Genomic DNA, 144,179 nt, shown 5'->3' with positions numbered 1-144,179 from the left:
GCAAAATATCGGTAATTTACCGTGTTTCTGCATTCGCAGAGTAAGCCGCTTTTAGAATTAAAAAAATTCAGTTGAGTATCTTAAACAACGTGAACCTTCAACCTGTATGGACTGCAAAACTTCAAATCTGTATTTATTTTGATATGCATGTCTACTTACAGAGATAGAATTGTTAACAAATAAACGACACAAACTTTGGTAATACACTTTTACGATTATACTAACTATTTTTAAAATGATATGATATTATGAAATAATTATGAATTATGATGACATTATAAAATGTAAATAAAAAATGGTCAAAAAAATGGGGCCTTAAATTAGATTTTTTTGGCGGATTTTTTTTGCTAGTGTAAATTTGTCTAGATAATTTACAGCTAGGTATAGCTTCCCCTATTGAAAAAATCACGAGCCGCCACTGGTGGGCACAACCACCGGAAAAAAAAACAAAAACAACACAGAGGGTAGGAAACCTGCGTACGGTAGGAACAGTATCGATATTATAAACCTCAAGTCACAGCTTTAGTGTGTTGGATAAAACTGTGTTTATTATCGTCCTGACTTATATCAAATTGTTATACGTTTACCGTACTACCAACACAAAACGATGCAACTCTCCACATTATAATAATCTGTAGGTGTAGTTGTATATATTTTTGTAATTAAACCGATCAACAGTAGCTTACTGATAACCGAGTAATCAAATCAACAAGTGGAACTTATCATCTGTTTTATTGAATTAATTCCTAACGTGTACCTAGTGCTGTCGATGTTGTGGAAAGATTGAATGCTCTTTGAAATGTTTAATGACCCGATAGAACTTGTAATTGGGTCATGTTTATGTAAATTTCTAATCGACGAAAAATGTTAGGAATGGGTAAGATTTTGAAAGGTATAGTTAGGTAACGGTTGTTTGTTTAAAATGATCGTGTAGCGAATATTTGAAAGAAAGGAACTGTTGATGACCTGACTAATGAAACCTACGATTTTAATTTATCTTATTAAACCAAAATGCTATCTAATGCTATAGTTTCAATAAAATAGTACAGTCAAACTCACATTAATTGTTAACAAAGCTATCTAGCCCGTTAGGCTCTTATTTCTTTATTTGTTCGTTTTCTCCAAATATTCTCTGCCGTCTGTATTCGTCCGAAGATTTTTCTGAGTACCTTTCTTTCCCAGATCTCTACGTTATTCTATTCCTGCTGGTTCATAATCCACGTTTAGCTGGCATATTATATCACTGTGGGTCTGATTACTGTCTCGTACGCTCGCAGTTTGGCTGTTCTTGACACATGTTTTGCTTTCAGCATTAAATTTGGGAAACTTTGTCTAAATGTTTTTTCGTTCTCACTAGTATTGCCACATCATCCATGTACGCGATACACTGTTCCTTGCTATTGAAAATAGGTCTGTTTTTGCTTATATTTAATCTTCTTATGCCGCGTATGCATTGGTAAATTTTTCGTGCGTACCAGCTGTTCGTCGCAAATATTTGCGTGCTCGAAGTAAATTGTGCTAGTGTGGACGTGTTCGTCGCATAAATCGGACGCAAGAATTTTCGACACACACAACGCACACACTCCATCGGTTATTTTTTTCGAGTGAAGATCAAATGATTTGAGCACCGCGTCCTCACTGGTAAAAATTTGCGAAGCAAATTCTTGCGACGCAAATTCTTGCGACGCAAATTCTTGCGACGCAAATTCTTGCGACGCAAATTCTTGCGACGCAAATTCTTGCGACGAACCATTAGTTCAATACGCACAAGAAATTTACCAATGCGGATGCGCCATTACGACTTGTGCTGCTTAGTTAAATACATTCGTTGATAGCTTGTTTTAAACCTCTACCCGCTGTGAACTGCCCTGAAAAGCTTTCTTCCATTGTTATCCTATTTCTCGTGTTCCTGAGCAATATTTTCACTAACCTTATAAGCTTTTTTAGTATTTCTAATGTTCTCATTGCCTCATATTATATATCATACTGCTGATAAATAAATGAAAACAGTAGATATTTTAGTTGTTTTTGAAAGCCTGTTAATCAGTACTAGGACTGGGTCTGCGCAGCCGCGGTTTGGTCGAAATCCTTCTTATTCCACAGGTATTTCTTTTTCTTCTTCAAGTGCCGTGCTCGATTATCGAACGTTGGCCATCAAATTGGGATGCAGAGGATCTGTTATACCATTCTCTCAGGTTTTTAAGCCATGACGTTCTTCTTCGACCTGGCCTTGTTTTTCCGCCTACCTTGCCTTGTATTATTAAATGGAATATATTATATCTCTCTGGGTGTCGCATAACATGACCAAAATATTCAAGTTTTCGATTTTTAACTGTTCTGACGACTTCCGTGACTTTTCCCGTCCGGTGCAAAACAACTTCGTTACGAACTCTATCCACCCAACTTATTCGTAGGATTCTTCGGTATACCCAGATTTCAAAGGCTTCCATTTCTTAAGGAAAAGTATCTGTTAAAGTCCAACCTTCGACACCGTACAAAAGAGTAGAGAACACATAACATCTCACTAATCTAATTTTAAGATTCAAAGTAATGTTGTTTCCTCATAAAAGTTTCTTTATCTTAAAGAATGCAGCTCTGACCTTCTCTATACGTATTCTAATTTCTTTGCTCATGTCCCAGTTTTCATTTAGATTACAGCCAAGGTAGGTGATACTGTTAGTTCTCTCTAATTGTTCACCATAAGCTGTTACTACTTCCGATTGTATTGGCGTCTTACTGACAACCATCACCTTGGTATTTGCGGTGTTTAGCTTGAGTCCATATTCATCACACGTTGTGGTAATCCTATTAATCAGATGTTGAAGTTCTTCATAATTGCTCGCAATTAACACCGTGTCATCCACGTATCTCAAATTATTAATATTGACGCCATTCATTTTGATACCACATTGAGCATTATCCACTGCTTTATTGAAAAGAAACTCAGAATAGATGTTAAATATTAGTGGGGACAAAATGCAGCCCTGCCTTACTCCTCTTCGTATTTGAAGTTCTTCAGACGTGTTCCGACCAATCCCGATGTTTGCACGTTGATGCCAGTAAAGATTTTTGATAATGCGTAGGTCTTTATCATCAATACTCACCTTCTAAAGAATAGCAATCATTTCAGTATGTTTTACCCGATCAAAGGCCTTCTCAAAGTCAATGAAACACATATAAACCGGATGTCCGACATCTCTGCATCTGTACCATAACCTGAATACTTTTTTGAAGTTTTTTTTTGAGTTGAGACACTTTTCTTCCTAAATACAGGTATATGTTGGAATATTCTTTGGCGCCAATTCTATGTATCTATCTATCTTCGAGCCTTAATGTATCCATTTTTGGAAATAGGCCTCCCCTTCTCTTTTCCATTGGTTTCTATCCAGCGCTATCATCTGAGGCCTTCCTGTTTCTCTTTTATGTTCTCATGTTCGCCAGTAGATTATTTGCTTGTTCCATCTTTCATATCCCTGTCAGATGATGTGATCTGCAAATTTCCATTTGAGTTTTGCCACCTGTTCCTTAACGTCTTTCACTTTGGTTACTTTTGTGATCCAGACGTTCCTTTTGCCATCTTTAAGTTTTATACGCAGCGTCTGTCTTTCCATCGATCTTTTCGCTTTTGCCACTTTATCGATATTCTCCTTTGTAAGTGTCCAAACTTGGGAGCCATATGTGAAAACAGGAGGTATATACTGGTTAAAAATTCGCCTTCTAAGGTATTGCGGGTATATTTTGTTTTTCAAAATTTAGCTTAATTTACTGAATGCTAATGAATGCTTAATTTAATTAATTCTACTTAATTTACAGAATCGCTAATTCTATTACATAGAAATCTTTCAAAAAAATTGTAGGCTATACTTAAAAATGCAATTGGACGGTAAATTTTTGGTAAATCGTTAGCTTTCCCTAGTTGATGAGGAACATTTCCCATCTTGAATAAAAAACTTTGCAAGCCATTGTTTAGTAAATCTGCCACTCCATTTTAGAAACTCAGCATGAATACCATCAAAGCCAGTGACTTTCCCGTTTACATTTCATTAAGATCTTCCGTGATTTCTTCACAGGTGTAAGGGTCCGAATACTCTGTTTCAAGTGGACAAGTGGAAAAGTGCGGTAATCCACTTGTCCACTACAATACGTTGTCCGATTATCCTCTATATTCTATATAAATCATACAAAAAAGATATGGCTCATAAATAAAAAAAATACATATGGCTCGTCACAAGAAAAGTGACACAATTCAAAAAATCGACTTCAAAAAAGAAATCCAGGAAAAGTGTCACATGGATATTTACTTCCAACTTCGTACGATGGCGTAGTGTCATTATCATTTGGTGGTAAAATAAATAGTTTTGTTCCGTAACAATGACATATCTGAGTTACGCTCTGACGTTTGACGTAAACGTATCGTTACTTATCATGAAAACAATTGTATTTCGAGAAGTGTCTTTAGGTATTTTTCGTTGTTTAACGTTTTAATGTTTAAGAAAGTGACCAATATTTTAAAACAAAAGTGACATCATTCAAAATCTTGATCTTTTTTCTTTGTTAAATCAGATATCCTAGTTTTTTTTTGTTTTGCTTTTTACACAATTAGAAACTTATCCATATCTTCGTTTTTAATTTATAGCCTTTAGCAATTACCGTTTAAAATTTACAATCAAATTAAGACCTAAAAAATTCATTTTGTCTCCTCTGAAATAAGTTTTCTTTGAGTTTAGACACTTTTCTTCCGGAGGAGCGATATATTATCTTTCGCGACCTCGCTGTGATTTTAAAATTCCTCTATTCTGTTTTTCAATCTGTTACTCTTCCCAATTACTTAAACTTCAGTAGGTACTATTTCCAATTTTCAAATCGACTATCTAATTAAAAAGTCATAAAGCTCATGTTCATTTCGCTTACATCTCATCATAAACTAAACTGCATATTGTAATTGTGCAAAATTATCATTCACGCTTTTTTGAGAAGAATACTTTTAATAACCTTGAGGACAGCAATCAAAACGGAAAAGTTATTTAAAAATCATCATAAAAGACCACAAGCAGTAATCTGAGTCAAGCTAATAGGCATAAAATTAGAAGTAGTAAAAATTTTAATAGACATTTGAAGAAAATAAAAGGAAATTTTCCATTACGTCGTTTTATTATTGAGGAATTCTTCATTATTTTTGTTAATAAAAAATCTGAGCCTAATTTGATATATGTGTTACATGGTAAAAGAGATTCTACGAACAGTATAAATGCTGTTAGTATATTCATAAGGTTAAACCACTTTTAAAGCCAAATTTTTGCTCCAACATTTCATGCAAGGTTTTCTATTCTGAGGGGGGGGGTTTGGCAATTAAAACACCACGCTTGCCAAGCGGGTTGGTGAGTCGCAGTATAGGAGCCAATAAGAACTGTTGCAGTTTTGCCTCTTACTCTCCAATATTGCGCCGGTCCGGGATCAGTTCCCATACATCCCAAATTGGTACTGGATACGCTGCTTACCATTTCCAGGAATATTTATCGACCTTCTGGTCTAGATCAATAATGTTCTGCGTTAAGAGGGTTACCTCGTGTAGGATGGGGCTCTTAACCACGCATTATGGTCCTGACTAGAGAGAGGCTAAGGCTCCACTTGGAAGAGCTATATTCGTTTCATCTAGCCCTGCGAGCTTGTGAGCACCAATGTTCAGTCAACCCGATACAAAGAAGGTACTTACTACCTCTCCAATCTAACAAGTGTTAGATTGTAAATGTAAATGAAAAAATAGCTGAACTGAAATGGAAATTCGTTGGACACAATATAAGGCAAAAGGACGGCAGATGGAATAACCAAATATTACACTGGAGAAAGATCTCAAATGAGATGAACCGACGACATCAAAAAACACGCTGGTTCCAAATGGACGAGTATAGCTCAGAACAGAGAATCCTGGAGAGAAAAAAGTTGGGCCTACGTTCAAGAATGGGCGAAATAGGCTATAGATAGAAAGATTTCTATTCTAAAGGTTGAGACGTGACAACTGTCGTTACTGAGGCTAGCTAACACAACCAGTAACAGATTCTACAAGAGAAGTAGTACGACGCCTTCCTGTGGACAGCCTCTCGCTACTTGGGTTGATACTAACCTTGTGCATGCCTATATTGAATGTAGTGTTGCCCAAAATCGGTCTTGGTCTTGCAGTCTTGGTCTTGTTCTTGCGTTTTAGCAAGACCAAGACCAAGACCAAGACCGCCTTATTTTAGCAAGACCAAGACTAACCGTGCAAGACTTTAGCAAGAACAAGACTAAGCCTGCGAGACTCTTGCGTCTTGCAGTTAGGATTGAGTGTCGTTTTATGGAATATACTAGTTCGGGAATATAGGTCTGGATCTTGCGTATGAAAAAAAAGTTGATTAATAGCAAGCTGAAAATTTGTTAATAGCTTAAGGCTGTCTAGTCGGACAAACTTTGATGTATGGGAACACTGGAACAGGGGAAGTTTTAATTGTGGAACAGGTTAAAAATTTGGAACGTCAGACCACGAAAACGTCACATGTATTTTGTCCGACAAAACTTCCAATTGATTTGTTACCCTTTCATTAAACGCTCATGCAAAAATCAGACTGCTATTTATCACCTGTCATAATTCTTGTCATTTGACATGTTCTACGTGTTCCACTCATTAAAATGCCCATTTGGTGATAAATAGCAGTCTGATTTTTGCATGAGAGTTTAATGAAAGGGTAACAAATTAATTGGAAGTTCTATCGGACAAAATACATGTGACGTTTTCGTGGTCTGACGTTCCAAATTTTTAATCTGTTCCGCAATTAAAACTTGTTGAATAAACTGACTAATTCTAAGCAACTTGTGTTCTATTTTATTCATCTACAAATAAATCAAGTCAATATTTTTCGAGCTATTTGCGACTGAATATGTTCATTTTTCAACAAAAAAACACACGTTTTTCGACGGTTTTTATGCAAAAAAAAAATTATGCATTTAATGGTAGGGGAACCCAAGCGGGGATTTTTGCAGTTACTGGAGCGCGTCAGATTATCACATGGGGAGAAACCTTGTACCCTGTAAATGTACCTCTACCATAGATTGGCTTTTAATACAGGGGAATTCGTTAAGGGAGGCCCGAAAAAAATATATATCCTTAGAAAAACTCGAAATCGTCAGATTAGGTAAGTTTAGTATGTACATGCAAAACAGTGTATATTTAAAAAATCTGACGATTTGAGCGGGGCGTAAGGAATTGGGTGAGTCACAAAGTTTCACAAAAAAGCGAATATTTCGCGAAATGAATGTCAGATCGAAAAATTAAAAAGTACGTTCACTCAAATTCACTCAGTATCACCTCTTTGTTTTCCAAAACCTATTACACGATCTGTACGAGATGATGCGATGAATCTTGCTTTATACGTACATTGTCCCTGACTTATTCTACTTTTAACCAATACACGATCTCTTATGTGTTTATCATTAAACCTTTTGAGTTTTTCAAATGACAGTTTAATAGCAGATAACATCCAAGAACTAAATTAAATGTTACAACAATTAAATGAACTTTTCGCAGCAGTAGGCTTAAAAATAAACTACACTTAGACAAAAATATTGAGCCAGGACCAGAAAAATATATATAGACCATAGAAAAATTTTTGAAAATTATTTATACCTGGGTAATGTCATCAAAATGAGAAAATCAAATATAGATGCTGAAATTAAAAGAAGAACACAACTGGCATAGGCCGCTTTCGGTAAACTAGCTTTATATTATCTTAAAAACGCCTCCATTTCTAGAAACTTAAAAAAAAGATATACAACACATGCATACTACCAGCTTGTACCTACGGGTTGAAGACCGGAATTGCAAGACAAGGAAAAATGGAACGAAATATGCTTGGAATGTCACTGAGAGGCAAGATTACAAACATCAAGATAAGACGTAGAACGAAGATCAGGGATAGCGTGGAAGAAAAGCGAATAAGAATGTGTTTATCGAGTAGTTTTTTCTCCGTGTCTCCGAGACTTACATTATTTTTCTGTCCACTTTTGCCAGGCTTAGATAAAAGAAGTTACTCGTATGAGGCTTCATGGTCTTGGTATGAACTCTGAACCCCAGACTAGAACTCCAGAAGCTAGATTGTAGTTTAATGCATACATTTTTGTATAGAACATCAGTTTTTCTGTAAAAGCTCTGGAATGTTCCGTTTCAATCTCCTGGTGATTTGTATAATCCAAGTTGAGTTTATTGCCCATCTAACATGTCAATTGTCAATAATTTACACCTAAAAAGCACAACTTGTCTTGTAAAAGTTATATAGATTTTTTATTTTGTGTTTCTTGATAAGGTGTTCGAGTTTAGCCTTTTCATAATCGCTAATGCACTTCTACTGTCTTTATTTATTCTGTTATTGTGTTATTGATATATGTTCTTTTTTATATTTACTCCTATCTCTTCTATGGTGCTACAGCCCAGGTAAGGCCCTGGCCTCCCAGGATCCGCCTCCAAGTATCTTTGTCCCTGGTTGCTCTCCCCCAGTTATCCACCTCCAATATCTCTTTAGCATCATTTCTCACTTCGTCTATCTACCTCTCCCTTGGTCTTCATACTCTTCCTATATTTACTCCTAGATAGAAGAAATTCTCTTTGCTGTAAAATTTGTATATTTTTTTTCTTCTCTTACTTCTTTAATATTTCTCATCGCCTTCTTTTTTATCTTTAACCAATGTTTACTTTAATTTCATGCCACAAATATTAACCAATCGATAATTATAAACATAACTATACGAAAAGACAGTATAACTGTTTTAGCTTAATCCTCCACACTCTGATTGAAAATAAAAGTATAACTCAATCTACCATGGCTTGCCTACTAGCCTTACATTTAGCCACAACAATCTCCTTAACCTCATTTCCTCAATTAGGTCTACGTTACCGACGAGAAACCTAATTATATATTTGTCCAAATAAATACTTCGGATGACTTGGCAACATTTTCTTACCTCATCACCGATTCCCTTAAATTATTTGGATCCGAAATTTTCTGGAACGTCATAGGCGTACCTAAAGAATTTTAGAGAGATTAATTGTCCGTTTTGATACTGCTTTCTGCTACGCTAAATTTCTAAAATAAACACTCTTCTTTTTCTTCGTCGTCCACATCTGAACATAAGCCTTTTCAGGTCTTCCTTTCCATTGTTTTTTGTTGTACGCTACTTGTAGCCAATTTTTCCCGGCAGTTCGTTTCAGATCATCTGTCCATCTCATAGGAGGTCTGCCTCTGGGTCTTTTGTGTTCGTATGGTCTCCAGGTTAGAATTGTTCTATGCCATTTGTTAAGATCGCTCCTAGCTACATGTTCAGGGTATTTCCATTTCAATTTTAGCGATTTTTGAACCACATCGGTGACTTTGGTTTTCTGTCTTATCCATGTGTTTGTTTTCCTGTCCTTAAGTGATATGCCAAGCATTGCTCTTTCCATCGCGTGTTGAGTGACTCTGAGTATGTTCATATTCTTTTTTGTGATTGTCCATGTTTGTGCCCCATATATTAATATCGGAATAATGCATGCATCAAAAACTTTAGATCTAAGATGTAGTTGAATTTGCTGATTTCTGAGTATATAGTTCAGTTTGCCGAATGCTGCCCATGCTAACTTTCTTCTTCTTTTTATTTCTTCCGTTTGAATTTCCCTATTTAGTATTATTTTTGGTCCTAAGTATATATATTCTTCAACTTTTTCTATAACTTTGTTGTTTATTATTGTAACCGTTTCTTCGGAGTGCATGACTTTTGTTTTGTTTAAATTCATTTTCAGTCCTATTTTAGATGATTCTGTGTGTAGTTCTGAAAGCATGGTTTGCAGTTCTTGTAGGTCAGTAGCTATCAGGATTATGTCATCCGCAATCGTAGATTACTGAGGTAGCGGCCATCGATGTTTATTCCCTTATATTTCCAATTGAGATTTTTAAAAACGTCCTCCAAAACTAAGGTGAACAGTTTGGGTGATAGAGTGTCTCCCTGTTTGACTCCCTTGTTTAATAGTACAGGGTTCGTGTATTCATTTTCATTTAGGTAGTATGTAGCTGTAGCTTGGTTCATAGTTTCTTTTAAGTTAATATATCTGCTGTCTATTCTACAATTTTGCATTGCGTTTATTACGGCCGTGTGTTCTATAGTATCGAAAGCTTTTTCGTAGTCTACAAATGCTATAAAAACTGGAAACTTGTATTCGTTACATTTTTCTATCAATATTTTTGTGGTTAACAGGTGATCGGAAGCTGAATAGCCTTTTCGAAAACCTGTCTGTTCATATGGTTGGTATTCATCTAATTTTCTTGTTAGTCGGGTAGTTATGACTTTGGTGAGTATTTTAAATAGGTGTGACAATAGACTGATGGGCCTGTAGTTTTCCAACTTTCTTGTGTAATAAGATTACTTTAGAGTTGTTCCAGCTCTTAGGGACTTTGCCTGGTGTAAACAACTGTCTATAAGCTTAGTTACAATTGCAATGAGTTCCTTACCTCCTTCTAATATATCTGTGGTAATCCTATCTTCTCCTGCAGCTTTATTTCTCTTCATGTTTCCCAATGCTGTAGTTACCTCTAAAATTGTTACTTTTGGCATTATTTCCGATCCAACATCTCATTTCATCGTCTTGTTGATGTGTTCTGTAGAGTTCCGTGTAAAATTCTTCTATTCGTTTCAGTATGTTTTCTCTAGTTGTGATTTCATTTTCGTCTTTTCCCATTAATGATATTATCTGACGTCGTCCTAGTGTCGGTCTGAGGCATTTCATACTCTTATTTTTTTCAATAGTTGTTGTTATTAATTCTTCTTCTTCTTTTCTTTTTTGTTTTCTGATTCCTTTTCTAATCTGCCTATTAAGTTCTCTATATTCTGCGTGTTTAATAAACACATGTTTATTTAAATTGTAAATTCAATATTAATAATGTCGAGATCATATATTAGGTAATATTTTTCTTTACAAAACACTAAGTTTTCAATCTAATAGCACATAAAATAACATTAAAAATGTTACTCTACATCCCACAAGACTGAAAACAATGGGAACCTTCTCTGGTTACACCTCCGAGGCTTCTAAAATTTGGAAGCCATAACGGATGCTGAGAATCAGCCATGATGCTCAGACCAAACAGTGGCATATATCTCATACTTTTTAATAAATTAATATACTCACTTATATTAAGCCCTTAATAATGCTTCTATTAAAAATTAAGTGACAATTTAGATATTTTTTGTTGGCGTGAGTTGGTTTTCTGAATAGAATTTAGTTAGCTGTATCCTCCTTTATGATTAACAAACACGTCAGTACGTTCAGAAATGTCACTGATATGTTTAAATCGATTCCTTTGTTTACATAATAAATTACCAGCTATGCCTCTGTCACATCTGTGTTAATAATCACCAAGTCATGCGGCCATATTAGAAAGCTTAAAAGCAAGTCTATAGGTATAATGTATATATATATATAATGTGCTTTCCTTTTAGATATTTCTTATAAGTCTTCGTTGGTTTATATGAATTTTTAATAACGTAAAATATCTCTAAATATATGCAAACAATATATAGAGAATTTTTTGTTCCAAAATGCAAAATAATATAAAAATGCGAGCACCTGTAAAGGAACTACTTAAAGTTAAACAATAATTTATAGTAGAATATAATAGAATCGTGTAATCAATATAATACGTATAAAGTAACTTCTCAGAAAGCACCCTCAGACTGCACTTCTGTAAAACAAACTTAACACGGATACATTATTGTTAGAGTTTGGTCGTTAGGAAAAGTTGTTAAGGGGAAGCAGCAAATAGAGGTAAATCTAAGAACGTTAGGAGTACAGAAACTAGTTAACAAATGTCAAGAAGGGAAAAGAATATAAACTGGTCCCGAAAGAAGTCAAGACCTATAGACTGACTATAAAATACTTAAAGAAGAGAGCAATAAGAATATACCAACAATGATGAGTTAATAGAAGGTATATGCAATTAACTAATTAACAATGAACTTAAACAATTAATAAATAAATCACAGAAAGTTACAAGTATTAACCACAATGATCAATGACACTTTGTGATATAGTATGCAGTCTAAAAAAAATTCACCACATTTACGAATCTCAATTCACCCTGTATATTTTATTTACAAAGCAGATAGCTACTGAACGGCTTAATTCAACATATTATAGCTACAATCGCAAATTAAATTTTACACCCAAAGTTGATATTTATACAAAGTATATCTAATTGGTATCCATATTAATGGGTAGTGGATGTAGCGAGGCCTTAATTGAACAACTGGTAGCAAGCAAAGCACCCTGGCGAGATAAATATATATTCATTTCGAAAATACCATGAATCATATTGATTTTTAGATTGGTAGTAATTCGAAATGGCCGTCTTATTATGCGAAGATTATTTTGTTTTGTATGTTTACCGGTTACCTGAGCTAGTAATACCAGCCTTACTTATTCTTAATTTAAAAGCCAGTAATTACAGTTCTGAGTTGTGACTACTTCTAGTTTTTTAATTATTTCTGTTCTGAAAATACCTATATTAGTCCATGTGGTGAGACCGCTCCCGTCTGAAAAAAATTTCTGATTCGGTTTCTTTGTGGATTCCTATTCAAAAATGTCCCCTTTAAAGAAATCTGAAGGGTGCCGGGCGGAATTTTTGGGCAGAAATTGTTTAAACAATTTTTTTAAACAAATACAAAAGATTAAGTTTTTTGCCCTGGAACATATATTATTAGGTTTTTTGGGTCATTCTAAACAAGAAAGGTATCTTGTAATTTTTCTTAAAAATTGACAGTTTTCGAGTTATAGGCGATTTAAAATCTGAAAAATGCGAAAATACGCATTTTCGAGGCTTAAAAACTCATATTTAAATCAGTACTTTTGAGGTTGCCAGATACTTAAATTGAAGATTAAACATTCCGCTTCAAGATCCTGAAGAGTGATCGCGTCTAACCTTAATTTATACCGTTGTATTTTAATTGTTAAATATGCGTGTTTATCCGATTTTTTTGCCGGTGCGGCGCGCTCTATTTCAAAATCTATTTTCTTCCGAAAGATATTTTTTCTATATTCTTTGGGATATTCTAAATAAAATAAGTTTCTTGACATTTTTCTCAAAAGTTAACAGTTTTAAAGTTATAAGCGATTTAAAATCCGAAAATGCGTTTTTTTGGCATTTTTCGGATATTAAATCGCTTATAACTTTAAAACTATTAACTTTTGAGAAAAATGTCAAGAAACTTATTTTATTTAGAATATCCCAAAGAATCTAGAAAAAATATTTTTCGGAGGAAAATAGGAGATTTTTTAAATAGAGCGCGCCGCACCGGCAAAAAAATCGGATAAACACGCATATTTAACAATTAAAAAAACGCTTTGAATTAAGGTTAGACACAATCACTCTTCAGAATCTTGAAGCTGAATGTTTAAACTTCAATTTAAGTATCTGGCAACCTCAAAAATACTAATTTAAATATGAGTTTTTAGGCCTCAAAAATGCGTATTATCGCATTTTTCAGATTTTAAATCGCCTATAACTCGAAAACTATCAATTTTTGAGAAAATTTACAAGATACCTTTCTTGTTTAGAATGACCCACAAAACTTAAAAATATATGTTCCGGAGCAAAAAAACGTAATCTTTTGTATTTGTTTAAAAAATTTGTTTAAACAATTTCTGCCCAAAAATTAAATTCCGCCCGGCACCCTTCAAATTTGTTTAAAGGGGACATTTTTGAATAGGAATCCACAAAGAAACCGAATCAGAAATTTTTCCAGACGGGAGCGGTCTCACCACATGGACTATATAGGGTGAGGCAGATAACTGGCCTATTAGAAATATCTCAAGAACTAAAGGCAACAGAATCATGAAAATTAGAATATAGGGGTTTTGAAGGATGATCTATTAAATGAAAATATTTTTATCTCTTTGCAACTTCCGGTATAAGGTTATACCGGAAGTTGCAAAGAGATAAAAATATTTTCATTTAATAGATCATCCTTCAAAACCATATTTTTATCTCTTTGCAACTTCCGGTTATACCGGATTGCAAAGAGATAAAAATATTTTCATTTAATAGATCATCCTTCAAAACCCCTTTATTCCAATTTTCATGATTCTGTTGCCTTTAGTTCTCGAGATATTTCTAATAGGCCCTTTATTTGCCTCACCCTGTATAGGTATCTGCTGAGTTTATCACTTGCATTAAATTAAATTTAAATACACTAAACTTCTTATAACGGTTTAATTTTATATCTCACTGATAGAAAAGGTTATCAAGAATATCAGTGAAAAAATAAAATAACAATGGTTTCAGACCATTACATTACCACCATACAGCATTATGGTACGCGAAGGCACCCCACTGTATTCGACAGGGCACAAACCCAACTAAAACAAAATGGCCAACTAAGCAGAGAGTTACCTTCAATCCTACAAATACTCAAATGATTACCTTCAGACATCCTAATAGCACCAACCATGAAAGGGCTAGGGCTAGGATAGCCCTTCAGGAAGAACGACTCGAATTCCGTTTATCGGTAGTCTATCTATAGACCAGGGTAATAAGCTAGAAATAGACCATGTTCGGGACACTCAAAGATCCAGGTAGCTGACTACTTTTTTAGTTATTGTACACCTATAGGAAGAAAACCTAGCTGTTTCCTGCCTAGAGTTCGCGTCCGTTTTTTAATTATTGACAATTTAGTGCAACAATCGCGATTTTTTTGATTTTTTGCACCCCTTTCAAAAGCTAAATAGTTGACATAAAATTACAAAATTTAATTTTTTAGAACATTAAAAAACCTTCAAAATGCCGATATTTGAAAGTTAAAAAGTTAATTTGTTGCTACGCAAACTGCAAAATAAGTGAAAATCGTTATTTGTTAATAACTTTTACTAAAACTACCTTAGAACTTTAGTTTTTCATCCAAAGTTGGGTATTGGGGTACTTAACAAACCCTCAAAATTTGAGACCGATCCATTAATTAGTTTAAGAGTTATTCTAATTGTTTATCCCAGATACCTTTATTTTGCAATAACATAAGACAGAAAATAATGAAGATAGGGCAATTCTGAGTATGCCAAATGAAAGTAGAAAACTGATACTATCAAAATGTACTAAAAAACGATAAAAAGATTATCTAATATAGTCAAAAATTCTAATTCCAAATTTGTGAAATTTTGTAGTTTTAAAAACATTTAGAATAACTTTAAAAATATTGTCTGTAGAAAAAGTCATTTTACATATTAGAAAACCTGGTATTTTACACGAATTTTTAAAAATGTAGTTTAACTGGTGACTAGTCGTGGTAAGTGAAGGGGGAGCTGGGAGCCGACAAATGCACGAGTTCAAAAACTAAAAAAAGCAAAATTGGAAAGAAATCCTTTGTAAAAGGTATAAAATTTTTTATTAAAAATCCCTTAAAAGGGCTACATCACAACAAAACGTTTTCGATTTTTATAAAAAATCATCATCAGTGTTCGATAAACTGGATGCTAGCTGAGCCACAAAGAAAAATATTTGGGTAAAATCCCTTTACATAAAATATAGATGCCTTAAAAGTGCATACTTCAGTAAAAAGGCCTGTGATGGTCACATGGCAAACAGGATAATGCCCTAAGGTAAGGTATACATGTTTCCCAACACGTGGGATCTAAATTGAGTTGATCACATGTCAATGACTTAATGGCAACATTTTATACCTTTTACAAAGGTACAAAAATTTTATACCTTTTACAAAGGTACAAAAATTTTATACCTTTTACAAAGGATTTCTTTCCAATTTTGTGATTGATGGTATACAGCCAACTACAGGAAAACCTTTTCTTTTCCTTGTGGATTTTTTAAAAAAAGCAACTTAAAACTACTATCATTTTCTATATCTCGGGATCTACTGAATATATTTTGATCGTTCTTTTTTTAATTTGTATGTAATTTTTCTGTACATTAAATATGTAATTTGTTTAGACATTTATTAGTTAATAAACAGTCTAATTTGTTTAAACAATTTAAAAAAAAATAATTTTTTCCCAAAAATCCATGATTTTAATCATACTATCCCTATTATTCATAGAAAAAGTTAAGGTATATTTTAGTAAATAAATTATCTTCAATAAATAATTATCTAATAAAAATTTATTTATTAAAGTGTACTTTAACTTTTTCTGTGATCATTAATGATACTATGATTAAAAAAATAGATTTTTGTAAAAAAAAAATTTTTTTCAAGAATTGTTTAAACAAATTAGACTGTTTATTAATTAAGAAATTTATAAAAAAATTGCATATTTGTAATGTACGTAAAAATTACATACCAATTAAAAAAAAAGATCAAAATCCATTGAGTTGATCCGGAGATACAGCAAATTATATTCGTTTGAAATTGCTTTTTCGGTATTTTAACTCGCTGGATTTGTATGTTCCCCCTAGTAATCGTTTGCATTACGTTTTTTAAAAATCGTAGAGGGTGCTGTGAAGGTATAATGTTTGTGCAAATTTTTTAAGAAAAAATACAAATCCCCTTCTTTAAAATGGCATTAATGAGATTCCTTAATTATTATAAACAAATTAGCTGTGAATTAAAAAAAAACATATGGCTATGTCCCAAATGAGCCCAGGGTAAATTTTTTTATTTGAAAATTCGTGTTAAAATGCTATCTTTTCGAATATATAAAAATATTGTTTCTACGGATAACATTTTTTAAGTTATTCTATATGTTTATAAACTACAAAATTTTAAAAATTTCGCATTAGGATTTTTGACTACATGTTAATCATTTTTTATCTTTTTTTTAATACATTTTGATACTATCACTCTTCTACTTTCATTTGGCATACTCGGAATTGCTCTATCTTCATTATTTTCTGTCTTATCTTATTGTAAAATAAAGGTCTCTGGGATAAACAACTAGAATAACACTTAAACTAATTAATGGATCAGTCTCAAATTTTGAGGGTTTGTTAAGTATCCCAATATCCAACTTTAGGTGAAACACTAAAGTTCTAAGGTAGTTTTAGTAAAAATTATTAACAAATAACGATTTTCACTTATTTTGCAGTTTGCGTAGCAACAAATTAACTTTTTAACTTTCAAAAATCGGCATTTTGAAGGTTTTTCAATGTTCTAAAAAACTAAATTTTGTAATTTTATGTCAACTATTTAGTTTTTGAATGGAGTGCAAAAATCGAAAAAATCGCGATTTTGCACTAAATTGTTAATAATTAAAAAACGGACGCGAACTCTAGGCAGGAAACAGGTAGGTTTTCTTCCTATAGGTCTACAATAACTAAAAAAGTAGTCAGCTACCTGGATCTTTGAGTGTCCCGAGAAAATCCTTATTACCCTGGACTACTAGGAGTCCACTTTAGCAGGACTCTCAACTGGAACACTGATATCAAAAACACCTTAGACAAGGTGAGGAAGAGAGCTGGTCTCCTGGGAAGCTCTATCTGGAAGGTTTGGAGGCACATCGAGCAGAACCCTCCTAGCCACTTATAAAACTATTATGGACTACAGGACGTATCTTTACGCATACCAGATACAACATCATCGCTTCTTAAGAGCTTAGAATCCTCAGAAAGTTCCTCAGAAAGCATTGGCGGTACTCGTCGGCATTGGTATATCCACTCACTAAAATTCCCCCTGTAGAGGAGAGAATTCGTTCTCTCGGTAGCGCAAGTACCCTTGCAATAGGTTCGGCAACATACTCACCAGGAAACCCAAGAAAAAAGTTCCATTCCCTCCAGCCAATCTTCTCAATTGACCAGAAACGAACTTCCTGATGAGTATACGACATACTTGAACAAGTCCCCCTAATATATCGCAGATAATAACAAGCTTATCCAGGCTTTGGCCAAACTTTTCACCCAATGCATTTACCAAGGAAAAACTCCTTCTCAATGGAACAATGCAGTCATTGTTTTATTACACAAAAAGGGTGACATAACAGATCTGAAAAACTACCGTCCTATCAGTTTGCTATCACACATATATAAACTTTTCACAAAAATTATCAAAAAAAGACTGGAGGCTAAGTTAGACTTCTATCAACCTAGAGAACAAGCTGGATTTAGATCTGGATATAGCACTAACGACCACTTACTGGTAATAAAAAATCTAATAGAGAAGTCTGCGGAATACAACAAACCATTGGCACTGATATTCGTGGACTACGAGAAAGCATTTGATACCATAAGCCAGCAGAAAATGTTAAAAGCATTGACAGAATGCCGAATAGACCATCGCTACATTAACATGATCAAATATATCTACCAAACGGCAACGGCTAGCGTAAGACTGTCTGAACAACAAACAAATACATTCTGTATACAGCGAGGAGTACGGCAGGGAGACACCATCTCACCAAAGCTGTTCACAACCCTTTTAGAACACACATTTAAGAAGGCAGATCTAAACGAATATGGTATCAATATAAATGGAGAGAAGCTCAGTCATTTGAGATTCGCAGATGACATTGTCCTTATAGCCGATCGTATGGATGATGCAATAATAATGTTGAACAAATTATATTACGCTTCCTTAGAGGTCGGACTAAAGATTAATATCAACAAGACGCAAATAATGACTAATCTGGTGCTAAATCGTAATATTGTTGTTGATGGAATGGATATTGAGCAGACTGCATCTTAAGGGTTGAAGGTGGTATCGCATTGAATCGCAGCGTCTAAACAGTGTTTCAACTTGTCATCACAACTAGTTGCTGTGACTTATCGTTGTGTTTAAACGACGCTTTATAAGTACTTAGGACATGAAATTCGGTTGGGACGAGATAACCAGACGTGCGAACTCACACGTCGCATAGGATTAGCCTGGGCAGCGTTTGGTAAACTTAACTATGTATTTAAATCGGACTTGCCCATATGCCTCAAAAGGAAAATCTTTGACCAATGTGTGTTGCCTGTACTCACTTATGGAGCCGAAACATTAACACTAACAAAAAAGGTAGTGAACAAGATTCGCGTAACTCAGAGGGCTATGGAGCGCCAGATGTTGGGTGTCTCCCTGAGAGACCGAATCCCAAACGAAGAAATACGCCGTAGAACAAAAACAACAGACGCTGTCGAAAAAATCGCGTCGCTTAAGTGGAATTGGGCAGGACACGTCGCCAGATTGCCAGACAACCGATGGACAAAACGTATTGTCGAGTGGAGGCCGCGAGAAGAAGCACTACGGAGCAGAGGACGCCCACTAACCAGATGGGCCGATGATTTGAAACATGTTGTCGGTAACTGGATGCAAGCCGCACAAAATAGAGATGAATGGAAAGAGCTGAGGGAGACCTATGTCCAGCAGTGGACGCGTACGGGTTGATGATGATGAATAACAAGCTGCATCCCAAGCGCTGATCCAAGAGCCGTTTCCAAATAAAGCTGGTAATATCTTGGTCCCTTCGCTAGGTAGGCTATAAGGTTGCTCACATTCTTTCACTACACTTCTTAGCTTCTGCGCTAATAATTGTAAACTCTCTGCTCCACTAGCAGGAGGCATTACTCTTAGATGCTACCCCTAGGCTTCCGAAACAAAGATTCCGTACCCTGAACTGGCATAGGCCTAAACGTAGCCTCCAAGAAGATATAGTCTTTAAATATCTACACAAAATTTGTCACAACGTACAATCCACTGTAGTCAAGCGCTAGTTAATGTGGTCGTTAAAATCGGCTACTCAGCCTGGAGTTAAATTTCCCTCATTCCACCCTTTAATATTTTGGTTAGTCTTCTTCTTCAAGTGCCATCTCCTCGACGGAGATCGGCAATCATCATAGTTATTCGGACTTTGGAGACGGCTGCTCTGAAAAGTTCATTTGATGTACATCCGTACCATTCTCTCAGGTTGCGCAGCCACGATATTCTGCGTTTCCCTTTGCTTCTTTTTCCTTGAATCTTTCCCTGCATAATGAGTTGGAGTAACTTGTATCTCTCTCCACGTGTAATACGTCCGAGATATTCAATTTTCCTGGTTTTGATTGTATCTATTTAAAACTTCAATTTCTTTATTCATAAAAAAACAAAAAAAAAGAACTGGAATATTGATGCGGCTGTAGTTTCGTGTTGCAACGAAATTGAAAATGGTTATTCATTTTTGATTTATGTTTACTCCCATTGGAGTACGAGGGGAACCATTCTCGTTGGAACTTTACCGCGCTGAGCAGATGGGACGTGAATTATAAATTGTAAAATTCCCTCATCTTCCTTAGTCTCAGCACCCGTTATGGCTTGCAAATTGTAGAAGCCTCGGAGGTGTTACCAGAGAAGGTTCCCATTGTTTTCAGTCTGGTAGGATGTAGAATGACATTTTTTGATGTTGTTTTATGTGCTATTAGATTGAAAACTTAGTTTTTTGATAGCAGTTGCCCCTAGGGCATCCCTGCCATTTCGTTCGTTGCAATCCGTGACTGCACGCCGGGGTTTGTCCTAGTTGGGTCAGAGAGAGCAGCATATGTGCCTCCTGATGAGAGACTAATAATTTTCGAAACCGGTAGAGGTGCTTGCTGCACTCTCTGATTAAACTGGAATAATGATGCGGCTGTAGTTTCGTGTTGCAACGAAATTGAAAATGGTTATTCATTTTTGCTTTTTTTTCTTTATTCATCTTTCTCAGAACCTCTTTGTTTGTTACATGTTCTGTCCATGATATTTTCAGAATTCTTCTATACACCCACAACTCAAATGATTCCAGTTTTTTTATTGATGCAGCATTCAAGGTCCAAGCTTCCATTTTGTAAAAGAAAGTCAAGAAAACGTAGCACCTAGCCAACCTTACTCTTAGCTCTAACTTCAGATCTCTTGTGCAGAGCACTTTCCTCATTTTGTTTTTTGGTTAGTAAAAACAAAATAAAAACATAATTTTCGCATGTACCAATAATAGATTTTGCATTTTCAATAAACGTTTTATAGTAAGAATACGTGATATTTACAATGTGTCAGGTAAAGGCTATCAACTATTTCAATAAAGACATAAACACTCCATTTCATAGTCATTTAACGTCTTATTTAAGCCACTTTTTATGCAGATTCGACGCATTTGCAGAAATACATCAAAATAAAAACTTTCTACTATGTTAATTCGATTAAACATATTAGATTACATACATAAAACCAGGATTTAATGAATAATTGAATTTTAATGCTGATAATCATCAGCGAAATGGTTGGTGAAACAATATTACTTGTTAAATTGATTTATCTGTAGTTAAAGTTACACACATTCGGGGACATTATAAATGAACATTAATAAAATAACAGACAATACTTAAAAGATAAAAAGAAAAGTTTGTTAAATCTTTTTTATAATCAAAATCAACAATGAAACGAAATTTCCTGTAGTCAGCTGTATACCATCACAAAGATTTATTAAAAAATCCTTTGTAAAAGGTATATTTATTAAAAGACGTCCTGTGTTGTTGTCCTGTGATGTAGTCCAAAAAGGATACATCAGAGGACGGCTACATCTACATAAGGTCGCAGTCATATCTGGATGTTTAAGAGAACGGACAGCAAAGTTAAATTAATTGTAGAAAACGTGTGTCACATCTGTAATGACCTATGGAATATTATTAGGGAAACAAGAATATACTATAGTATAGCGTACGAGATATAGTAAGATGTGGTAGGCAAAAACAAAGAGACTTGTACAATCATGTAAAAACTTTGAAGGGCACCAGGCTACCAAGAATTGAGCTAGAAGAAAAACCAGCTGGCAAGCGAACCACGGGAGACCACCAAATAGAGATCGTCAGATCTACAACGAGTACAAGATGATTGTTTGAATTTATTTCGTTGTTTTTAATTGCCCGTATTTTTCTCTTATTTATTTATTTCAGTTCTTATATTTCAGAAGTTCATATTTTTACTACTTATATCTTATACTTGTATAAGATTACCTATATGTGGCACAGCAATGGATTGTATGTGGCAATCAAACAAATTGTGGATATCTTATTGCTTATTGTATTCGACAAACGATTTACTTTAAAAGTACTCTTCTTATAAATAATTTTTTGATCTTTCCTACTATGTTCGACGTTATTTAAAAACGCAAATAAGTCGTTTGAATAAAAATATCTGCAAGTCGATATAACTCAATTGAAGACTCTGGCCTTGACTAACTGATGGCAGCAAAATGCATCCTTAGTGAATTACAGAGGCGTGTAAGGAAAAGTAGTTTTCGGATGGAGAGGATATAGAATCATTCATTAACAAAACAAGAAATGTGATTACAAGGAAGGGGAAAAGCATAAAGTCAGTTATTTAATAATTTGAGAAACACTAATACAACAAAATAGGTAAAAACAAATTTAAAGAATGGGATAAATACTCACGAAATACCGAAACTGTTTATAAAAATATAATTATCGCCCTTTGCAAGTTTTAATCGTTTAACTGAAGATAATAATAATAGTAATACAGCAGGGTAGTCTGCTATCTCTTGGGCCTACGTTATACAAGGAAAGTAACAGAACCAGTGTTAGGCGTTACCCGCCTATTATAACTCCTGGGTGTACCCAAGGTATCTATTCATTTGATTCGACGCTATAATTTTGAGCTGTACCGCCTTTATAGTGAGCCTAGTGTTGGTAGGTCTATCAAAATAAAGAGGCTGCGGTGGCTAGGCCACTTAGAGAGAATTAATAAGATGACCGGATGGAGAGAGAAGAGGCAGGCCCAGATCATGATAAGACCAGGTTAAAGACGACTTATGATTATTAACGAAATTGTAAAACCAAGGCAAATGATAAGAAGGAACGGAGCTGATTCTGGAACAGGCCACGACCCACCATGGGTTGTAGAACCAATGATGATCATGACTCATTTCATTCAGGTTGAATCGACATAGGACCTGTAAATACTTAAAAATACATACTTAGACATTCTACCACCTGCGCCTGCGCTAACTAAAATCTAGAAAAGAACTATTTTAAGACTCAGCGTTTGAATGTTTAGAAATTAGAGAGTATACCTACTTGTAGAAAAAAAAACTAAAATAACTCGAATTAAAGTGTTTTTATTCTACAGTGTGTCCACGGATGGGGTGCCCAAGAGCAAAAACTTTTTTATTTTGAATTTTAGCGAAAAATGTCATTCTTGATAAAAAGTTCTGCTGGTTCTAAAACCCCATAAAACTAAATAAAATTTAAGTTTTTCAAATCCTGCTTAATTTTGTAGCTAATTTTATGTAAATCCCTATACACGTTTGCACTAAGTTCGAAATTGTAACAATAATAACTTGGGAGAACAACCCTTTCGCTTCATTGGATTATGAAGCCAGACTTTGTCGTTCTCCTTGAAACATCCAATTATTTAATAATTAAATAATCATTAATCTAATAATTTTAATAATGAAATTTATCACAAGATAATTTTCAATTCTTTATTGAACGCTTAAAATTGTCGAAAAAAAAAATGACAATTCGCAAATATTTATCGGAATTGACAAATACTAAGCTACATTGTGGCTTGGCGACACTAGATTGTTGTTAAGATTTCGAACTTAGTGCAAAAATTTATAGGGATTCTAAAACCCCATAAAACAAAATAAAATTTAAGTTTTTCAAATCCTGCTTAATTTTGTAGCTAATTTTATGTAAATCCCTATACATGTTTGCACTAAGTTCGAAATTGTAACAATAATAACTTGGGAGAACAACCCTTTCGCTTCATTGGATTATGAAGCCAGACTTTGTCGTTCTCCTTGAAACATCCAATTATTTAATAATTAAATAATCATTAATCTAATAATTTTAATAATGAAATTTATCACAAGATAATTTTCAATTCTTTATTGAACGCTTAAAACTGTCGAAAAAAAAATGACAATTCGCTAATTATTTATCGGAATTGACAAATACTAAGCTACATTGTGGCTTGGCGACACTAGATTATTGTTAAGATTTCGAACTTAGTGCAAAAATTTATAGGGATTTACATAAAATTTACTACAAAATTAAGCAGGATTTGAAAAACTTGAATTTTAGTTCGTTTTATGGGGTTTTAAAACAAGCAAAACTTTTTATCTAAAATGACATTTTTCGCTAAAATTGAAAATAAAAAAGTTTTTCCTCTTGGGCACCCCATCCGTGGACACACTGTATATTGTGTTGCAAATATCAATATAATGCATTATCATTTTTATTTAAATAAGTTATAAATTAAAAATATGTGCGACGATTTAAGGCCTATGAGGTACAAACAAATGATTTGGAAGCTTGGAAGGAATATGGAACAGCTCTTAACCTACAAAAGAATTATCAGCCAGAATGTGCCAGAAATAACACCATTTTAACAATACTAGACAAGAAGTCTAGTGCAATTAAGTGTTTACGTGTGTATATGTAAATTATTAATATAAATAAGGACAATCTTACGAAGCATATAGTTTTGAATAGGTATATATTTCCAAAGTATTAATTTAATATGGAAAAGAACTGATTATAAATATTTCTGACTAGGTGCAGTGTTGTGGCAAGAAACCAGATCCGACACAGATGTTCAAAACTATATGGTCGCGAAAAAGGAAGCGAAAGTAGCAGTAGCAAAAGCCAAAGCAGAAGCGTATTCAAACCTATACGATCAACTTGATACCAGGGAAGGCGAAACGAAGATATATAAAATAGCCAAACAGAGAGCAAAGAAAGCAAAAGATTTTGACCAGATTAGATGTATCCGAGATGAAAATAATAAAATACTAGTTCACGAAAAGGATGTCAAAAAGAGATGGAGAAAGTACTTTGACAGCTTATTAAATGAAGAATTTAGACAGCCTGTAGAGTCAACGGAGACAGTAGCAGCAATGGTCACCAAAATAACAAACGAGGAAGTGGTGGAAAAAAATAAAAAAAAGGAAAAGTGGTAGGACCAGATGATATTCCTGGGGAAGTATGGAGAGCATTGGGAGAGACAGGAACAAGGTGGCTAGCAGGTTTATTTAATAGAAATATGGAAGTTGGACAAATGCCAGACGAATGGAGAAGCAGTATACTAGTACCAGTCTATAAAAACAAGGGAGATATACAACAATGTACAAACTACAGGGCTATAAAACTGCTTAGCCACACCATGAAAATATGGGAAAGAGTAATTGATAAATGGATACGTGAAGAGACCGAAATATCCGAGAAACAATTTGGCTGTATGCAGGGCAAATCAACAACAGATGCAATTTTCATTATAAGGCAGTTGATGGAAAAATACAGGAGTAAAGAAACAAACGCTCATATGGTATTCATTGATCTTGAGAAAGCATATGATAGAGTTCCTTGAGAGATTTTGTGGTGGGCACTCAATAAAAAAGGAGTCCCTGGTGAATATGTAAAGATTGTGAGGGATATGTATGAGGGAGTAACAACTAGTATTAGGACAGGTGTGGGAGAGACTGAAATTTCATGTGAAAGTAGGATTGCGCCAAGGCTTGGTGCTTAGTCCGTATTTATTCTCATTAGTTTTGGACCAGATAACAGCGAAACTACAGGGTAACATTCCATGGTGCTTAATGTATGCTGATGATGTCGTGTTAATAGGAAATAGTGAAAGAGACTTAGAACAAAACTGGAACAGTGGAGACAAGCTCTGGAGGAAAAAGGTTTAAAACTTAGTAGAACAAAGACAGAGTATTTACAATGTTCGTTTAAAGATGGAGTTACTACAAATAAAATGGTATCTTTGGATGGTGAACTGATTGTAACAAGCAATAGCTTTAAGTACCTGGGATCGGTATTACAGAGTAATGGAGAAATAGATGGAGATGCATGCAGTAGAAATAGGGCTGGATGGATGAAGTGGAAGGAAGCGAGTGGTGTGCTGTGTGACAGGAAAATTCCAATGAAGTTGAAGGGAAAATTCTATAAAACAGCCATAAGACCGGCTATGATGTACGGAACTGAATGTTGGGCAGTGAAAAATAAAGAGGAACAATGAATGCATGTGGCGGAAATGAGAATGCTTAGATGGATGAGTGGAGTGACAAAAAAGGATAAAATTAAAAATGAGTATATTAGGGGAAGTCTAGGTGTGGCACCAATTGATGCCAAAATGAGAGAGCATAGGATGAGATGGTTTGGTCATGTTCAACGTCGAGACGCTAATCATCCAATACGAAGAATTGCTGAAGTGCAGATTCCTGGAAGGAGTAGGAGAGGAAGACCAAAGAAGACGTGGGGGAAGACGATTAGGCAGGACATGTTGGTAAAGGGGATTAATATTGATATGACCCAAGATAGAATTGTATGGAGAAATGCAATTAGGAAAGCCAACCCGGCATAGGGATAAGGCAAAAAAAATGATGATGATGATGATGTGCAGTGTTGTGACCCTCCTGAGAATTTGTTATTGTTAATAAAAAATATACATTGACTTGGCATGCTGGAAAGCGAATAAAGTGTGTGGACGCCAAATATTTTACGAATGAAATTTCTTTTACCGATCCTCATGGTACTACCCAGGAGATATTCCAAATAATGAAAAACCTAAGTCTAGAAATATATGCAAATGTCCTATAAAATCAATATGAACGAATTGATTAACCACATTTTAGAAAAAAGTAATAAAACAAGAAAACACACTGTAATAATGATTCTTGAAATATTAGGTTAACAAGTAAAGCTGTTGTTATAAATATTTCGAAAAAGAGTAGACGAGTTCATATCCTTAAAGAAAAAAAAAAGGGAACGTCCATGGCAATGAGTAAAGTAATAAAAAAATTGTTAAAACTAGTTATACTCAGATTTTTCCAACTCCTACCCAGGTTACGGATCAGTAAGTCAAAGAAATGGCAGTATCTCTCTCCTATCGGTTTCGCAAAGGATTTCAGATGGCGCAGATATTATCGAACAAGAGTAGAAATAGACAAGAATCTTGATAAAATATATAGAATATTCCGGTTCTTCTATTTATAAAAGTCATTTGTAGCTTCATTTATTTAGCACGTAGGGGTACTTGACCATGAAACCCGTTACTAAGCTATGTCGATGAGTTTCAAACTTCTTTACATCAAAACTGATGATGATGTATTTATTATAACACTTATTTTTGGTATCTGTATTGTAAAATATATGTATATATGATCCTTTTGAAAGCGTTTTTGATTTTAGCATAAGTAATATATTAAAAAAAATGTACTTCTATTCATGGTACAGGAACTGGTTGTGGCTACGAAAAATGTAGGTTTAAATATAAACATCTCGAAAACAAAAATAATGATAAATTTGGTACCCAACCAGAATATCAGTGGGAAAGAAATAGAACTCGTAAGCAGATATAAATACCTGGGACATGAAATTATGATTGACAGAGATAATCCGACCTATGAACTGCAGAGAAGAATTGGTCTTGGGTGGGTAGCAGGTGGAAAATTGAGAGAAACTTTTGAAAAGTGAGCTGACCACATGCCTGAAGAGAAAGGTATTTAATGAAATAAAAATGTATTCGCGGTGTGCAAGTACTTGGAAGGGAATTGAGAAACGATCGTGCGCGAATAGCGGAGAAATATTGCAACTTTCTTAAATAATTCATATTGTCAATTGAAATTGTCAAATTGACGTACATTTCATATCTACTGTAAATGGAGAAGAAAAATTATATGTTGCTCCACAATATTGATATGATATGCAATTATTATATGAAGGTAAATTTAATTAATTGTATTTTGCTTACAGTACTGCATTTTAATAACTAATTTTATTTACTACATACAATTGTTTACGTTTTGTGCGAATAAAGTTGCAGAGCGTAGAAATAGGTGTCGCTTTGCCGAACTTTCACGGTCCCAATACCATTTTTATTCAATTGCAATGCGAGTAAGTCAAAACTGTCTTATTTTTCACTCGTACCATAGAGGGCAAACCAGTACTCTAAATCGACGATTTTCGACTCTAATTGGAGTCATCATCAGAGAGGCGTAGGTTTGCTGCTCTCTGCCCCAAGTGACGAAACTCCGAGAGCTTATCCCCATATTGTAACTGACGTTTATGGAGTAGGTGTCTAGCGACATCTGGCAACTGAATCAACCTAATAAAAATATTAAAAATATTGAAAAATATTAAAAATATTCGTAAAAGATATTTAATTGAAAACTTATTGGACCATTTTCCTGGTAACACGTCCATGGCTTCTAAAAATTGCAAGCCAGATGGATGCTAAAGCGAAGAAGACAAGAGGGAATTCAGAAACTTACAATTCACAACCCCGTCTGTTCAGTTGGTAAATTCCAACGGAAAATGGACCTAGTTACTTAAAAACTAATATAAAATGAAAAAAAGAATGTGTGTGTACTTTGTACGCACGTAAGAAGTTATACTTCTATTATTATGATTTCAACGAAATTAACACACTTAACAGGTTATTTGTATTTTATTTAAATATTAAACTAACTTTCTTTACCTACCACTTTTAAAAATTTTTTATTAAAGCGATACCCAAAATATAAAAAAAAATATGAATCGTCCGGGATTTGAACCCTCTTGATCTCCGGTCACACGCTCTACCACTGCGCTATCTCCCTTTTGCTTTGACAGGTTACAAGATTTCTCATACATACTGACAAATTTAATACAAAATACTTTAAATAATATACTTACTATTATTATAAAATATCTTATTCCCGAGGAAGACAAATCCAAAGACACAAAAATTATAATGAATAGTACATTCACTAAAAACACTAATATATTATTTTCACACCTTTTCTTGCACTGATATATTTATACATAACTTGAAATATTCAGCAACTAAACGCCATACTGTCTGTGTGCGCATGCGCGCAGAATTAGGAAATTTTACTCTCAATCGCGCCTAAAGAAGTATAACTTCAATAAAAATGTATACCGTTTTTATTCAGTTGCAATGCGAAGGCAAAACTGTCTTTTTAGAACAGAGAGCGCACTAAAGAGAGCACTCTAAATCAACGATTTTCGACTCTAATTGGATCATCATCAAAGAGGCGTAGGTTTGTTGATCTCTACCCCAAGTGACGAAAATCCGAGAGATTATCCCCGCATTGCAACTGACGTTTATGGAGTAGGTGTCTAGCGACATCTGGCAACTGAAAGTTTTCAACCTAATAGAAATATTAAAACTATTGAAATACCGAGAAAGGTATTTGATCAGTGCGTCCTCCCATTCTTGAAATACGGGGCAGAAATACTTATCTTAACAAAAGCCTCGGCCACCAAACTGAGAGTCACACAGAGAAGAATGAAGCGGTCCATGTTAGGAATAACTCTGCGGAACAGAATAAAAAATGAAGAGATCAGGAGAAGAACCAAGGTGACTGACGTCATCGAAATGATAGCCTCACTAAGATGGAGATGGGGAGGACGCATACCCAAAATGACAGATGGGCGATGGACAAAGAGGTTATTCAAGAATGGAGATCAAGGGAAGACAAGAGAAGCGTCAGTCGACCACCTACAAGATGGACTGACGATTTAAGAAGGCTAAGAAGACGAGGAAGAGGCCTATGTTCAGCAGTAGACTTTCGAGGCTGGATGATGATGATGATGATGATGATGATGATGATGACGACTTCTATTCATCATCATCATATATGTTTAAACATATGACAAATATGTTTAAGCAAAATGCAAATATGTTTAAGCAAAATGCAAATACAAAGATAACTAATAACTGATGCATGACAGAATGATATCAAAAAATAAGAAGGAAGAGAGAATTAGAAGGAAAATCATAATACTCTGATATACATTAAGTATTGTGTTTATATGGGATTAGCCACAGCTGTTTGTAATGACAATTACATTTTTACCTATAAAGATTTGACGTTTAGATTTTGTAACGGTTCGATACGTTACGAAATTATTTTTGATTTTTTTTAATTATTTTTATAATTATTTCTCTTGATCTCTTAATTAATTTCTCTAATTTTCTCGTAATTATCTATTTACGTGACGTCACACTTCTGTGTACGGAACGCACTATACGCCACCTAGTGGTGAAGATTACTTCACGTTCTGAGAAAATTTGACATTTCCTTGTGGGAGAAGCCAAGTTCGCTGACGACTTGATTTGTGAGCCCGGAATAGGTAGGTCGAAGTACCCAAAATGGCGGAATCTTTCTCATAAGTAATAAGCCTTTATTGGGAAATAAAGTTCCCTAGGATGTACATGGTTTTCACAGTGTTTTCCCAGAATCAGAATCCATCCAGTGTTTTCTAGATGGAAAACAGTAATGAAGAACTGAAAGATCCGCCTTTTGGGGAAATAAGTAATATACTTAACACAACATGGGAAGTCATAGACCCTCACCCACCTGAGAGGAACCTATTCCGGCTCCAGTCAGTCAACCTGGGAGCAAGCTGGAGCGTTCCAGCTCCATTTTCTCTTATACACTTGACCTACAGGAGGTACAGTTTTGCACCACCATGGTGCACATTTTCCGGTATGCGACACTGCGGCAGCAACCTTTTGAGAACTTAGAATGGGTTTGTTTGGGAACAATCGGTTTGGTGATATTAGTAACTATTGTGTTTTTATATCTCAGATGTTTTGGTTTAATGCACTATGTTATTAGTTATATTTTCAGATTTAGCTTACCTTTGTTTTTTTTATATAACATATTTGTATATTAATGTATTAGGTTCCCAAACTTAGTTACGATCTACGGTACGTTACTTGAGCATAAGGAATAAGCCCAGAAAATTAGGTTTCTATAGTTTATTATTGCTTTGATTGGTTGATGTTATTCGGGTAAATTTAGGTTGCAATATTAATTGCTTGTTTCCCAGATATTTTGTGATCTTAATCTTAATTTCATTTCTTTAACTTTCATTCATTAATTTTGCTTAATTCATTATTGTATTTTCTCTTAGTCAGGCTTGTGCCTATTTATTTATATTATTTTCATATTTGTCGGTTTAATTTAGTTGTACGTAGCAAGCGTACTATAATAGTCTGGGCTGATTATCGGAGAATAGGCCATTTTTGGGAAAAGTTATTTACCAGCAATTTTATTGCTGAAATCGAAGTTTATGATTATATATATTAATAATATAGGTATGCAAAGTCCGCAGATAGTGTGCTACTTTTTTTATAAACAAAATGGCGCCCGAAAATCGTGTTTTTTTCCATTATTGCTCTATAACTCCGAAGATTTTAACTTTACAACAAAAACACTCAAATAAAAATTCACCGCAATTAAATTCTGCATAAAGATATGTTCTTTCCGATCTGCTCCGACGAAAATTTTCCTCGGAATATCCGGGTTTTCCCAACAAAATCTTTAATTTTCAAATAAAGTTTTAGATAAGTAATTATCTACCAATAATTAAATAATTTGGTGACTTAAAAGCCTTCTTGGTTTGGATTATAGTTCCAGAAGCTGGTGAAAATTGAACAAATATTTTAGCAACAATTCAATTGTTAATTAATAATTTACGGTCGCAATAATAACCATAATAATTATGATACACTGATCAAACTTTGAAATCTTATAAAGATGAGATGCCTTTTTAACATTTTGTTGACAAAATATAAATTTTTTATTTTTTTGCATAATCTGTAAATGTTTAAAAAAATAGTTATAAACAAATTAACGTTTATCAGAAAGTTTTTATTATATTCTAATTTTAGAAAATAGTTAAAATGCGTATTTCAAATATCTTGAAAATGAATGTTTTAAAACTTTTTTACAACCATTTGCGAAAAAGTTATGAAACAGCAAAGTAAACATACGATTTCTGCATTGTTTATATATTTTTTTAATTCTTTCAAAGCGTAAAAGTGAGTTTAAAGTACAAGCTAATTACTTACAAAAACTAATGATTATTAGTTTAATGGTTATATTTTAATTAAAGATTATAAATATTTTTTTTTGTAATTTATACGCGCGAAAGTTGACTAATACAGTACCGTAGCTATGTATTATGTATTATACCCGTCCACATACACAACTCGCGCGAGTTTAAAGCGTGTCAGTCGCTTCGAGTGAACATCTCCGGCTCTGTATCAAGCCTAATTTCGCGCTAAAAATTACAAAAAAACAGTATTTTTAATCTTTGATTAAAATAGAACCATTGAATTAATATGTGATATTTTTTGTGATTAATTAGATTGTACCACAGGCTTAATTTTAAGCTTCAAAACAATTAAAACAATTTATAAACAACGGAACAATCGTATATTTACTTTGCTGTTTCATAACTTTTTGCAAATGGTTGGAAAATTTTCTTGATGCATTCATTTTCAAGATATTTGAAATACGCATTTTAAGTATTTTTTAAAATTAGAATATAATAAACAATTTCTGAGAAATGTTAATTTGTTTATAACTATTTTTTTAAACATTTAAAGATTATGCAAAAAAATAAAAAATTAATATTTTGTCGACAAAATATTAAATAGGCATCACATCTTTATAATCTTTCTAAGTTTGATCAATATTTCATGATTATTTTGGTTTTTATTGCGACTGTAAATTGTTAATTGACAATTGAATTGTTGCTAAAATATTCATTTCATTTTCACCGACTTCTGCAGTTATAATCTGTACCAAGAAAGCTCTTATTTCACCAAGTTATTTAATTATTGATAAATAGTTACTTGCCCAAACAATTTATTTCAAAATTCGAGATTTTGTTGGGAAAACCCACATTTTCCAAGGAAAATTTTCGTCGGAGCAAATCGGGAAAAACATGCCTATATGTAGAATTAAATTGGGGTAAATTTTTATTTGAGTATTTTTGGTGTAAAGTTAAAATCTTCGGAGTTCTAGACCAATAATTGAAAAAAACACGATTTGGGGGCGCCATTTTGTTAATAAAAAAAGTAGCACACCATCTGCGGACTTTGCATATCTATATTATTAATATATAGGATCATAATATTCGATTCCAGCAATGAAATTGCTGGTAAATAACCTTTCTTTGTACTTTACTAATTAGACCAGAGTATTATAACTATTTTTTTTTCAAAATTTAATAATTATGCAAAAAAACAAAAAATTTATATTTTCTCGATAAAATATTAAATAAGCATCTCATCTTTATAATCTTTATAAGTTTGATCAATGTATCATGATTATTTTGGTTATTATTGCGATCGTAAATTGTTAATTAACAATTGAATTGTTGCTAAAATATTCGTTTAATTTTCACCGGCTTCTGGAATTACAATCTATACCAAGAAAGCTTTGATGTCACTAAGTTATTTAATTATTGATTAATATTTACTTACCTAAAACTTTATTTGAAAATTAGAGTTTTTGTTGGGAAAACCCGCATTTTCCGAGGAAAATTTTCGTCGGAGCAAATCGGGAAAAACATATCTCTATGCAGAATTTAATTGCGGTGAATTTTTATTTGGGTGTTTTTGTTGTAATGTTAAAATCTTTGGAGTTATAAAGCAATTATTGAAAAACATACGATTTGTCGGCACCATTTTGTTTATAAAAAAAGTAGCACACTATCTGCGGACTTTGCATACCTATATTATTAATATATAGGATCTTATAATTCGATTCCAGCAATAAAATTGCTGGTAAATAACTTTTCCATGAATTTTGCTAATTAGCCCAGAGTATAACCATTTGGTAAAGATAATCTCGTGTGAGTTGTACCCTATATAGGTAAGATGTACTTAAGTTTTGTAACAGATAACATTATTGTTGTTATTTGGATATAATTTGTTCAACTATAACTCTTGTCATGTTAGAGTCACTTATAATTCAATTTGGTTTAACTTGTCAAATATCTAGTAGTTATATTTAATAAATATTTGCTTATTTTGTACATCATTTATTCTTATTATTCCTTTATGTTCACATTTACTGATTTAATATATTTAATATTTGACAGCAGTGTAAGATACCTGGGAGATTGGTCGATCCAATCTTCTGGCGCGCGCAACTTAGTCTCTTTTATTTATCTCTTATATTCTTCGATTTTTACTATATTATTATATTTATTCTAGCTATTTTCTGAATATCTATTCTTATCTTAATATTTCTCTTCTTAGTTATCATCACTATCGTACTTTGAGCTACCGTCTTCGACAGGCATGCAAATTGGCCGTATCCATCCTTGAGTGTCAAATTGTCGTTCTCTTGCATCTCTTGCTAGCCAACTCTATTCAGTTTGCCTCTGTCTATTAATACTTCTATTATCAGTCCATCTATTTATGCATCTTATCATTTTCCCTCTACAAATACGACTGCAAAAGTAGTATTTTATTACTTCTTGCATCTCTAGTAGAAGCCACTCTTTTCATTTTTGTTAATTTTGTTACACATAAGTTTCTTTTCTTTTTCTACTTCTGTTGGAGTTTATCATTCACTTTACACATACTCCAACAGAAGTTCTTTTTTTTTTGTTACAATTTCCAGTCCGGAAATCGTTTCCAAAAAGTTAAGAAAGAAACATTGTGTTTAAAGGGTCTCGTTGTTGCCAAGTTGTTGAGGAGGGTATGAGGTCACTGTGAAAAATCAACATGCTATCAAATGCTTTTTCCAAGTCCATAAACTATTTGAGTTTTTTTTTAATTTCTGTTTTTATATTTGTTTTCTTTTTTTTTCGACGATTTTCAATATAAATAAATTAATAAATTATCTATAGTTAATCGTCCAGCTCTGACCTCCTCTTGTTCTTCCGGTTATTTTTTTAACGGAGTAGAATCTGCATACTGTTGGTATTTTTGCTATTCCTCTATAATTTGCTGAATCAGTGTTTGTATAACTTTATATTTCTTCATATTTCTATAACTTTTTTGGCGTTTAAACACCTGTTAAATAATCTGCGAAGCATTTAACACAATTTCTATGAACAATATTTCATTACGTCTGTCTGTATTACATTTTATAAATTTCATCTCCTTAACTGCATCTCTCACCTGTTCTATTTTTAGCTCTATCGCTTCAGCTTCTACGTGTTCATTTGTTTGTAGGCTCTTTTTTCCATCAACAGTCCTTCGAAGTCCATGTTTCGTCAGATGCCATACTCAACTAAAGTTTACAACAGTTTTAGCAGTTTGTATGGCTCTTCATGCTTCTGAACTCTGTGGCTTCTAGATGGTTGTCTATAAATTCGCATTATTTTTTCCAAGCTCTATTTTTCTTTGTAATCACTTCTCGTTTTACCTTTTGCAATACCTTTTGATACAATTACTTCTTTTTCTTGGTCTTCTCTTCGATTTCCTTATCCCACCAACAAGGTTGGTTTTTTCTTGGATCTTGTTTTCCTAAAATTTCTTCTGCTGTCTCGTTTAAAGCCTTTTTATGAATGTACGGGTTACAAGCACCCATCCATGTGGATAGAGTTGAGGCGGCAAACCAACCTGTTTGGCGCTGGCCTTGCAATTTAACTCTCATCCTTGGAGGGCCGAATTTTCTTTTGTGGGTTATTTTCACAGATTCCCTTAGTACTCAAGCCAAAAAGAAATAAATAAAATATATTAAAAGGTTGACAATCGGTAACTTTTAAAAAATACTGATTCACTCAGGAAATTAAATCATTTAAATACAATCGTTATTGAGGACAAATTGATAAACATAAAACCTTACATAGTTAGATCTTATGCACAGACTTTTAATCGATTTTACGAAGCAATAATCAATAAACAATATCGTCGTATTTATTAATAAATTAATTTTCTATTAGACGGATTGTTTCGATTTATTGAGAACTCATAAATATCGTAGTTTTTCTTCGCCTATAATGATTGAAACTCGTCGTGTTTGTATTTTATGTTTTTAGTTGCTAATTGATTCTTTCCCACTGTGTTAAACTTATAAGTAAAACAATTAGTCATTACGTGTAACAAAACCTGTCCTATAATTTAATCCAAATAGATATAATATAAATATTCATTGAGCGCATTTTTCTAATTGACAAATTAATCATTATTATACGCCAATATAAAAAACATTACGGAAAAAAATAAAACAAAGCAAAATGAAAAAAAAAATGATGTGAATTTTAGGATACAAAAAATAGAAAAAATAAAAAGGAAAAAAACAAAAAAAGAATTTGATAAACGTATACATATAATATACATAAAACATACAATAAAGGGAACCACCCGATAAGTTAGGCTAGGCAAAATGTCCTCCCTCCAGGAATTAAATTTTTTCAATTTTTTACATTTTATGTAATTAAGCGCAACTTTTTCCCTGCATCCTCCTACCCTACCGTCAAAAACATCATATTTTCGTTTTTATTTTTAGGTGGGATGCAATCAATTTACAAATTTCAAAAAAATCCGTTTTCTCAGTTTTTAGGGGTTTTTGGAGATTGTCCCCATTTTATAGACTTTAAATAGATGAAAGCAAGTTGTTTTACAGGTTATACATAATTTGAGGTAAGTGATTCCTTTAAGACATTCAAAAATGGGAGAAATACATTCAAACCCTCCAAAAACGTGTTTTTTTGGGTTTTTTTAAGGGTTTGAACTTGTTTCGCCAAACTTTTGAATATCCTAACTAAAGGACTCAGTAACTTTAAATTATTTATAAGCTATAAAACACCTTGCTTTGATCTATTTTGAAGTCTATAAAATGGGGAAGTCTCCAAAAACCCTAAAAAACATTTTTCAGGTTTTTGAAGGTAGCGCACCTTATAGAAAAATCTGGAAAAAATTAGAAATATAATTTTTAATAAAATAGATAAAATAAAAAAAATTAAAACCTGCAGCAACATAAAAAAAATGCATTTTTCGTTTATGTATAGCAGTGCAAGCAAATTAAGAGGGTCATTAATATTCAGCTCAGGGGGTTATATTGATAGAAATGTGTACTTAAATAAACAAGGGATTATTCCGTAAAACAGGTAGATCCCTTGTTGATAGAATTTCACACCTTTAAGAATAGCACCCACTGCTGCGGGGTGCCAATGTCCTAGTTGTGAAATTATATAAATAAAGGTTTAAATTTATAAAACAGGTAGATCCATTGTTTATGGAATTTCTCAACTCGAAAAATAGCAGCCCGCTCAGCTGAATATTAAAGACTCTCTTAGATAGTTTGCCAGACTTTACTCTCAACCTACGGGTCTATAAAAATTAGACGTGTCTAAAAGCATTAATAATGCGTGCGAATTTTTTGAACTATTTAAATTAATTGTATTCCACCTAAAAAAAATTAAAAAGAAAAAATGACATTTTTTGGCGGGGGAGGGGGAAGAGAGCAAAGGGTTAAAATTGCGCTGTCTTATTTTTTAATCACATAGAACATAAAAAAATAAAAAAATTTAAGTTTGGGGTGAGGACATTTTGTTTATCTTAACGGGGGTACCCCCGTATATAAATTGAAGCAAAAGAAATAATAAAATTTCGTATACCTACATAATCGATTAATCATATATCTGAAAAAGAAACGAATAGCAGATAATGGTGACAATACCATAATCAAAATTATATACTCGCGAAGTTATGTGATGACCAGACAACCAGACCGTACAAGTAGAATGATTTCCATTCGACAATCTACGAACTGGATCAGGATAACATAGATGCATAGTGGAATTAAAAACAGGAAAATGGATTATTTAACCGTACGGAATGTAACTTGATTGATTCCTCGCTATGCATTTATGGGACTCTCCCTGAACTCATAAATATTTAATACGGTAGCTATTAAGAATAATGTATTATTGATATCAAACTTGGTATATTGAATAATAAAATGGAATCTATTATTAGAATTGCTGCTTACTAACTTACCAAGTCTGTCTACACGAACATTTGAAAATTCTTACCTGAAAATTAAAATATATTGTTAATAAAAATGGTAATTAAATTAATCTTATGAATTAAAAAAAATATTCTTAGTACCATCATACTGTACGCATTGTAGCCATATCATATTCCTAAAGATTTTTAGCAAACTTGAAATGTACAGTAGGTACCTATGCAAAATGGAAAAAATCGTAAAATTGTAAAAATCATAAAAATTGTGTTTTAATTATTGTAATTGAATTACAAAATTTCGAAGAGTACTCCCCTAATATTTAAAACATTTTTTATTTCTTAGTTATTCGAAAAATAACTTCTCAAAATTTATTGAGCCCGAAACAAAATGATGACCATAATAGTCTAAGAGCTGGGAGCGGATTTTGTGCGTGATAAGTAATATGGAAAAACTATACGGGGATATGTTGAATTAGTTGTGTTCATGACTTTCACCAACGGCCGGAAACCAGAGTTGGGGCCGAGGGTAGTTATAAGGGGTCAAAATCGCGGATTTTATTATTTTTTTTATGACGCTCATAATCGAGATAGTGCACCAAAATTTGGGAATAAGTAGGTCATGACGTACCTAAGTAAAATCTATAGGGGCTCAACGCTGCGTGGCCGACAAGAGGGTGGGGGTAGGGGTGAATATAAAAAATATAACGGGTTTTTTGCGACGTTCGTGATTGAGATAGTAGACCAAAATTTGGAAATAAGTAGACCATGACATAACTAAGTAATATCCTCAGAGGCGGAAATCCGAGTGGCGGACGAGGGTAGTTATAAGGGGTAAAAGTCGCGGTTTTTATTATTTTTTTTGTGGCGCTCATGATGGAGATAGTGCACCAAAATTTGGGAGTAAGTAGGTTATGACGTAACTAAGTAAAATCTTCAGGGGCGGAACGTTGCTTGTGGTACAAAGGGGTGGTAGGCAGGGTTGAGTATAAAAATATATGGGGGTTTTTTTGTCGTTAGTGATCGAGATAGTGCACCAAAATTTGGGAATAAGTAGATCATGACATTACTAAGTAAAATCTTCAGGGGCGGAACGCTGCGTGGGGGATAAATGTTGTGCCGGGTCACAAAAAAATAATACACACTGCGACTTTGACCCCTTAAAACTACCCTCATCCCAAACTCTGGTTTCCGGCTCTGGGTATTTTACTTAGATAAGTCATGGTCTACTTATTCCCAAATTTTGGTGCACTATCTCAGTCTAGCACGTCGCAAAAAGCCCCTTATATTTTTTATATTCACACCTACCCCCACCCCTTTATCGGCCACGCAGCGTTCCACCCCTGGAGATTGTACTTAGTTACCTCATGACCTACTTATTCCCAAATTTTGGTGCACTATCTCGATCATGAGCGTCACAAAAAAAAATAATAAAAACGGCGATTTTGACCCTTTATAACTACCCTCATGCCCAACTCTGGTTTCCGGTTCGGAGGATTTTACTTAGTTATGTCATGGTCTACTTATTCCCAAATTTTGGTGCACTCTGTCAATCACGAACGTCGCAAAAAAACCCCTTATATTTTTTGTATTCACCCCTGCCCCACCCCTTTGTCGGCCAGGCAGAGTGCCACCCCTGGAGATTTTACTTAGTTACGTCATGACATACTTATTCCCAAATTTTGGTTCACCCTCTCGATCATGAGCGTCACAAAAAAAAAATAATAAAAACGGCGACTTTGACCCCTTATAACTACCCTCATCCCCAACTCTGATTTCCGGCTCTGGGGATTTTACTTGGTAATGTCATGATCTAGTTATTCCCAAATTTTGGTCTACTATCTCAATCACGAACGTCGCAAAAAACCCTTTATATTTTTTATATTCACCCCTACCCCCACACCTTTATCGGCCACGCAGCGTTCCGCCCCTAAAGATTTTACTTAGTTACGTCATGAGCTACTTATTCCCAAATTTTGGTGCACTCGATCATAAGCGCCATAAAAAAAATAATAAAATCCCCAACTCTGGTTTCCGGATGTTGGTGAAAGTCATGTACACAACTAATTCAACATATCCCCGTATAGTTTTTCCATATTACTTATCACGCACAAAATCCGCTTCTATCTCTCCGACTATAACGATAAACAGGTACCTACAGCAAACTTCTTTTCATCATCATCATCATCATCATCATCATCATCAGTTTCATCATGATGATGATGAAACTTCTTTTATACCCCAAAAAAGGAAGCATTTAAAAATCGAAAATTACTGGTCACTATTTCTTAAATAAAATATCTGGGGGAAGTCAATAGAAATGGCGTACCATATCGTGGGTATTGAAATTTTTACTGCATTATGGTTTGTTTATTAACATTTAAGCGAAAAAAGCCATTTTTTTCATTAATTTTGATATTGTGAAAAATTACGCATTGTAGATAAAAACGTTCAACAGACGACTTTCTTAATAAATTAAATCATGTGTATAATTAAAAAAGTTATTGCAAATTAAACACGAAAGTAAGCATTTTTTCGATTGTTTATATTTATTAAAATTAAAAATAATAATATTTAAAACGTATTTCACAATATATATACCTAGTCACATATTTCCGCACATATAGATACTGTATATAGGTGCAGTCGGACCCATCTTATACACATATTTTCTTTAAGTAGTTTTTAAACAATTGTATTTGTTTATACCATTTGAGAAAAACAAGAGCATTTTCAAATAACTTTGACAGGTGCTTTGTAAATATTCAGAAGTTCTTTTTTAATTTGATTCTCTTTGTAAGATCTCATTGTGTCAGATTTTCATGTTTTTAAAAAAGTATATTATTAATTTTTAATTATTTATTTAAAAATAATTGATGACCATTTTTCGACTTATAAACAATTTATTATATCTGCGCCAAAAATTTCATTACTTTCAATGCAAAGATTGCTGCGTTTTTTTATTTATATGCATTAAATGCATAAAAGCATATTTTAGTGCATATTTCAACTGCGTTTTGTGCATATTTGCATGCATATTTTAGGGTTTTTTAAGTGCATATTTCCCGAGCTCTATTGATCAACATTATAAAGTAGTACCTGTATAAAGTGTATAAAAAACATAAAAAAAAATATTTAGTGTAAATTATGTAATAAGAAAATTATTTTTTATCAATATTCTTTTCATTCACTTTTCCTATATAGCGTCTGACCACTGACGAAGAATAACAACAAGGCCGATAAACCGAGCCCGCCAAAGTTTTGTGAAGCGTTCAAGTGTGAAAGTGTACATGTGTTAACATGATACGCGAAATGAGCAGATGATTACTTACACTTCATTATTTTGTTGCCATTTAAGGTATTCTGCCCGAAATAATGGTTCTGCGTGCAAGTATTTGTACTAATTTTTGGCAATTGGGCGGATCTATAAGATTTGTTTATAGATATGGTTGAAAATCGGCTACTGGTCTTTAATTTTCTTCTTTTTTTTTTCATTTGATATGTGAGAGTGAAGTTTGTTGTGTTATTATCGGTTCCAATACGGTGTAGAAAAGCATTTTTATCAAGAAAATATTTTGGATTAATTGAATAAAAAATAAAATAAAAATAAAACTTAATTTTCTTCAAATTTTTTGTTTTAAATTCTTATTCCAATTATTATTTTGTTCCCATTAAGATATTCTGCTCGGAATAATGGTTCTGCGTGCAAGTATTTGTACTAATTTTTGGCAATTGGGCGGATCTATAAGATTTGTTTATAGATATGGTTGAAAATCGGCTACTGGTTCTTAGTTTTCTTCTTTTTTTTTTTTCATTTGATTTGTGACAGTGAAGGTTGTTGTGCTATTATCTGTTCCAATACGGTGTAGAAAAGCATTTTTATCAAGAACATAGTTTGGATTAATTGAATAAAAAATAAAATAAAAACAAAACTTATTCTTCAAATTTTTTGTTTTAAATTATTATTCCAATTATTATTTTGTTCCCATTAAGATATTCTGTTCGAAATAATGGTTCTGCGTGCAAGTATTTGTACTAATTTTTGGCAATTGGGCGGATCTATAAGATTTGTTTATAGATATGGTTGAAAATCGGCTACTGGTCTTTAATTTTCTTTTTTTTTTCATTTGATATGTGAGAGTGAAGGTTGTTGTGTATTCTCTGTTCCAATACGGTGTAGAAAATCATTTTTATCAAGAAAATAGTTTGGATTAATTGAATAAAAAATAAAATAAAAATTAAACTTAATTTTCTTCAAATTTTTTGTTTTAAATTATTCCAATTATTATTATTTTGTTCCAATTAAGATATTGTGCTCGAAATAATGGTTCTCCGTGCCAGTATTTGTACTAATTTTTGGCAATTGGGCGGATCTATAAGATTTGTTTACAGATATTGTTGAAAATCGGTGACTGGTTTTTAATGTTCTTTTTTTTTCATTTGATATGTGAGAGTGAAGGTTGTTGTGTTATTATCTGTTCCAATACGGTGTAGAAAAAGCATTTTTATCAAGAAAATAGTTTGGATTAATTGAATAAAAAATAAAATAAAAATAAAACTTAATTGTCTTCTAATTTTTTGTTTTAAATTATTCCAATTATTATTATTTTGTTCCAATTAAGATATTCTGTTTGAAATAATGGTTCTGCGTGCAAGTATTTGTACTAATTTTTGGAAATTGGGCGGATCTATAAGATTTGTTTATAGATATGGTTGAAAATCGGCTACTGGTCTTTAATTTTCTTCTTTTTTTTTTCATTTGATATGTGAGAGTGAAGGTTATTGTGTTATTATCTGTTCCAATACGGTGTAGAAAAGCATTTTTATCAAGAAAATAGTTTGAATTAATTGAATAAAAAATAAAGTAAAAATTAAACTTAATTTTCTTCAAATTTTTTGTTTAAAATTATTATTCCAATTATTATTTTGTTCCCATTAAGATATTCTGCTCGGAATAATGGTTCTGCGTGCAAGTATTTGTACTAATTTTTGGCAATTGGGCGGATCTATAATAGCCAGGGGTCTTTGACCGGAGCATTTTAGCATGGCTGCTTTCTTTTTATTTAGTTACGTATTCCAAAGCTTATTAACAGATGATGTGTCAGCTGGCCCAAAACCGGGTGCTGATTTTAGACAAGAAAAGGTAAAATATGAAACTTGATGGAAAAACGCTACAACTTATGTCAAATATTTATCTACGTGACTTACAACTCTTAATAGCCTTGCTGACTTCTCTCCTAGCTTTCACTCAGGCAATCCGGGTTCAAATCCTGGCGTTGATTTTTTTTTTGTTTTTAAAATTGACATTTTATTTTGAAAAATAATTATTTTTATAAGGGCGTTATTCAGCGGAATACTGGATTTATTGTGTTTTGATTGATTTGCACACTTTCGATAGCTATTTTCTATTGGATATATTGCGTTTGGAATGGAAGGAATTGGCTGTAACCACTGGATATATTTCATGACAAAGCTATTTAGTATTAATTTAACTCAAATTCTAAAAAACAGGATTTATTGCGTTTTGCTTGATAACTCCTCCTGAGGGCAACCCCCTTTTTCGCTTAGATTGGTCGTACTAACTCAGGAAGCTTCAGGGGATCATTTACAACAACTTTGCTTATTAAGGTCAATCATAATATTTATTATCAAATGCATAGTTCTATTTAATAAGTTCTATGCATAATTCCATAAAAGACATACAGATTTTTTTATATTGTCTCGTATAAATAATACAAACGTGGTATTATAAAAATAATTATTTTTCAAATTAAAATGTCAATTTTAAAAACAAAAACAAAATTCAACACCAGGATTTGAACCCGGATTGCCTGAGTGAAAGCTAGGAGAGAAGTCATCAAGGCTATTAAGAGTTGTAAGTCACGTAAATAAATATTTGACATAAGTTGTAGCGTTTTTCCATCAAGTTTCATATTTTACCTTTTCTTGTCTAAAATCCCTGGTTTTGGGCCAGCTGACACATCATTTGTTAATAAGCTTTGGAATACCTCACTAAATAAAAAGAAAGCAGCCATGCTAAAATGTTCCGGTCAAATTTGACACTACCTCCCTGGCTATAAGATTTGTTTATAGATATGGTTGAAAATCGGCGACTGGTTTTTAATGTTCTTTTTTTTTCATTTGATATGTGAGAGTGAAGTTTGTTGTGTTATTATCTGTTCCAATACGGTGTAGAAAAGCATTTTTATCAAAAAATTAGTTAGTTAATAAATGACATTCCAGGATATCTTCATTTTATTGACGAAATGCCCCTGAAGATGCTCTAGGGGCAAAAATATACTTAGGCAAGATTAAATTAAATTCAGTGCTCGATATCTGCCTTTCACTTTGTAAAATTCATACATATATTCGAGCATTCGACCATTTCCTATTTTAATAATTTTATTGTTTTATTTTCCTCAAACGTAGTTTTCACCGTATCTTTCATAAACTGTGGTCCAAGATTGACCATTTCTCTAAATTTAAAGAAATAGAAGGTGGGCTAAATGTGCCGGTGAGTGTATGAATCAGGATAAAAAAAATCATATTAAATTAGAATGCTAACATGCTACTAACAATAGCAATACTTAGACACTAAGTTTCAATTCCCACTCTTCTTTCCCTAGGAATATATTAAACCTAATTGTGGAATTTTCAATTTTATGGGCGTCTTCGATGTCACCGATGACAAATCTTTAACATCAATCATGGTCCATCGGATGGGTGTGAAACATTCCTAATTTTTATATGAATCGCCTATTTCTATTATATTCGTTTTATTGTGTGGGCTCTACCGTAGAGGCGTTAAATTTATTTCGATTGCCCTTTGGAAGGTTTACAGTTCGTGCAAGGTGGTATGAGGAATAGATGAATGAATGGGTTTTTTCCTGTTTCTATTTTCTATTTGGTAGGTGGAGCAACCGGACGGTATAAAATTAAAGGGTTCTAATATACGATATACAGTGAGCACGTAAAGGTTGGAATAAATTCAGTTTCTCTAGAATGGATGATTTTGAAAAAAAATTCCGAAACAGGTCAATTTTTATTTTTAAATTAGGACTTTTTGGCATATATATCATACTAGTGACGTCACCCATCTTTGCGTGAAGACGTCATCGATGATTTTTTTAAATATGAATATTGGTCGTGTGATAGCTCATTTGAAAGGTAATTCAATTCTCTATTCAGTAGTATAAACATTAACATAATTATTTATACAGGGTGTCCAAAAAAAAAATTTTTTGGATTTAATTAATTGACGTAAAAAGAAGAATGTATGTAATTTATTTAATTGAAAATGCATTTTACTGCTCTCAGAAAACTGAAAAATTGTTTATTTGAAAAATAATCATTGCTTTTCGCTTAAATTAAATGTTCAAACTGTCACTAGGCTGGTGGGTGGCGGCTTTAATATTGAATTTAAGCAAAAAACAATATTTATTTGCCAAATAAACATTTTTGTCCTGTTTGCTCATAGGAGTAAAATATATTTTGAATTAAATAAATTACACACATTCTTCTTTTTATGTCAATAAATTTAATTCAAATTTTTTTTGACACCCTATATAAATAATTATTATTAATGTTTATATTACTGGATAGAGAATTGAATTTCCTTTCAAATGAGCTATCACACGACCCCTATTTTAATTTAAAAAAATAATCGATGACGTCATCACGCCCAGATGGGTGACGTCACTAGTATGATATATATGCCAATAAGTCGTAATTTAAAAATAAAAATTGACCTGTTTTGGGATTTTTTTCCAAAATCGTCCATTCTCGAGAAAATGAATTTATTCCAACCTTTACGTGCTCACTGTATATACCATGTTAATAAAAAATATCGAAATTGTATTGTATTGTATAGCAACAAATACAGGAATTAGGCAAGGAGATTCACTAAGCTCTCTACTGTTTAACATAATGTTGGATGCAATAATAAAACAAGTGAAGAAAAAAAGAGGGTACCAAATGGGCAATAGAGAGATAAAAATACTCTGTTACGCTGATGACACTGTGTTAATAGTAGAGTGCGAAGACGACCTACAAAGATTATAGCACGAGTTCAACATTAACGCAAAAGAAATGAATATGAATATATCAGCCCAAAAAACAAAAAGCTTAGTAATTGCCAAAGAACCAATAAGATGCAAATTGGAGTTAGACAATCAGATTATACAACAAGTATTGACTTTCAAATATCTGGGAATTAATCTATCATTCGACAACAATATCGAAGAAGAGGTAAAAAACCAAATAATTAAAGCCAGTAGAACGGCCGGATGCCTAAACGACACAATTTGGAAAAACAAACACCTAAGCTTGGAAACAAAGGCCCGAATATATAAGTCAGTTATTAGGCCAGTTATGACTTACACGGCCGAAACAAGACCAGATCCAAGCAAAACACGAAGACATTTGGAAACCAACGAAGTGAAGATCTTAAGAAGGATTGCTGGAAAAGGACTACAGGATAGGGTAAGAAGTGAGGAAATCAGATGCATATGTGGAGTATAAATACCTGGGTAAAGAACAAAAAAGAAGAGTGGAATGAGCACATAAGCAGGATGTCTAAATCAAGGATAGTAAGAATAGCCAGGGACAAGTCACCGTTAGGCAGGAGAAGTATAGGACGCCCAAGGAAAAGATGGAATGACAACTTAGGGGCAGAATGAAAGGCACCGTTGAAGAAAAACAGGCAGTACTGCATATATAAAAGAAGAAGAAGAACAAGAACAAGAAGAAGAATAATAAGAAGAAAATTGTATTATAATCCAATAATAACTTATGGGTCTGGATCCCGCGAAGGAAAAAAAAAATTGATTAATAGAATAGCAAGCTGAAAATTTGTTAATAGCTTAAGGGTGTCTAGTCGGATAAACTTTGATATATGGGAACACTGGAACAGGGGCAGTTTTAATTGTGGAACAGGTTAAAAATTAGGAACGGTCAGACCACGAAAACGGCACATTTATTTTGTCCGACAGAATAGACTTAAACTCTCCGAACAGAGATTAAACTCTCATGCAAAAATCAGACTGCAATTTATCACCTGTCATAATTCCTGTCATTTGACATATTCTACATATTCCACTCATTAAAACGCCTATTTGGTGATAAATAGCAGTCTGATTTTTGCATGAGAGTTTAATCTCTGTTCGGAGAGTTTAAGTCTATTCTGTCGGACAAAATAAATGTGCCGTTTTCGTGGTCTGACCGTTCCTAATTTTTAACCTGAAATTTTTTTATGAAAATAATACTATTATTTTGTATTTTGACAACGACACCCGACTTGGGCGTCGAAACGTTAATAAAATAATTTTTTTGGTAAAATATTATTTTGTATTTTAAAAACGACACCCGACTTGGACGTCAAAACGTTAATAAAATCATTTTTTTGGTAAAATTGTGGCTTATTTCCCATAGAAAATAGTTGGTCATTATTTTTTCATGCAGAATTACCCCTTAAAGTTTGTCGCACTTATTTAGAAACACCCTGCATTGATGAAGAGACACGGCTAGTTGTTAAAGTACTTAACTTTTTTATTATCCAACAAGCGAATGAATCAAAAAACAGAATGTTAAGAAAACCTGAGGCTATAGTTGGGTTTTAATTTGAGTATTTTATAAATGCTAGAATATTCCTTTGATAAAAAACACAGTTTGATGGGTACACCCGGTATACAATGACAATTTACCTGTCTAGTAACAATATTATTACAGCGATATTCATAAAGAATAAGGCTATAACATATTAAAAAAATTACTTAAATCGGACAACAGGTTTATGAAATTCGAGACATCAAAAATGACCCATTTTGTGGGTGGCCCGTTTCTTCTGGCGAGCAGTGTACTTCCGGTTTTTATATCATGTCCGGTTAAAAAGATGTAATCGGAAGTACCACATTATAGCGCAGAAATGGTACATGTGATACATAAATCATCGTCGTGCTCGAATATTTAGTTCCAGTTGTAATGTATAATTTTCGGTTAGAAAGTTATGACCGGAAGATTGGCAAAACTGACCCAAAATTGGTGAAATCATACATCAATGGACGCAAAGTTACAAGAAGAGTTCAAATATCGAATTCCAGTTCTACTTTCGGTCACGTTCGCGTTGGGTGAAAACCTAGGGCTTACGAAGTCCAAATGCTTGTTAATCTTGATTTCCTTTAATATTGGTTATCTTTTAGGCCTATTTCATACTTTACGACTTTCGTCGTGACGACAAACGGTCGTACGACCGTTTGTCGTGCTCATTGGACTTTCACACTTTACGACAGTATTCATATTATTGTCGTAGAGAGCACAGGGCGTAGAATGAATCGGGCAAAAATGTATTATTTATACGTAGAAAAACTTCTTCGAACATTGGCAGACGTGATTGGTGCGTAATTAAATTTAGACAAATGTGCCGGTACTATTTTACAACAATATAATAAGTTTGGGCTTTCTGCAGACAAATGTTAGTTTATTACATGGCAGGTATAACTATGGGTTTTTCCGCTTATTTCCTAAGCCTAAGAAATTAAAATTCTTATGATTTATTGAATTATTAGGGTTTTATTATAGCTGTGTATACTTCATAGAATTTTTCTTAAGACAGGAAGTAACATGAAATTTCACTATAGTTTATCATAAGAAATAAAATAAACAAAGATAAGCGACATATCTTTAAAATAAGCATTTTTACTAAAAATCCTAATTATAATCTTTTGTAATTAAATACATAACATAAAAAATCATAATTGTTCTGAAGCTATTTTCTTGTGGTCTCTTATGCAATTTACTATTTTAGTTGGGAATAAGCCACTCTGCCTGGTCTACTTTGTACCAGTGCAATTAAAAATTCCCCATCTATATTGTCTGCCATTATGTGCGTGCCACTGGATTCACTGGTACTAAACGACTAACTGTCGTTAAGTATGGAATCACTAATTTATGCCCGTGGTTCACTGATAGCATGGCACGACACGACCGTCGCGCGTCGTCCATTACAGTGACATTGGACGACAGGCGAGGAGCAACGGCACGACAGTTAGTCGTGGTCGTCCTGTGTGAAAGGCTCCGTACATTGCTTTATTGGACTAATGGAATGTACTACTAACTAAATTACTTTTAATGGGAAATAAGCCACAATTTTACCAAAAAAATGATTTTATTAACGTTTCGAAGCCCAAATCGGGTTTCGTTGTCAAAATACAAAATACTACTCAGTAGTAGGGTTTCATTGTCAAAATACAAAATACTACTCAGTAGTATTTTGTATTTTGACAACGAAACCCGATTTGGGCTTCGAAACGTTAATAAAATCATTTTTTTGGTAAAATTGTGGCTTATTTCCCATTAAAAGTAATTTATTATAAAAATGCCACAAGAAAATAGCTTCAGAACAACAGTACGACTAACTGTAGTTACGACCGTTTGTCGTGACGACCGAAGTCGTAAAGTATGAAATAGGCCTTAGAATTCATTATTGATTTTGCTATGTCTTAGGACAACATAATTTATCTTGTGCATTACTGAAGTCAAGGAAACAACATCGATTCCACACTCAGGTGGTTTACTAGGTGGGTCTGCGATATTTTATCAATAGCCTGAGAGCGTATGTCCACACTTTACTAGTTATTGATTATACGACCATAAATCTCACATAAATAAATTTAATACCAACTACCATAATCATACGTTACTATTGTTTCTAACACCTACGTATTTTTTCATCGTGCCCCTTTGAGCACTTTCCTAATGGCGAAATCATTATTGATTACAATAACTAATAAATCATAATGAGCGGAAACGATCGTAAAGCACTAAAATATTTCAAATAAACATTTATGTGCAATTTCAACGCTGATTAAATCCAGGTATGTATATAATAATATCTTACTTAATAACAAGTTACACAGATATGGGTCTGCAATGGAGATCACATTAGAAAACAATAACCAGTTTATGCCTTTGAAGTGGTTAAATCAAAGAGTAGTAAACGTATTACTTTGTAACAATGCTAAAGAGTATTTGGATTGGATATTGTATAACCGAAGAAGAAATTATTCACCATTTAGAACTTTTGGGCACGTAAGTTATTATTTTTTAAGGTTGGCTTCTGCTGCGGTTGCGATCTCTTCGAAAACGGATAAAATCAATCCAAATTCTTGCTATTTGATCAAATGTTGAAACAGTATTGTTAACAGACTACAAATCGAGTAAAATATGTTCTATTTTATTGAAAACTGCTTTACATTTTATTTTTAGGATTTTGGCCCAATTCCAGGCTGCGCCAGTTCTATTTTAATTCGCGAGGCACAAGTCTAAAGGTACGTACCCCCACAAGAATGATCCCCGCTCGGAGTAGCAGCTACACATAGTGGATACGTTGGTGATCGCCGCTCGGCGCTTACACTCTTCGATTCAACCGGTTTGCGGTTTATATTATGTAGGGGAGCGCATGCCGTATCCATTTGGATACGTACGTTTAGAGTCTTATGGGCCGGCTACACACAACGTCTTGCCTGTGCAGTCCAAAACTGTGCAGGCATGACGGAACAAAAAGAGGGCACACCGTACGTTGTCCACACGTGCAGACTACGTAAAAACTGGACTGCGCAAACTTCAGTCTTTCGAGAACTCAACACGATGAGCAGCACGGAACAGGTTTTTTAATGGAAGGGTTATTGTATTGTTTAGTATTAATAAAAAAGCAACAAAAAAAAACAAGCAACGACGCTGTAGAAGTAAGTGGAGTAAAAAGTAGCTAATGCGGAGAATTTCTTAATTAACTACTGTTTGACGTGTCGATTTGCACTCGTCCGCAGAAAAAATTAAAAGAAAATTAGGTTTGAAAATTCTAGGAAAATTTCTCATATTTAATTTTCTTTTAATTTTTTCTGACGACGATTTCCAGAATGGAAATCGAAACGTCAAACAGTAGTTAATTAAGAAATGTAATTTTTATTACACCTACAATTATTATGGCTCAATCTCATACAAACATAATACCAGTGTATAAGTAGACAGTTAAACAATGATAATACTACATTAAACATGCCGCAAAAAAACACTTTCAGTATATTATATAAGTATATAAACTTTTATCAATGGTAGTATACCAATATTGGAAGAAATAATAGTTAATCTTTAAAAAACGATAAAAAAATTATATGATTTTAAAGAATTCTCTATTTTAGAATCAATTAAATATAAAAAAAAAATAAAATATTACGTATTAAATAAAAGCGTATGATTCAATATTCTTATTCCTGTCGGAATATTCTCTTCTCTTCACCTTCCATAATGCCGGCAAAGATTTGTATAAGTCTATAAATTCAGCTAAGAATTGTTTTGAAACACTTTTTATGCCGCTCATTTCGTCTGGTCTTGGTCTATCCACCTCGAAATTTTTTGCGGAACTGAAGAACGGACTGAACTGCTGGCCACACGTTCACGTAAAACTGTAGAACCTAAAAATGCACAGGTAAAATCTTCAGCATGTCGACGAGAGTACAGTCCGCGCTTGGAGGCCTGCGCGCCATACAGTCTTGCCTTCCGTACACACGCTCTTACCTGCACAAACGTGTTTTTGCAGGCATGCTCTCAGGCAAGACGTTGTGTGTAGCCGGCCTATTAGACCCACCGGTAGGGACATACGGCGCACAGATTCTAAAGGTACCGGTGGGGGACGGCGTCAATGCGCATTTTTATAGTCGGTGTATGAGAGAAAAAGTATTCAAAATAATGAAATAATAAATAATATTATAAAATCTATTATTTCATTATTTCGAATACTTTCTGTCTCATATACACCGACTGTAATACTGCGCATAGACGCCATTCTCCACCGGCACCTTTAGAATCTGTGCACTGTAGTTATATGTGAACAGATCTTCCACATTTGTATAAATATCGTCATGGTAACAATTTAAATAGTCTCGGTGTATGTTTCTCCATGGCACCATATTTATTTTTCTGTTTTTTCTTCTTATGTTTGGCTAGTCAGAGTTTGGCTAGTCCGGAACTGGTGAGTAGTATGCGGTAATTTTAATGAAAGACATTTTCCAGCTTTTCTTCGACTTTTAGGTCTTTTAAGGGCGTGGTGATACTCTAAAATTTGTTAGCTTGCTGTTTCCAATGACTGAGGTTCTGTGCCAGATGGAGGGATTTTCCCATCAGAGTGTTCATTTGGTCTGCCCATCCTGTTGGAGATAGTCCTCTTGGTCTTAGGCCTTCTACCATTCCTTCTACTACCAATAGTTCCATGGTCCCCGTTCTTCTAGTTATGTAGCCGAAGTAATTTAGGTATGCTCTTTACATTTTTTTAAAATAATTATTGAAACATAAAAATACAAATTTATTAGTACATTTCTTTAAACAATATTTTAAATTATTAACATTTTTTATCGCGATATAAAACTATCAGTAGTAATTGCACAAGAGCTCTAATATTATCGAATTTTTCCCGGGTGACACTTTGACAGTCTTTATTTCACGACCAGAAGGGGAGTGAAATTATGTCAAAGTGTCACGAGGGCAAAAATTTGATAATAATTTTAAATATCGAGTGCAATTTGTTGCGATTCTTTCATGAATTATTAAACTGTTCAATACCAAAATTTTATTGTAATTTATTTGTGTAAGTACAAATTAGTACAATTATTAAACACACAGTTGTTGTAAATATTTGACGGTTGAAAGTCATCACTTTTATAATTTTTAAAACTTTAATTGTCATTAATGTCACTGAATGTATTTTTTCGTAGCAACGAAGGGCATCTGACGTAATATACTTGACGACGGGATATTATCAAAAATTATCAGTAGTAATTGCACAAGAGCTCTAAAATTCTATATTAATTTTAGAGATCGAGTGCAATTTGTTGCGATAATTTCATGAATAAAACTGTTCAACACCAAAATTTTATTTTAATTTATGTATGTAAGTACAAATTAGTACAATTAAACACACAGTTGCTATAAATATTAATTTGACGGTTGAAAGTCAACAGTTTTATAATTTTTAAAACATTAATTGTCATTAATGTCACTGAATCTATTTTTTGTAGCAACGAAGGGCATCTGACGTAATATACTTGACGACGGGAAATTATCAAAAATTATCGATTTAATTTTAAAGCTACATCGATGTCCGATGTAGCTTTCTATTGGTCAGAATCTCCTATGAATGAAATAATCAGTAGTTATTGCACCAGAGCTCTAAAATTCTACATTAATTTTAGAGATCGAGTGCAATTTGTTGCGATTATTTCATGAATAAAACTGTTCAAAACCAAAATTTTATTGTAATTTATTTATGTAAGTACAAATTAGTACAATTAAACACACAGTTGTTATAAATTTTTGACGGTTGAAAGTCATCACTTTTATAATTTTTAAAATATTAATTGTCATTAATGTCACTGAATGTATTTTTTCATAGCAACGAAGGGCATCTGACGTGATATACTTGACGACGGGCAATTATCAAAAATTATCAGTTTAATTTAGATTTCTGTAGCTTTCTATTGGTCAGAATCTCATATGAATGAAATAATCGGGTATAATATCACAAGAGAGTGAGAATAAATTGAAAATAATGCGACAGCTTTTCGAAAATTTGTTGTCTGGCAATAGACACAAGAGCCCGCAGGGCTCGAGTGGCTATTGCCCACTGACAACAAATTTGAGTAAAAATGAAGCATTATTTTCTTATTTATTCTTACTGTCGTGTGATATTCGTAAGATTATTTTTTAATACGTATATTATCTATATTTTCTTAAATGTGACAGTTGTCAAAACTAGGAAACTGGTTGCCATTAAACAGAAACAATCTACTTAAAAAAATAATTATATCGGTAATTTTCTACAGTAGATAATTCTCAGTATAAATTTAATCTGATTGGACAGAATTAAACACGTGATAAAATATCTTACTATACGATTGGAAGTTAAAATCATTAAAAAATAATCGGGTATAATATCACAAGAGTGAGAATAAATTGAAAATAATGCGAAAGTTTTTCGATTTGTTGTCTGGCAATAGACACCAGAGCCCGCAGGGCTCGAGTGGCTATTGCCCAATGACAACAAATTTGAGTAAAAATTAAGTATTATTTTCTTATTTATTCTTACTGTCGTGTGATATTAGCAAGACTATTTTTTAATACGTGTATATTATGGATATTTTCTTAAATGTGACAGTTGTCAAAACTAGGAAACTGGTTGCCATTAAACAGAAACAATCTACTTAAAAAAATTCTATCGGTAATTTTCTACAGTAGATAATTCTCAGTAGTAATTGCACAAGAGCTCTGAAATTATTGAATTTTTCCCGAGTGACACTTTGACAATTTTAATTTCAGGAGCCGAAGGCGAGTGAAATTATGTCAAAGTGTCACGAGAGCAAAAATTCTATATTAATTTCAGAGGTCGAGTGCAATTTGTTGCGATTATTTCATGAATAAAACTGTTCAAAACCAAAATTTTATTGTAATTTATTTATGTAAGTACCATTAAACACACAGTTTTTATAAATGTTTGACGATTGAAAGTCATCACTTTTATAATTTTTAAAACATTAATTGTCATTAATGTCACTGAATGTATTTTTTCGTAGTAACGAAGGGCATCTGACGTAATATACTTAACGACGGGAGATTATCAAAAATTATCGACTTAATTCAGATTTCTGTAGCTTTCTATTGGTCAGAATCTCCTATGAATGAAATATTCAGTATAATTTTAATCTGATTGGACAGAATTAAACACGTGATCAAATATCTTACTATACGATTGGAAGTTAAAATCATTAAAAAAATAATCATTTTACTTTTTATTTCTGTAGTTTTCTACTGGTCAGAATCTCGTATGAATGAAATAATCGTAATTATTACCCAAATCATGAATTCTGGTTTCTCTTTTTTTTCCGTATAGACAGACCTTTTCTGTATAAATAAAGTTAATCAAAAATATAAAAGCGTCTACCCCACCCCAATAAGCTTCAAAAACTAATCCCGTCTAATATTTCTTACAAAACACCTACCTCTAGAACCTCCATCTAATCTTTTCCGTAATATTAAAACCAGAACCATCTTTTGATGCATTTATCTCGACTGTACATGCCTACCTTCTCAAAACACAAAGGCCCATCTCTGATTTCTAAGTCTATTCTTATAAATTCTTCAAATGAAATCATTAATCTCGGCATCCCAGATTTGGGACGTCAATCTTAAAGAATTGACAGAAACTAAACTGTATAAAAGGTACGAGGGTCGATCAGGTAGGTAGTTTTATTTTTTTAGAGTAGAGAAAAAAAGCACCTTGTAAAGTTGTAAATTTAAATAAATCAACATTCCGTAAATCAACAGGTATGAGAAATTGATTGAATGCAAAGAAAAGGAAAAAATTGGAAGTACTTGTGTAAATTTTAAGGTAGTAGTGTTTACCGAACACTTCAATATTTCAAAGAATAAAGGCATGCGGAAATAAAATAATAAATATTTATAGAAAAACTTTGTTCTATATATACAAAAAAAAAGAAAGAATCATATGAAGACTATAAAACAGTAAGAACATCAATTGGTAAGAAAAACAAAAACAGATTACTAAGAAAGATTCACAAAAGGACTAGAGCTGAATTTCTAAGGACCACAGAAACAAATATGACGCTTCATAAGACAACAAAGAATCGAAATAAAAGAAGTAGTTGAAATAGAACACATAAAAGAGGATACATGGGTGGCCTTCCTGACAGAAATGTTTAAAAAAGAAAACTAAGAATCTTTACCAGAAACGCCAAATATAATAACTGATGAAAAGACCGAAATTTCCCAAATAGATAAAGGAATAAACAAATTAAAAAAAAATACCAAATGAACTCTTAAAATATGGTGGTGATTACTTTGTACAACAACTGCAATTTCTTATTCGTAAAATAATCACCACGAACAGAATACCAGATGAATGGAGGAGAGCGATCATGGTGATCTTCTTCAAGAAAGGAGATAAGAAAGACCCCAATAATTATCGAGCAATAAATCTTTTAAATACAACACTGAAATTGACAACAAGAATTATAGCGACAAAGATAAACGAACGAATATCTCTGCAAGAGGAAAAGCAAGGATTTCGGACAGGAAGATCATGCACGGATGCAGTCTTTGTAATAAGACAAATAAAAGAAAAGTTGCTGGAATACAATAAACCAGCATATATGTGCCTGATAGGTTTGAAGAACGCGTTTGACATAGTAAGAATTCGGGACGCGATACAATTATTATAGGAAAAAGGAATATCGCTGGATTTGGTAAAAACCATTGAGAATATAATATATAAAGATAACACTAGCGTATCACTACTGGCTCCAATCGGAGTCATGTTTCGCGAGAGTTGTTATCCAGGTCTTAAAAATCAACAAGTTATTGTCTCCGATTGGAGTCATACGCATCTAGTAAAGTATCACACTGGCTCCGATCGGAGTCACGCGCACGGAATGTGTTAATGACCTTTTATGTTCAAAATTCAGTTATGTACAAAAGGTAGAGTAATAATAATATTTCATTCTGTTATTTCTATTTATAAGAACAGTATTTAAGTTGTACCTACTTATCGCTTTAAGTAATAAACGTCTACATAATTCTTTTCAAGGCCTCGAATTCAATTTTTACTGAAAAATAACGTATCGGTTCATACCATCAGATTTGCCAGCCGCAATTTCGAACTTATCCAATTAGCTACATCTAAAATATACCGTATATGTTGCCTCTGGCCAACACATCGCTTAAACATTTTCTAACGGATAAAGAAAGGAAAGGAATACATTAAAACTTTATTAGTCATTTGTTTATTGCTCTTTTTAAAAAAATTGATTGCTAGATGATTCTAAAGTACCGTCTAGTAAGATACTTAAGACGAATTTTGACAATCTACAGGAAAATTCTTACACCACGACTAACCAAAAGTAATGAAGCAAAAAGCTTGCGGTACTTATACTTGAAATTGTTAGACAAAAAACTTAAAATTTACGGACAGAAGAACTCTTAATGCAGAAAGAAATTTAGATAATATTATTAATGAGGCAAATTAAAAAGGATAAAATAAAATATATAGACGTTGTTGATGAGTCCAATTAAAAGAGGAAAAATGAGAGACTAAAAGAAAGATTAAGAAATATCATCACGGTACAATACCCCTTAAAGGGTATCTTCTGCACCAGTCGGCTCTGGCCCTTGCTTGGATTTTGCAGATGGCAACGCTGATATTCTGAGCATTTTGAGTTACTCTGTCTATCCGTCTCAACTATGATCTGCCGCGTCTTCTTATTCCCATCGGTCTTGCTGTTAAACTCCTTTTTATCTTGTTCGATTCCATGGCCCAGGCTATGAATGCCCTGCTCACTGTAGACGGTTTCGCTTGACTATAGTGGTAACATTGTTTCCACCAAACTTATGTTTGTAGACATTCTGAAGTTTAAAGATATATCTAGACCTCTAATTCTTAATCTACGAATAAAAAATTGGAATATAGAAAAATATAGCAACATCAGTATAGTTCCTTGCCGATCTGAGATTATGGGTCTGAGTTGTAAGTAGTTATTCTGTGCACGACAGTGTTTGAGGAAGGGAATTTTTATATCTGTCACGACTCGTAGCAATGGCTAAAGGTCATATTATATGGATATACATAGGATGCCAGTAGGAAAAAGAACAAGAGGAAGACCGAAGCTGAGATATTTAGAACAAATAGAAAATGATATAATAACCATAAAAATAAAAAACTGGAGAAAAAAAGCACGAAACAGATTAGAATGGAGAAGAATCCTGGAACAGGCCAAGACCCAGAAAGCAGTGGCGGCTCGTGGCTTTAGGGACAGGGTCGGCAAGGTTTTTGTCTCCTCAGATAGGTATACCATCTAATTACAGTAGGAAAAATGAAAGAATACCCATGAACGAACATATATAAAACACGCTGTATTTTCCTGTCACCGTGTCAGATGAAAAATTGGCCAGCGCAAGTACATGTAATAATTATTGTTACATGTACTTGCACTGGACAATTTTCTTTGTGACACGGTGACAGGAAAATACAGCGTGTTTTATATGTTCGTTCATGGGTATTCTTTCATTTTTCCGACTGTAAAAGGCTTCAATCATCATAGAAGATTTTTGGTTTTTGTTTTTATTTTTTTTTTTTTGTTTTTGTCACATAGATTTAGAACCTAAACATATTTATAAATTAACTTTAGTCTATGTTTTTTGCACGTAGCAAAATGGGTAATAACATCATCGTAAAATTTATTAATGTGTTGGAGAGATTTTAATAGTTTTTTTATATTGACATTTGAGAAAAGCTTGATATTCTCTTTTGTTTCATGGTGTTTCGACAATACGTTTTGACACTTTTGAGACAAGAGAAATCCCGTTCAATTAAGGCAAAAGTTGGTAGCAATGAGAGAATTCATGATAATAATTTATTAATTTCGGGAACAGTTTGTTGCAATGAATTGAAGTATATAAAATTATACATATTTTGTAACTTATCCCATCTTCCGAAAATATTTGGATCAGCATATAAAACTTTTAATTAATTTCCTTAGTTTATTTGATTAAAGAATTATGGATAGTTTTAATACACTTGTCTAATAGATATTTTGAAAATTCTTTGGCGTAACTTTTAAATTTTTGCAAATCTTCAAACTTTGAAAAAATGAGTACCTATCTAAGTGCACAAGTAATAATAGTATGAAAAATTTCAAAATATACTTGTTTTTCGAGATCTGTGTCATACTTTTGTCTTTTGTGGGGGTGTTCGGAAATATCAAGCGAATCCAAAACGTCTCTGAGATTAATTAATTACTACCTCTGAGATTTTTTACCAACTTTGTTATTCTCTTTTTGGAATAAATAATGTCAGTTGACTGATTTTGAACAACATTGAATATCACATCAGTTTGGGTAAACACTTTCTTAGAAATATGTAAAAAAATATTAAAAGAATAATCATTTAGTAAAGTTTTCAAACCGATTGCTTCACGAGATATCATCACTTGCAAAATTGTCGCCTTTATTAATAAAATTGAAAACTTCCAAAAGCTGTTTACGAAAATCTGCTACAGTGAAAACTAACCGAGATTTAAAATTCCAAAAGCTACGTTATTTCATAATTAATTTAATCCCGAGCGCACTATTAGCAGGGTACGTACATTGGTATTTACATGCCTTGCTGTTGTCTGCCCATCACCGATCGGCAGATTGATTTCTGCCGGTATCTGCTGGACTCTGCCATTCAAATACGGGTGAAATTGTGGTGAAATGTATAATTGGTTGCCTATCGGCTAATATTCCACAGCGCTTCTTACAAGTAAATCGGAAATCTAGGGACGGCTCGCCGTCCCTGTCGAAGCAGATCTTATAAAAAAGAATTCACACAATCGCAATCGGATGCATGGCTGGGATTATTAATTTGAAAAGTTTCTTACGAGTAGGGATCACTTTTAACGTATCGGATTGATCGAATTCTTTTAAAAACAATGAATAAAATTTAGTCTATATTATCTCACAGATCTTTTTTTATTTTACAGAAACAAATATCATCAACTCAGATTAAATTAAATATTTAGAAAATCTACAATGTGTCCATAAATGTGTGGGTCGGCACTGCCGACCCTGCCGACCCTGACCGGCCGCCACTGCCAGAAAGCGTTGTCGAGCCAGTGATGATGATGATGACATAGGACTTAGGACAATAGCACACAGGTGTAAATAAGGTATATCTAAACAAACACCTGGGGATCAACTGATAACGTGACATGCTCAATCGGCAAAACACGAGCTCAATCGGCAAAACACAAGAAAGTCGAACCACAGCTGGATTATCAAACTTTGGGAATGAAAAAAATCTTGACTAATGAATATCGTCCCATTTCGTAGGAATAAAATTGGTAGTGAGACAAAAGAAAAAAAGGGATAATCCAAAAGAGAACTTCTAAAAATAAGACTCTTTCATGAGTTTTACAAAAAATATAAAATGAACGAAGCAATCCACGGTGACAAAGTCTGTCCAAATTTATATCAACTATACGAGTCAGCGTCGTACAGCCAAACCTTCAGCACAGTAATTTTAAGAGCCCTGGCTAAACAAAGACCAAAAAAGATCTATCTCGTGATCGTACAGTATAGTCAATGTAAAATAAGCCTTTTGGTAGCAGTATGAATTGTATAATACACAGCATCTAGAAAAGAAATAAAAAGCAGTTATGTCGTCAGACACCCGAAGATATTTGGTTCTGCAAGGAAAACTGCAGATATATATTTGATATCTTATGGTTGCATCTTAGGACTTAGACCAGGGGTGGGCAAAGTGCGGCCCGCGGGCCGCATGCGGCCCTTCAGACATTTTTTGCGGCCCGTGGAAATTTTTTTTGAATTCTTGCTAATATTAATATTTAAATATAGATAATTCAGCTAATAATTAATATTTTTGCAGCGGGTCATTTTTCCGCAAATTTTCAACATACCGCGGGCAATTATTTGGGTCCCCGACACAGAGTTTTGTCGGCTCCCTCAATGAAATCCATGAAATTTCAATAAATGGAAACGATATGTTTGAAGTAGACAGGAGCTGTTTAGAAAATTTTAAATTAACCCGTAACCACCTAGTAAGTGTAACAACAACTGACGGAGCACTAAATTTAAGAGCAGCTAATATTGTATGTTGAGAAAACTTAAAGATTACATTCATAAACAATTTCCAGAACATTATTTATTATTTGTTCACTGCATAATCCATCAGTAGGTATTGTGCAAAAATGTTTTGAAAGTAGACAACGTTATTTCAATTACAACAAATATTGTTAATTTTATTTGTTCAAAAGGAAAAAAGCATTCATAGCATTTTTGAAAAAGTTAGAAATAGATCATAGTGATGTCTTATACCACAATCATATTCGGTAGTTGAGTTTAGAAAAGGTTCTTAAAAGATGCTGTGAATTAGGGGAGGAAATTGCCTTATTTATAGAAATGAAAAACTGCAACACATTTGCTAAATTTACAAGTTTTTAACGCAAAATGAAACTTTTAAAATGAAACACAAACTATTCATTGTTCATATAAAAAAGAAAAAAGTAGTTCAATTATTTCCCTCATTAAAATCATTAAAAACAATGTACCATAAAATAAGTTTAAAATTTATGAAGAAAAATTTTGCAGCTTGCTGACTGAATTTGAAAATGGTTTCAAAGATTTTGAAGTTATATCATTTTCCTTATCACTTATAAGAAATCATTTTTCAGTTCAAAGTGATTCCGTACCAGTCTACATTCAACTAGAAATTATAACTTAATTTGCATATTTTTTCAATATTTTTGCATTTTACCAATCTTTGCAAATGTCCAAAAGTACATATGTAGCTAAATTTATAGTTCTACTTATCGATACAATCCATTAAGGACCGGAATTGATGATGCTTTGACTAGATTTCCACCCGAAATAGAAGGAATAATGAACACATGGACATAAAACTAAACTAAAACTTTATAAAAAGCATTAAGATTCGTTTTTCGTCTTTTAATTAATACTAATATACCTTAAATAAGTTTGGAAATAATAGATAATGTGTTTCATAAATATTTTTTTTATTATTCAAAGAAAACAAAAACAATGAAGGGAATCTAAAATTTTTTAAATTTATAACTTTTTCTATTTTTATTTAAATGACGATTCAAAAACCTATTCCGGTATTCATCACTTTACGATTTGACAGACAAAAAAGGAATTGAAAATAAAAGTTGTGACAACTTTAAATGCGTTTTTCTTAAAATTGCTTTTTCAAAGACATTTTAACTCGAAAGCTACTTACAGATCCACCTGAAATTGTTCATATATTTTCTTTTCTGTTTACAAAAAATTTTGTTATTTTGACTTTTAAGTAAACAAAAAACTTAAAAATCGTTAAAACAAAAAAACTCGACAGCATTATCTCAAGAAAGTCATAAGGTAATAAAATATTCTTGAATTTTTTATTTAATATGATCCAATGACAATATCGAATTGTACTGAATATGTTTATTATTAATTTAGAAATAAAATAATTTTACCATAGTTTCAAATAAAATTCACAAAAATGTACTTGAAAAGTTGATTTCAAACCATACCCCCCCCCCCTAAACAAAATTAGTAACAAGGCGAACATGTTGAGGTAAAGAATATTGCGGCCCTCGGTAATAGACCAAAAATATTTTGTGGCCCTTACTAGAAAAAGTTTGCTCACCCCTGACTTAGACCATGCAGAGTAGGTAAATACCTTTCGGAGGAAGCAGCGATAAAAAGAGGCGTAACGCAAGGTTGCATACTCTCCCCCTTATTGTGCAATCTATATTCGGAAGAAATAATTAAAAAATCACTCGAAGATGTAACAATTGGAATAAAAGTCGATGGCAGACCCATAAACAATGTCAGATATATCGATGATACTATACTAATTGCAGAGAATATACAAGACCTACAGGCACTCTTAGATAATGTAGTAAATGCTAATGAGGAAAGCGGACTAACGCTTACCGCTAATAAAACAAAATTTATGACAATTTTCAAAACACAACAACGAGACATTTTAAACATAAGAGCGGTGCCACTAGAAAAAGTTAAAAAACACAGATATCTTGGTACAATTATCAATGAAAATAACGAGTAAGTATACAGAAGAAATAAAAATGAGAATTGGGCAAGCTAGAGCAACATTTAACAAGACGAGAAAAGTATAATGCAGTAAAGACCTTAATTTGCAACTCAAAATAAGAATTATACGTTCATATGTGTTTTCGGTGCTGCTGTATGGGATGGAGGCCTGGACCTTAAAGAAAGAAATAAGCGATCGACTTGAAGCATTCGATATGTGGACCTACCGAAAAATATTAAAAATAAGTTGGGTGACCGAATAACACATGTTGAGGTCCTCAGACAGATGAAAAAGAAGAATAATCTGGTCATAACTAGTTTAGGCGTTCTGTTTACTGCCATTCTTTCTACATGTCCCAACCATCTGATTCTTGACGGATCTGGTGATGGTAGGTTCTTTGTAAAAAGCCATTAATTCGTTGTTGGTTCTTCTCCATTTCGTCGCCTTAATACTATAACTTGATAACTCGAAATTAGTAGTTCTGAGATAAACGAGTTTAAAGATTTTAAAGATATTTGTGCTGCTACCATGATGTTGGTAAATACGGAATTCACTCTGCAGCTTTAAAATACTCCTTAGCTTTTTGGCTACTGATATACTTAGGATTACGGTGCAAATTTGTTTTCCAATATGGTGAATAACATGAAAAATTAAAGTTATCAACTTTTAGCACTACCATAATGTTAACATTTGAATGAACTTTTTAACAAAACTAATATTTTAAGCATTATTTTGGTGAAAATTAGCCCTCTGCGATGGGAGTTGCCAGATCTGCTAACAATTCTCGAATCTTTGCATTAACAAGAACCGAATAAACAGATTGCAATTACGTGGTAAGCTCAATGGTTTCAGAAAAACACGTGCTACAACTAGATAGCTAGAGTTAGCTAGTTATAGCATTCAGTGTATGTCATATTCACGATTATTTCTCTTAAACAATAACTTGATAACTTATCTTGTCAAGTTTTAGCACTGAATATTAGGGCAATTTTAGTTTTATCAACTTTCGTCAATCATAAATAAATACTTAACCTGTTTGGAGCGAGTTATCAAGTTTTTACGCAATATGGAGGCAAATAAAATATATCTTGTGAACTGGTTATCTCAAAAACGTCAATTTTGAAGTTACCAAGTTATAGTACTAATAGTCTGGGCTGATTATCGGAGAATAGGCCATTTTTGGGAAAAGTTATTTACCAGCAATTTTATTGCTGGAATCGAATTATAAGATCCTATTTATTAATAATATAGGTATGCAAAGTCCTCATATAGTGTGCTACTTTTTTTATAAACAAAATGGCGCCCGAAAATCGTGTTTTTTTCAATTATTACTCTATAACTCCGAAGATTTTAACTTTACAACAAAAACACCCAAATAAAAATTCACCGTGATTAAATTCTGCATAGAGACGTGTTTTTCCGGATCTGCTCGGACGAAAATTTTCCTCGGAAAATGCGGGTTTTCCCAACAAAGTCTTTAACTTTCAAATAAAGTTTTAGATAAGTAATTATTTACCAATAATTAAATAATTTGGTGACTTAAAAGCCTTCTTGGTTTAGATTATAGTTCCAGAAGCTGGTGAAAATTAAACGAATATTTTAGCAACAATTCAATTGTTAATTAATAATTTACAGTCGCAATAATAACCAAAATAATTATGATACACTGATCAAACTTTGAAATCTTATAAAGATGAGATGCCTATTTAACATTTTGTCGACAAAATATAATTTTTTTATTTTTTTGCATAATCTTTAAATGTTTAAAAAAAATAGTTATAAAGAAATTAACGTTTCTCAGAAAGTTTTTATTATATTATAATTTTAAGAAATAGCTAAAATGCGCATTTCAAATATCTTGAAAATGAATGCCTTAAAACTTTTTTGCAACCATTTGCAAAAAAGTTATGAAACAGCAAATTAAACATACGATTACTACGGTATTTATAATTTTTTTAAATTATTTCAAAGCGTAGAAGTGAGTTTAAAGTACAAGCTAATTATTTATAAAAAAATATCGATTATCAGTTTAATGGTTATATTTTAATTAAATATTATTAATATATTTTTTTGTAATTTACACGCGCGAAAGTAGAATAATACAGTACCGTAGCTACCCGCCCACATACACAACTCGCGCGAGTTTAAGCGTGTCAGTCGCTTCGAGTGAACATTTTATCTCCGGCTCTGTATCAAGCCTACTTTCGCGCTAAAAATTACAAAAAAAAGTATTTTTAATCTTTGATTAAAATATAACCATTGCACTAATTTTTGACATTATTTGTGAGTAATTAGATTGTACCGTAGACTCACTTTTAAGCTTTAAAACAATTAAAACAAATTATAAACAACGGAGAATTCGTATATTTATTTTGCTGTTTCATAACTTTTTTGCAAATGGTTGGAAAAATTTTTCAAAGCATTCATTTTCAAGACCTATGAAATACGCATTTCAAGTATTTTTTAAAATTAGAATATAATAAACAATTTCTGAGAAATGTTAATTTGTTTATAACAATTTTTTTTAAACATTTAAAGATTATGCAAAAAAATGAAAAATTTATATTTTGTCGACAAAATATTAAATAGGCATCACACCTTTATATTCTTTCTAAGCTTGATCAATGTCTCATGACTATTTTGGTTGTTATTGCGACTGTAAATTGTTAATTTACAATTGAATTGTTGCTAAAATATTCGTTTCATTTTCACCAGCTTCTGAATTTATAATCAATAACAAGAAAGCTTTTATTTCACCAACCTATTAAATTACTGATAAATAATTACTGGCCCAAAAAATTTTTTTGAAAATTCGATATTTTGTTGGGAAAACCCACATTTTCCGAGGAAAATTTTCGTCGGAGCAAATCGGGAAAAACATGTCTCTATGCAGAATTAAATTGGGGTGAATTTTTATTTGAGTGTTTTTTGTGTAAAGTTAAAATCTTCGGAGTTATAGAGCAATAATTGAAAAAAATACGATTTGTCGGCGCCATTTTGTTTATAAAAAAAGTAGCACACTATATGCGGACTTTGCATACCTATATTAATAATATATAGGATCTTATAATTCGATTCCAGCAATAAAATTGCTGGTAAATAAGCTTTCTTTGTACTTTACTAATTAGACCAGCGTATTATAACTATTTTTTTTTTCAAAATTTAAAGATTATGCAAAAAAAAGAAAAATTTATATTTTGTCGATAAAATATTAAATAAGCATCTCATCTTTATAATCTTTATAAGTTTGATCAATGTATCATGATTATTTTGGTTATTATTGCGATCGTAATTTGTTAATTAACAATTGAATTGTTGCTAAAATATTCGTTTAATTTTCACCGGCTTCTGGAATTACAATCTATACCAAGAAAGCTTTGATGTCACTAAGTTATTTAATTATTGATTAATAATTACTTACCTAAAACTTTATTTGAAAATTAGAGTTTTTGTTAGGAAAACCCGCATTTTCCGAGGAAAATTTTCGTCGGAGCAAATCGTGAAAAACATATCTCTATGCAGAATTTAATTGCGGTGAATTTTTATTAAGGTGTTTTTGTTATAAAGTTAAAATCTTCGGAGTTATAGAGCAATAATTGAAAAAAATACGATTTGTCGGCGCCATTTTGTTTATAAAAAAAGTAGCACACTATCTGCGGACTTTGCATACCTATATTATTAATATATAGGATCTTATAATTCGATTCCAGCAATAAAATTGCTGGTAAATAACTTTTCCATGAATTTTGCTAATTAGCCCAGAGTATAAGGCGACGATTTGATATCTTTAGCCTAGTTATTTTACGAACACAAAATCTGATTCATCCTGAAATGGTATTTACACTACATACTAAAATCAAAAGTCCAACTCAAGTTTAAAACAATGTCTATTTGCAGTTTCATTAACCTTCTCTTTACAATCGTGCAAATATAACACCTATTTATTACATTAACCTAAAGAAAAACTGATTCGAAATTCATGGAGCACGTAAGTCATTAGATAATTGTTTCCTACTAATTACAAAAGCGGTATTATAAGCGCCAACGGAATAATTATTCTGGTTTTACTCGTAACTAATAAAAATACTACTGACCTTAATAGCTGGTTATGATTAATGCTCCTAGTAGATTCTGTAGTAGCGATACGGGGATCTAGTTCTATAACATTACGAACTTCTATACAGGCAAAGTAAATGAATAGATCAGTTGTGTTTCGTAACGTTATGTTTTACCGTACGTCAAGTATTATTTATGTTTTTTTGTACTTTTTTAAATCAAACTCTAAAAAAACTAGTACCTATGCTTTGAAGATACTGAATGAAATTTTTTGTTATTCTTAGAATTCCTTTACCCTTTTTGGTTTTTGATTACTTTTTCTCCTTCTTCCTCGGCTTGTTCCTATTATGAGTGCGCCATTTTCATCCACCACAGCACTCGATTGTCTTCTTCCCGGCGGATCTTAATCCAATAATCTTTTCGGCCACCTGTGCTCTGGCATTGTTTGTACATTAGGGTGGTGCGAAAAAAGTCAAGTTGATAATTCCGTATCGCTATAGTGCGAAAAGTTGCGATTGGTAATTACAAGAAAAACAAAAAAAGAATTATTCAAATCGGACTTTATCTTCCGATCCCGCAACGGACCTAAAGATTACGAAAATAATGAAATTTTACCTTTTTTTCAAAAATTTTTATTCATCCTTCGAGTACGTTTTATTTATCGCTATAGTAAAATGTATTTACACTTTGCATGGTTTAACTACTAGTACTAAAAAAAATTGTTTTACGCATTTAACGGATATTTTCCGATCCTGCAAGGTCAATCAATATCTATAAAAAATTGAAATTTTTGATGATTTTGAAAATTTAAAAAACATTTAGTTATCTCATTTTTTTGTTACATTGTGAAGCTCTTCGCTTGTTTAGATATTGTATGACAATATTTAAACAAGCCAGATCTCAAAACGAGGAGGTGGTTGCACTTCTAGCTCCACACGCACCCTTATCTCCAACCAACCAATGAGTGTGTGTTTTTTAAATTTTTTACATATGTACATTTCTTTTTCATCTGTTTGTGTCTAGCTCTTAAACACCAACTTAGCATTGTGATTTCTTGATAAAATCTGGCAGCATGGACCTTGATTTAAGTGTTGTCCTAATGCATCCATCTCTTGATTGAGGCCCACATACATTAGCATTAGACGATGCTTCCGTGGCCAATTTTAGACACCGCTCATCAGCTGGCTTGTAGCAGGGATAATTTTGAACATACATTCCAGTCTTACATGTCGCCCGATGTAATACAGGGAGTTATATCTTCATTTGAAACTCTTCGAGGAAGTGGTGGAGAAGATAGTTTTGCATCATTCCAGTCTATTATTTTAGCTTAGTCCTGTGCTTCAAAATTTCAAGAAGTAGGGAGAAAGGAAACACATTATAAGGCCAAGAAGTGTTAAAAGCCGGACAGACTAAAGCCAAGGGCAAAAGTATTAGAGATTTCATCCCCCCTACTTTAAATTTTCAAGCACAGAACTACACTGAAATAATAGACTGGAATATTACAAAACTGTCTTCTCCACCAGTTCTTCGAAGAGTTTCAAATGAAGATATAACTTCTTGCATTACATCGGGCGACATGCCAGACTGGAATGTACAAAACTATCCCTGCCACATGCAAGCTGACGAGCGCTGTCTAAAGTTGCCCACGGAAGCATCGTCTAATGCTAATGTATGTTTGCCCCAATCAACAGATGGATTCATCAGGAAAACATTTAAATTATTACCTATATGGAATGTTATTTGATGAGAAATTTATGAATGGAATGGTATGGTATAGATTTGAGAGACTTTATTATTTCTTTATTTGACTATTTCGCTTTCGCAGAATTTTTAATGACTTGCACGTGTTGTATAGTATGTTTAGATTTATGTTTCAGCTATTCAATTCTGTTATTTCTATAGAAGTTTAGGCCTGTATGCTACCAGACAAAAATATTCGTCTTTTTTATCTACGAACATTTAACATTCCGTATATGAATTTCGCACCAAATAATATTCCATATGCTATACTTGTTTTATTTTTATTTAATATAAAAATTTAATACATTAAAAAAATATTTTAAAATCAGTCTTCTTTAACTGACTTAATAAAAAGTCGTCTTTTTCTGTCTACGAATATTTAACATTCCGTATATGCGTTTGGCACCTCGCCGCGTATTGGTTGAAATAGGAACGCGTGCCGCAAGAAACCAATAGAAAACTCCTAGGTGCCAAATACGTATACGGAATGATTAGATGCTGCCCGCATCCCTGCAGGGCTTTGTTTTCCAACTTTTTTTGTAATTGAGCATTTTACTTCCATTCTTTTCCATATTTCCTCTGTTCCTATTCTATCATCTCTGGTGATTTGTAGACATCTTCTTATAAAGTTTAATTCAACTGTTCTTATTTTATTTCGTATTTTTGTTGTCATTGGCCATACTTCGGCTCCATATAGGTCAATATTCAACACTACGCTTTGAAAGATCTATTTTTTTTTTGTTTTCTTTGGTTATAGTGTTGTTCCATATCACACCATGGAATGCTTTCGTGACTTGTGTTACAAGTACCATCCCTGATTATCTTTGACCCCAAATCCTTAAGTCTTGCCCCCATTGACCCCAAAGTCTTACAACTCTTAATAGTCTCTTCTACTTCAAATCTGCAACCTCGGATCCAATACATAAGTATTCGGTCTTACCAACGAACTGTCAATACTGATGGAATGGCCCCGTCCCATTCAAACAATGAAGCGAGATTGCAGCCAATATACAAGAGAGAGGTCCTAGAAATACAGAGAATTTGTCAGGTAAAATTTGCTACAGCTACAACGTACCTGGCTAGCACTATCAATTTGTTTGTTTACGAAAGATGACGATTATCTTCCCTCCTTTACCTGATTATCTTCTATCTCATCCTGGCCGCATTAAATTCGCTTCATGACGATTCCATCAGTATTGACAGTGCGTTGGGTCTTATCATAGTTATTGTTAGTCCCTATAGCTCATACTCTTCCTTTAATTTCCTCATCATATATTCCATGTCCTCCCTGTCCTATGCAAAAATAACTTGATCATCGGCGAAAAGTAGTTAATGTAATACATTCTCTTGTACTGGTATGCCCATTGTTCCACATTTTCTATACCTACCATCTTTTTCGCCTGATCTATGTTAAAAAGTGTAGGTGATAGACCACATCTCTTTAAGGCCTTTTGTGGCGATGATTGTTTTGTTATTTAATTGTCTAACTTTATTTGCACCGGTGTTTCTTTATACAGTCTTTGTGTTACATTCACCTATTTCTCTACAACCACACTCTTTTCTTTCCTTCCCACAGTTGTTTCCTGGGCACGCTGTCGTATGCTTTCTCCAAGTGGATAAAGGTCATATTCAATATTTTTATCTTTGTTCTTTTCTATCAGTTGTCTCAAGGTGAATATATTAAAGTAAGTAGGTATCTATGTTGTTAATTACAGTTATCAAAAATCAAACCATATACGTAGAAAGTTCAGTAAATATTACTGTCAAAATGCAAAATATTACAAGAGATAAATAATTTATTTTATACCTTACACGTTTTGCTTGACAATTCATTCATCATACGTTGATTGCAATAGACTGTCTTCACATAAAAAAAAAACATAAAAAGATACAATCAACTCTTCTAATAGGGAATGAAGGACACATTACCAAAAGCATAAAAATGTGATATTGTTATTTCGAAACGGAAGATTGTCACTTCCATATTATATGCAAGAATGGATAAGAAAATGGCGGTGCCTTTGAGATGGGGCCTGGTCAGTTGGAAGTGAAGTTTTATGCATTCGCATCTGACACCGATTTCTTTTGATGCGCACTGACGTGCTGTACTTGAAAAAATAATGAAACGTTTTTAAGGTGTGACCTTCACAATACGAAGATTATAAAAAGTTTAAATTACATACCGACCGTTCTCTTGACTTTGGTGAGGAGAGTTTAGGTTTAAGGCCTTTATTAAAAATACATTACCATAATGTTCATTCTGAACAAATTATTCGTGAAGATCGTGATAAAAACGGTAATTTGGTAAGAAAATAAAGCTGTGAATCAAGACCTAATTGAGTATTTATTGATTACTAGGCATTTCTTTGTGGAGATAAATTCAAATGACAATCAATACAACAGTAATGGCGAAGAGAGATGAATGGAAAATTTAAATTCGTCAAATGAAAGTGACATTTCAATTTAAGAGGGGGAGGTATGGTTTGAAATTATCATTTCAAGCACATTTTTGTGATTTTTTTAAACTCTAGTAGAATTAATATATTTTTAAAATAAATAAGAAGTATGTTCATTACAATTCAAAGAATACTCAAAAAAGTTTCAAGCTCAAATATTAAAAAATGGGTCTACCCCAAAATCCCGACAGCCAAAATCCCGACTGCCAAATCCTGACCGCCAAAATCCCGACACGCCAGAACCCCGACTCGACAAAATCCCGACGGCCAAAATCTAAACTTCTTTTTCTTATTGTTACTAAACAAAAATATTTACCGTTTAATATAAACTAATTTTCTAAATAAAATTTCTAAAACATAGGTACATAAATTACTTTTATTTTTTGCCAGTAGGTATATAGTTCAATATACAGAGTGGGCCAAACAAAAGAGTCCACAAAAGAGTATTTATTAGATTTTAAGGAAATAAAAAAACAGGTTAATTTTTTATCTAAGGGGGACACATTTATACGGTACATATATCTGTCATTTGTCAACCCCTTCCCTTCCACTTCCCCCACCCCTTATTTTTAAATAGGGAATAGGGGTCGTGTGATAGCTCATTTGAAAGGTTATTCAATTCTCTATTCTAGTGAATAGTGTCTCTTCTAGTACTTGTTTTACTTGTTGCGAATTGTTATTTATTTCTACTCAAGAATACTCAAAAATTCAAACATATACGTCACTTTTATCCACTGTTTTATACACTGTTTTATCCAGTGATTATTAAATTGGAACAATAATTAATAAATTGGATGGAGTAAAATCCGTATATTTCAGAAAACTGAATCGATATGGTAACACTGGCTTAGGGGCTGTTGGCTCCTGTAGAGCATCTTCGAGTTGAAAAGGAGGCAGTTCTGAAATAAAGAGCAAGAACTCTCTTCTTTTACTCCGAGTGGCTGAATAACTCAGGCGGTTGGCGGTTTAGCGCTTCATAACAACTAGATTCTTTGCCGATATCTGTATCAGAAGATAGTGGGACAGCAAAAGCGCATTAGTCTGCATTCTTGGACAAGCTCGACTACGGTGCACACACACCATAAGCTCGTATGGTGTATTTTACATCGAGAATTGTTAACTTTGGCTTTAAATTTAAACGATTGCTTAGTCATTATGGGCTCTTTCAGATATAATAATAAATTAGCATACGAACTCACTTCGCCGTCCATGAGGTTATTTATGATTTTGGACTGCATTATAAAAAGCAGGTATTTTTATTTCAAGTGGGGGCCTTCAATAAAAAATATCTAAATAAAAACTTTTATTATTAAAGTTTAGTCTCTTCCTCTTCTTCAGGTGCCACCTCCGCTACGGAGGTTGGCAATCATCATAGCTATTTTAACTTTTGAGGCAGTAGCTCTAAATAGTTGTTTTGAGGTGCATCCAAACCATTCTCTCAGGTTCTTCAGCCATGAGATTCGTCTTCTTCCGATGCTTCTTCTGACATCTATCTGTCTATCATCTATTAGTCTCTACAAACTAGAAATAATTAAGCAAGCAAAAAATAATAAAAGTACCTACTCGTGACAAAGTAGTATATTATTTTTGGTATGGTTTTACTTCTTCTTTAAGAGCCGTCTCCTAATCGGAGGTTGGACATCATAATCACTATCTTTACTCTATCTACCGTTAGTTTTTGTTACAGTTACATTTGACAAAATTTTATTCTGGTCCAACTGAACCTCTCGCAGCTGAAACCTTAGTTATTTCGGAAACCACTAACGATATTTCAGAGCCTTAATTTACATCTACTACCTCTAAAAAGTTTGATGGCAAATGTCGAATTCTGATGCGAAAAAAAATCTTTTAGAGACATTGATACCCCAAAAAGTTAGATAAATTATCTCTAAAATATTGTCAAGGGTTGCAGCAACAAAAGGTTCAGTTGGATCGGACAAGGTTTTGTCAAATGCAGCTGGAACAAAAACTGTTGCACAAGCAGATGCAAGTGCAAAAAGGTAATGATACTCCGCAATTCTAAGTGTCACCAAAACACTCCATGATTGAGGTATAATTATTACTTTTATAAAAAACACTGATTATTTTTTATAATATAAAATACTTTGTATTACCAATTGTTTATTAGTTTTAACGACGAATCGTTTAACTATGTATCGTTTCAGTAAAAATTATTATTTTCCATTTACAAAATATTTTTTTCAGTTTATTTATTTATTTTGTTTTTGTAGAGTATATTATAAAAGCCTTACTAGTTTATCCTATCGCGTTTAGGACAAACTAGTTTGGCCTAGGCCAAACTCGTTTATTATAACGCGTTCAGGACAAACTAGTTTGGACAAACTAGTTTGGACAAACTAGTTTGGCCTGAAATCGGGTTTGGCCGGTAACATATAAATATATTAAACAGAGTTAGAGAGAGTATGCAGCTCTGTCTGTCAGCGCTGTCTGTAAGACAACTCTGCATAATATTCTTCATAAATGAAAAATCTACGAGGAAAAAGTTTTCCTGTAGTTGGCTGTATACCATGTAATACAAAAAACAGTAAAATCCTGTATAAAAGGTATATTTAAAAACGAGTTTTTTTTTTAATGTACATTTTATACAGGATTTTACTGTTTTTTTTCCTTCATAAATGAGCGAATTAAAAAAGCGGTAGAAAATACCAATCATTCTTCAAAGCAGGTCAAGAAGAAAGGAAATCGTAGTTGAGAAACTTAATACTATAGAGACCATATTCTAAGATTAACATACCTTGATAACTATGAAATTTAGTTTGTACTTAAAGAAGAAGAGTCGGTTTGAAGAATGTAAATATTTAAACGAAACCGTCCGTCATAAAAGATTCAGGTTTATGTTAATTAATATGACACCTTATACTACACATAACTAGAAACACGCAAATGAATCGCATGGCAACTTAATAAAGCGGTAGCAGGTGGCGCTGTTGTTGTAATCCTCAATCCCGGTTTTTCGATCGGTACTCCCTTGCGATACGAAGAGCAACGTGGCTGTAATAAGCAATAATTTACTCGCATTTTTATTGTGTGTCGTGTTGTTTTGGCGTATGGTAAATTATGGGACAGATTTATACGCGCGGTTTTCATTTGGCGATGACAAATGACTTCGATGTACAACGCGGCCGTGTCCCGAAGCTTTTGTGCAAACCTACTGTGCAACATAGTTGCAAGGAAAAGAATTATGGTGTATATGGAAACTACGGGGTGTTTGGGGAGTGGTTCGGCGAACGTCAACGGATACATATTATTATGACTGTTATAATTAAGATGTTACGGATAGGTGTGTCGACAGAAACAACAGGCCAGCTCCTACAACTTGTTTTTACTATTGTAATGTTAGAGAATATCAAAAAGACTTTGTCTCACAACAGCAAAGAGAATAAAGTTCTTGTGTTTGACATGCGTTATATCTGTGTAGGGCGTAGTATTATTGGAGAACGTAGAAACTATGTCGTATTTTTTATAACTCGAATTGCAATCCTGTTTATCTCTATTTGCGTATTTACTAGTAGTAGCTTTTCTTAGACATAACAATAATATAGTATTATCGTAGATATATAGTGCACTCTAATAAAACTAAAAAAAAAGAACTCATATAAGAACTATAGAGGAGTTTCACTAATAAAACTTTTTCCTTGTGGATTTTTCACTAATTAATCATCATCTTAAGGCTTTTTATTACAAATGGAATGTTTGCCGCTCTGATTCGCTTATTGCGGTGAATCACTCAGCATTGTTCTTGTGTATTGTCAGAGTTTGTTGTATGACTTGGCTCTCGTTACAATTTTCTTCCACTCATGTCGATGTGCATAGTTCACTCCAGTTTCTCACTTTCAGGATTTTGATGTGTCTCATGACCTGTTTTTTCTATCTCTCTCTGTGTCTTCCCCTTGGTGTATCAGTTTATGGCTTCCATCTGGTGACCTTCTTAACCATTGGGTCATGATGTAATAAACTCCACCGCCTGTCAACTTTTTCCTATTTATCCACCGACTCTTTCTCAAAAGCGCCATTCAAACAATATTTAGCATCTTATATTGCTCGGAATGGCTTCACTATAGGAAGTTAATATGTTAGAAAACTACATATTCACATTGTATGCATAATATTATTATTGTTTGATGTGACGAGATCGGCTTATAACAAGGTAATTAGTCTGCCATTTCAGTTCACGTTATAGAGGGAGTCTACTGTAGTTTTATTGGTATTCTGACTTTTTCTTAGCCCAAATGATTTTTATCCATGGGGAATTGTCGAAAACAATATTTCTATGCAAGATCTCAAAATTTAGAGGAACTCAGATAAGGATTGTCCTGGCTAAGAAATCTCAGAGAATGGTTTGGATGCAGCTCAACTGAACTCTTTCGGACTGTAGTGCCAAAAGTTAGAATAGCAATGATGATTGCCAACCTTCGTCGCGGAGATAGCAAATAAAAAAGAAGAAGATAAGGATTACCGGCGTTTTGCGATGGACAACGCCCATTATGGTGGAAAATTTGAGACAGTCATTTAATGACCGTTTACTCTTCAGGTCTTGGGAGTAAATGTATATGTGCGCGAATTCATCAAATCTCTTGGTCCTGGGCGCAGCTGAAACGTTATACGTGCTCTGATTGGATATTACAATGACCTCTCAATAATTGTTCAATATGGCGGATATGGGTAAACAAATGTTGTGTATATTAGTTTTTATTGTTGTGACGACAGAGACAAAAGCAAGTTTATAATTATTGTAGTGACCTTTAAATAGTTTTTAAAAGCAACAGGTACGCAATTGTAAATGTTTCAGTATTGTAATAAAAAATTACATACCTATTATTTGGAAAAAGTAAAATGTACCTACATACCTAGTAGGTAATGCTTTGATTTACATAATTTGATTACCAACAAAATTTCTACCAATATTCATCTAATATATTGTTTTCTTACTCTATGTTTTGTTGTATTTTAATATTTTAATTACACAAAAATCAAACTAATTTGATTAAATTCAGAGAGTAAGCAACTGTCAAAAAGTTTAAAACGTTCAGTTGGTGTATCTTCCCACATGACTGGTGTGTCTAAGTGGCTAAATTCTAAAGTGCCTTGATTTCAAATCTAACAAACCTAATATACGCGGGTGCGATACCCAATGCAAATTTTTATTTTTTTTTATACATTTTATGATTGTAAGTATATTTATTATGTATTTTTTTTTAGAAAATACGTATTTAGTTAAAATTTTTGCCAACAATTATTGTTCAGAAATCATTTCCTTGTGGCATTTTTCAATGTGTTTGTGTGTGTTTTATTCTTTTATTTTTAAAATTTTTGGTATTGTTTTAATAAACATTTTTGAAAAGTAGTAAGTATTAAAATTAGTTTAATATTTAAATAAAATATGAATAAACTGTTTAAAGTATATTGATTTCAGAAACTCTAAGCGAGCTCGCATACCGCAGCAATATCCTACATCGCATGTGGCATGCATTGCGAAAAGATACGCACTGAGTATCACATCTGGTTTTCGGTGAATCTTCGGTGACTTTCGGTGGAATTTCGTTCACCGAAAACCAGATGTGACACTCAGTGCCTATCTTTCCGCAATGGGATATTGCTTTGGTTTGCGAGCTCCCTAACACATAATAGAAGTACAACTTATGGTAGGGGAGCCCAAGCGGGGATTTTTGCAGTTACTCGAGCGCGTCAGATTATCATATGGGGAGAAACCTGGTACCCTGCAGATGTATCTCTACCATATATTGGCTCTTAACACAGGGGAGTTCGTTAAGGGGGGCCGAAAAAAAAAATCTATCCTTAAAAAAACTCGAAATTGTCAGATTAAGATAAGGTAAGTTAAGTACATGCAAAAGAGTGTATATTTCAAAAATCTGACGATTTGAGCCGGGCGTAAAGAAATGGGTGAGTTCCAAAATTTCACAAGAAAAAAGCGAATATTTCGCGAAATGAATGACAGATCGAAAAACTAAAAAATATGTGCTCAATATTTTTTTAAAATCTATCGAATGATACCAAACACGACTTCCCACGGAGAGGGGTGGGGGGTAAATTTTATATTTTAAATACGAATCCCGCGATATTTCGCGAAATGAATATCAGATCGAAAAACTGTAAAATACACTTATTTATTATTTTTAAAAAATCTATCGAATGGAACCAAACACGAATCCCCACGGAGGTGGGGTGGGGGGTTGCTTTAAAATCTTAAATAGGAGCCCCCATTTTTATTGCAGATTTGGATTCCTTACGAAAAAATAAGTAACTTTTATTCGAAACATTTTTTCGAATTATGCATAGATGGCGTTATAATCGGAAAAAACGATTGTTGGAAATGGAAAATTAAATTAAAAAATGGCAAGCGCCCACTAAAATGGAAAATGTTACTTAACTTTTCTTGGTTTTAGGACCTACTCTTCACAACCCAATAGGTTTCCAAAGCGCTCGAGTGACTGCACATTTAGCATACTTTGCTCCCCTACCATTATTACGTGCGTACAAAGTACACACACATTCTTTATTTTTAATGGAAGATATTTTAAAATACTTTATTTTTTGCTTGTATTATTGTTTTGATGGTTGTAAAATTTGGTCGCAAATAAATAAATAACAAAATCTATAATAAATTTGCACAACATTCCTCAGCACGTTTTTGCTGAATTAAACCTACACCGACTCCTAGGCATTTTGCATTTTAAGTACAAAGAAAGGAAATTTTTTTTAAATATATCGTTTTCGATCAGTAGTTTATGGAGATATCGCAATTTTGTAGAACTAGTTTGCAAAAACGGGCAAGGTTTACATACTATTTCGGAATAAAACTACTTTAAAACAATAGTTCAGATTGCAACTCTAAAACCGGAAATCTGAGGTCAACTTCCTCACTTCTAATACCATCTCTGAGTTATGAGCTCTCATTCGACACTTCGTTTGGCATTGCATCTGACTTAATAACGGAGGAATTATATATGCGAATAGACACACGGACGGACAGACAGGCATGGAACCGGAATTATATTATATTTATTCTCGTCTTGCTAAGGATCGTCCAATAATATATCGCTTGTTATATTCCGGTTGTAACTGTAAAACCGGAAGTCCGAGGTCAAATTTCTCACCTTTAATACCATCCTTGGATTATAAACTTTTACTCTATACCACACTTCTGTCTGGTCTAATGACGAAGAAGTTTACAAAGTCTCCCTGACAGACATTGATAATTCACGGTTTTTACATTTTTTCAAATTGGGTGAAAACAGTAAATGATTTATTTTCCAATTTCGTGTTTTTTTCAACAAAGGATATTTCAAAATACTTTATTTTTTCCTTGTACTAATGTTTTGATGGTTGTAAAATTTTGTCGCAAATAAATAAATAACAAAATCTATAATAAATTTGCACAACATTCCTCAGCACGTTTTTCCTGAATTAAACCTACACCGACTCCTAGGCATTTTGCATTTTAAGTACAAAAAAAAGGAAATATTTGTTTCGTTTTCGATCGTTCCAAAGTAGTTTATGGAGATATCGCAATTTTGTAGAACTAGTTTGCAAGAACGGGCATCATTTGCATATGAACTCGCCGAAGCGCGTTTAACAATCCAATAGGTACACGGGTGTGTGTTCTTGTAACGAAGAATTGACGTTTCAACGTGTGACCCGTAAAGTACGATGACACATTCATTCACTATTTACGAACTCGAGGGAAAATGCCAATGGACAATATACACGCCGGTCTATCACGAAAATAACGGTTATGTGCATTCATTAAAAGTTTGAGAACCGATTGAAAATCGAGTTTTTGATGCATACACTTGAAAACACTTCATATAAGTGTAAGTGTATGTGAAGGTCATTATTGATAACAACAGTTGAGCAAGAAAATACTATTACCCAAGGAAACGAAGCCGAAATAAAAGGGTATTAAGCGAAGAAGTTATATGAGCTGAAACAGGAAGCTGCTACGTTTGGTCTATATATCAATGAAAGTAAAACAAAATATATGGAGTGCACACAGTCTAATCAACATGAGAATCTTAAGGTAGACAACCGTACCTACGAAAATGCCTCCAATTTTACCTACCTAGGCTCAATAATAAATGACAATAACAACACCAGTCAAGAAATACAAGCATGGATTCTTAGCGGCAATAAGTGTTTTTGTGTACACAAAGACTTAATGATAAGTAAGTTACTGAATCGTGAGTCTAAGCTTAGAACCTACAAAAGTAATTAGACCAGTGGCCATACATATGGATGTGAAACGGGGACCCTCTCAACCACTGAGGGAGGGTCCAAAATCAACTGAGAATATTTGAGCACAAAATACTAAGGAAGATATTTGGACAAACACATTGCAGCGATGGTTCGTGGAGAATTAAAATGAACCACGAGCTGGATGAACAAATGCAGGACACAAATATTGTTAGATTTGTAAAGACACAAAGACTAAACTGGCTTGGTCACTTAATTTTTTCATTTATTTCAATATTTTGAAAAAAACAAAAACTACTCATTGTAGATGGAAACGTTCAATAGACGACTTTCTTGAAAATGCTTGCGTCTTAAAATGTAGATAAATGCTAAATTAAAAAATGTTGATAAATGAGTTTTTATGTGGTTACTGCAGGGTGTCCAGAAACTCTCCCGACAAACGAAGACCGGAGATTCGTCAGATAATTTTAAGACAATTTAACCCAATTCACCTAATCCGAAAATGTTTCCAAATGGAGTTCCAGGAGAGCTCTTTGAAGATGGCACCTTGTGCAGCTCCCGGAGCGAACCATGGTATGGTCGGCTCTCTCCTAAAGTTTAGGTGGGTGTACAACCGACGACAGCGTTTGTCACCGGCCATGATTCGTTCCGGGAGCTGTAATTAGTTTTATTAATACAGAGAACTCTCTCTCTATAACGAACACGGAAATTACGAGGTTTCGCTTATAACGAGGTACACTAGATGTGCCATGAAATTCCTATTGAACTATAACACCTCTATAACGAGGCATATTTGGTTATAACGAGGAAAAATGAAATGGAAGAATATGTTTGTTTACCTGTTTTTAGCGCAGTACCTAATGGGTATAAATAGGTAAATACCCCAATTGCATGTATATAGAACTGCCCAACATCTGTGTTATTATCGAGGCCACTGATGTAATAAACTCCACCTCCTGTAATAAACTTCTTCCTTTATCGACCGATATTGAATATTGTAAGAAATTTACAATTTACGATGGCAAAGTCTCATTGTTCAGGTGACCATCGACACCTAATAAACTACGTAAGAGGCATCAGAACATTTCAATATTATTGTTGTCTGATAACGAGATCCGCTTATAACGAGGTAATTAGTCCACCATATCAGTTCTCGTTATAGAGGGAGTCTACTGTACCTCCAAAATGCTCCTATTTAGAAAAAAGAAAACTGGTACACCTATTTATCTTCCAGAGATAAATCAATTCATCGCTAGTAGTAGAGAAGATATAGTTATATTTATTAAAGCGCAGAAACTGAGATGCCAGGAACACATAAAGAGAAGAAAAAACGACCTTAACGACGTTAAGAAGGTCACCAGATGAAAGTCAGAAACTGAAAGACTAAGGAAAAGACCTAGAGTGAGATGGGAGAACCAGATCATGAGAGACAAAATAGTCAAAATCTTAAAAGTGAGAAAAACTTTGACAATACAGAAGTAGAAAGTGATTCACCGCAATAAGCCAATCATAGAGCTCTAAGTAAGAGCGACAAACATTTCCATCCGGATTGAAAAGCCTTGATGATGGTGATTAATTAACGAAATTGCTCTCTAGGTCTTATATGAGTTCTTTTTTTAGTGTCATTAGAGCGCACTATACAGTATGATGCAAATAAATTCGTATTTCGTAAGCCGGCGACTTTGAAGGAAAAATCCTGAAACAACGTAATCAATGATTTTTGAAATGAGCATAGGGGTCGTGTGCTAGCTCATTTAAAAGGTTATCCAATTCTCTATATAGCAATGTAAACATTAGCATACCTAATAATTATTTACAGAGTGTCCAAGAAAAAATTTGAATTAAATTAATTAACAAAAAGAAGAATCGGTGTAATTTATTTAATTCAAAATACATTTTATTTACTGTTGTCAGAACAGAAATAAATGTTTATATAAACATGGTTTTTCGCTTAAATTCAATGATTAAGCTGCCACTCACCTGCTTCTTGGCAGTTTAAACATTTAAATTAAGCGAGAAACAATGTTTATTCCTGCTGACAGCAGTAAAATTTATTTTGGATTAAATAAATTACATAAATTGTTCTTTTTGTGTCAATTAATGTAAATAAAAAAAAATGTTGGACACCCTGTATAAATAATTATGCTTATGTTTATATCACGATATAGAAAATGCAATAATATTTTAAATGAGCTAACACACGACCCTTATCCTCATTTAAAGTAATTGTTAAGTTACAAAATCTCATTTTAAGAAGGTCGTCTGTTGAACGTTTTCATCTACAATGCGTACTTTTTGCGCAATATTGATACTAATGTAATGAAAAATGTCGCCTTTTTTGCTTAAATGTTAATAAAAACCATGACGTAAAAATTTCGATACCCACGAGACGACATGCATTTTCTATTGACTTTCTCCAGATATTTCAGTTGAAAAAATAGCGGAGAGTAATGTCTCAATTTTCAGATGTTTCGTTTCCTGGAGTAATAATTTTCAAGAACACCTTTAATTACTGTCGGTATGGAAAAACATAACTGCAGATGAAGGTTTGCAAGAGTTTACAAAATAGTAAAAACCAACGCCATGCCCATGCCACATAATTATTCCTCGCACACCCATAAAACGACGCCGTTTATTTTTCGTAATTATTCACACTATTTCAACAACTTTTATCCAATCTGGTGCTTGCTTAGACATTTAGACACGCAATAAATATCAAGTACCATTTTGAACATAATTTCTTTCTTCAGATCTCATTCATATCCAGCCAACAACGGAATGAGCAATTCATCAACGCAGACCAAAAGGACGGTAATAATGTGTAAGAGAATAGAAACAGTGCCGTGGAAACTACTTTTATATGTGTACATATTAGAAGTACATCAAATAAAAATGAACTGTAAAGTACAAATAATATTTCTCGACTTTTACAACTGTGAGCCATCAGAGATCGTTTAAGAACTGCTCGAACGGTACAGGTACAAAATAAGTTGGTAGAAGCTGGGGTACAAGCAGGCGCGGATCTAGAAATTCATAATAAGGGGGGGGGGGCAGACTTACCTCAAATTATTTGAGAGAAATGCAGAGTAATGGAGAAATAGATGGAGATATGCATGCAGTAGAATTAGGGCTGGATGGATGAAGTGGAAAGAAGCGAGTGGTGTGTTGTGTGACAGAAAAATTCCAATGAAGCTGAAGGGAAAATTCTATAAAACAGTCATAAGACCGGCTATGATGTACGGAACTGAATGTTGACCAGTGAAAAAGAAACAGGAACAACGAATGCATGTGGCGGAAATGAGAATGCTTAGATGGATGAGTGGAGTGATAAAGAAGGATAAAATTAGAAAGGAGTATATTAGGGGAAGTCTAGGTGTGGCACCAATTGATGCCAAAATGAGAGAGCATAGGTTAAGATGGTTTGGTCATGTTCAACGTCGAGACGTTAATCACCCAATACGAAGAATAACTGAAGTGCAGATTCCTGGAACGAGTAGGAGAGGAAGACCAAAGAAGACCTGGGGGGAGACGATAAGGCAGGACATGTTGGTAAAGGAGATTAACATTGATATGACCCAAGATAGAATTGTGTGGAGAAATGCAATTAGGGAAGCCGACCCCGCATAGGGGTAAGGCAAAGAGAATGATGATGATCAATAATCGATTACTAATTATTAGCTGAGGAAAAAACGATCGTAAATCCACACAGAAATCCCCAGTCAGAAAATAGTTTAGTCAAAATAAAAGGCAAGTCGCAAAATGTTTTATTGAAACCAAATGGAGAGAGATACAGGGGTGGGCATAAGCTAGCCTTCTTTCAGTTAAGTTTTACACCTTTTTCATCAAGACCTTATCACTCCACTCTTCCGGTTTCTGCTCTAAATTAGTAGTATTTGCCATCCTACATTATAAGCGTATATTACGCACCAGGGAATGTTACCCTTTTTTCCTGTTATCTCTCATACAATCTTCGTATACCCACCGGGGATTCCTTTCTTATTGAGCGCCCACCAAAAAACTTCCGAGGAACCTATTCACATGCTTTCTCAAGATCAATGAATACCATAAGAGCGTTTGTTTCCTAATTCCTATTATTTGTTTATCAACTGTCTTGACCAAACTGATTTTCGGATATTTGGGTTTCCTCACATAATATCCGTCTATCACTTACGCTCTCACACATTTTCATACTGTATACTAATCACTTCTCAATATTATACTATGGAGTTGAATCCTGGACACTCACTGAAGCGATGGAGAAAAAACTTGAAGCCTTCGAGATGTGGCTCGAGTAAATCCGGCGAATCCTAAGTATATCATGAACGGCCTTGATAAAGCACGAGACCGTACTAAGAAGAATGGGGAAAGAAAAAGAGGTGATGTATACGATTAAATGGAGAAAGACACATAATGAAAAACGGCACTAAATACAGATTACCTTCTTCTTATGGTGCCTATCCGTTACGGATGTTGGACACTAACATGGCTATTCTGACTTTGTTGACTGCTGCCCTGAAAAGTCCGGTAGTGGTTAAGTTAAACCATTTTCGCAGGTTATGCAGCCAGGATATTCTTCTTCGTCCTGGACCTCTTTTTCCATGCACTTTACCTTGAAGTATGGTCCGAAGTAGGTCATATCGTTGTTCATTGCGCATTATATGGCCCAGGTATTCCAGTTTTCGACGTTTAATGGTTACGACTAGTTCGCGGTCTTTCGTAATCTTTACAGATTACCTACTGAAGATAATCCTTCAAAGCAAAGTATTCAGAAAGCGAGGAATTGAGAGAAAGAGAATATCATGTTTAAAAAACCTGAGGAAATGGTTCTTCACAACAACAACTAATCTACTTAAAGCATAAGTTAATAAAATAATAATAGCCAGAATGATCGCCAATATTAGAAACTAATAGGCACCAAAACAAGAATACTAAATCACATCTCTCGAAAAGATGTAACGAAAACGTTAATGTAGAATACGTAGGAAAAAATTAAAGTAATAAGCACTGGTGTTAGGTGTTAGGCCAAGATACTTTTTATAACACACCCTCCCAGATATTCATTCCTCTTCTAATAATATTCTGATTTTAATTAGTACCCCTTTAGAAAGAATTTTTCTTTAACACACCTGCAAGTGTAGACAAAATTGCAGGGGCGTAGGTACTTTTTAAAGAAACTTCTTATTTTTCGAAATGCCTAACCACTCCTATAGAGAGCACGAGCCCTACCTATCTCTGTCTAAGTCAGTGTGGCCGTATATCATATTACAGGCCTAACCCAGAATGACACTACATATGTAGACTACTTCAAGTGTAACGTCGTAAATAATAATCCCGTGTATGACCCCCGAGAACAGTGGCGTCAGAACGTGAGTTATTTATGTATATATCTCAAGGTAAATAATTATGTTCAATAAATTAACTATTACCGCATTGAAAAGAAATTAATAAATTAACTATTACCGCATTAATAAGAATTAGAAATTAAGTAGGAAGTGGTTGAATGCTAAATATTTTATATTTACGGAAATGAAAGGCAGATATCGAGCACCGAGATTAAATCTTGCCCAAGTATACTTTCGCTCCTAGAGTATCTTCAGGGGTATTTCGTCAAAAAAAGGAAGGTATCCTCGAATGCCATAAACATTTTTTGTCTGAATAAGGGTGGCAGATTAACTTAACATACAACATATACTTACAGTCGGAAAAATGAAAGAATACCCATGAATGAACATATAAAATACGCTGTATTTTTCTGTCACCGTGTCACAAAGAAAATTTCCCAGCGCAAGTACATGTAATAATAAATATTACATGTACTTGCGCTGTCCAATTTTTTGTATGACACGGTGACAGGAAAATACAGCGTGTTTTATATGTTCGTTCATGGGTATTCTTTCATTTTTCCTACTGTACTTAACGTACACTAGACGAAGGACAAAAAGATAAAAATTGATTGCCGGTACTTGGGTACTTCTACATATTATTAAAGATGGAGGTACAATAAAAAGGTCTTTTTCCGGTCGCTAGGAGCGAAAGTATACTTGATTGGGCAAGATTTAATAAAACTCAGTGCTCGATATGTGCCTTTATTTCCGTAAAAGAGATAGAAATGTTTCGGAAAATATCTGGTATCGTAATTTATAAAAAGACAAATACAGTACAACCTCTCCATATCCGGACGGTTCTGCGCCGTCCGGATCTACCGAAATCTACCGAGAAAGGGAGTCCTGCTGTTGGACAACGCACTAAAAGAACTAAAAGATGGCGAAATAATGTATTATAGAATCTCTAAAATGTGTCTATCGACAAAAGTTATTGACGGCGTTGATTACTGGAATGTATGAAGGAGAAAATGTTTCAGAGACTATAAAAAAAGTAGTGGCCTTGATATCCGGATTTTTTCATATCCGGATCGGTCTGTCGCCACATTGATCCGGATATGGTAGGTTTGACTGTATCACAATTTATAATTGGTTGAGAAAAAACGTAACTGAAGACAACTTGGTTATTAAATTTGGAGAACCATAAACCTTAGTGTAAGTTAGAAGATAAAAAACTTGTTAAATGAAATTAAAGAAGTGTAAAACAACGAACAGTAATATATTTATTTATTTTGGGTAAACAAGTGTGCTTCGTTTATATCTTGTAAGGGTTTGTTATTGTGACTGCACCGCGTGCCCGCTGTGACGATACTGGCCGAGACCACAAACGCTATTATGTCATCATGTATGCGGTTCTACCATGTGGCCAGAAAAGGCGATAAATTACTAAATCTAACGTTTTAAAAGCTGAGAACCTTTCTGTAGTTTTTTAGAAGTTGACATAAAGAGAGTGGCCAATCTAGCATCGTAATCTATTACGGAATTTGTGTTTATCTGAAAAAAACCATTAATTTTATACAATCTGGTTTTGTATGTTAGGAAGGAAAACACATGTGAATTTAACATGAAACGTATTCTTTCCTTTTGAAAAAAGTTAATATTTAAAATTAGCAATTAAAAAAATAATAAATGAAGCGTGTCACTATAAGTTTAAACCTAGCTTTTAGTTAGGTTACCTCACTACACAGATCCACTTAAGGAAAGAATCAAACAATCTTCAAAAACTTTTGGACCCAGGATTAATTGAAGTTATAAAAAGTAAAGAGATAGTTGAAAGGCAGCCTACACAGGAGGTGGTGGCGGCAGCAATACAAGAAATGCAAAATGACAGAAATCCTGGGAAAATGTATAGAAATAGAAATGATCAAGTTTGGTAGAGATCAACTGTACAGAAGGATATAATATATCAACTAATTGTGCAAATATAAGAAAATGATATAATGCCTACTGATTGGCATGAGACCCACATATGTCCGCTGCATAAAAAAGGAGACAAACGGCAGACTACTATGGAGGTATATTCTTACTAAATGCTGTGTACAAATTTTTTGCACCAATATTAAGAAATATATTAAATAATTGCAATACGGAAAGAATCTTACAAGAGTAATAGGCCGGCTCTAGAAGATCTACTAAATAGACCAAATCTTCTCTTTAAAGGAGATACAGATAACTAGCTACGAAGGTAAAGTTCCTCTACATGTTTGGTTTGTAGATTTTAGACAAGCATATGATAGAGTCAGTTTAGATAGGCGGTGAAGAGAAGAGTGATGAAGAAAATTATTGAAGAAACAAAGAAGTATCGATTAGGGCTAAATATAGACAAGACCAAATATACAGTTGAGTCCGGGACCCCTGCGTCATCATTTAAAGCATACGAAATAAGTCGATGATAAGTCGGAAATTGAAATTTACTAAACGTAATAGCAAGTGACAGTAAGTGACTTGCTGTTGCGTTTAGTAAATTTCAATTTCCGACTTATCATCGACTTGTTTCGTACGCTCTAAATGATGACGCACGGGTAAAGATTCCCGGACTCAACTGTATATAATGATCATGTGAGGGAGAGAAGAAAAAATGATTTTTTTTAGTGTCAGGTTTGTAAGTGGTAAGAGTTATAGTTTTTAAAAGGGTGGGCAATTTGAATACCTAGGTGTAGTACTCGATGAAGATGGAAAAGAAAAAAAAGGGAGCTCAATGCCAAAAGAATGAAAGGGAATAAAGAATTATGCAGTTTAAGAGCCCGAATGAATTCAAAATACCTTCCTAGATAAGGCAAACTCCAAATATATATACCAGTAACTAGACTTGCAGTAACATAGGTCTGCGAGGCATGGACAATAAATAGGAAGGAAGAGGATACAAAAAAACCTTCCTTCAACAGACTCGCTAAAGCCTTTTTTTCATTGAAACGATTTATAATGTTTTAGACGATTAAAAATCGATTCTTGTTTTATCAATAAAAGTATAGTATATGTATTTAATTGAAAACTATTAAAAAAGGAAACAGTGATGACAATTATGAAAATAGGGCAGCAAATACTTAATAAACGCTTGCAAACCGCTAGGTTAAATACTATTTCACAAATGCAAAGTACAACTAAAACATAAGAACATGCAAGAAAAGCTTGACAATTAAGAGCACGGTAATACAATTTTTTATAAACATTTAACTTAATAAGACACTGAAAAAACTCAAGCAGCTGGAGCGTAAAATTCATGTAAATGGACTTCATTATTAATTACATGGTATACTTCGAAGTGTTTTCATGTAAAATTATTAATCAGTTACAATGGTATGTAAGTATAATTTTAAGGTTCTTTCAGTAGTTTTTTCGGTAGCCAGGAATATTGGTTTCGAACCATTGCGTAGTTTATATCAAAGGATTTGCATTAAAAAAGAAGGTGGTGTATAAACTTAATTAAGTATTCCTTCTTTTGTTAGTTCCCACGCCTTCTTTTTGTTCCTATGTTTTTTAAAATACCATAATTACAGTAGCTGTGTCACACCTCCCAAAGTGCTCTTCGCTTTTTCGTGTTTCCTGTTTCAAAGGACAATTAATGCTTGTTCTTTTTAGCGATTACATAGGTGACGTGACCTCCAAACTATTAGTATGATTTTATTTCTGTTTGGTAACTGTATAATTGCGTCCTTTTTGGTTTCCTACTTTTTAAGGTTCCATCTTCTATCGAAGGTTGGATATCAACATGGCAATTCTTATTTTACTTTACACGAGCTCTAAATAGTGGGTTTGAGCTCAGACTAAACCATTCCAATAGATTTCGTAACCAGGAGGTTTGTCTTCTTCCTAAGACTTTTTTACCTTTTATTTTGCCCTCTAATCAAACACAGCATGTGACGATAATATAATTTTATCGTCTAGAGTACGCCAATGAATTAAGTAAAACGTGTTTTTGTACCGTCTCGGACGATATAAAAGTCGGAACGAAAAGCCTACTTGATTATTATTCTTGGAGCGTTGATCGAAGAATAATAAACAACAACGAGGTATAAGAGGTGAGTTATCCCGACTATTTTCCGCCGTCGTTTTGGTGTGTTGAACGAATCCGACGGTTTTCCGTTTACCTATCCTTTTACGAGCGTTGATCGTATTTCCCAACATGTCTTTTCCGCTGGCGAGCTGAGCGAGCTTTCCTCTCCTTATATGTCCGTTTCATATTAATAAATGTAATTATTTCTAATCCACGCGATCGTCGGTAGCATTCATTCATGTACCAGATATCGTCACATCAACCCGAACCTAATGTTCGATACGTGCGTAGGTTTAAAATATATTTCATTAACGAAATTAACGAGTAGTAATTAAGACTAATTATCTTATCATTTGTAATGTTTTGATTCTAAATAAATGTCTTAAAAAGCGAACCTTCTGTCCTCGGCTGAATTTTTGTTACCTGGAGCAACGACCTCGCTACAAACAGACTATAACGAGGACCTCTGACTACTGGCAACTTTGGTTGCCTACGTGGCCTTTATTTAGACTAACAAGGAATTGCTTTTTCATATAATGGCTCTACCACATTTTTAGACTCTAATAGAGCACGACAGGCTGGGCAAGAATAATGCTCGCCCTTCTACCTATATCAGCATCGTTAAATAACTACAAAGTGGTATAGTCCATTGAAATGTTACATTTAGTGTGCATTTCTTAGAGGAGTCAATTTTATTTTTTTAATGTGTAGGGGGCTTCAGTAAAAGCTTAAGTTCAAGTTTTTGGGTTTGAGGCCCTTGTCCCCCGGCCGCCATCTTGGAAAAAGAGGTGCAAAGGGCTTTCGCGCTGTATCTCGTAAACTAGCTATCCTACAGAAAATTTAATTTTACATAAAATGAAGCAAATTAAATTTTCAACAATTTTATATCCATTACTTTTTATCGTAAAGTGACCAACAACAAAGTTATAAACAAAAATAAGAGAAAATTTTGTAAGAAATTTCCTTAACTGGAGGTTATAACTTTTTTTACGTTCATTTCACAATAAAATAACGTCATAGCGATTTTGTAGAGGATTTTTCAATAAAAAAAAATCAAAATAAATTTGTTTAATTTTATTTATTATCTAGGTTTTACAGCGCTCCAAACTTGACCAGATTCTCGAATTCTCGTAGAAAAATAATGCTTTTCTATCTATATATTAGACGAGCGGCATTAACCGTGATGCCAACCATGAAAATTTGGTGAATGATCAATTCTGGTCTATTTTTATGTTTTCGAGGTCGCTGAATCCGAATATGAAGTTTATTTTTATCTAGAGTTGGTGGAACATGTTAAAAAAAATCAATTTTATACAAAAATGCCAAAAATCAATTTTCATGATTTTTCAAATTTACCTCGCTGTATCTTTGGTCGCTGTAAATATTTCCTTTTAAAAATTTTACTGTGTCATCTTTGAAGTATGTAGATAACAATGGAATTTGTCCAAAATGTTGAAACACATTAAAAAAGGAGTTGTTAATTTATTAACATTTTGTCATCATATTTCGTTAGTTTCATGTTTACTTAAAAAAGTTGAGTGACAAACTTTTTAGTTTATAATTTTAACCAACACAACAATAAAACATAGTTCATGAAGAAGTTTTTTGGAAAATTTAAAGTCAAAATATATAACAGGAAAAAAGTTATGTTACTTCATATACAAGCGGCACACCCCAAAAAATGTTTATATCTCGAGATCCTGACCACGGTGTGGTAAATGGCTAATTTTTATCATATTTTATGATTTTGATATCAAAAATCGTTTTTTTTGCTCTGCTTAAGAATTTTGCATTTTGCGGTTGCGTCATTCTTCTTCTGAAGCGGCGAATTTGTCCTCAAAAAACATCTTGGGCCTTTTATATATATATATGCTTACAGTTGTAAGTTTTATAGTGGGAAGAAAGGTCAAAAACAGATTAATAATAGCATAGGAATGTTAAAATCATAATAAATTGTATGAATAAAAAATATATATAGATAGAAAAGTAAGCCTAACTTTTGCTTTTATTGTATCCCTATGAGCATTCGAGAATCTGGTCAAGTTTGGAGCGCTGTAAAACCTATATAAATAAAGAGAATTAAACAACTTTATAGTGGAAATTGTTCGCTGAAAAACCCTCTACAAAATTGCTATAATGTTATTTTATTTTAAAATGAACTGAAAAAAAGTTATAACATCCAAAAGGAAACTTGTTAAAAAAAATTTACATATTTTTGGTTATATCTTTTTTGTTGGTCACTTGACGATAAAAAGTAATAGAAACAAAATTGTGGAAAATTTAATTTGCTACATTTGATGTTTAATTAGATTTTCAGTAGGGTTGGTAGTTTACGAGATATAGCGCGAAACCCCTTTGCACCCCATTTCCAAGATGGCGACCGGGGGACAAGGATGGCGACCCCAAAAACTTGAACTCAAGCTTCTACTGATCCCCCCTACACATTAAAGAAATAAAATTGACTCCTCTAAGAAATGCAAGGTACGGCCTAAAAAATGTAACATTTTAATGGACTAGTATCTGTACAACATAAATATTAATTTAAATCGTTACCAGGCGTTTTAAAGAAGCAGAAGAATCGTTTTTCCGTCTACTGTTCATAAACAAGCTCATGTATCAGGTACTTCATGAAGAATTCCAGCAAACAACACATAATTTATTTTAGCACTAGACTAGAGCACTAGAGGAAAGTTAGCACTAAAAACCAAACAAAACAAATTTGTGTTTCCTGTGACGCTGTATTGACTTTCTGGATGGAGAGAGTGTAGTTAGTGGTCGTCGTGGTATCATGTATGTCAAGCATAGGTCCTTTTCAACTTTCTGTGGGTGGTCTGTTCATCTTGTTGGAGATCTTTCTCGTGACATTCGACCTTCTAACTTGTCTTTAATGATGAATATCTCCATATGGTCTGTCTGTCTTCATAACATGTCTTTTCAAAATATTTTAATTGTTGAAGTTAGACTTTACCGGAGAGTCTCTTACTGATCTTTAGTTCTGATCTTTATAATATAATTATCTGTTCTATATTCAGTCCATGGAATGCGCAAAATTCTTCATCAGAAATCAGAATTCTTCATGCAGCAGAATATTTCAGTGGCGTTTATCGTTCTCCTTTCTGATTACCATCCATATGCCAGTATTGGAAATATTAAGCAATAATTGATCTATCTCATTTTTAGGGATTTTGAAATATTGGAATCTTTTTATATTTTGGTCATCTTCCCCATAGCAATCTTGGCTAGATCACATCTACGTTTTATCTCCTCCTGTATTTGTACTTAATGGTCCCAGATATAAGTAAGTTTACCAAATCAAATTGGTCAATTTTAGAGATTTTTGTGTTGCATATCAACAATCATGGTTTTTGCCTGTTTTTTTTGGTCCTTTAATATACCCCCTATAATATCATAGTTCATTTGCTTTTTTTATCCATGTATTACAGATAGGCTCGAATTTCAAGATCGCCATGTAATGCATATTGTCAGCTCTGTATAATAAATTTGAAATCAGAATTTGGTGAACTAATGGGAGAAGAACTATTAGTATTCTAATTTATTTACTTAGACTTTTCTGTTTATGGTACTAGATACTTATTTTTAGACATTGAAAACAAATTTGAGTCAAACTAATTGCTCCAAAACTAAGCTGCGAATACGTTTCTATTAAAAATGCTTTCATAATTATTTACCTTGGCAGCAGACATCTATTAACAAACGTATATTGATCTATATTATTATCATCTTCCTAGCGTTAGTTTCGCATTATTACAGAGACTGTTCTTTTGATCAGTCTTCTCCGTCTGGTTCAATCGCTGTTTTTACCACGGAGTTCTCGCCTCCACACACTAAATTTCCATACTTTAGCCGATTTTTTCGCATCTTGTCCGTAATAGGCGCAACTCCTATTTCCATTTCCTGAACACCCATTCCTTTTTCTTCATTCTTGACGTGATCAAGGCTGGATATGCCTAACACCAATCACAGCATCCTCATTTTCATGACATGCATAGGCTGTCCTTGTTTTTCTGTGATTGGCCAACATTCTAATCCCTATAAGGCCATTTAGCTGACAACAGTTTCGTATAATTTTGCCTTGTCGATTGGGCATTCGACAATCGTACGGTACTACAGTCACTTGGCGCCATTTTCCAGCCATATAGCTTTAACGCGAGATCGTAGTCGGTGGTTGTGCTTTCATTGCTGCTGATGGCAGAATCCAGATACTTAAATTCTTCAACGTTCGTAAGGTCCTCACCATCTATGCTGATTGTGCCATTGGTTTGAGATCAACATTCCAAGTACGCAGTCTTCTTGATCCTTAGCTGCAACCCATAGTTGTCAATACATGCCTTCCATTATTGAGTGTTGCTGCGTTCGTGCCTGGTGATCCTGGTGAGGAAGATGTCTTCGGTAAATAACAGAGAGCATGCATATGGTTCTTGAAAATCCGCAGTGAGAGTGTACATCAACAGAACAAAGAGGAGCGGAGATAGAGATATGTATTAATCCTAATACAATATATAATTTAAATATTACTTCAAATATACATTAAAAGAGCCTTGTTCAGAAAAAATATTGGTTAACAAATTTTACGAATCCATTCTTAGACAGTTACATAATGACAAAACAAAATACGAAATTAAAAAATCGGTTATGATAAAGGAAGAGAAGATATATTTTTTACACTAAAGTAAATAATTATATAGAAAGAGTCGCCAATTATCAATTATTATAAACGTAAAGTAAATAGTTGATAGAAAGGTTTAAAGACTTAAACCTTACTTTAAGACTGTGATTTATAACTTTGATTGGTTACCACATCACCGTTACTTATACATAGTTCAAACATAGTTTCACATAATTGATGGATTCGACCGTTACTTGATAAAAGTTCATTTTATCTAACAATAAAACACTGAAAACGTTTGTTTTCTATACTTCCACAAAATGTATTACAACTATGTGACTACAACTGTTTCGGCGGAGTGCCTTTCTCAAGTGATTTAGATTACTATGGGTTTGCCTTTTTAAAGTCTTTAACTGAAGAGGTTGAGGAGTGGGGAGCTGTTTGTCTCGAGTTGGTCATTTAGAATTATATCTGTATTTTTCAATTTATTAATTTCCATAGATTCTAATAAAGAAAGCTTAAGGCCTTTATTTTGAATATGCAGAATTTGAAACTGTTCATTAAAAGAATGATTATGATCTAGAAGGTGAAGTGCGTATGTAGACGTGTCTGTTTTTCTATCGTTGAAAGCCCTTTTGTGTTCTGCTATCCGTTTGTCAAAGGTCCTGCCAGTTTGACCGATGTAAGTTTTCGGACAGTCACCACAAGTTAGTTTGTAAACACCACTGTAGTTGTTTTCTCTTTTGGCTCTTATTGTTCTTAGTATATTTGCTTAAGTTGTTGTTAGTTCTGAAAGCTGGTGTTATTCCTTTTTTTTATGTATTTGGCTATTTTTGTTGTTATCTTGCCAGTATATGTGATAGAGCAGAAGGTACTGGGTTCTTTCTGTGGTGGTAGATAGACTGATTTCAGCCCTTTCTTATGGAGTTTTTGGTTTAAAATTTTGTTAATTGTTTGTTCGTTATAGCCATTTTTTACTGCTATTTGTTTAATGATGTTCAGTTCTATTTTGAAGTTATTTTTTGACATGGGAATTTCTGTCAGTCTATGTATCATGCTATGGTAGGCTGCTAATTTGTGTTGTGTAGGATGGGATGATGAATTGTGTATAGTTGTGTCAGTATGGGTAGGTTTATGATACGGAGAACTCATGTTTGTTGTGTAGTCTGGTAATTGTTACATCTAGACAGTTTATGGACTTATTCTGTTCGGTTTCTATTATAAATTCAATATAACTATGAAGTGAATTAATGTATGATAGAAATTGGTCATACAGGTTACAGGAACTAACAGACAACTTGACCAATTTCTATCATACATTAATTCACTTCATAGTAATATTGAGTTTATAATAGAAACCGAACAGAATAACTCCATAAACTTTCTAGATGTAACGATTACCAGACTACACAACAAACATGAGTTCTCCGTATATCATAAACCTACCCATACTGACACAACTATACACAATTCATCATCCCATCCTACACAACATAAATTAGCAGCTTACCATAGCATGATACATAGACTGATAGAAATTCCCATGTCAAAAAATAACTTCGAGATAGAACTGAACATCATTAAACAAATAGCAGTAAACAATGGCTATAACGAACAAACAATTAACAAAATTTTAAACCAAAAACTCCATAAGAAAGCCCTGAAATAAGTCTATCCACCAACACAGAAAGAACCCAGTACCTTCTGTTCTATCACATATACTGGCAAGATAACAACAAAAATAGCCAAATACATAAAAAAGAAAGGAATAACATCAGCTTTTAGAACTAACAACTTAAGCAAATATATTAAGAACAATAAGAGCCGAAAGAGAAAACAACTACCTACAGCGTGGTGTTTACAAACTAACTTGTGGTGACTGTCCGAAAACTTACATCGGTCAAACTGGCAGAACCTTTGACAAAGGATAGCAGAACACAAAAAGGCTTTTAACGATAGAAAAACAGACACGTCTACATACGCACTTCACCTTCTAGATCATAATCATTGTTTTAATAAACAGTTTCAAATTCTGCATATTCAAAATAAAGGCCTTAAGCTATCTTTATTAGAGTCTATGGAAATTAATAAATTGAAAAATACACATATAATTCTGAATGACGAACTCGAGACAAACAGCTCCCCACTCCTCAACCTCTTCGGTTAAAGACTTTAAAAAGGCAAACCCATAGTAATCTAAATCACTTGAGAAAGGCACTCTGCCGAAACAGCTTTAGTCACATAGTTGTAATAAATTTTGTGGAAGTATAGAAGACAAACGTTTTCAGGGTTTTATTGTTAGATTTTCACATTCTTCTGATAAGGAATTATTCGGGTCTAGGACATTTCGGCGTCGCCGTTTCGGCGTGGCCATTTCGGCGTGGCCGTTTGGGCGTAGAGCCGTTTCGGCGTAGGCCGTTTCGGCGTCGGCCATTTCGGCGTCAGAGATTTTATTTTAGTTGACTAAATACCTACATTGGAGTCTATTAGTAAGACATTATTTTGAAAAAAATCTTTTAATATAGTTATTTAAGTAGATACATTGGAGTCCATTGATCACAAAATTTTAATATTAATGGTAGATTTGTATATGTCAATTTTATACTTATGTGTGTGTGCTTGTTATTTAGCTCATAGTTAATGTAATATCTGTAATTGGCTTCTAGCTGTAGATATTATATATAAATAAATGAATAAACAAGATTTTGGAAAAATGAATATTTTATTTTAGTTATTATTTACATGTTATAATTAGATATGTGCTAGTCCAATTAAAAATTCTGAAACATTTATACTTACATACAAGACATTTATATTTAACCTACAAAACTTATTCACGAAATATTAATTAAAATAAAGTACCTACTTACATATTATAATTATGTGCTAGTCCTCTTAAAAATTCTAAAACATCCCCGTTTGCATCAAAATACATAGGTATTTGCAGAATAAAATATAACAAAATGTTTATAAAAGAAATATATTTAGTTTATTTTTCTACTTGACCATTAATGTTAAAATTGTGTGACCAATGAACTCCAATGTATTTAAATAACTATATTAAAAGATTTTTTTCCAAAAAATTGCCTGACCAATAAACCTCAATGTAGGTATTTAGTCAACTAAAATAAAATTTCTGACGCCGAAATGGCCGACGCCGAAACGGCCTACGCCGAAACGGCCTACGCCGAAACGGCTCTACGCCCAAACGGCCACGCCGAAATGGCCACGCCGAAACGGCGACGCCGAAACGTCCCATTCCGAATTATTCAGTTACGCCAATGCCTACATTGTACTAGTGGTACAGTGGGCAGAACAATGTATATACTTGTGTAGTGCACAATATTTAGAATGATTAAGTAAGTTGGACATATAAGTAAGACATGTTTGATGAAAATTGTACGATGAAAGTATTGTTCTCCGCGATATTGCAAACCACCACGGAACAATATAGAAGAAAATTTATATGACGCATTTATTTCTATAATGACAATAATTTTACTGTCAGCATAAATGGATAGATACCGATCTGATTCTTAGAATAATCATAAAGTAATTGTAGAAACTCGATAGCAATTTGAACAATAGGATTATTAATATATAGTAAGGGGCAAATTTATGAAATAAATTCATTTTCTAGACAATGGGTGATTTTGGAGATAAACCTCGAAACAGGTCGATGTTTAAACGCTTTTCTTTACTTCAGTAGTTTGCATCATATCTTTAGACGTTAATTTGACTGACTTTTCGTCAATGCAAATGAATGAAAATTTGCAGACATATGCATTCGCGGGAACAATACACGAATAGTCAATAAAAAAAATTTTTATGTTTATTAATTGTTTAACCCTGCTGTCCTGTTCGGGTCTATTTGACCCAAAAAATAATTTATTTCTTATTTTACAAATTATTACGCGGCGTAACGATTTGGTGTTTCGTGACTTTATTACCTAATATGAGGTCTTTCAATTGCATATGAGATAAACAATCAACTTCCTGATTTTTTTGATAAAAATGAAATTGTTACCTATGGTACGTTCGGGTCAATGTGACCCGAGTATTTAAACCGTTAAAAATTACTTGTGTATGTGTGTTTAGTTGGCAGTATTCTATATTAGCAGTACCTGTGTGTTTGTCAGCCGCATACGTCTGTAAATAAAAACAGGTTACTGCAAGCTAAAACTTGTAAAATCAACTGTAGTGTAGCTGGACGATGTTGCAAACCAAATTATAAATATGACCAACATGGACAGACAGCATGTATTTGGAACCAACTGGAAAGACATAAATAAAGTTGGTTTCCAAGCATACATTGGTTTTTTATTTTTAGCTCGAGTTTATAAGTCCCATGGTGAATCAACTAAAAGTTTATGGAATGAAGAAACGGGTCGTACTATATTTAGATCAACAATGTCGCTTGATCTATTTACAGAAAGTTTGCCAGTAATACGTTTTGATAACAAAACTACTAGACAGGATAGAAGACGTTTTGATAAACTTGCGGCAATACGTGAAATTTATGAAACATGGGTAGAAAATGTAAACAGAACTTTTAACCCTGATAAAAATGTTACCGTCGATAAGCAACTAGTTGCCTTTAGAGGCAACCGCTCTCCCTTCAAATGGTATATTCCAGCAAGCCAGCGAAATATGGCACAAAACTTTAGGGTTTATGTAATTATGAACAGTAAAACTTCTTATGCTCTAAAATTGAAGATCTATACAGAAATGCGTGTGATGTGTGACTTGAGTAGTGATTTGAAATGCCACAATATTACGTGTATAATAACTTTTTTTCATCGTAAAATTTGGGAAAATTTCTTCTAAAACAAAGTAGATACAACGCCTGGGATTATAAGTAAAATAAACCGGAGCTTTCAGCAAAAATCGCGAATAGAGAAGTTCATAGCTCGTCTTTTTTGCTTCATGCAAGATTTGACAATATTCCCAAAAATAATAAAAATGTTGTTCTTATGTGTATTTTGCACCATGAATCGAGGCATCATGCATCATTTTCATCAAATGAAAAAGCCCCAAATTATTTTAGATTACAATTCCAATAAGGGAGCAATGGATACTCTAGATTAGCTTGTTGGCACGTATATATGTGAGAAGAGATAAATCGCTGGCCAATGATTGTTTTTTATAATCTACTGGACATTTCTGCCTACAACGCGTTCGTATTATGGGCATCAATAAATATCCAATGGAATACCAATCAATTGGGAAAACGGCGAATTTTTCTTGAGGAATTGGGAAAAAACTAATGAATCTAGTCATCATTTCCAGAAAAAATATACCAATAACTAAAGGCTCTTACGAACTGGCAAAAAGGACACGAGCAGGAACAAGTAGACAAGATGGAAATGCTAGTGAACCGTCTATTAAATCTAACTCCGCCTGCTAAACGAACACGCTGTAAACTTGCCGTAAAAACGATGACAAGACAAATTATTATATTGGATTACATCACAAACATATTTGTAAAATCCATTCTTTTTATTAATGTCCCAGTTGTAAACTGAATTAAATTTTTGTAGATATTTGTTACTAGGCTTTTTTGAAAGAAAAAATGTCTTTTGTTTTTGTTAAGAAGGTTTAATTTACATTAACAACATAATTTTTGTTTAATTAACCATAATTTATTGTTAGTAAAGTTTTATTTATCACCATTAGCTTATTTTATTTCGATTAAGGAGCGTAAACCATAGTTGGGTCATATTGACCCGAACAGTACATTTGTGTAGTTGACTCGAACGGGACAGCAGGGTTAAATAAAAATAAAACAATTTTAATGGAAAATGCTTAAATTGTCTTGTTTTTTACAATGTAGAAACTTAAAACTTTTACGGATTGTAGCTAATGATATGAACTATACATAATTTCACGTTTTACGTTAATTGTTTACGTTATGCTTCATAAATAAACAATAAAGTTTCAAATTTTGAACGCTCATATATTTGTTTATATATAAATCGGCGTTTATTCCTGTCAAATTTCAATACGATACGAAACAAAACTTCAACCAAAATTCGAATTCAAAAAATTCGTGTTTTTATCGTAGTCTTAGAAAAACCACCGGTAGAGACGTTTTGTGCTACAATTAACATTAGAATTCGGTTGGTCGTATTAATTAATTAAACCCTTTTCTTTAATTCAATCGTTTGGGTCAAATCTTTGGACGTTAATTTGACTGCCTGTTCTTCAATGCAAATGACTAAAAATTTGCAGATATATGTATTCGCGGGAACAATACACGAATAGTCAATAAAAATTTTTTTTGATTATTAATTGTTTAAATAAAAAAAACGATTTTAACGGAAAATGCTTAAATTCTCTTGTTTTTTACAATGAAGAAACTTGAAACTTTTACAGATTGTAGCTGATTATATGAACTATACTATACATATTTTCACTTTTTACGTTAATTGTTTACGTTATGCTTCATAAATAAAGTTTCAAATTTTTTGCCGATTCCGACTACTTTTCATGTTTGTACATCATATGTTTTATACATATTTTAATAAATATATATATTTTTTAATAAATGTAGCAATAACTCCGAAATTATGGCATTTAGGTATAGGGAATATCATATGAAAAATGATCAGTATCCCTTAAGGATTCCAAAACTTAAAAAATATACAAAATGTTCCATTTGAAATAAGAAAGTTCATTAGATTTCCAGAAAAACGGAAGATTTGACAACCATGTCACTTTAATATCGGCCGCATTCAAAGACCCTTACCCACAAAAATCTATAAAAATCGAAGCGGTTTCCGAGAAAATAACGTGTTGCCAGACTTTTTCGCAACCCTGTATGTTAGTACAGGTCTGACGATGGATTTATAGATTTTAAACTTTAAACTTCTTGTAAGCTTTTTTGATTTTATAAGATTAACCAGTGCGAATAGAGAGAGATTTGGCGATTGGATTCTGTCTTTTATTTTTCAGTAACATCATTGTCAGGTGTTATTATGGCCGCCAGATACTTAAAACGTTGTACGCTTTCGAGATTGAAGGTGTTGACCATCACATTTTATCCTATTCTGTTTCTTTGTGTCTTTCTTTTTATACACATATATTTCGTCTTCTCTTCATTAATCTTCAGCCCTACTTAACTTGTTGTTCATTCCACCTTGTTCAATATTAGGATGGTTCGAAAAAAACTTTTTTTTTATTTCAGATCGCTATAGTGCGCAAAAGTTGCCATTGGTATATACTTGAAAAAAGCACTAATTATTATTTTTTTATTAATTTGTCTTCCGGTCGCTCAATGCCATCGAAATTAGCAAAAATTGTGAAAAACCTTAATTTTTCATATATTTTTTTGACAGGCCAGATGGTTTTAATTGCGTTGCTATACCATGAATTAACTACTAAAAGTATGTAAAATCAATATAAATGCACTTATTATACATTTGTTTCATATCTTCCGGTCGCGCAACATAATACAAAATGAGTAAAATTAGTAGTTTTTGCAAAATTTCAAAGTTGGACTGTTTGGTACTATTTAATCAAACGACTTTTAGAGATGGTATAGTTTAATTTAGTTACAATAATATATTTAAAATCCAAGCATATAAGACAAATTTTGATATTCAAGTGGAATTCGATCGCGCAGCTTCGTCAAAAACAGCAGACTACCGAGAGACGAGGCACAAGTGACGAATGCCAGCGAAGCGCGCGCTGCCACAAATAAAGATACATGTGGGAATACCTCTACAATGGAGTATTTCTCTTCTCAATTACAACGAACTGCCATTCCACCACCTTTTTCAACACTTAGATGAAAATACAACAGGCCCAATAGGATATTCCGGACCAATTGGAAAGGCCCTACCTGATTGTGAAAGACTACCACTTATTGATTTTAATCCTATGGATTGTGAGATTCCAAAAGTTGACAAACGTATTCTTGGCAAGCACCAATAATTGTACTTGCTTGAGATATCAGAAGTTATCAAGTTAACACATTGTTCAGAAGACTTTGTAGTGGGTACGTGATCCTATCCCAACGTCACATTCAAGATGGCTTACTACTGCAAACCGAGTGTTGCGTTCTACATCAGTGTGTCCAACCCTTCTGAAAATCTGAGAGAGATTGTCACATTCATTCTCAAATGTTATAATATGCCTATGTGGTTTGCCACAAAAATAAACCACAAATTCACAGATGAGCCAAGAAATTATTACAAAAATATTCAAGGTACTTACCAGAAGAGCTTATTCAAGTTGTTGATCCCGTTTTACAACGGAATGATTACTTTCCCCATCCCGAAAATTAACTTTTGGCTATGGTAACTGATGACAGAAACCATATCCGAGAGCTGGGCTTTAGGCGTATCATGAAGGAAAAGCAAGCAATATCTGAAAGTGACTCTATCAGAATCTTTAAACCACCAAACTTAAACTTTGAAGCTAAATAGTATTACGAAATTATCAAATGGAACACCAGTACACTAACTCTCCTCTACTGCTAAGAACATTGACTAATGAAAAGATAAAACAGTATGTGAGCAATGACTTCAAGCCTGTTATAAGTATAGATACTTTACCATGCCATACACAGGCAGTTGAAAGATGCGTTAAGCTAGTGACCGTAGCTTCAAGTAAAGTGTGTGGACACAGTTCCAGAGACGGCTATATTAGAACCACATTATTGCACCGCTCAGAGATGCATACGATTAAAATCAACAACAACTGGTAGTCTTTCACAATCAGGTAGGGCCTTTCCAATCGGTCCGGATATCTTATAGTGCCTGTTGTATTTCCATCTAAGTGTTGTAAAAGATGGCGGAATGGCAGTTCGTTGTAATGGAGAAGACAAATACTCAATTGTAGAGGTCTTCCCACATGTAGCTCTATTTGTGGTTGCGCGAGCTTCGCTGGCATTCGTCACTTTCGCCTGGCCTCTCGGTAGTCTGCTGTTTTTGACGAAGCTGCGCGACCTAATTCCACTTGAATATCAAAATGTATCTTAGATGCTTAGATTTTAAATATATTATTGTAATTGAATTAAACTATAGCATCTCTAAAAGTCGTATGATTAAATTGTACTAAACAGTCAAACTTTGAGATTTTGCAAAAACTACTAATTTTACTCATTTTGTATTACGTTGCGCGACCGGAAGATATGAAACAAATGTACAATAAGTGCATTTATATTGATTTTAATTACTTTTAGTAGTTAATTCATGGTATAGAAACGCAATTAAAACCATCTGGCCTCTTAAAAAAATATATGAAAAATTAAGGTTTTTCACAATTTTTGTTAACATGGCATTGCGCGACCGGAAGACAAATTAATAAAAAAATAATAATTAGTGTTTTTTTCAAGTCTATACCAATGGCAACTTTTGCGCACTATAGCGATCTGAAATAAGAAAAAAAGTTTTTTTCGAACCACCCTATTCAATATGTCTTTCTGTGGATATCTAAGAAGGGGGTAAAGTGATATTAAAAAAGAAGTGTAGAACGTTTTTACTTACTCTAAGTAATAGAAGTAGAGAAATACCAAAAACTTTATTACAGAAAGATTTCGGGTCATAAATTACCATTTATTGCATAGTATATAGGTGGTTGTCCGAGACACCAATAGGAACGAAACCGCCATAACCATTTTATTATATTTGCGCTTAACCGGATCATTAGATTCTTATCAATTAAAAAGGGAACAGCGACATTTGTAATAAATAGGCGGAACATTGCATGTATTATACAATTATACGTGTATAAATAGACTCGCAAACACTTATCGCCATCAAAACAGAAAACAGTGAATAGAGAGTGAAAAAATTACCGTTCAGTTGTGAAAGGTAACACTATTATTATTAGTATATGTCCCAACAGAGTTGGGGAAGCTGGTTATGATAAATTTTAAATAAATTACAGCTATTGACAAAATACACGAAAATAGTTTGTTAACTAAAAGTGTTTATACTAATTTTAACGTTATTAACGTCACATGTTTATTATTTTCCTTCAAATTTCCTTTTTCCTTTACTATTTTTCTTCTAAAAATACTTGGCGCCCAACTTTTTTATGAACTAAATATTCTGTTTATTCGTTATTCTTCAATGTTGTTCTGAAGCTATTTTCTTGTGGCATTTTTGTAATTAACTATTTTTAATGGGTAAAAAGCCACAATTTTTTATAAAAAAATGATTTTAATAATGTTTCGACGTCCAAATCGGATTCCGTTGTATTAATATTAATTAATATCTTTGTATTTTGACAACGGCATCCGATTTGGACGTCAAAACGTTAATAAAATCATTTTTTTTAGTAAAATTGTGGCTTATTACCCATTAAAAATAGTTAATTATTCTTCAATTTAAATTTATTTCGGTTTTATTCCCATTTATTTTTGTACCCCCCGCATTCAAACCCCGTATGATGGCTTAACTGACTACAAAGTTGTTTCGACGTCATTTCGACGTTGGTAGTCCCGATTCCCAATTTCTGTCTCTGAAGTTTCACTTGAATAACAGAAATAGGGATGTATCTGTAAGGTACATATTTAAAAAATATTTTTATTTAATGAACTCATTTAAACTTTATTAGAGGTATAATACAGTAGCCTACTGATAGATCAGCGGGCCCTAGTTCCAGCTGGGATGCGGGCCCGCCCCCAACAAAAACATGCATTGTATATCAAAAGTTTTTAATAAACATTAAATATAAATCATAATATATCATAAAATAAATCATATTTTTCATCGTAAATATATACAATATATCATACATATTGTGCCGATGTGTGCTTTTACCCTGGGGGTGAGTTTTACCCCTTCTCGGAGGTGAAAAACCTACGTTTAAGATAAGTCTGGAATTGGACAAACTGACTAATTCTAAGCAACTTTATTTCTATAAAGTTTTTTTCACTATTTCGAGTTATTTGTGAGTGAATATGTTCATTTTTCACCAAAAAACAACACCTTTTGAGACGGTTTTTTTAAAAAATATTCTTAATAACAATATAGCCTATAAAAAAGTGAAAAAATGGTGTATATGCGAAGTCTGTATACCCAGGAGAAGCAGAGTTGTAGGAAATGAAAAGTAGGTTGTTATTCGTCAAATTCCAACTCGAATAATATTTCAACGTGAAATAACCAAAAAATTAAGTGCTTTAGGGAAAAACTCATCACAGCTTTTTTAAAGTTTAGAAAAATCTTTATTTTTGTATTTTTTTTTTAGTTTCTAGCATCAATATTAAGTGTAACGGTCAAAATAAAGTTGGTCCCTTTTTTTAATAAAAAAAATCGTAAAATCACCCCCTAATTTGCATCCCAAATGAAATTAATCGTTACCGCTTCACAAATTACTTGACTTATGTATTGTTTACATGATCTGTAAGTTTTATCGGTTCAAAGTGCTCATCTTTGAAAAAAAAATTTAGGTTTAAATTAAAAATTTTGAAAAAACATTTTTTTAAACAATCTATTAATTCTACAAGAATATTTTAAAAATTATTGGTGATACCAAAAATTGCAACTAGTAAAAAAATATTGGTTTTACTATTGTGAATATTTTGGACTTTTTGGTTTCCTGAAGACAAAAATTGGTTATATAAGATACGGCTGTTCAAAATTTGCATACACTCGTGATTAGTGATCCGTTTAAGCCCATTTTTAAACCACCGAATCTTACATATCTTATAAACAATACATAAGTAAAGTAGGTAATTTGTGAAGCGGTAACGATTAATTTCATTTCGGATGCTAATTAGAGGGTGATTTTCACAATTTTTTTACCAACCAAAAAAAAAAAGATACCAAAATTATGTTGATCTTACTTTTGATGTTGTAAACTTTTTTAAAAAACAATGGAATATCAAAACAGTAACTTAATATTAATTCTATCGTTTTTCATACTGACATGACTGATCAATTTACGCCAGCCGTTTTTATAAATAATGAAACTCAAAAATTTTCTACATCTAAATCTCCAGTCATAATTAAAAACCTTAATATCGGAAAACTAAAACAGCTTTGAAAAAATGAACATTGGAATGAAATTTATATCAACAAAATAGATTCTCAAATTGCATATTGTGATACATTTATAAATAAGTTAAATAATTACATACAAATCTCTAGGGAGATAAAATGGTTAAATAATATAATATCAAAAAAAACCTTGGATGACGGTGGGGTTGGTCTTTTATCAAACGACAAGATTTGCTTAAAAATAAATTAGTGTCTATATTTATCCTTATTATCCTTACCATTACATATTGTCTATATTGTTTTCAAATTTTTTTATGACTAGTCATTCTTCGTTTTTTTTATAGGTAGGAACCTACACAAAAATTAAAATTTATTAAGCAGTTACATTTCCTAGTATGTACTTGTGTAGTTCACAATGTCCCCATCAAATTAGAAATAAAAAAAGCAAAAAGCGCGTTAGAGCGGGGAACCAGGGGCCGGCCCCTGCGTGGCCCGGCCCCTGGTTCCGCGGAGCCCGCGGAACCATGCTCAATACGCCACTGGTCTAATATGTAGTTAGAATCTTTTATTTAATTTATTTAACTCAACAAGTTGGTTCTTGATTATTAAATACATACATATATATTTTATAAATTATATTAAACGAAAAACGAAATTAAACAATGTATATTTTTTTCTTGTTAATACATTCACAATCTTTGTCAACAGTTATTGGATATAACAGTTCCAGCTCTAGTGTTACATAAGATAAATGTAGGAAACTGAAAGTAGATTTTAATGGTGGTATAAAAAACACGCCCGAAATCCGGGTTAAATGAATCTGAAAAATAATTACTACAATTCCTCTTTTTTAAAATAAATCTAATAGTCTTAAAAAAATCTAAAATAATCTATATACGAGACTTTATTTGCAAGTATAATGGACAATTAAATACCTCTACAATTTTAATTCACATATCTGATTGTTTCACCATTAGATGTGTACACTGATTAAATAATCGGGTTTTTAAGACACTATAGTAATTTTATAAAAGAACAAGCTTCATTTGTTTATTTAGACGAAAGGTGGAATAAAAGGTATTTGGCAGAACAAGAGTATAAAATCCATAAAACACGCCGATACTGAGGGAAAGAGACATATTGTATGTGGGTTGATTAAAAACATGGTTTTATTGATGGCGTTGATATTATGTTTCGATTACAATAATTAAAATCTTCTGATTATCACGATAACATGAATTCGAAAATGTTTGTGGAATGTTGGAAAGAAAAACTGCTTTTAAGTTTGCATGAACCATCATCCATTGTAATTTTGGATAATGCCCCATACCATTAGAAAATTTTAAATAAGCAACCAACAAATTGTTGAATACTACATAAAATAAAACAATGGTTAAAGAATGAAAAGGTTTCATTTCCTCGGAATTATTTCAAGTAATTACTACAGTTAGCCAAAAGGAAGGAAAAACCAAAAATATTTATAGTAGACAGAGTTTTGGATGTAATGTGTCAGATTGCCCCCTTGCCATTGTGAAATCAATCCCATTGATCATTTGGGGAATATACAAAACTTACTACGATAACTATATTGGACGTAACGGTATTAGTGACGCAGCAGTTTTGGAAATATGACAAGATGCAGTAATACTTCTACTCCTGCAATTTGGGAAAAATGTGCGGAAATATGAACAGATTAGAAAATACTGTTGGATGCCTGAAAATTGCATCAAAGCAACTAGACTAGCCATCATTAACAATCAAAATGAAGATACTGACGACAGTGACTATGAATGTAGATCCAATTCTCGATTACGCAATAAGGTTTTAGGTTTTCAGTTTCTCAGTAAGACAATTTTTGAGTATTATTGCTATTATTTTATCAATAAATAGTTCGACAGTGCTTGAAATATTGGGAGAATTTGCTACTACTTTATCAGAACAAACCGTTTAAGTCATAGTTTTATCCCTAATCCCAACTAGTCGCAGATTCGTTAAATATACTATAATGGTTAGATAATAGAACTTATTGAAATAGAAACTGCTTACTGTTAATATAGTTATTTTCCTAACAAGTGCAGAAAGTCATTCTTTTCCGCACGCGACTGCAGTTAGCCGAACGACGCGAAGCGGGAGTTCGGCAAGCAGTCGAGTGCGGAAAAGAGACTTTCTGCAAGAGTTAGGAACAATATTTTTCTAAGAGTCTTTAAAAAATTACCAAAATTAATTTAATTAATATGAAAATACATACACAAATTAATTTTTTGACAAGGTTGTCAAAACCAAACTTTCAATATAATTAGTTAGCATGACGACGATCTTGGTTTCCATGACGATGGTTCAAAACTACTGTAATTGTCTACCGATTTGACTTTCGAATATTATGTCAAAATAATTTTATTTCATCGAATTGTCGCGTTAATTTCATTAAAACAGGAACACAATAAGATATATTTGAAATAAATTAGTAAATAATATCTAAATATTAATTTATTGCATGTATTATAATAACTTTAATGCCATATTAACATATCTAAATTAACACGCGTGCGGAAAAGTAAAAACCGCGTGCGGAAAAGTAACACACGTGCGGAAAAGTGAAACTTTCTAAACTAAAATGCGTGCGCGAAAGTAGACATTTTTGCACGCCCGTAGAAAAAAAATTTATATGGAATTTGTTGAATAGACAATCTTAGTAGGTATAAGTACCTACAGCTTGTCAACGTGTTTCTAGTGGTTAAATATAGGAGATTTCAATGCTGAGTCACAACAGAAACTCTTACTATTCCCATATTTTCTAAATAATACCAATACGAACGAAATATATTATAAATAAGCAAATATAGCCCTCATCCGGAAGAAAAGTCACAAATCAAGAAACAACTTTTTTCAGGAGAGGCAAAATATATTTTTTAGATCTTAATTTAACTGTAAGTTTTAAACGGTCACTGCTAAAATTTGTAAGTTAAAAACAAAGAATATGGAAAAGTGAACGTTTCTAATTGTGTAAAAGATAACAGCAAAAACTATGATATTTGATTTAACAAAAAAAATCAATATTGTGAGTTATGTCATTTTTGTTTTAAAATTAACTAAAAATACCTAGGACCCTTCTCGAAATACAACGGTTTTCATGATAAATAACGATACTTTCACGTCGAATGATAGAGCATAACTGACAAAATGTTCACGAATAAAAATATTCACTTTACCGCCAAATGAATACGACCGCCATCTTACGAAGTTGGAAGTAAACAAGATGTGACACTTTTCTTGGTAAAAGTATAGGTTATTTGAAGTCAATTTACAAGGAAAACTGGAATTATGCATTTTTCGCCGCTACTGTTTAACCTATACAGTGAAGCCATATTTCAGGAAGCGATAGCGGAGCTAAGTGATGGAATCTCTGTAAACGGAAGAATAGTAAATAACATAAGATTAGCTGATGACACCGTTATAATTATAATGGCAGACACCCTGGAATCGCTGCAAGAATTGCTTAATAGAATTAAAGGTTATTTCATTCGATACGGACTAAAAATAAACAAGAAAAAAACTAAATTTATGATCGTCTCAAAAACAGAACATGGAAATGAAAGGTTAGTGATAGAGCAAACCCAAATAGAAAAAGTAAAGACATACAAAAATCTGGGAACCTGGGTCGATGACAAAAATGACCAAAGCAAAGAAATTAAAGTCCGAATTAAAACTGCAACGCAAGCATTTATAAGAATGAAGACACTGTTTACAAACAAAGACCTTCAGTTGCCTCTCAGATTGAGGGCTCTAAGATGCTACATATTTTCTATATTGCTATAAGGAATGGAAGCTTGGACATTGAAGAGACAGCACATAAGAAGGATAGAAGCGTTCGAAATGTGGTGTTACAGAAGAATATTGAAAATTCAGTGGGTTCAAAGGATTACCAATGTTCAAGTGCTACGACGCGACGTTTAAATAAGGAGTTAGAAATTATGAAGAGTATCAAAACTAGAAAACTGGAATATTTGGGTTACATTACCAGAGGAGAAAAATACGAGTTGCTGAGAATTATTATGCAAGGAAGGATCCAAGGAAGAAGAAGCATAGGAAGAAGACGCATCTCCTGGCTGAGGAACCTTAGAGAATGGTTTAACTGTAGTTCATTACAACTGTTCAGAGCAGCAGCAACAAAGTGACGATAGCCATTATGATATCCAACCTCCGATAGAAGAGGGAACTTTACGAAGAAGAAGAGTTGTGTCAATTTTCTTCCGGACAAGTAATAGACGTATATTATGTCTACCAAATGCCGCACATACACAATACAAGATTTAAAATGTGCCAATATTTTAGCAAGTGCTATCCCACACTTCATCTTAAAAGTTAATGATCTATAAATTTAAAGTCTTGCCATTTTCTAAATCCATGGGAACGTACATTCCTCATAAAATAAAGGATTTTATTTTAATTCCCTCTGGTAATTGTAAGCGTGCAAAACTTAATTGCACAACGACGGAAGTACACCTCTTAATAGTCGCAATTTAATTAAATGCACCCTGTAGAAGCATCCTCCGATATGATTTCACGGTCGACGCAAACTTGAAAATTAAATAAAAATAAAAATGGCGGCGGCATCCAATTTATAAAATGCAAATTTGCAGAGCTGGCCTCAAACCTAAAACGATAAATTTACATCAATGTCTCTACGGAATCACAGGGGGTCGGTTTTGACCGCAGGTTTTACTTAATTCTTATTATTTGTCTTGGTTGTGCAGGTGGACGTTGTATTCTGTGTTATGTGCGGTAATTAATAAAATGAAAAATATTTACTCTAAAATGTATATGAGAGCTTCAAAGGCTTAAGCCGAACAATAATATTTTCTACATAGTACAAATTATTTTCAGGGAAAAATAAATGAGATACTAACCAAATATGAAATATATACATATAAAATATGAAAAAGTGGCAGAGATTGGTATTAAACAAAAATAGCTGATTACAATCTGTATTTTCTTCTGCCAATGAAATGATTGTGCCATTTTTGAAATTGATTGAAAAAATCGAAAAAAAATACAAATTGTAAGCGGAGAGAGACAAGCTTGTGTACTTTTGACATTGCTTTTAATGTATGCTCGGAATTTGTCTTAAGTAAAATTATAAAAACGGCGATTTAACGAAGACACAAGTCAGATCACAAACTGGTTCATTCCAAACACTTGATTCCTCTCTGTCTTGAGCAATCTCTATCCAATTCTCCACTCCTATAGCTTTTAAATCTGCTATATGTTTTCGCCACCGGAGTCGAGGTCGTCTATGTGGTCTTCCAGTTGGGACTGCTTCCCATACCACTATTCTTTCGTCAGAATATCTTCTGAGGTGTCTGTCCATTGGAGTCTTCTAGACTTTATTTTTTTTTTTATTATGCGTTCGGATATACATAGTTCTTCGTGCTCTTTGTTAGTTTTTATCCTTAATTTTTCTGCTGCTCCATCAAGTATTTTCAAGAGCCAACCATTTTCCTTAGGATTTTTCCTTCCCAAACACGTAGTCGCACTTCGTTTGCCTTTGTTATCTTCCACTTTTCGCTACCATACTCACTACGGGTCGTAGAATTGTTCTAAATAGTTGTATCTTTATATGTATTGTTAGTTGTATCGAGTTTATAATGTTTTGAAGGACATACAGACATCTTGTTTACGGCTTGCAGCCTTTGTTTATTTCTTGCTCCTCATCCGTTAGTGTCTTCAGTTATGGTTGTTCCAAGATACAAATTACAATCCCCTAGTATTCTAAAAAAAAATAGAAATATCTAAATAATAATCTCTAGAGCAGTGTTTTTTAATCTGTGGGTCGCATCCCCCAGGGAAGTCGTGAAGCCTTACTCGGGGGGTCGTCGACTGAAAAAAAAGTTGAGGTTCTTAAAACACAATTTTACTGGGAAGGATGTGCTTGTCTCCTATTCACAAGTTTATCAAATTGTGGTACTATTATCTTTTTAGTTTTAATGTCTTCCATTGAAGAAAATGTCAGTTCACACAAGTATAAAGTAGCGAATTGCACATATAATTTAAGAGCTTCCCTTGCCAGCTCTGGGTATTGGTGTTTTATTTTTATCCAAAATACGTCGACACTTTGCGAATAAAATTCCATTTTAAGCATGCAGAGAGGTTGACCACAAACGAAGGTTCTTGTTCAAATTGTTAAGGTGGCTAAAAGGATCTGCCAAAATGCTAATTTCAAGAGCCAAATAGGGTCAGAAAAACCGTAAGCATATTTAGATTTTGAATCTTGTAAGAACATTAACAATTCAGCTCTCACTTCCAGAACTCTTGTCAACACCTTTCTTTTGGATAGCTAACTGACCTCTGGGTGATAAGGGAGATTTTGATGAAGCGAGACCATATCATCACAAACGATTCTGAATAGCTGGGTTTGCAAAGCTTTACCTTTGATAGAATTTACAATTTTTAATACCCCCTTGAGCACGTTATTTATATCAGAAGGTACTACCTTAGAGCCTGTCGATGATGAAAATAGTGTGTCCAGGATATTGGCATTATCCATTTTATTTTGCAATGAGTTTTTTTGCCATTCACAGTTTTAACGCAATCGCTACAAATAGCGATATATTTTTCCCAACCAATATTGTAGTTGCAAGTGCTTTCTAAAAACATATCGTACAAACACTAGCCGGTAGTGTTTGCAGGAAGTGCTTTGCAAAATAAGATTTCTTCCATGAGAATCAGCTGCTTCAAAGCGCACAAATACTGCAAAATGTGCATAGTCGGAAACACCTGTAGATTCATCAAACTACAAAGCAAAATATTGGCTGTTCTTTAATTTTTGGCCCACGTGAATAAAAGATAAATGTACCAAAATAGGAAAAAATTATTACCTAACGTAGGTATGTAGTTTTTAATTAAATTATTTCTTTGGCTTTCTATGACACCAGGGGGTCGCCAGAATATTTCAACCTGTAAAGGGGTCGCAAAATCAAAAAGATTGAAAAACACTGCTGTAGAGGATCGTCCATCCACCCAATGACACTACTAGGGCCTTGGCTTCCTTTAGTAAGCTTCCCAAAGATCTCGATATAGTGCTGTTCTTTTCCATGAACGTGTTTTTGAGGAGATTTTTGGCATCCTCATCTACTTCGTCTTCCCATCCCTTTTTTGGTTTTCCGACAGGTTTTTTCCTTGCATTCTTGCGGTAATTAATTTCCAAGGAATTATTTTATCATTCATCTGGATTACGTGTTCTGTCCACCGTAACTGTTACATCCTATAATATTCCGTATATTTTCTTTCCATGTTTTGGCTAATTTGCTAGTGTTAGTAGTATTTGTTTCACTGTAAAGAGTTGGCCGATGGTAGATCTATTTGGCCTAAACCCTGCTTGATACTTGATATTTCACGACGTTTTTTTTCAGCGGGAGGTTGAAATATTCGATTATGAATATTTGTTGGGTATTTTGTATCCCGAAAAAAGTAGCGATCTGTACAAAGTAGAGAGAACTCTATAATTCTGACATAATCATTTCTCTCCTTGTTTATGAATTGGGCAGATTATATTGCCGGTATTTTATCTATTCCCAGGGCTTTGTTGCATTTTTGTATTTGAATGCGAACAACCTCTAGCGTTGGAGGTCTAGTTCAGTTTATTTTCTTCTTCATGTTAAAATTAGTTCTTGTTGTAATTCTTATTGTTCCTGCTGTAGTCGTTGTTGTTCTAGTGATCGCATCCTTTCGTTTCTTAGTTTTCTAAAATAATTCATCCAGGTTCTCTTAATGTCCTCCGTGCTCCTAATTATTTCACCCTTTTTATTTCTGCACAGGCTAGTCTTCGGCTTGTATCCCTGTCTTAAGCATTTGGTGAATTGGTATGCACTGCGTGTATCGTTTTCCTTGAACTCCCCCTATATGGTATATTTGGAGTGGACCGAATCATACCTCTACGCTAGAGTTAGGGAGCGTTCAAGTATTACGTAACGCGATTTTTGAAGATTTTTAACCCCTCCCCCTCTACGTAACGCAATCTTATGGGAGTTTAACTATTGCGTAACGCAATTTTTGAAGATTTTTGACCCCCCCCCAAACCTGCGTTACGTAATACTTGAACGGTCCCTTATATAATAAAGGTAGTATTAGATCAATAGAAGCAGATGGAGAAAGTGATTATTAAGTCATCATAGAAGTCACAAATAGCAAGTTATTTAAAACCAAAAGACATCATAGCAGCATGGAAGACCTGTTAAAAGATGGAGAGAAAGCCGTTCGGACAAGAACCATACAGTAACCATTTCTTTCTGTTACTGTATGATTCCATATCCAGGCTTTCTGGATACCAATCTTTCGGTTATGTCAACCAGAAAGTTTGTGTATGGTACATTAACTTTATTGTTGCGTTCTTTGTTTGAAATGTATGAACCATATTTTTAATCTTGGTACGTACTCCCATCGTGTGTCCTTTCGTCTTTAATTCCAATTTATTTTTTAAGACAGTCTTAAGTAGTGAATTGTCAAATAAGGACTTTAAACAACGAACTTAAATTTAAAAAGATACTTTGGAAAACTAGAATAGTACTGACTTAAAATATTCAAGAATATCAACAAAAATACGCAAGCTTGCAGAAAAATAGCAATAACAGTCCATTAAAAATATTGAATCCCTCCTATCTGTACATTTTAATAAAAGATAATAAATTTAGTCGATAATTGAACAACTTGCTCAATATTATAAATAATGAAAACGTAAGTACAAGGCACCGCTATGTAAACGGCAGGAATCGGAAGAAGGGAAGAGAAGAGCCCAGTGCTGGACTAACCCGTCATAGTGTATCCGTAGTCTTGCGTTTTTGTTAGTTACTTTTACTTATAATATAATTTTAATTCTAATTTATTTCTACAAAATCTAAAGGAAAAATACCATTCATCAAGATAATATAAACAATTTTTTGCCAAATAGTAAGTAAAGACAGAATACCAAAAGAATTAATAAAATATTGTGGAGCAGCAATGACAGAACAATTAACAAAATTAATTAAAAAAATTATAAAACATGAACAGAAAACATGAACATAAAAGATGAACCAGAACAATGGAGAACCAGCGAACTAACTCAACTATTCAAAAAAGGCGATAAAAAGCAGCCAGGAAACTACACTGCAGCCAAAAAACTACACTTAAAACTTGCTAAATACTACTTTAAAACTTGAAACCGAAAATTTTACAGGAACTATAATCAGAGGATAAGTTTAGCAGATGAACAATAGGGTTTTCTTACTGGAATATCATGTACAGATGAAATATGCGCCATAAAGCAAATTACTGAGAAATCACTAGAGTATAATATATCAGCATTTATGTGTCTTCTTGACTTAAAGAAAGCATTTAACAGGATAAGATTCAAATATGCAATCCGTCTTTTGTATAATAGAGAAGTTTACACCAATACCCTCCTAAAAACCATTAAAAACATCTACCAAAATAACAAAGTGGAAATCAGAATAGATAGAGGACTTAGAAAACTTATAGGCACAGGCAGTGGAATAAGAGAAGGGGGCTCATTGAGTACTATGCTCTTCAACTCAATCATGGATAAAATCAGCAAAAGTGTCATCAAAGTAAGACGATACAAAATGGGAAATAAGAAGTAAAAATACTCTGTTAGGCAGACGACGCAATATTGAGAGTCCAAGATAAAGATAGTCTGCAAAGACTAGTTCTAACATTATTAAGAGCAAAAGAATTTATCTCATATTATCTCATCCCAGAACACTAAAACAATAATAATTAAATTAAAATTAAAATATAAATTTATAGAATCAGTATTGAACAAGGAATTTAAATAAAATACCCTGGAATTGCACTGTCCAATTATACAGGGTGTAACAAAAATACAGGTCATAAATTTAATCACATATTCTTGGACCAAAAATAGTTCGATTGAACCTAACTTACCTTAGTGCAAATGTGCACATGAAAAAAGTTACAGCCCTTTGAAGTTACAAAATGAAAATCGATTTTTTCCAATATATCGAAAACTATTACAGATTTTTTTATTGAAAATGGATATATAGCATTCTTATGGCAGTGGCATTTTAAGAAAAAATTATAGTGAAATTTGGACACCCCATAAAAACATTACGGGGGTTTTGTTCCTTTAAACCCCCTCAAACTTTTGTGTACGTTCCAATTAAATTTTGATTGTAGTACCATTAGTTAAACACAATGTTTTTAAAAAATGTTTGCCTCTTATGCTGGCCACTCACTTACGGATTTTGAAGAGGCCGAGCGACTGACAGGCGGTTAATTGAAGCCAAAATCACCACATACACGCAGTTGTCGTAAAGGCGTTGGCACGCTCGATCACAAACCTGCATGTGTGTGGCGTCTCAACTGCAGTTCATTAATTTAACTACTCAAATAAGGGCCTTCAGTCCTGACCTGCATGCCATGGCCTCTTCGATATCCGTAAGTGAGTGGCCAGCATTAGTACTTTTTCGAAAAGTCAGCTTTTATCGAGATATTTTGAATATTTTTCAAATCCACCACAATTTGTATATGGTTGTACGTTTATGGAGACTTGGTAATAATATGAAAATTTATTTTTGATTTACATTTTTAGGTATTTTTGAACCATATTAAAAAAGAAGCCACATCTCGATAAAAGGTGCCTTCTCGAAAAAATACAAAGAGGCAAAAAAAGTTTTAAAAACACTGTGTTTAACTAATGGTACTACAGTAATAGTTTAATTGGAACGCACACAAACATTTGGGGGGTTTAAAGGGACAAAACCCTCATAAATTTTTTATGTAAACATTAAAAAAGAAGTCCCAAATCGATAAAAACTACCTTATCGAAAAAATACTAGGAAACAAAAAAGTTTTAAAAATATTGAATTTAACTAATGGTACCACAATAGTAATTTAATTGAGACGGACACAAAAGTTTGGGGGGGTTAAAGGGAACAAAAGCCCCATAAAATTTTTATGGGGCGCACAAATTTCACTATAATTTTTCTTTAAGATGTTCCTACCATAAAAATGTAACATGTTCATTTTCAATACAAAATCTCTAATAGTTTTCGATATATTCGAAAGAATCGATTTTCATTTTGTAACTTCAAAGGGCAAACTTTGTTTATGTGCATATTTGTAATAGATAAGTTAGGTTCATTCGAACTATTTCTGGTCCCAGAATATGCAATTTAATTTATGACCTGTATTTTTGTTACACCCTGTAGAGATCTGGACAATAAAGTGAGGGGTCAGGTACAAGAAGCAAATAAACTGGCAGGATGTCTTAATAACAATATTGGTGAAACGGACATTTATTACCATCACTTTAGAAGATGAAGAATTTATAAAGCCAGTGTAAGAACAATAATGCCATAAACATCATAAACAAGACTCGACACAGCCACAACACAAAGACTGCTGCAAACAGCAGAGTTATGAGTATTGAGAAGAATTACAGGAAATACGCTGAGAGATCAAAGGAGAAGTGAAGATATTAAAAGAAATTGTAATGTACAGTGTCCAAACGAATGGACACTAAATAGACAAAAAAAAATGGAATAACCTTATAAGCAAAATGGAAGAGACAGGTGTGGTCACAATAGCAAGAGACGAATCACCGATTGGCAGAGAAGGTATCGGACAACGGGACAAAATATGTAGTGACAACCTTCCACAGAGGTATTAATCCGCCAATGAACAAGGAGAATTGCTCACCAAGAGAAAGACGATAACGGCTAAGACAATATCAGAAAATAAAAGGTTTTATAGAAAACTTTATTAGATAGAGATGTAACAAAGGAAAAAATACCAGTTTACAAAGTGTACAAAGAAAAATTCTAACAATGATATAGATATGGTCTCTTAAGATAATACTGATCTTAACATATATATTTACCATTAGAATTATTGTCCCGTAAGTTGGCTTTCTAATTCTTCAAGTTAAAATTGTGAATAGTTGTCATACAGTCGAATCGGCAGCATTAATTTAGAATTTAGAGAATAAGTTGGTATTACCTACATTATGGTCACTAGTTGACTGTTAAATAAAGGAGGTCTACAAAACATTATGGATGCACTGTGTCTAAGAAATAAAAGGATATATTGCCTTCTTCTTCTTCTTTTTGTGTAGACATGACTGTCTGTTTTTTCAATGTACCTCCAGTAAGTTGTCGTTCCATCGCTTTCGTGGTCTTCCCACTGATCGTCTTCCTATTGGAGAACCGTCTCTCTTACTACTCTATTTGTTGTCATTCGGCTGATGTGGTCGTTCCAATATACTCTTTTATTTCTTGCCCAGTTATGCTCTGGCCGTATGTATGTAACTTATAGCTCTGTCCCATAGTGTCTTACCATCTTTTTAGCATTCTTTTTGTCCTCTGTGGGCCAGGTCATGTTTCTGCCGCGTATGTCATTGGTCTCATGACTGTTTTGTAAATTCTGCCTTTCGTTTTTTCCCGATATTTTTATTTCTCCATATTATATTGTTTCAGGAATTTGTGTGAATATAGTTATTTTCCTAACAAGTGCAGAAAGTCATTCTTTTCCGCACGCGACTGCAGTTTGCCGAACGACGCGAAGCGGGAGTTCGGCAAGCAGTCGAGTGCGGAAAAGAGACTTTCTGCAAGAGTTAGGAACAATATTTTTTCTAAGAGTCTTTAAAAAAATACCAAATCTTAATCAATTAATTTAATTAATATGAAAATACATACACAAATTAATTCTTTGACAAGGTTGTCAAAACCAAACTTTCAATATAATTAGTTAGCATGACGACGATCTTGGTTTCCATGACGATGATTCAAAACGACTGTTATTGTCTACCGATTTGACTTTCGAATATTATGTCAAAATAATTTTATTTCATCGAATTGTCGCGTTAATTTCATTAAAACAGGAACACAATAAGATATATTTGAAATAAATTAGTAAATAATATCTAAATATTAGTTTATTGCATGTATTATAATTACTTTAAGGCCATATTAACATATCTAAATTAACACGCGTGCGGAAAAGTAAAAACCGCGTGCGGAAAAGTAACAGGCGTGCGGAAAAGTAACACGCGTGCGGAAAAGTGAAACTTTCTAAACTAAGATACGTGCGCGAAAGTAGACATTTTAGCACGCTCGTAGAAAAAAAATTGTATAGATGTTTGACCAACCAATTCGATGCCACTACTTCCATATTAAGTTTGAAGCTCTAGTGATCACGTAGGTGACTTGTGAACCTTCCTTCGATTCTTCTTCTTAATATTACGCCAAAAGACTTTTTTTAGAATACTGAATTAAAATCCAACAGCTATATAGCTTGAATGTTTGCAATTTCTGTTGTTTGTGTTGATTTTACAAATATGTACATGCCTAAGTCCGATACTGAGAGTAAAAAGGAAAATCGCCTGTAGTGACCATATTGACCCATGCTGTGGAGCCTGTGTTAATTTACCGCACTAGATTTTTACAAATCGTCAAACACGAATATGGTATTTAACTGTTTACTAATAATCGTGAACATCGACTCGGCAACCCGAGCCATTTTCAAACTAAAATTAAAAGATAAATAAGGTTTTGGTACTAATTGGAATTTAATTAAAGTAACTGGGTATTTGCAATAAAAATTAAATTAAAATATGGTATTTTCATCTAAAAATAATGAATCAATAAATATTATTCTTCTTCTTCTAATGGCGCTACAACCCTTTGTGAGTCGTGGCCTGATTGACAATGTTCTTCCATTCTGCCCAGTCGGGTACTTTTCTTCGCCGCTCCCTGATGTTCATGGTTTTAAGATCCTCCTCTACGTCGTCTATCTATCTTTTACGGGGCCTTTCTCTTGTTATATTTCCTTGGGAGGCTTTCATTTCTGGATTACTTTTACAGCTCGATTATCTGGCATTCTTTCTAGGTGACCAAGCCAGTTTAGTCTTGTGACTTTACAAATCTAACAAAATCTGCTCTCTGCATTAGTTCATCCAGCTCATGGTTCATTTTAATTCTCAACGAACCATCGCTGCATTGGGTTGATCCAAATATCTTCCTTAGTATTTTGCGCTCAAACATTCTGAGTTGATTTTCATCAGTGGTTGAGAGGGTCCATATGTGACCACTGGTCTAATTACTGTTTCATAGATTCTAAGCTTAAGAAGGAGAACGAATAAAGAAATTTTAAAAGAATTAAATGGTGAAGATATAGTAAAGAAAATAAAAGTACAAAGAACCAAATGGCTGGGTCATATATGGAGACAAGGACCAGAATCAGTATCAAAAGCTATGGCAACCAAGAGGAAAAATGAGACGTGGTCGGCCCAGATCGAAATGGTTAACTGAAGTAGAGCAGGACCTACGAGGGGCAGGAATTACAAAATGGAAAGAGAAGGCAATAGACCGGAAGAAATGGAGACATATTAGTGAACAAATACAATGATCATGGGGACTGATCCACCCCGTAAAATGGATCTAGAAAGCGAAAGCGGCGAAACTCCACATGGGGTGTTAAGTCATATACCATACTAGATTCTAAGCTTAGACTCGCGATTCAGTAACTAACTTTTCATTAAGTCTTTGTATGTATAAAAGCACTTATTGCTGCTAAGAATCCGTGCTTGTATTTCTTGATTGATGTTGTTGTTGTCATTTATTATTGAGCCTAGGTAGGAAAAAGTCGAGGCATATTCGTAGGTATAGTTGTCTATCTTCAGCTTCTCATGTTGATTCGACTTTTATATATAGACCAAACGTAGCAGCTTCCCGTTTCAGCTCTATAGCTTTTTCGCTTAATACCATTTTATTGCGGCTTATTATGGCAAGATCATCCGCATATGCGCATATTTGCATAGATCTTGTATTAATACAGCCGTTAATATCCAATTTTCTAACAACAGCTTCTAATATTAGATTAAAAAGTGTTGTTGATAAGGCATCACCTTGTCTAACTCCATTTTCAATATCAAATGCCTCTGTCATTTATCAATAACTATTAGAGGAAAGACAAAACTATAGTTAGAAGGAACATGCTATAAAATCACTCGCAAAACAACAGTAAAGGTATAAACAGACAAGAAAACTAATGAAAAGGAAAAGATGAAGTAAGTCTTACCAGGAACAAGATATAGAAGAAAATTAGAAGAAAAATCAAGTAAGACAATTCTTTAAAGGAGTTTCATAGATCAAGGCCTGGTTCCAAACAAGAACAAGAGATTTTCTTCAAAGCGACAGAGGGCAGCTTATTTCTGATGACAAGGAAATCCTAAAACCCTGCAAGGAATACTTCTATATCAACTCTTAAACGACAAATCTAGCAGAAATACATCAAACATAGAAGCGCTTACATCTGAAATAGAAGACAAATAACTGACATACGCAGAGGTAACCCAAGCAATTAAAAAGCTCAAAAATAATGAAGCACCAATAGCGATGGATAGGTGTAGTGCTTAAAGCACGGAGAAGCGTTGTAGCGATTGCCAGGCATTCGGCGAAAAGAAAAAATGCCAATGCATGTAAAGAAGAGGTTATTTTACCAATCCCCAAAAAAGGAAACAAAAAGCAATGTATCAACTGGAGAAAGCGCTCCTAAATAGCAGCTACAAAGTCCTTGCAAAGATTGCGATACTAAGAACCAAAACATACTCAGAAGAAATCGTTGGATGTTATTCAGACGTCAGGAACAAAGAAGATATTATATCATACTAAAAAACGCAATTATTTTCCCAATCCACAAGAAAGACAAACAAAACTATAAAGACATATCCTTACTCTGCATAAGCTATAATGTGTTTACGTGGATCATAAACAGAAGAATAAGTCAGTTACAGAGGAAAATAGAAGAATACCAGACCGGATTCAGGCCAGGTCGGTCTACTATTTACCAGTTATTCAGCGTAAAGAAAATATTAGCTGAAGTCTGGGACCACATAGATTATTTTCCAAATAATGGTATATCAAGGAAATTGGTAAAATTAGTTCAAGCAACGATGACACAACCAAGACACACATAAGAGCAAGTACGAGTTCAAAATCAGTTGAGAGATTTCTTCCAGGTAATTTAAAGGCTAAAAGAGGGCTCCGAATATGTTTAATATTATAATATATATATAATAGAGATTGCAATTCCTGGATCCAGCATCCAGCAATCTAGCTGGATCCAGCGCTTTTTTTACATGCTGGATCCGCAAACGTGTCAAATTCGAAATAAGTTACTTAATGTCTTCATTAGCCTTTTTATTCAAAGTCTTCAAAGTCTTGAGTCGGTAACTTGCTATTCTATAGCGCTAGCAGTAGCTCAGTATGCTGGAAAGTTTCTACAGCCTAAAAGTTTGCATTGATAAAGCTTTGATAGACATTGATTCTGCGATAATATTCTCTGCTGGCGAGTGGTCAATAATCAATGAGTTGATCTCCATTCTTTAGCCGGTGAAACTGGCTGTAGAAGCTCTTTGCAGAAGAGAATCTACTTTGATAACGGCCGACACAACAATGAAATTTGCCTTAAACAAACTAAATAGCCAGAACTCTAGCTTTAGTGCCGATCCATCTGAAGCATTACGCAACAGAATCGTGGAACGGCGCCTCTGTGAAATTACAGGTACATTAGTGTACTTGCAAAATCCAAAAAAGTATGACGAAGGACTAAACAATCCTGGTTATTTCCCCATGCCGAAAAAGAACGCAATGCGACAAGAGATGAAAAATTTGTTGAGTCGTATAAATAAAGAAGTGATTGTGGAACCAGTGCAAGAGGATATAATGGAAGAAGATGGACCAACTAATCCGGAGCCCGTGAATTTTAATTTGAAACAAGAATTTGAGATTGAATTGAAACGAGAAATGGAAAACTGTTATAACCAAAATAAACTGGTTCTCTTAAAGATTACGAAAATATTTTGGAAAAGGAAATTGCCGTTTATGAGATAGAACGAGTGAAAGGCGATCATTTGTCCACGGTCTATGACTATTTGATGACAACCGACCAGCATACAGGCCGAAAGGGCTTTCTCCGTAACCGGCTATTTATATGTGCAGTTCTGTGCGAGGTACAGTGTGAATAGTGTGATAGATAAAATATGTTTTTTAAGGTCTCACTTCCAAAAAACTAAATAATTCATGTTTCTGTTTAGGAATTTAGAATACAGATAAAAAAACATTAAACTCGTGTTTTTATTTTGATTCCACATTTTGCTGGATCCGCGCTAGATCTAGCTGGATTTAGGCCAATCTTGCAGAAATCCAGCTGGATTGAAAATGCTGCTGGATTGCAATCCCTAGATGTAATATGTTATAACAAAAAGTCTGTACCTAAGCCCAATAGACCAAGGCGGATCTGTAAAAATATTAGTACATTTGGACGTTGAGAGGTGACTCAAATTTTTTTGCACAAATTGCTTGAAAATACCTCAAATAATAATATTTGAGTTATCCTCCCTCTCAAAAAGGTCCGGAACATTGTTTAAATAATCAAAATGTCAAAAAATTAAGGAAAAATTCGATTTTTTTCTTCGTTTTTTGATTATAACTTTAAAAGTATTCATTTCCAAAAAAATTTGTACTGACATAAAAGTTGTGTAATTAAATTTCCTATAATATAGAATTGGTTAAAAATTTAAAAAATAGTCACCCTTGTTGCAAAATAGCAATAATTGCGAAAAAAACATACAAAAACAAGTATTCGCATTTTACGTTTTTCAACCATTTATTCTAAACCTAGGACTTTCATATTTTACCCAGAAAAACTTTATGATACAGTAAAACAATACTGTAAAGTTTATTAAGATCGGTTTAATAAATTTTGCAAAAAAAAAAATTGCAATCTAGCTTTCGCAAAAAAAATTCATTTTTCATAATGTTACAGGACTGAAAGTCAAGCAGAGAGGAAGTTGAAATTTGTTTTTGTTATAGAAGTGTACTGTACCTTTTATTTTCAATTTGCAAAACTAAAATCGATTAACTACCATGGCGTCAGGAATTTTTTTTTAAATAAACATTAATTATTGGTGCTACGCTCAGGACAGCGGATAGTTTGCTCTGATTGGGCATTCCAATGACCTTTGATAATGATTGATACATTTTAATTTTTATTACATTTCGATATAAATAAATCAATTTGTTTATTGCAAAATAAAAACACATAGTCTATCCTTTGAAATAACACTTTTTTAGCAAAAACTTTCTTTGTTCATATATTTTAACTTAGAGAATAAAATTTTATTATTTTTAAACATATGCAATTGTTTAAACAATATTTCACAAACAATAATAAAATTAGTTTGATTTTTGTGGAATTAAAATATTATATTTCAACAAAATATAGAGTAAGAAAATAATATATTAGATAAAGATTGGAAGAAATTTTGATGGAAATCAACTTGTGTGAATCGAACACCGCTGTCCTGCGCGTAGCACCAAAAATTAATGTTTATTTAAAAAATTTCCTTACGCCGTGGTAATTAATCGATTTTAATTTTGGAAATTGCAAATGAAAGGTACAGTATACTTCTATAAGCAAAAAAAATTTCAACTTGCTATCTGCTTTATTTTCAGTCCTGCAACTATTAAAAAAAAATGATTTTTTTTTGAGAAAGCTGGATTGCAAAATTTATTTGACAAAATCTATTAAACTGATCTTAATGAAATTTACAGTGTTGCTTAACTATATCATAAAGTTTTTCTGGGTAAAATATGAAGGTCCTAAGTGTAGCATAAATGGTGAAAAACGTAAAATTCCAATACTTGTTTTTGTATGGTTTTATTCGCAATTATTGCCATTTTGCAACAAGGGTGACTATTTTTTAAATTTCTGACCAATTCTATGTTGTAGGAAATTTAATTACACAACTTTTATGTCAGTACAACTTTTCTCAGCAATGAATAGTTTTAAAGTTATAATCAAAAAACCAATAAAAAAATCGAATTTTTCCTTCATATTTTGACATGTTGATTATTTAAACAATGTTCCGGACCATTTTAAGTGGGAGGATAATTCAAATATTATTATTTGATTTATTTTCAAGCAATTTCTGCAAAAAAATTTGAGTCACCTCTCAACGTCCATCTCAAAACAGATGCGCCCTGGACTACAAAGAATGTGTTGTTTAATAAGTCTAAGCAAATTGTGAATACGCAAACGATATACACTTGATGGAATGAACCGCAATCGACATCACAGAACTTAATGTATTACAGCTCAGATGCCTGTATTTCTTTAAGTAATAACAGAATATCAGCTGCTAATATCATCAACTAAAAGATAATTCTAACGATACTAAGATAAATCTTAAGTTAAAAACAAAACTTGAGCAATATTGCTCTAAATATTGATGTTTCACAAAAAATATATTACCATACTATTTCAAAATCTGCTCCAGTTTAAACGAAAACATCTTGCGAAGAATGTACCTAATAAATTTATTTTTTATCAACACAAGATCTACCTAATAACATCTATTACATAGCCATATTGAAACACATGTTAGTCGCTGGATTTGCGATGTTGAATATTAATATTGTATTTACATTATAAATTAGTATTTAAATATCTAATATATACGTAGTCGACACGAAATTGATAGAATAGATAAAAAAGTTGACTGGTATGAACGTTTAATGAAACCTTATCAGTACTATCAAACATTAATGGCATTTCAAGTTTTATTTAAATGATGAATTAAAGGACAGTAAAATCAGTCAAAAAGACGGTAATAAATTTTTTAACTACGATATTTCTTAACAGATTTTAATTATTTGTCAGTTAGATTATGTGAGGTCGTTAATGCCATGTACCCTCTCGGCACTACTGCACTTCGACCTCTTTACAGATCTTTTGTACATACCTTAATCTAGTTAAACTCTAGGAAGCCGTTCTGTAATGTTCTGCCGTTTTTTTTTTCGTTGTCTCTCACATGGCAGTGCCCAGTGAGAAGGACAGTAGCCTTTTTGATATCTTCTTTACTCATTTCCAGAAGGCATTTTTTTTGCAATAGAATAAGCGACACTTTTATGAGCCTTTTTGCTTGCGTTTTGCATGGTGTGTTACAGGAATATACATAGTTGTAGTTGATAGAGTTCCCAGGGTCGGAGTTCCTCTCTGATGTGGCTTTTCGACAGTCCACAGAAGGGTTCTGGACCTTGAAATGAGGATTAGCTCCTGCTTTTACGAGGCTGTCAGATTTCTCATTTCCTGCAATTCCCTTGTGATCTGGCATCCACATCAAAGTTACTTTGTTGCGTTTCGACAGCTTCTTGAGGGATTGCTTACAGTCCTAAACCAACTTTGGTTCACAAGTAAGTGACTTTAGAGCCTTTCAAACGGCTTGGCTGTATGATAAAATAAAGACTTTTGTCTTACGAGTGTCTCGGTAGAGACATTCTTGGGAACTAATGTCTATTGCATGGCTTAAAGATAGTTGGGGTGTTCCAAAGAGATTTGGATAGCTCGAAATTGGGCCCTGTAGGTACTCCTACTCCTATTCGACTTATTCCATCTATCTTAGATCCATCCCTATACCTTCGTCCAGTTTCAGTTCAAGTTCTTCGCCCATTTGGTGATTTTTTATTACCACTTTAAAGGGTATTTCGAAGTCGAATTTTACTAGCATGGCATTTGTCGACCTGTCCAAGAATCCAATGGAATTTCTTCCAAGATTTTTAGGTAGCCCACTAGATCTTACGATGTCATTATTTATCTCGAGTATCTTGAGACAAAAATTTTTTCTTGAATATTTTCATTCTGAAATGCTTTGATCGTAATAATTTTTTGCTTAAATTATATATAAAATATTGATATTAATAATATTAGTTTAATCAATATATGGATTCAATACGCTTGTGGTATCACATTTCAAAAAAAGATGTTACAATACATCCCCCTAAATGGCTTCATCCACCTGTTATAGCAGCCGTGTGATATACATTTTGTTGTCATGTCCATACCTTCACCCTAGGTAGAATTTCATATTAAAATAATCATAAAAGAGAAAACTTATTTGAGATCTAATTTAAGTATTATGTTTATACAGGGTGTTTCATTAATAATTGTCCATATAGTAACTGGAGAAACCTTAGCACAAAATACGAAGATTTAACCTAAAACACTTAAATAAAATGTGGTTCCTTACTGAGTTACAGGGTGTTTTATCTAAAAATTTAAAAATTATTTTTGCTTAGCATTTTCAAACTATTTAATGTATCCTTTTCATTCTTGTCAGGAAGTATAGGTACTGCAGAATGTACTAAATTATGTTAAACAAACGTTTATGGCTATTACCAGAGGCGTACGACGGGGGAAAGTGAATGGTTGACCCTTTCCAAATTCTACGCCACTGGCGAAATTGCTATTTTAGTTCAATTTTTGGATTCTCCAATACTTTCCATGAAAATAATGTACTCTTCATTCGTAACGATAAAGTCATTAGCTTTCGAGATATTTGAAGTTAAAAATGAAACGACACGGTTATTTTGATCAGTGTATTGTGTCGCTTCATTTTTAATTTCAAATATCTCGAAAACTAATCATTTTATCGCTAAGAATGAAAAGTATATTATTTACATAAAAACTATTGCAAAATCAAAAAATTACACTAAAATAACAATTTCGTCAGTGGCGTAGAATTTGGGAAGGGTCAACCAGCCACTATCCCCTGTCGTACGCCTCTGGTAGTAGCTAGAAACGTTTATTTATCTTAATTTAGTAGGGTGTACGGTACATGCACTTTCTGCCAAGTATGATAAGGATACGCCAAATAGTTTTAAAGTACTGGGTACAAATAATTTTTAAATTATAATCATATGAATCATATCATAAATTAATCAAAAAAAACTGTACCGTTTCATATTTAACTTCAAATATCTCGAAAACTAATGACTTTATCATTACCAATGAAGAGTATATTATTTACGTAGAAAGTATTGTAAAATCTAAAAATGGCACCAAAATAGTAATTCCTCCAGTGACGTAGAATTTGAAAAGGGTCAACCATCCACCATCCCCTGTCGTACGCCTCTGGTAGTAGCTAGAAACGTTTGTTTATCACAATTTAGTAGAGTGTCTAGTAGTCGCACTTTTTGCCAAGTATGAAAAGCATACGTCGAATAGTTTTAAAATGCTGAGCAAAATTAGTTTTTAAATTTTTAGATAAAACACCCTGTAACTCAGTAAGGAACCACATTTTATTTAAGTGTTTTAGGTTAAATCTTCGTATTCTGTAATAAGCTTTCTCCAGTTACCATATGGACAATTATTAATGAAACACCCTGTATATGGAATTGATCCACAATTATTGTTGTAATGAAAATTACATTTTTAATTAACTAATGTTTGACGATTCTATTTCCACTACGGAAATCGTTCTCAAAAGAGATTATTCTTCTTAGAGGAAAGAATGAATATAACAAATCAATAAATGGCGAAACTATAGCAAGATCTTAACATTATAGCAACAATCTGAACATAGAGAAGTATGATTACGTCGGGTCTGCAAAATATTCCAATCACAAAGACTGAGAAGAACTAGAACTTTAGAACTCTAAAGAAGACTTTAGAACTATTTAGAGCTACTGCCTCAATAATTAAAATAGCTATGATGATTGCCAACCTCCGTAGCGGAGATGGCACCTGAAGAAGAAGAAAGACTGAGAGCGGTTGCAACAAATAATTTAACAAGAAAAAAGACGGTGTATGTGTAGAGCTAATTAACATGTAGAGAAGAGGGTGAAAAGACGATATGAAGAAACACAAAATTACAAATTTGGAAAAAAGTGGAAAACAAAAAAGAATGGAGAAAGTGTCAAGCTGCTTGATACCTTTTGGGTTTTTGAAGATATTCTTCTTTAGCGGCGAATCGATTGAGGGTAAAATTGTACATTTACCGCGCGCCTGCGCACACTGACAGTATGTAGTTCTGACAGTATGTAGTTCATTTCTAATCTTTCAAGATAGGTATGTATGTATCTGTAACCGTGCAAATAAGTCATTAAAAGAATATATTAGTGGTTTTAGGAAATGTATTATTTATTATAATTCTTGTGTTTTTGGATTAATAAAATATTATGTAAGCATAATATTTTTACACTATATGTCGCCGTGTTGTGTAATTATATCTGAAACATGTCTATTTCTAGTGCCTCGATGGAGTAGTTAGAAATGCGTTAGCACTGAGATTGGAATGTGCGGGTTCAATTCTCGGGCGATTCATATTTTTGTTTATTTTTGGTTGTTTTAATAAAAATTTTTTGAAAGTGGTAGATAAGAAAGTTAGTTTGATTTTTAAATAAAATACAAATAACCTTTTAAGTATATTTACTTCGTTTAAATTACCTATTATATAATAGAAGAATATCTTCTTACGTGCGTACATAGTACACACACATTATTTTTTTTGGTTTTACAGAGACTAGTTATTTAATGTCCGTAAACTTTTATTTACCAGAATATTACAAAAAGTTTTTTCGTACTTTTTGAGCATTTAGCTATGTGATTACTGGTTCTGAAAAGTCCTTTATTTCGCGCTTAAATCGAAAGCACAATTTTCAAAATTTATCAAGTTACATTCCCCATATATCATCTACATTCCCCATAATTTGCCCTCTTCCGTCTTGTCCCAATTTTTATTACATATAAAAAATACACCTATGACTTAAAAGCAGCACCATAAGCAATAAAAAATTTCACAGTCCTGTGTAATGGTCTACTGTTCAGAAATAATCTTCTTATTAAAGACTTCAATCGCAACCAATGAGATAATTGGAAATTATATATGAGCCTTCAGTTTCTTCTTTGAGGCCGTAAGTTCCGATTTTCTGCACTATAACGCAATTATTTATTTCTCGGATTTTCTGAACACACTGGTTGTTAGGGGAAACATAGGATAGTGCTCAACATCTTGTTACTTAGCGGGATTAGGCGCTCGCGTATTACAACTAATAATGTTGTTTATGTCAGGTTGGGATTATGCTCGTAATATGTAGTGCGCCAGACCACATGCATTTAAAACTTAAACGTGTTGTTATACAGCTAAATGTAAAATATAAAGAATAATATGCAAAAATTATTCGAAGATGCAACACGAAGTCCGACTGAAATAGACAATCCCTACGGCCCAGAAATAACAAATGAAGAAGTAACTATGACCATTAAACGAATTAAAGATGGGAAATAACCAGGACCTAATGAGGTGCATAGTGAAATTTTAAAGCTAATAGAGGTACACCAAATCACAGGTCTTACGAAGCTATTTAACAGCATATACGAGACTGGTTACTTACCAAAAGATTGGCTACTATGAATATTCATTCCACTCCATAAAAAAACCAACGCTAGAAAATATGAAGAACATAGATTAATTAGTTTGATGAGGCATGTACTTAAAGTAGAAGAACACCTGAGTGAAGTTCCATTTGGATTCAGAGCAGGACTCGGAAAGAGGGAAGCACTTTTCAGTCTGCAAGTTCTAATACAGAATGCCAGTGATGTCAACTGCGATGGGTATGCATGTTTCATTGATTTTGAGAAGGCATTTGATAAAGTCCCACATGGGAAACTAATCGATATCCTAAAAACCTCAGGTCTAGATCGTAAGGATATAAGACTGATCTTAAACTTAAATCTCCAACAAAAAACAACAGTGTGATTCGAAAATGAACTACCCGAGATCTTCACAGTCGGAAAAGGAGTTAGACAGGGTTGCATACTGTCACTAGCATTATTTAACATATAATCTGAAAACATCTTTAGAGAGGCCTTGGACGCATCAGCAGATGGTATTGCAGTAAATCGCAAACTTATAAACAATACTGCTAATATACCTACTCTAATAACGATACAGTATTGCTGGCACATAGTGCACAGGGGCTCCAAAGCATGATGGATAATACTGTAGAAACATGTAACAGATACGGCCTAAAACTAAATTGTAAGAAGACAAAAATAATGATCATTAGTAAGAATACCAACAGAAACGCCCAAATTACAATAGGCGATACACCATTAGAAAAAGTGGAGAAAATATCCTGGGCTGCAATATTAATTATACTTGGGATCATAACTACGAAATAAAAACTCATATTCAAAAAGCCAGAAGCTCTTTTAACGGTTTTAACTATTCTACGGAGGCTAAGAAAGGACAAAGAAATTATTAACACCGTAAAAAACAGAAAACTGACTGACTTTGGCCACGCATTATGCGTAATAATAAATACCGACTTCTACAGTTGATTCTACGAGGCAAGATTAAGGTAAGGACAAGAGACGCACTGGACATAGACGTATAATATACTGGCTTGCCAATCTTAGGAAGAGGACTGGACTAATGTCAGCTGATGTGTTTCAAGCTACTGTGAATAGAATAAGATGGGTCAATGTGGTCGCCAACATCTTTAGAAGATCGACACGTTTAGAAGAAGAAATACAAAAAAAAAACAACGGTCAAGAAAACTGATGTTACAATGGTTTTTCATAATTCATAGACATAACAATAAAACGTAACAATTCAAAAGGTATTTCTGAAGAATTTAAATATTTATTTACCAAACATAAACACGCAGCATAAATATAAAGGTTATAAACTTACTAATAAATATTTTAGAAAACTTACGAGTAAAACTCCCCTATAAAAAAAACACAAATGAATTTTTGTGATAAATTGTGTTTATGTGTTCTCTTAACATATTGCTTAAGAACGTAGGCGCAAAATTTCGAGCCAATGCTTTTTAAACGCATTAATTTTAAAAAGAGTGAAAAAGAGAAAATTGAGTGTAATTTTTAATTTCAAATATCTCATTCTAAATAAACGTTTTGTTTATACAAGGAATGTGTGGCCTCGGTAATAATGTAATCTTTCATTCTGCGTTTATGTTTCTCAAAAATTGGTCCGAAATTTTGCACCTACGTTCAAAGGATTTTTTTGTATTTTACTGCAAATGGACTAATTTACGTTTTATAATAATTTTTTTTTGTAAATACTATTTATGACAAAAACAATAATTGTATTTTATATATTGTTTTGATAAAGACTACCAAAATACAATACAAAACAATTGTGAGACCAACAGTTGCAGCTCGAGAAAAAATAAATATTTGGGAAAGGAAAATTTTGAGAAGAATTTTTGGCGATATTAAAGAGGGAGAGGCATATAAAAAAAGAACCAATGCCGTGAATGGAAAAAGAAAGAAACAAATATATTAATAAATACAGAGATGGGTGACAAAAGAAGAGTAGGCCAAGAAAGAGGTGGTTAGATGAAGCAGAAAAAGACCTTAAATAAAAGGTTTTGTAACTTAAAAAATATAAAACATACTCTGTTAAATGCGAGTGTTTCACAAAATGAAAAACAAATCAGATGAATGACAAAATAATGAAGAAAAGATGATAAAATCAAAAGGACAAAAAACCAAAGACTAAAAGTGTAAATAAATTGATAAAAATTTCAAATTTTTAAAATGAAAAAATATTTGAACTGTTACAAAAAAATTTACATAGAACGACGTCAGAAAAAGAACAATTAAAACTAACAAAAAATTCCATTTTAGAAGAAAAGTATACCTACAGCCGCAAATACAATGAAATCATGGAATTAAAAAAAGGAAAATAAGAGATTTGATGTGTTAATAAAAATTTTTGGAGACTGATGCTTTTAAAAAATGAATAGGGTAAATTTATACGTACATTAAAAACATTCAGCACAAAAAGAAAAAACCATTAAGTGGTAAACATGGAAAGAGAATAAAACTATCAAATAATTGCTCAGACGACAACAAAAAGAAAGAGTTACATTCTTATACTTGTACTAAAACATACAAAATACATATAGATATATTATACAGAGATGATAAAATATATCTGTTTATTTTTAAAATCCGGTTTACGTTTCCAAGAGTCTTGAGTTTATTAACAAATCAGAAGTAAAAATTCAAAAAGTGTATTATCTTTTTCGAAGCCTCTTATACTGCTCTAAAGTTATGTACCGTCATTAAACCTAACGCCCGGTTTCATAATCAACTTAAAGTGAACATTAACTAAAGTTCACTTTAACGTTGAGATTTACCCATATGAATTGCATTGACAAGGGTACCAACTTAAAACTTAAAGTCCACTTTAACTGATTATGAAACCGGGCGTTACATAAATATTGAGTAGTCCAACACTATTTATAATTTACATGGATGAGATAATTAAACAATGTAACCTAAAAGTGAAAAAAATGCATGTGGGTTATAGAAATTTAAGATTAGACATTTCAGAAGGAGCATTCGCTGACGACATTGTCATATTGGCAGAAAATGAGAAACAACCACAAAGAAATATGGAATGAAATACTAAAAAAACATGGAATGAAAATTAATAAAAATAAAACAAAAGTTATGGTCATGGCAAAAATGAAGAAGAAGAAAAGATAAACATAAAAATAGAGGAAGTAAATATAGAACAAGCATGAGCCTTCCAATACTTAGGAGTAGAATTAGAAGACAACGGAGAAACAAAAATTAATAATAGAATGCAAAGAAATATGAACCTATATCACTACGCAATTACCAATAAATTTATAAATTAAAAAGAAATAACAAGAAAAACAAAAATTAATGTGTCTAAGTCAATATATAGGCCTGTATTAACCTTTGGTTGTGAGTTGTGGGTTCGAACAGAACGACAAAAGAGTAAAATTCAGGCAGTAGAAACGAAATACCTTAGACGAGTTCGAGGAGTTACCAAAAGAGATAAGACTACGGAACACCCAACTAAGAGAAGATTTGGAAATAGAGTCCACCTTAGAATTTATCTTCAGAGAATAGATTATACAAAACCGGTGAAAAAAATTTGGCAGGCAAAAACACAAAGAAGAAAGGTAGACCACGACAATCATGGGATAGGATAGAACCATAGGAAATTTTTTTTAAAAAAAGGAGAACAACATGGATAGAAGCAAGGACGCTGGTTAGAAATAAGAAGGAATGGGTAAAATTTGTACATAACATCAATATATAGCAGAATATTAGTTAAGTTTAAGATTAAGTTGGATATTAAGTAATATTAAGATAAAATACCAAGTTTCTTGTATTTAGGGTATTTTAATATATACCTTTTACAAGAAACTTGGTATTTTTGTGATTTATGGTATACAGCCAGCTACAGGAAGAGTATTTTCCTCGTGGATTTTAATATTAAGATGTTTTTGTATTGGATTATAAATGTATTGTCGCCCTACACCACTATGTGGTAACAAGGTTTTGGAAAATATATATGTAAGTACATAAAAAAACTGACCTTTGTTTTAGAAGTTCTTAGTTGATCAGCACCATTGATGATGGCATACACCTGAATTTCGTAGGTGTCGACTCCAAACTCTCTATCCAATTCAGTAGCTGTTGACAACACTCCCAATTTGGTGTCGATATCAAAGAGCCTGTCCACTTGCACACCGCCACCTGTCACATTTGTCACGTAATACTCAACTTCGCCGGTATGATGTTTAGCCGAAACGGTTAAAATACTCGTGCCCGTCGGTTCGTTTTCGTAGACACTCCCAGTAAACAAACCACTCTCGAATTTTGGTCCATTTTCCGCGTCGTTCGTCGCTATGATTGTCAAGTAGGCTTCCGTCGATTTTCTTTCGCTTTGCACCGCTTCATCAGTAGCTTTGACAGATAGACGATAAGTCGGATCAGGATCGTAAATTGGACGTCGAAGTCTTAGCGCACCGGTGCTTTGATCTAATTTGAATAAATCACTGTTGCCACTTGCTAGTTCATAAGTCACTAAACCGTTCGTCGAAGAATCCAAATCGCGCGCAAAAACGTTGGTAATTGTCACTTCCCCTCGGAAATTTCGGTCAACTTTCGGTAAAATCGCTGCATTCATCGAAACAAATATTGGTGCGTTGTCGTTGACATCTTCAACAATGACAGTCACTAATTTATCGGCGGAAAGTCGCGAAGAAACTGGAACAGCTTGATCAGTGGCCACGACAGTCAAACGAAAAGTGTCTATTGTTTCACGATCAATCGGCAGTAACGTGTGAATCACCCCTGTAATCGGATTAATACCGAAATGTCTTTTGTTGTCGTCAGGATCTTGATAAGAAATTGCGTATGAAACCTTCCCGTTAAGTCCAGAGTCTGGGTCGTCGGCGGTTACAGTAACTATGGGGGTGTGAATAGGAATTCCTTCACGAATCTGACGAACTATGGCTGTGCTCGGAAAAGATGGTGGGTTATCGTTAGCATCTTCGACGGCAATGGCGAACAAAATAGTGGTAGATAATCTCGGGTTGCCATTATCAGATGCTGTAATGTTCAGCTGATAGGCAGCCAACTCTTCGAAGTCTAACGGTTTATGTAAATGAAGCACTCCTGTCATCGAGTCGATGTGAAAGGTGTCTTTTCTGTTTCCTGCACTTATCGAATACACAATTTCGCTGTTTACGCCCAGATCTGCATCAGTAGCTTTAAATTGTATGAGTTCAGTATTGACGGGGGTCGTCTCGCTAACTGATATCCTCGATTCACTCTGAGTAAACTCCGGAGCGTTATCATTTTCGTCTAAAATATCGATAGAGACAGTTGTCGACGAAGTTAGTTGTTTTGTAAGTCCAGCATCATGAGCCACCACTGTTAACATGTATTTTGAAGTTGATTCTCTATCTAAAGAACGAAGTAAAGTTATTTGTCCTGTAGCGTCATCAATCTCGAACCGTCCATCGTCATTACCACCCACAATTTTGTAAAACACATCTCCATTTAACCCTTCATCGGCATCAGTCGTATACAACCTCATTACTTGAGCACCAATCATGGAACCTTCAGATATCTGCACTTTATATGGAGTTCTTAAAAATTTTGGAGGGTTATCATTAACATCTATTACATGCACGTGAACTTTTACTTTATCTCGAAGTCTAACAACCCCGTTATCAGCAACAGAAGCCTCCAATGTTATTACATTTTGTCCTGTATTTAAAACCAGTTCTTCTCTATCGAATACGTGTAAAGTTCTTATGAAACCATTTTTAGGATCGATAGCAAAATCATTTTGAGAATTCGATAAAGAAAAAATAAGTTCAGCATTTCTTCCTATGTCTTTATCTGTCGCCGCTAATTTTCCCACAAACGAGTCGGGAGGTTCATTTTCTCTTATATTGAAGGTAAACGTGTTATTTGTAAATTCAGGACTGTTATCATTTTCGTCTATAACGTGAATTACTACAGGCACAATCGAGGATCTTGATGGGTTTCCTGCATCGCTCGCAGTCACAGTTAGAGAATAATAATCTTTATCTTCTCGATCCAAGGCCTTTTTAACGTACAAATATCCATCAGGAAACACACCAAATTTACCTTCATTATTACCTTCTGAAATCGAGTAGGATATTCTCCCGTTGGCCCCCAAATCGGCATCACTGGCCGCTAATGCAAAGAACCTCTCGTTGACCGGTGTCGATTCTAACAATGATGTTTCATACGAAGTATGATCGAAAACGGGGGTGTGGTCGTTCACATCTTCGATAATGATCATTACAGAATGTTTAGATGATAGTGGCTGTTCGCCTCCATCTGTAGCGGTCACTTCCACGTTGAGTACGGTGCCCGGGTCAGCACGTACAGGTCTTTTCAAATAAATAACTCCCGTTGCTTCTGATATTCGAAATTGGTCATGTGGGTTATAGCTGAGGCTGTACGTTACTCTGCTGTTAATACCAGCATCAAAATCTCTTGCTCGCGCCAAATAGACTTCTTGGCCGACAGCGGCGTTTTCAGGAAGTTTGATTTCTTCTTTATCGCGTAAAAATACTGGTTTGTTGTCATTTAAATCTTGCACAACAATATTCACGGTGGTTCGGCCATATGATAATCCTACACGAGCTACGATTGATAAGCTGTAAGACATCTGTTGCTCGCGGTCTATTTTCTTTGCTGTGCTAATTTTGCCAGTATTTTCGTTAATTTCAAAATTATGATTTGGATCGCCATAAAATATCGAATAAAAAGCATCAGTATTTCTTACATGTACAGATCCAACATCTCTTTTTCTAAAAATTTGCAAATCATTTGGATCTTCAACAATTTGGAAATCATAGCCTGCATAATTGTCAAAATGTAATTCTTCCATGTAAGCTTCTTTAATAATTTCAACAGTAGCATCTTCAATGGCTTTTTTGTCACCCTGATCGACGGCTGAAATTTTTAAACGATACATAGGTTTTTGAGCATTTTTCAGATTTCCTTGCAATGAAATGACACCTGTCCATTCGTCTACAGTAAACAAAGAATCTCCGCCGTTTTCTAGTTTGAAAGTTATCATAGCATTCTCACCTTCGTCTTTATCGGTAGCTGTTACTTTTAATAAAGAAGTGCCTATTTTCGTGTCTTCAGATACAGATACAAAATACTTTTGAGGATAAAATTCAGGGTTGTTATCATTTACATCCAAAACAGTTAAATAAACAGCAGCAGTCGACGATTGTGAGGGTATTCCTTGGTCTCTGGCTATAACGTTGATTTCGTAAATCGCGATTTTTTCTCGGTCAAGTTTCTTTTTCGTGACGAGTTGGCCGGTCAGAGAATCAAGAGCGAAAGTGTCTTCATATCGCTGACGAACGGCTGGATGCAAGGTATACGCTACGCTGCCGTTTGTCCCTTGATCGTGATCTGAGGCAGTTAACATGGCAACCAGTGTACCGGGCGGGGCACTTTCGGATAAGCTAACATTTATGCGAGACTGTGAAAATTCGGGAGCTTCGTCGTTTTCGTCCAAAATTGTAACTTTCAATTGCGTGTGAGCCCACTTCGGATTGGGGCCCCCATCTCTCGCTGATATGTTTAATTCTACCGTGCCTTGAACTTCCCTGTCTAGAGGTGCACGTGTTGTTATGAGCCCCGAGTCAGCGTTAATAGAAAACCACTGATTTTCATTACCAGATACAAAAGCGTAATATATTTGAGCGTTGACTCCGGTGTCTTCGTCCGTGGCTGTGATTCCTGCAACGTAAGTGCCCGGGGGCGCCAGCTCGCTGAGAATGGCAGAATATTCACTTTTCTCGAATACAGGTTCATGATCGTTTACATCGTTTACATGGATTATTAAAAATGCTGTTGCTGTGCGTGGAGGAGTGCCTTTATCTGTTGCCACGACCGTCAAGTTATACTTTGATATTTCTTCGCGGTCGAGAACACCGTTGACTCTGACTATATCGAAACTAGGGGTGTAATCTAATCTAAAATGATTAAGTTCGTTACCTGATATTATCCTGACGGTAGTTTCACCATTTAATCCTTCGTCTTGATCACCCACTGACACTGCGGCTACCACTGAACCATTACCCGCATTCTCGTCGACTGTCGCGAAACCAGCTGTTGACGGAAAATAGATAAATTTAATCACTGGATCATGATCATTAGCATCCACTAAATTGACGGTTACGTAAGTCCTTCCGTCTTGTCTAGGTACCCCGTGATCTCGAGCGAAAACCGTAAACACACAACTTTTGGGACAATTTCCACCTGGTTTTGACGGATGAATACAATTTTGTTGTGAACATTCCAACAGTTCCGTCGTCGAAATTATTCCTGTCTCTGGATCTACAGTGAATTGATGTTCGGTATCGGCAAGATAATAAGTTATTTTGGCGTTATCCCCTAAATCATTATCAGTTGCCATCACTTGTAAAACAGAACTACCTGGTGGAACACTTTCATTCAAGGAAACAATGTAATCGCTGTGGTCAAATATTGGAGGATTGTCATTTACATCTAATATCGTAACATTTACTTGCAAATACCCGTATTTCGAAGGTTTTCCACTGTCTTTAGCTGATATATTTAGTACATAGTTTCCTTGAGTTTCTCTATCTAATTTACCTGTTGTTTCAAGATGTAAATACGATGTTTCTCCTGTAGGATTGGGTGTAACAACTAACCTGAACTTTTCATCCTTATTTCCAGCAATTATGGCATAATTATCGCTAATACCATTGATCCCGGAATCTTTATCGGTAGCAGAATCTAATAGAAGACGTGTTCCAGCAGCTGCACTCTCAGAAAACGAAACTGCTATGCTAGGTTCAGGAAATACAGGAGAATTGTCGTTTATATCGACAACAACAATTCTAACTTCGATAGGATAGGTTGGCTGACTAGATAGTATTACCAAATCGGTTCTGTCATTTTTCATACTTTCCCTGTCCAAAATAACATTTGTTTTGATTTCACCTGTTTTAGGGTCCAGAATAAATTCTTTGGGTGGTTCATTGAAGCGATACGTAAATCCAGGTTTTGTTGGTATTTTACCGACCACTGTTCCTTTAGGTTGTTCTTCTAAAATTTCCAAAGTAACTCGTGTATCCACCGCTCGCGATTGCATTTGCGTCGAATAACCAAAAAAGGGTTCATTGGAGGAAGTCCTTCCTGGTCCCGGACCAGGAGTACGCGCTGCGACGAGCGAAATTGCACCGAAAATCAACAACCAACACAACATTCCCCACATTTTTTAGTTTTACTACCGACGCATCATTCGACAGTTAACATAAATTTATAGATGAATTATAACATTTCGTTAATACACGTGTGTTAGATGAAGAACTCTAGCATTCCTCAGTTCCACTCCCCGCGTAGCAAGTCGTTCAGCCTCTGGAGAACGCACTCGGCTCACTCTCTCTCGCATAACAGGAGTACGCCGTCTCTGTCCGTGTGGTATGCAATATGGCCGTTTACAGACGGGCTCTTTTAAAAACTTCTATGAAAACAAACTAATTTTTCTCACTTGAAGCGAGCACTGACACTCACGGGGTTGCAGATTGCTAAACAGTTACACTTTAATTGATCCACAAGGGCAATCCAAAGGTTAGACACTTGCTTAGGGTCAAGAGATGTCACGCACAGGTTAATTATCCTTTGAAGAATTGCGTTCAGTTTAGATTCGCACCGGTGGCAAGAAGGGGCACTGTTTTGTCACTGTAGGAACCGGTGCAGAGATGTTTTGGTTATCACCGTCGCGGTTTGTGACCTCACATGTGCACACTTTCATCGGAATGTTGGTGAACGGTCACGGTAGTGCACACGCTGCGCGCAAAGACTCGACTGAAGACTGAAGAACTTAAGAAACTGATTCTCGGTCTCTCGGGTTTACCTGGGGAGGAGTAATAGGATCCAATAGTAACCTGTCGGCGTTGCCACATCACCTGTACCTCAGACATTCAACCTAAACATAAACAATATTTATGAGAGTGTCAGATGGGCCTGGTTTGAGTCGTAAATCTATTGTAGGTGCCTATTTTTTTCTCTTCTTGTTCTCAGGAGGTATCTAATGCATATGCGTAGAAAAGAGTATTAATGTTAAGCCTGATTTTTGAGATAAGTTATTAGTTTTTGGTTAATGTTCGTTCGCCACGGGAACATGTACAGGATGCTGCACAAAACTTAGACAAATGTATCATTTTTTATTTTCATAAATACAGGGTGATGCATTATTAATAACAAAATTTGAGATACTTAATTTTACTAAATATTTATTGTTTTCAGATTATTATTAGATAAATATACAATGATTGCACTAGATAGCAGAAGAATTTATTTAAATCTTCTTCTTTACGTTCCATCTCCGCGACTGTGGTTGGCAATGATCATGGTTATTCTGATCTTAGATGCTGCTGCTCTGAATAGTTCGATTGATGTGCATCCGTACCATTCCCTCAAGCTACGCAACCATGAGATTCTTCTCCTTGTAGACTTGTAGGTCTTCAAGGTTGCCCGAAAGTACTATGGTGTTACTTGTTTAGTCAGTACCCGTTTAGTAGAATTCGTTTTTTAATTTCGTGCAATGCTTCGATAAATATTATTTTAAAGTACAGATTGAAGATTAGAAGAGACAAAATAGAACCCTGCCTCACCCCACGTATGATTGTCACATATTCGGTGTGGCCATCGTTAACTATGAGATTTGCGATCTTATTCCAATAAAGGTTTCTAATTATTTTCAGTCCTTTGGTAATTCTTGCCTTTTTATAAATTTGAATCATCTTGGCGTGCTGTACCTACTCAATCAAACACTTTCTCGTAATCAACCAAACATGCGTATACGTCGACATTGACGTCTCTGCATCTCTGGAATAAGACTTAAGATCTATTGATCTTTATCATTATCAGCCCATAGTCGTCCACTGCTGAACATAGGTCTCCTCGGAAAACTTCCATTCAGATTTATCCTGCACTGCTGCAATCCAGTTGTTACAAATCCTCTTTATGTCGTCAGTCCATCTTGTGAGTGGTCTTCCCGGGTTTCGTCTATCCACTCTCGGTCAGCACTCCAAGATTTTTTTGGTCCACCTATCATCTTTCATTCTACACCGAGAGAAAAAAATTCTTGACATAAAGAAACTTTATTAATATTTAAGAAAGATCGACTTGGCATATTGGCTAAGAAATATATATTTGTATGTAAGATATAATTTTCTAAAATATTTCAAATAAATTCTACTATAGCCAAAGAAATATATCTTAAACATTATAGTCCTGTCGCCAGGGGGGGTACAACGGCCTCGTTAATTCAGATGGACTTACTCAAGTTTTTTTTATGTATTTTGACCCGTAGAACACGAATTTTTTGGGTAACAGTTGATCCGGATGTCGATAAGATTGTTATAGACCAAGAACTTGAGGAATCAAATAACAGCGATTTTTGGCAAAACAAAACAATATTTTGTATTTTTTGGGCCATTTTAAGTAAAAAATATTTCTACAAGTTTTTTCGTAGGATGCACAGTTTTCGAGATAAACGCGGTTGAACTTTAAAAAAATCGAAAAATTGCAATTTTTGAACCCGAATAACTTTTGATTAAAAAATAAAATAGCAAGTCTGCTTACCGCATTTGAAAGTTTAAGTCAAATTATATCGGTTTTGATTATTTGCATTGGTAAAAATTTATTTTTTTATTGTTTAACAAAGCTATAAACACGTAGGGTTTCCCGTGCTTTTACATGCGTTTTAACGCATGTAACGTAGAAATAGTCTTGATTGCACTAGTACCTATTCTACCTACTCGTTCGATTTTAAATGAGAAATCATAGAAACATCACTCACGCACTAGTTGTTTGTAGCTTTGTTTAGCAATAACACAATAAATTTTTAGCAATGCAAATAATCAAAACCGACATAATTTGACTTGAACTTTCAAAGGCGCTAAGCAGAATTGCTATTTTATTTTTTAATCAAAAGTTATTCGGGTTTAAAAATTGCAGTTTTTCGATTTTTTGAAAGTTCAACCGCGTTTATCTCGAAAACTGTGCATCCTACTAAAAAACTTGTAGAAATATTTTTTGCTTAAAATGACCCAAAAAATACAAAATATTGTTTTGTTTTGCCAAAAATCGCTGTTATTTGATTCCTCAAGTTCTTGGTCTATAACAATCTTATCGACATCCGGATCAACTGTTACCCAAAAAATTCGTGTTCTACGGGTCAAAATACATAAAAAAAATTTGGGTAAGTCCATCTGAATTAACGAGGCCGTTGTACCCCCCCTGGCGACAGGACTATTATTGAACTATCACTTTCTGGCAAACTTCAAACCCATTTATCAGAAAGAAATTACACTTGATATTAATTAATTTTATTAGTCATAAAAATATATTTTCTACACATTAGAAAACTATTCTTTCTGAGCAATAATATTTCTTAGTAAGGAATATTATTATTTTACTATTAATAATTAATTTATTTAATGTTAAGAAATATATTTCGCAGAGAAAAACGTATATTTAGAGTTAAGTTAATATTTCTTGAAAATAAAGTGATATTACATACGGCGAAATAAATCACTGTCTTAAGGTAAAATCATTATTTATTAATACAACAAGATATAAAACGTTATTATTACATAGAAATATTTTCTCCACTCTTAAACCACTGGCTTCTACACAACAATAAAAAGATGGAGAGGCAAATCCAACTTCCTCAAATTTTCCTTCTTTGTTAATTTTGTTAATAGCACTTTGTATATATCAGCAATTCACTAAAACAAAATCGTTATGTAGAAAGAGTAAACTTACTTTAATATTTTTTTTATAAAGATATATATATTTATTTTGACAAATTTAGGAAATAAAAAAAAACAAATACACGGCCCCATATAAGAACTATTAATACTAATAATAATCAATCATATTTAGTTCAAACATGGCATTATTGAACCTACACATCTTTGTTTATTTTTTTCTTTTTGTTAATGAAATATTAATTATTTATCTGTATAATATTAAGTCACACAATAACCATTGTTTAGCTAAAACAAGAGAGAAAATACAACCAATGTAAAACATTGAAGCAGACATAATAATATGCAATTTTCTTAATTTTTATAATCTAAAAGAGACAACATACCTAATTATTAAAAAAATTTATTACGGGAAAGTATTATTAGTTTACATCTAAGTCATTTAATACATATTAACTAATTCACGGTTTTCGGCAATAACATTTCTTAACCATAAACATATATTTCTTTTAGACTAACTGATTTCTTTATTTCAAATAAATTAACAGAAAAAATCCTCAGCGTTGCACCGCCATGTTTGATATAGTAGTATTGTATATTTTAAATTTATAGAAGACGATACATTCAAGAAACCTATTATAGTTGATACATAAGTATACACATTTTTAAAAAGGTACTTACATGTATGAAGTTCTACCATTTCTGGAAGGCCCCGCAGTTGGTTAATAACTCCTTTCTTAATATTGTTCTGAAGCTATATATTATATCATTCTGTCCCAGCTTTAAATTGTGGCATATTTCCCAGTTAGAGTAATAAGCTCCTTTATTTCAGAGTCGTCCATCATTATACCTAAAAAGCATATAAAGATACTATTATGTTTCTTTTTTAACCATTCGGATACGCAACAATATTATTATTACATCTTAAATTACTCAATTTACTTTTATTTAATACCTATATATGTACGTACCTTCAAAATATCCGTTAATTTTTAAAGGACACCAATAAATCCAACATCCATCTATATGAACATGAACATATCACGCCATCTTGACAAACACTGACGACTAAATCATAAAAAGTTAATCTGCGCAATTCTTTTGTGGAAGAAAATCTCCTTGCAAGTAACATTTCGGCATTAATGACAAAGTTTTTATTTTATAACCACAGTTACTACAGAGCGTATTCCTGAAGAATTATTTCTTGTGGTTTAAAATATTTATTTGATTGCAAGAAAATTTCTTGTTCACAAATATAAATATGGATTAACTTAACATTATATTTCTTATACTGCAAAATATTTGTAGTTTTCAATTTAAGAAATAAAAACTTTAGGATAAGAAAATTAAATTTAACCATTAATGCATTTCTTAGTATTGAAGAAATTATCTGTAAGAAATTATTGAGTTGTGTTTAAAAAACTCGTTTCTTTATATGTGAACCGGTATGTTAAAGTTAATAGGATATGTTAACTTTTAAGAAATATTGTTCAAAGAAATCGGTGTTTTAAGAGAAAAGAAATTGTTCTCTCGGTGTAGCGATGTGTCCTGCCCACTTCCATTTAATTTTGGCTATGTGTTTTATAATGTCTTCTATACACCATTTCTTTTACGAATTCCTTCGTTTCTTACCCTATCTCTTAACGTTATGCCCAACAACGATCTTTCCATTCTACGTTGCGTCACTTGTAGTTTTGGTGCAGATGTCCTTGTTAGAGTAAGTGTCTCTGCGCCACTATGTAAGAACAGGCAGGACACATTGATTAAATGCTCTTCTTTTTAAGCTGATAGGTATATCACCTTTAAAAATATCACGCAGTCTTCCATATGCTGTCCATCCCAGAGTTATTCTTCTTAGCAGCTCAGCAGTTTGATAGTCTCTGCTAATTTTTACCGTATGCCCAAGGTATATGTAGCTGTCAACAACTTCAATTTCGACGTCTTCTACCTTTAAAGGATGGCTCGGAACTAATTGATTGATCTTTAACAACAGTCATGATATAACATAAGAAATAAGAGTTCGTTTACTAAAATGTTACGTATTCTCTGTTCTTCTATATTGAGTGGAGATATGGACTTTACCTGAACATCACTGAAGAAACTCGAAGCATTTGAAATGTGGTGTTTTAGACGTATGTTGAGGATTTCCTTGATAGACAAAGTTACCAAGGAAGAAGTTCTAAAAAGAATGAGTAAAGAGCGCGATCTAGTCATAACCATAAAAGTCGCAAACTGGAAAACCTGGGACATATAAGGTATAATGACTAACGATACGACCTTCTTCGGACCATACTTCAAGGTAATGTGCATGTAAAAAAAAGTCAAGGAAGAAGAAAAATATCCTGGCTTCATAACCTACGAAAATGGTTTAACTTGAACACTACCGGGCTATTTAGGGCAGAATCTTCTTCTTCTTCTTCTTATGCAATCCACTAATGGATGTTC

At 33.5% G+C, this 144,179-nt stretch overlaps 1 protein-coding gene across 1 annotated transcript; it reads right to left on the bottom strand.

The window, feature by feature from the left end:
* Window positions 1-35,143: 35,143 nt before the first annotated feature.
* Window positions 35,144-138,815, bottom strand: LOC114342449 (cadherin-related tumor suppressor-like). Its single transcript, XM_050647447.1, has 3 exons — window positions 133,016-138,815; window positions 37,699-37,733; window positions 35,144-35,396 (listed from the first exon to the last, which is right to left on the bottom strand). The coding sequence occupies exons 1-3, from the start codon at window positions 138,227-138,229 to the stop codon at window positions 35,144-35,146; spliced, it is 5,502 nt and encodes a 1,833-aa protein (XP_050503404.1). The 5' UTR covers window positions 138,230-138,815.
* Between the last annotated feature and the right edge of the window lie 5,364 nt (window positions 138,816-144,179).

The sequence above is a fragment of the Diabrotica virgifera genome, chromosome 3 (genome assembly GCF_917563875.1).
Source record: "Diabrotica virgifera virgifera chromosome 3, PGI_DIABVI_V3a".
NCBI classification, from domain to species: Eukaryota; Metazoa; Arthropoda; class Insecta; order Coleoptera; family Chrysomelidae; genus Diabrotica; species Diabrotica virgifera.
The sequence above is the reverse complement of the archived record's forward strand: the minus strand, read 5'-3'. Positions and strand labels throughout refer to the sequence as shown.

What these genes read in the sequence shown, in the direction of transcription:
- LOC114342449 (XM_050647447.1), bottom strand. Translation starts at nt 138,229, where the DNA reads ATGTGGGGAATGTTGTGTTGGTTGTTGATTTTCGGTGCAATTTCGCTC. An exon ending in TAAGAACTTCTAAAACAAAG is followed by an intron (nt 37,734 to 133,015) that starts GTCAGTTTTTTT and finishes TTTAATTTTCAG; the next exon opens with GTAAGAATTTTCAAATGTTC. An exon ending in TGTTCGTGTAGACAGACTTG is followed by an intron (nt 35,397 to 37,698) that starts GTAAGTTAGTAA and finishes TTGAGTACTAAG; the next exon opens with GGAATCTGTGAAAATAACCC.